At 42.7% G+C, this 144179-nt stretch overlaps 1 protein-coding gene across 1 annotated transcript; it reads right to left on the bottom strand.

Moving 5' to 3' along the window:
* Positions 1-28601: 28601 nt before the first annotated feature.
* Positions 28602-114773, bottom strand: LOC127628881 (delta-type opioid receptor-like). Its single transcript, XM_052105833.1, has 4 exons — positions 114586-114773; positions 113987-114203; positions 39483-39835; positions 28602-29125 (listed from the first exon to the last, which is right to left on the bottom strand). The coding sequence occupies exons 2-4, from the start codon at positions 114193-114195 to the stop codon at positions 28602-28604; spliced, it is 1086 nt and encodes a 361-aa protein (XP_051961793.1). The 5' UTR covers positions 114196-114203; positions 114586-114773.
* Between the last annotated feature and the right edge of the window lie 29406 nt (positions 114774-144179).

Raw genomic sequence — 144179 nt, 5'->3', positions numbered from 1 at the left:
TTGCTTGTAATGAGTGTATATAATATATTAGTTTCACCTTTTAAGTTGAATTACTGAAATTAATGAACTTTTGCACGAAATCTAAGTTTTCGAGTTTCACCTGTACATATATAATATACAAAAAGGATGGCCAAACACTTTTCTCCTAAAGCCCTGTCACACCACAAAATTCCTGATACTGTATTATCCTAATGGTGAAAACCAAAAAAGACAAACTTCATATGCAAGAGGAACAGATAATGTGTCTGTGTGCTGTACACAAATACTTGTGACACTTTTGTTAGTCTTTGAATCATTTATTCTGGAGCAGACCTGGCATTCTCCTTGATTTCCAGCAGCTGGTGGAGAAGTGATTGCTTCAGGCCAACTTTGAATCTCCCTTACATTGGATGTAGCATAAAGTGACCTAGGAAGGCGGTCTCTGTTGTCAATGTGAGGCCTCACCAAGGCATCATCTATCTGCTCCAAGAATATTCTCCTCCTGTTCATATTGACACCACATCACTCATTGTTGATGGCACACCATATCACAAACACACTGTATGCACTGATATCCAGGATGATGAAGAATATGACCTGGGGCCAACGAGCGGTCTTTCGTTGACAGTTGACAGCTGTATGTGGCAACCACTTTGTCCAGGTTGTCTACTCCTCCTTTTGTGTTATTGTAATCTAACACCATGTCTATTTTTTGTCATTTCTGGTGCTCAAAGATGTATCTCTGTGCATTGTCCTCATCAGGAGGACATTTAAATTTGTTGGGGGGCTGTAGGAGTCTAGTTCTCCTAGTTCATATGAAGTAAAAAAGTTGTCACATGTCACATTATGGCCAGAGAGCCCATAAGTGACATCCAACACGACTCTCATAGCCTTTGTTTCTTCTGATGCACCTCCAGGAGGTTTTCCTGTTTATACTTGTAATTTACAAGCATAGCTATTATTGGCATCACAAGCTGCCCATATCTTTATACCATATCTCACAGGGTTGCTTGGCATTTCCCACTGAAAGGAACAAGACATTCATTGAGAGTCACATAGGGACATGGGTTATGGAAGAGGGGCGGTTGCTGAACCCATCTATGAAACATGAAACATTTCAAGAGATATGGTAGCTGGGAAAATAGCTCTACCATTCTTTGCATTCCAAAGGCTAATTGTAGCCTCACCTTTTGATCTGTATATTCCAGCAAGGAGCAGTAGCCCAATATATAGCTTTGAAGGAGGATTGCCTCTACATCTTTCCACTTGTCACCATAAACCTGCCTCTCCTCTACATTTGTCACCTCAAGAATAATTATTTCAATTAGAGGTGAGATTTAAAGCTTGAAAGGCAACTTTATATCTGTGAGATGGCTTAATGCATACCTGGTAGGACCTGGGACCATTTTGATTGTATTTGTATTGCTAAATCTACCCCTTTGCTCAGATGGTGAGAGAGACCATGACATTTTTCCATTTTTGGAAGCAAATGTGCCTGGTCTGAGAAGCTGAGCAACAGGGGCCCCTTGTGGCCCTTTGGCCCAGATGGGCCATCCTCTGGAACATTGCTTTCATCAGAGGAGGATCCGACATAATCTGGGTCCTCCACTACATCATCGATTTCAGAAGCATTTTCTGACTCTGACACATCCTCCTCAAATTCACTGTCGGTGAGGCACATATCCCGTGCCTCAAAAACACTGAATCTAGCTCTTTTATTAATTTACAAAATCAAAACATAGCCACAGGAGAAACCTAGCAGTGTAGAAGTTTTAGAATGATTCAGACTGTTCTGCCCTTCTTTTTTTATTTGCTTGCTCCACCCCTATGCCAGACAAGGTAGAAACTCCCAGGGATTTACAGGTCTATTCCACAGATTCTTGCAGATGCACCCTTGCCTCCTCTGTGGAAACATTGCTAGTTGAGAACAGGTTCAGAACCAGACACTATAGATACCCACAGGAATAACCACATACTGAAAGCCAACACACATCTAACCCCCACCACTACAACACGGAACAATCCGGACAGTACAGTCAAAAAAAACGGTAAGGAATTATTGTGTCTCTGTCGAGGCCTGGATCTGTATATGCTTAATGGTAGGATCCGAGGGGACTCTTTAGGTCGATTCACATACTGCTCAGCTCTTGGGGCTAGTGTAGTCGACTATGCCATTACAGACATGGACCCCTCCTACATACGTGCATTCACTGTCAGTCCACAGTCTACCTTATCAGACCACTGTCAAATTAATGTGTTCCTAAAGTCAATCCAACACCATAGAACAGACCAAGAGCCCAGCAACCTGTTCCAACTAAACCCAACATACAAATGGTCCCCAAAATATGAGTCCGAATTCCTTAGTGCAATTAGCTCCAAAGAAATGTCCAACCTAATCAATAGATTTCAAACAACGCGGTTTATGGCTAACAAGATCGACGTAAATTCCGCAGTACAACAAATAAATGACATTTATCAAAGGTGCTCAATCAAAGCAAATTTACTCCGTACAAACAAGAAAACTAAACTTAAACCAGGGATGAAATTTGGTTCGATAAAGAATGTAAAATTAAAAGAAAACTACTCAGACAGATCTCTAACCAAAAACATAGAGAGCCACACAAATCTGAAACCAGACAAAACTATTGTGAAGCACTCAGGGATTATAAAAATACAATATGCCACAAAAAGCAACAACACCTAAACCACACTCTTAATGAAATTTTAGACTCAATTAATAATAATCAGTTCTGGGAAAAATGGAACAGTCTGAATAAACAACAGAGTCAGGACATAGCCCTACAAAACGGAGAATTATGGAAAGACTATTTTAAAAACTTATTCAAAGAAATTTCTCCAGAAAATTTCACACCTGACCAGAAAAGCATGCAAAATGTCAACTGGAATCTACAATAAAAATAACCAAAACCCTTTAGACTATCAGATTAGCAGAGAAGAATTGGAAGATGCACTTAAGAAACTAAAACCCAGAAAGGCATGTGGTCTAGACAACATTAGAACAGAAATGCTGAAGCACAGTCCAGCAGTAATGCAGGAGGCCTTGTTAAAACTCTTCAATCTGGTTCTGCAGTCTGGCTACTGTCCTGACACCTGGAGTATGGGCTTAATACACCCATTATATAAGAGCGGAGATAAATTCGACAATAAAAGATAAATATGGCAATAAAAGAACAGAATTTTTCACTCAAGGGCGAGGAGTGAGACAGGGCTGCAGTTTGAGTCCAACTCTGTTCAACATTTACATTAATGAGTTAGCAGTGCTACTGGAACAATCTGCAACACCCGGTCTTACTCTAAATCATTCTGAAGTTAAATTTCTTCTCTATGCAGATGATCTGGTGCTGCTATCATCTACTGCACAAGGGCTACAGCAGCACCTGGACCTGCTGGAGAACCACTGTCAGAACTGGGCCCTGACAGTCAATCTGAATAAAACTAAAATTATGATTTTCCAGAAAAAAGCCAGATTAAAGGACACCAGATACACATTCACTCTGGGGAACACTGCATAAGAACACACCCGACACTACGACTACCTTGGTCTAAAAATTAGTGCTTCAGGGGTTTTGGTCTGGCAGTGAATGCACTAAAAGAGAAAACTAGAAGAGCATTCTATGCTATTAAGGGCAAATTTACCCAAGTTGACATTCCTGTAACAATCTAGTGTAAGATCTTTGATATTATTATAATGCCTATTTCTCTGTATGGAAGTGAGGTTTGGGGTCCACTCTGTATGGCAGATTACCCTAGATGGGACAAACACCCCATAGAATCCCTGCATGCAGAATTCTGTAGAAACATTCTAAGAGTTCAGAGAAGAACACCTACTAATGCATGCCGGCCGAACTAGGCAGATACCCCCTTATTATACATATTGAAAAACGATCCCTCAAATTTTGGACACACCTAAATTCAAGTCCCCCTAACACACTGCAACATGAAGCCCTTAAAACCCAAGAGCTGAAGCCTAAAACCAGTCCCCTTTGTCAGCTGGATCTGAAACTCACAAACCCACTAACAACTAACAAACACCAGTTTCAGACCAGCACTGCTGAAAAAAACCAAATCAGAATAAACCAAATCATAAAAGAAAGCAAAAATTCATATTTGGACCATTGGGAAAATGAAAGTAAAAACCAAAGCAAATTGGAATGTTATCGGGACCTAAACAGAACATATAATCTGGCAGAATATCTGCACTCTGTAAGAGATCCAAAACAGAGACGGATCCTCACCAAATACAGACTCATTGATCACAGTCTGGCCATAGAAAAAGGCAGACACAGACAAACATGGCTTCCAAAGGAAGAACGAGTCTGTGCTCACTGTGACACACTTTCTCCTTCACTGTGAGAAATTTACAGAGTTGAGAGAGAGATACCTCCACAAACTCTCAAACCTCATGCCACAGTTTTCCAGTTTGGCAGAAACCGATCAGATGCTGGTGTTACTGGGGGAGGACCATCATACATCAGTTGCAGCTAAATTCATTTTTGAGCTGCACACCCTGAGAAACCAATCACTGCCTTAATGTACTTCATTCACAGTACTTTTATTTTCTTATATTCATAATGTCATGTTAAATGCATATTTTATTTTACATTGTATAGTGTATATTGTTATTATAGTTTTTTATTTTATTTGATTCATTACCTGGCACCTTATTTTAATTCTATCTTATCATTATTATTTGTCTTGTCATTATCTGTTTTGTGTATTAATGCTTTGGCAATATTGTATGTAAACACAATCATGCCAATAAAGTACTTTTAATTTGAAAATTGAACACTGCAAAATGTAATTGTGTGTGTGTGTGTGTGTGTATGATAGAGAAAGAGAGAGGAAGAGTGTGAGTGTGTGTGTGTGTGTGTGTGTGTGTGCACACATGTGAGAGTAGGAGCATGTATGTTTGTCTGACTGTGTGTGTGTGTGTGTGTGTGTGTGTGTGTGTGTGAGGTATAGAATGAGAGTGAGAAAGAAAGTGTGTGTGTGTGAGAAAGAGAGAGAGAGAGAGAGTTTTGTATTGAGAAATGCACCTTAGGTACCAAATAGATTCAAAGAATGTGAAAATTCATTGCTCTTATTAACATTTATTACTGGGGTCAATATGACCCCAAACATCACGTGTGTAGTTATGACATAGCGGACATCAGAAACATTATCATGTAAAAAGCACATTTCTGAAAAGATCTTATGTAATTAAATGATAAATAAATGGTAAATGGTCTACACTTATATACTTATTTAGCGGTATTCAAAGTGCTTTACACTGCGTCTAATTCACCCATTCACACACACATTCACACACCAATGACAACAGAGCTGCCATGCAAGGTGCTAGCCTGCCACTGGGAGCAACTTGGGGTTCAGTGTCTTGCCCAAGGACACTTAGGCATGTGGAGTCATGTGGGCCAGGAAAACCTCCTCTACCACCTGAGCCACAGCCGCCCCAATTAGGAAAATTCAAGAAATATCATGAAAAAATAACGATGCATATGTTTTTTTACTATTTGGAGAGGGTCTGGGGCAAGTGTGCCGCACAAGCCCTCAAAAGTGAAGCCAAAATGTCTCGATCGCTCCCTGGTGACTGGTCCTAGTATAGGTCATAAACCCCACCTCCCCAAGTTATTCAACGGGACGTGAGACCAACTAAACAATTAAATTACACTTCACATATCTTTTTTCCAAAGATAGTTTCTGTCATTTACTGTAGTTTCTATCACGTTGATGTAATTTCAAGTGTTTGTTTTCAAAATAAGTCTGTTTTTAGTTAGTTATTTGATGCTATAAAAACGGTGCTGTGACATCATGATTGACAGCAGTGATTGACAGGTTCTCTGAGCAAAGTAGTCACTGAAGCACCAACTGACTTTTATTCGGGATCACCGGAGGACTGAGGAGATTGGAACTTTAAATTTAGTATCTACATTTCTATAATTCATTATTTCACACCATCATAAGTCAAAAGCGCAGGGGCATGTGCTTGCGATTGATTCAGCGAGAGTGAGGGCGGGGCCTTGATTTCACGGCTTTACTTCCTGCTCACTACTGCGCAGGTCTGGTCCCGAAATCACAACTGCGCAGACTCAAGTCCCAAGATGTCAGCGCCATATCGGGACACTGGCGGCTTCAGTTCTCACCAATGGAAAATAGCGAAGGGGCGTCGTCCATCTTTTTTACAGTCTATGGTCTGAGGCCATACAGACCCAAAAGAGAACATAAGGATTCAATGAAAAACACTCTGGGCTATAAATTATTAAATGAAATATAATGAATAATGATAATGAATACTAAATTTGCATACCCAGTCCTACATGTGCAAAAACTTTAACTACACACATGCAAACCATATACATGCTTAAAAAATTACCCATAACAAACACTCAGTTTGTGTTAACATATGGCTCTTGTGAACACATATTTAAATGCAATTTAATAACATTTTGTGTCGAATTTTGTATTTACCCAAGAATTATCAACCGATGAACAAAACTGGGAGCTCTCCTGCACCACATAATGTCTTCCATCCTTAATATGTGAGAGTATATTACCGCTTTCCTCTCCCGGACGGGCGCTTGACCACGCCCCCGCTGCCACATACCCCCACCGCCCGACTCAGGCCGGGGCACCATCCGGCCTGCCTACCACTCCCCCCCCATTTCTGGAGAGAAAGTCGGCGACAGCCATCTGCACCCCCGGTCTGTGGACCACCTTGAATTTAAAGGGCTGGAGAGCCAGGTACCAACGGGTGATCCGGGCGTTAGTATCTTTCATGCGGTGGAGCCACTGGAGTGGGGCGTGATCCGAGCAGAGGGTGAAGGCCCGCCCCAGCAGGTAATACCGGAGGGTGAGGACCGCCCACTTGATGGCCAAACACTCCTTCTCCACGGTGCTGTACTTAGTCTCCTTCAAAGAGAGCTTCCGGCTAATGTACAGCACTGGACTGAGCCAGCCAGCCCCAGGAAATGCCTCACCCCCTTTTTGGTCTTAGGTCTAGGGCAAGTCGCAATCGCCGCGGTCTTATCAATTTGGGGACGCACCTGGCCATGACCCAAGTGGAACCCCAGATACCGTACCTCCACACGCCCAATCGCGCACTTCTTCGGGTTTGCTGTGAGCCCCGCCCGCCGCAGCGACCTCAGGACGGCCCTCAGATGTTGCATGTGCCGCTGCCAATCATTGCTATAAATGATAATATCATCTAAATAGGCAGCGGCATACGCGGTGTGAGGTCTGAGGATCCGATCCATGAGTCGCTGAAACGTGGCCGGCGCCCCAAACAAACCGAAAGGAAGCGTCACAAATTGGTGTAATCCAAACGGCGTAGTGAAGGCTGTTTTCTCACGGGACATTGGTGTCAAGGGGATCTGCCAATAACCCTTTGTTAAATCCAAGGTTGAATAAAATCGAGCAGTATCTAACCGATCGAGCAGTTCATCAACACGGGGCATTGGGTACGCGTCAAATTTAGACACCGCGTTGACTTTTCTGTAATCCACACAGAATCGAACAGACCCATCACTCTTGGGAACAAGAACAACCGGGCTGGACCAATCACTGTGGGATTCCTCTATTACGCCCATATCAAGCATCGCATCTAATTCCTCCCATACTATTTTCTTTTTATGTTCGGGTAAGCGATAGGGGCGGCAACGCACCACCGCGCCCGGCTCGGTCTCGATGTGGTGCTGTATGATATTTGTACGGCCCGGTAGAGGGGAAAACACATCCGCAAATTCCTTTTGTAATTCGGAAACCTCTGTGAGTTGCCGCGGTGAGAGTTGGTCTCCACAAGTAACCGGAGTGTTAAGATTGTAGTTTTTGTTTACCTCCGGTCCGAGCTCCGCCCTCTCCGGAACTACCGTGGCCAACGTCACAGAGGCCGCCTCCTCCCTCCATAATTTCAGGAGGTTGAGGTGATAAATTTGACGTGCGCCCCCTCTATCGGTACGTTTAACTTCATAATTGAGATCCCCTACTCATCGTGTGACCTCAAAGGGTCCTTGCCACTTGGCGAGTAATTTAGAGCTCGATGTTGGGAGTAATACGAGTACCTTATCTCCCGGTCGCGAATTCCCGTAGCCGAGCACCCCTGTCATACAGCCGGCGTTGGCGTTCTTGAGCTTGGAGCAAATTCTCCTGTGTTAGTCGCCCCAGTGTGTGGAGTTTTGCTCTAAGATCGAGAACGAACTGAATTTCATTTTTGCTATTAGAAGGTCCCTCCTCCCACGCTTCGCGGATGACGTCAAGGACCCCGCGGGGCGTCGCCCGTACAGCAGCTCAAACGGGGAGAACCCTGTGGAGGCTTGCGGGACCTCTCGTACTGCAAACAACAGGGGGTCTAGCCACTTATCCCAATTTCTAGCATCATCGTGTACGAATTTACGAATCATGTTCTTGAGCGTTTTATTAAATCGTTCCACTAGGCCATCAGTCTGCGGATGGTAAACGTTAGTGCGAATCGATTTAATGCCCAAAAGCTCGTAAAGTTCGCGAAGTGTTCGTGACATAAAAGTCGTGCCTTGATCGGTGAGGATTTCTTTCGGAATCCCCACCCGGGAGATTGTCTTGAAGAGTTCCCCTGCAACACTACGTGCGGAGATGTTGCTCAGAGGCACTGCTTCCGGATATCGTGTCGCGTAATCCACTAGGACTAATACGAAGCGATGTCCGCGTGCTGACCGTTCTAATGGCCCGACGAGGTCCATCCCAATTCTTTCGAAGGGGACCTCGATTAATGGTAGAGGGCGCAATGGCGCTTTTGGGGTGGCCGGTGGGTTTACCAGCTGACATTCACGGCACGCCGCACACCACCTGCGGACGTCACCGCCAATGCCCGGCCAATAGAAACGGGCTATTAGACGGAGAAGTGTTTTCCGTTCCCCTAGGTGACCGGCCATAGGATTATAGCGAGCCGCCTGGAAAACCATTTCCCGGCAGCTCCGTGGAATCAATAATTGTGTTACTTCCTCCTTTGTTTGAGCATCCTGCGTCACTCTATATAACCGATCTCTAATCATGGCAAAATATGGGTATGCAAGGGCGATGCCCGGCCGGAGCTGTTGACCATCAATTACTCTCACTTGGTCAAGAGCATGTTTAAGGGTTTCGTCCCGCGACTGCTCTAGAGGGAAGTCCCCCTCAGGGAATTCCCTGAGAGGAGGAGCGGCCACCTCGCCCCTTCCCTCGTCATTCCAAGCAGCCGAGGACGGCCCTGGCTCCGCCTCCCCTGCCAAAGCATCGCACACCGCACACCTCTTTATGCAGGACCCATCCGCACAAATACCCTCTAAAATATCTTTAAAATTCGGCCAATCGGTACCCAAGATTAGCGGATGGGTGAGGCGGGAACTAACCGCTGCCTCCACACTATGGTTTTTTTCCCCTGAATTTAATCGCCAAAGTCACCATGGGATACTTGTGAACATCCCCATGCACACACCTCACCCCCACCAGTTTAGCTAAACCCAAAGCCCCGGGTTGAACCAAGCGTTGGTGGATGGTGGTCTGATTGCAGCCGGTATCCAGCAAAGCTTGGTAAATACCCCCCCTGATCCTTAGCGGAATCCGGTATGCTCCAGCCCGATAGGGGCAGCCTGCGGGACGTCGGAGACCCGCACCACCGTCCCCACCTCCATCAGCGGACACTGATCCCGGAAGTGGTCCGGGTCTCCGCACCTCCAACAGGCTGGCCCAGGCGTTGCGGCCGCACTTGTGCTGGCGGGCGCCCCACCTGAGGAGGAGAGCGGCTGAAAGACGGGGAATGGGAGGGTACATTCTCCCAAGGCCGGGAAGCTGGTCTCTGGAACCCTCCACGCCTGCGCGGGGCAGGAACGGGCCCTGGGGAGAGAACAGAAGGAGAGAACACAGGGGAGGGGGCGAGGGCAGGGGCAGACACAAGGGAAGGGGAGAGAGAGAGAGACGAAGAAGAGGGCTCATCCGCCCTCGGGATCGCCGCCAGATGGTCCTCTGCGAGACGAACGGCTTCCTCCAGCGACGCCGGGCGTTGGCACTGGACCCACTCCGCCGTTTTCCGGGGCAGCCGTTGACTAAATTGCTCCAGTACCACCTGATCGATAACACCCTCGACATCGCGGTCCCCTGCGATCAGCCACCTCCGACAGGCGTCCCGGAGCCGTTGGGCAAATGCGAACGGGCGATCGGACTTTTCCAACTTCATGCCCCGGAAGAGCTGACGATTCTCTTCCGGGCTCCGACCGACCCGTTGCAAAATGGCTCTTTTTAGGTCTGTATAGGCCAGGAGGTTAGTTGCCGGCAGTTGTTGAGCCGCGAGTTGAGCTTCCCGGACAGGAGAGGAACTAGGCGGGCTGCCCATTGTTCATCGCGGCCAGCCCCAGATTTCTGCCGTTCAGCTCAAATAAATCAAGAAAGGCCTCAGGATCATCTGCTACCCCCATCTTCTGTAACGTGGGCGGGGGCAGCGTGGAGCGGGTGTCCGGGGTCGCGGCTGTGGCGGCGCGGCCTCCTGGCTAAGGAGGCTCGGATGGCGTGCCGGTCCTCTGCCTGAGCCCGCATGATCTCAAAAAACCGGCGATCCTGGTCCTGCCAGAGCTCAAGCAGGGATTGTTGGTGGCTCTGGTGTAGTGTCGCGAGGGACTGGAGGACCTCCGTCAGCTGGGAGGACTCTACGGGGCGACCCATCTCCATACTTGGATGAACAAGTCCCGGGTTTCGGCACCAGTGTAACGCTTCCCACAAGAAGGAGGACAGGGAACAGGTGTTCAGCCCAAGGTAAGCTTTTAATTCTCTCTACATTTACAACACACAATATTATGCAAGCGCACTGCGTTGGCTTGTCGTCTCTCCCCGACTGGAGGCTCGGTGTCTGCTTTTTATGCCGCTCTCCTCGTGCTCACTGGAATTAGAGACAGGTGTTAGGCATAATTTAGCTCAGGTGTAAGCGCCCTTACGCTTTCCTCTCCCGGACGGGCGCTTGACCACGCCCCGCTGCCACATGCCACACGAACAATAGTGTGATATAGCCCTACATCAGCATTGCCTTTGATTCGGCCATATAGGTAATCACAGCAGTGCTGATTTAGGGCCATATAGCATGACAGCAAGTGTAAAATTGCTTATATACAACAGTTCAATAAACAAGTGAATTTAAAAACTGAGTATGGTCATGAAAACACATTTGTGCCTAGAACTATTTTCTTACGCAACAGATCAGAATCTGCCATTGCTGGTTCAACCCAAATTGTCCTAGCCTTCGGTAATAATTAAAAAATGTCACTATATATATATATATATATATATATATATATATATATATATATATATATATATATTCACAAAGTTACAAAATTACAAGAAATAAAAAAGCCAGACCAGAAATGCTTTGTGGAACTGTAAGGGCAAAAATCAAACCTAACTAACTGCTTGTATTTAAGGCAGGTTGGAAGTACAAACTATTTTCTGTTTCCTATGCAGAGCCTTTGCAGCAGTCACATATGAAATTAATGAAACATGTATTTTGTGCATGCACTGGCACAAAAAAAATTAAACAACTTGTGGTCAAAATGAATGAATCTTTCATAAATGACCCAACAATTTCATACTACTGGAGTAGCCACAATTCTGGCAGGTACTATTCACACCTAGTGCAAATAGTAACACCGTATAAGATTTGTTCTGATTAAATAATGTTAGAAATGCCAAATGGAATGCTTAAGGATTTTATTTTTACAAAAGATGTACTGTTGTAAAGGAAATGTTAATCACCCTCAAAAGTGTCTTTCACATATTCAAAAGTTTGTGGATGCCATTTTTAGACATCGGTGTGGAAACTCAGACATGGGAAGAAGAACTAAGTCTCAAAACACATCTTTGCACCTCAAGTCTGAGACCAAACCCTTTAGAGTCTCATCACTTAAATTTTACCACAAACCATCCCTGTTTCCTCCCTGCCGGAGGTCATTAAAGCTTGTCAAAATCAAGGAGAAATGCTCTGTGACCTTCTGATTTGACATTTCTGTCACTTGGAAATTGTATAGCAGGGATACCTGAGGGGAAAAGCATGCCAAGGCTGGGTGAGACAGGGTCCTAGCTGGCAGTAATTTGACATTGGGCAATAAGTGCAAACATGAAGCATTGTTCAGAGAAAGCTGAGGGGGGAAAAACAGACTATCAGAGCTGTGCTGGGAGGAAGGAGTGATGGCTTTTACATCTCCACGTGGTTTGCTTACCATAAGGTCAAGTAAATATCTGAGCTAAATGTATCATAAAATTATAGTCTACAGGCAAACTGTCAATCCTGTCTAGTTTGGCAACCTCAATTTTTTTTAGACATCTATATACAAGGGGATGATATATTAAATTAACCGAAGTCTGTCGCACACCTGACGGGGGTAGGTGACGAGGCAACGAGGTAGCCTACAGTTTGCTACCACAAGCAAATATTGATTGTTGATATAAAAAGACACGTGGCCCAAAAAATTACAAACGTCTCTGTTCGCATTAGAGAAAACAACAATGGTGGGTTATAGTACATCTGTAACGTTATTTCTGGTGCTCGCAATGAAGATGATGATGGAGGGAAGAACCCAAGTCCAATTTTATTAACAAAAGTGAAATCCAAAAACCCTAACTATAAACGTATGAAACATAAACATGCTAGAACTAGACTTAAATTTAGCATGACACGTTACGAAACACAACCAAAGTTACATTCAACAATACCTGACAATGGACCATGGAAATAATTAGGATTAAATATATGAAATGGGAGAACACAAAGAACTCCAAACAAGATAATAAGACATTCAACCAATGAAAACAAGATGCATGAACATGGAGGGAAACATGAAATCACATGACAACGGAAACAAAAAAGACACATGACAACGTCTTTCTCCTCTTTAAGATTAGTGACCTATTGGCCATGCAAAATTAAATTCATAAAGGCTGATAATATATCATGCTTGCAATTTCCCTATGGCTGATGCACAAACATGACAAAGAATTTTATAAATGTATTCAACTGTATTTGCTGATTTGGATTTAAACGTCCCATAAATACTTTGTAGTATAAATTGTTCAATCTTTCTATTTATTTTTTTTACATTTGATACATTGAATTAATTTGGTTTGAATCTTAACTAAATAATTTTACAGATGTTTAAAGTAAATTTATTAAAAGTAAAATAGTAATTCAAATAATGTTGTAAAGAAAATGCTTGATAAATGTAAAGAAAACACATTTAAAATGCAATCATTTTTTTTTTTTTTTTTATAGCCTAAGCTCTGTATTTATTTTAATCAGAGAATAATGCTTTCGTATTGCTGACATGTTACACTTTTCTCCAAGTATTTTCTGCTTATTTATTTATTAAAACTCTTTATATAAAATTAAAAGAAGAAAAAACATTGAATGTGCTTGAGTAGAGTGATAACTGGGCACAAATTTTGTTATTGTGCAAATGCGGGGCAGGTTTCTTTCAGGTGCGAGAGAGGAGCGGAATATCTCATCTGGCCATCGTAATAGCAGTCACACTGTACGGCTGCGATGCTAAATTTCAGACACTGACCAAACATCATCGAAGGCTATGAATCAGCCGTCTGTGAACATGTCACACTGAGCGTTGTAAGATTGCCGATTTTGCCCTGCAACGAGAGAAATCCTTTAGGATTCAAAAAATTTGTCTCAGACGGCAGAATCGTGGCCAAAATTGTACAGTGTGCATCCGCCTTAATAGTCAGGTGTGAATTTATTTCCAGAAAATACAGTAATTAAATAAATAAGAGAAAATGTATTTGCTGTGCTGTTGCAAGAAATAATTTGCAAGAACAAATCTACAAGTTGGAAAAGACACAAATTTGTTGTTTTTTCATTATCCAATTAGCGTGAAGGGTGGGTTGTAATGGGAATATGTATTTAAAATACAAAATATAAGTAACTGTATTCTACTACAGTTACAATTTAAATCATTGGTATTTCGAATACAGTTACATTCAAAAGTATTTTGATTACTGAAGAGATTACTTTGCATTTTATCGTCATTTGATTAATTTAATATTTAGTCCTTTCAGATGCAAAACATTTATACATATAAATGATGCAATCCAAAGTGCATTTTGACAACGGTGAAACACTTTCTTATGATGTGTTACATTCATGAGCAGACAGAGAATTCATTAATGTAAATTGTCAGATTTACACTAAGCTAAAATGCTATTTCTAGTCATTTTACATGCACATGTTACCAGGCACGATCACATTTATTTTAACAAGATAATTAACGTTGGATCATATTTCTTTTTTTTATAGTAAGACCTTTGATATTAGGGCAAAAATCATATTTTTTATAATATTTTTTGTATTGTTTTATTGTAAAAATATCTAAACAAGTCAAAAATCTACCAGTGCTGAAGAAGTAATTTCAAAATATTTAAAATACGTTACAGACCTTGAGTAAAGGAATACATTACTAATTACATTTTACAGCACGTATTCTGTAGTCTGTAGTGGAATACATTTTAAAAGTAGCCCTCCCAACCCTGCCTATGTGACTTGCATTTTTTTGCATAGCCGAATTTCAAACATTAAGAGTTTACGCTACTAAGACAGACAGAAATCACAGACAATCAAGTTCTTGAAAAGGAAAACTATCGACGATGGTTTTGTGGGATAGTGGTGTGCCATGAGATTTTGAATCTTAAAAACCTAACCACAAAGAGTTCATCAGCAAAAAAGATAAGATAACACACAGCAGTATGTAAATTCTGTGATGCTATGTTACCGAGTTGGCTGGGACCACGTCAAACTTTTATCGGCACTTAGAAAGGAAGTATAAAAAAGATAAGCTAAGTGTAAGTGGTGCTAGCAAATCTAGCTGGCTAACGTTAGCAATCTGCCTCTTGCTGCATTCCATTCAACTAGTTTGGTAGTATGTAGCTGTATTTGTGTATCAGTATGCTATGCTAGCTGATAAATAGTTTTAGTTTAGTCTCAAAGTTTGTAGTAAAACAATCATAACTGTGTAATTTTAATTATGCTACCTCATCTGTCAGCATGATGCCAGTGAATCCCATTCAGTCTCTTTGTATGCTACGTCATCGAGCACGAGCAACAGGTTCACTTAACACCCACAGGTGTCATTAAAAACAAGGGTTTCTGAATCTTACATACCTTTAATGATGGTTCTAGCGGAAGAGTCATCCAGAAAACCTGATGCGATGCTTGCACAAAAATTTTATTGTTTTAGGTGGATGTTAAAACTTGGAAAATTAGGGTTGAATAACGTCTAGGTTATGTATGTAACCTCCGTTCCCCGATGGAGGGAACGAGACGTTGTGTCAGAGAAGCGACACTAGGGGTCTCTCTTGAGCGCCGATATTCACCTCTGAACTATGAAAAAAGGCCAATGAGAGTTGGCACCCTGTATTTGCATGTCCCGCCCCCGGACATACGGGTATTTAAGCAGCGCAAATACGGGAGTTCATTCAGGATTTTTCTGAGGAGCCGGAAATGGTCAACAGTGGCTCGGCTCAGCGACGTGGCAGGGGAGACACAACGTCTCGTTCCCTCCATCGGGGAACGGAGGTTACATACGTAACCTAGACGTTCCCCTTCTGTCGCTCTCTCCACGTTGTGTCAGAGAAGCGACACTAGGGGTCCACTTATAAAAGTGCCATGCGCTGAGCCGTGTACGTGAACTGCTGATACAGGAGCGAGCAGGTATTCTTACGTGCAGGACGACCAACTGTATCAGGCTGCACGTACCCTTCCCCAATGCCCCATTTAAGCCATCAGGATTCCTTATTGTTACCCTGGGGGGGGGAACAAGGTGCTGGCCGCCAACCTGGGAACGGGCCAAGCCTGGCCGGGCCTCTTTTCTCTCTATGTTTCTCGCATAGAGCAACTAAGGCCGGGGCCCTTACACGCATTGAGGGAAGGGGGTCTTAGCCCTTATTCAGGGCGGAGAAGACCCTGTGGAGGCCACGCCTACCCGAGAGGGGAGGCAAGTTTAAGTGGCAAAACCATCAGAGGCCTGAGTTAGGGCCTATGTGGAAAAGTTGGTGCGGTGGTGGATCCAGCCTCATAGAGGGGGGAACATACAGCACGGCAACCGAGGCAGCCGTGACTGCCTAAGGGAAACACGGGAGTCCGCTCGCCAGAGGGGACAGAACCGTGGTGTTACACACAGGGGGAGTCCGAAGGAGGCCTTACCTGTGGAGCACCTATACCAGAACAGGGTAGCTTGCGGTACCCGCAGTGGCTTGGGTCGGCGAGTTCCTCCGCTGAACTGCGACCAAAGAGGGCTAGGGAGGAATCAACCAGTGTCCCAAACCTGGGATCTCCTGGGAATGAAGGCGCACTGTTTCCCCTGGTTAGGGGGAAGGGCGCTAGGTGCAAGCGATTCACCTGGTCAGATCGTGGGCGTGCTACCGAGTTCTACGGGCTCGGTACCTGAGAAAACACGGGACGATACTGACTCAACTCGGAGATTGTAGAATCTCGCAAAAGTGTTAGGTGTTGCCCAGCCCGCTGCTCTACAAATGTCTGCTAGGGCAGTGCCCCTAGCCAGTGCCCATGAGGACGCAACACTCCTGGTGGAGTGGGCTCGGACCCGCAAGGGGGGGGCACGGCCTGGGTGTGATAAGCCAGGGAAATGCCGTCGACAACCCAGTGGGCGAGTCTCTGCTTGGAGACAGCGTTCCCTTTCTGTCCCCCAAAGCAGATGAAGAGCTGCTCAGAGCGTCTGGTGCTCTGTGTGCGGTCCAGATAACTACGTAAAGCACGTACTGGCCACAGCAGTGAAAGGGCTGGGTCTGCCTCCTCCCGGGGCAGCGCTTGCAGGTTCACCACCTGATCCCTGAAGGGTGTGGTAGGAACCTTGGGCACATAGCCCGGTCGCGGTCTTAGGATCACGAAAGTGTCTGCCGGACCGAACTCCAGGCAAGCGTCGCTAACAGAGAACGCATGCAGGTCCCCGACCCTCTTGATGGAAGCGAGCGCGATCAGCAGGGCGGTCTTGAGAGAGGGCCATGAGTCCAACTGAGTCAAGCGGCTCGAAGGGGGGTCTCTGGAGTCCCGTAAGGACGACCGAGAGATCCCAGGAGGGGAACAGGTTAGGCCGGGAGGGAGTTATCCTCCAGGCACCTTTTAGGAACCTGACGATTAAGTCATGCTTACCAAGAGACTTGCCGTCTACCGTGTCATGGTGGGCCGCGATAGTGGCGACATACACCTTGAGGGTGGAGGGGAACAGCCTCCTCTCCAGCCTCTCCTGAAGAAACACGAGCACTGACCTAACTGCGCACTTCTGCGGGTCTTCGGCTCGGGAAGAACACCAGTCCGCGAACAGACGCGTAAAGATGCCTGGTAGAGGGGGCTCTGGCTTGATTGATTGTATCTATGACGGTCGATGGTAGGCCGGCTAGATCTTCCGCATCCCGTCCAAGGGCCAGACGTGGAGGTTCCAGAGGTCTGGGTGCGGGTGCCAGAGCGTGCCCCGTCCCTGAGAAAGAAGGTCCTTCCTCAGGGGAATTTGCCAGGGAGGGGCTGTCGTGAGGAGCGTGAGGTCCGAAAACCAAGTTCGGGTGGGCCAGTATGGGGCTACCAGAATGACTTGCTCCTCGTCCTCCCTGACCTTGCATAGCACCTGTGCAAGAAGTCTCACTGGGGGAAATGCGTACTTGCGCAGCCCCACGGGCCAGCTGTGTGCCAACGCATCTGCCCCGAGGGGAGCCTCTGTCCGGGCATACCAGAGCGGGCAGTGGGAGGTTTCTTGGGAGGCAAACAGGTCTACCTGAGCCTTGCCGAACCGGTCCCAAATTAGCTGGACCGACTGGGGGTGGAGCCTCCACTCTCCGCCGGGCAAGCTTTGTCTTGACAGCGCGTCCGCTATCACATTGAGGTTGCCGGGGATGTGAGTGGCGTGCAGTGACTTGAGTCGCTGCTGACTCCAAAGGAGGAGACGACGGGTGAGCTGTGACACGTGGAGGGAGCGTACTCCGCCTTGGCGGTTTATGTAGGCTACGACCGTGGTGCTGTCTGTCCTGACTAGGACGTGTTTGTTCCGAATTAACGGGAGAAACTTCTGCAGGGCCAGAAAAACAGCCAGCAGCTCTAGGCAGTTGATGTGCCAGTGCAGCGGGCCTCGGTTCCACCAGCCTGCGGCTGTGCGCCTGTTGCACATGGCGCCCCAACCCAATTTGGAGGCGTCGGTTGTGACCAGAACACGTCGGGACACCTGCTGCAAGGGTACTCCTGCCCTTAGAAAGCAGAGGTCTGTCCAGGGTTTGAAGGTTTGGTGGCAGGCAGAAGTAACTTTTACGTTGTGCGTGCCGCGGCGCCATGCTCGTCTCGGGACTCCGGAGCCAGTGCTGAAGTGGTCTCATATGCATCAACCTCAGCGGCGCAGCCACCACGGAGGATGCCATATGCCCCAGGAGCTGTTGGAAACGTTTTAGCGGGACCACGGCACCTGGCTTGAAGGAAGCGAGGCATTTCAGCACTGACTGAGCACGCTTGTTGGAGAGACGTGCTGTCATTGAGACTGAGTCTAACTCCAGACCGAGAAAAGAGATGCTCTGGACCGGGGAGAGCTTGCACTTTTCCCAGTTGACCTGAAGCCCCAAACGGCTGAGGTGGCTGAGCACCTGGTCTCTGTGTGCGCATAGTAACTCTCGGGAGTGGGCCAGTATGAGCCAGTCGTCGAGGTAATTGAGTATGCGTATGCCGCAAGGGCTGCCTCTGCGACTTTCGTGAAGACGCGAGGGGACAGAGACAGGCCGAAGGGGAGGACTTTGTACTGATACACCTGGCCGTCGAACGCGAACCATAGGAAGGGTCGATGTCGAGGGTGAATTGAGACGTGGAAGTACACGTCCTTCAGGTCTACCGCTGTGAACCAATCTAGATGCCGGACGCCAGATAGAATTTGTTTCTGGGTGAGCATTTTGAACGGGAGTTTGGACAAGGTCCGATTGAAAACTCGCAGGTCTAAGATCGGTCGTAAGCCACCGCCTTTCTTGGGTACAACAAAGTAAGGGCTGTAGAAACCCTTCTTCGTTTCGGTTGGAGGGACAGGCTCTATTGCGTCCTTTAATAGAAGGGAGGCGATTTCTTCGCGCAGGGAATGGGCATGTTGGCCATGTACTGCGGAAAAATGTACGCCCACGAAGGGGGACGGAGACCTGGCAAACTGAATTGCGTAACTGAGTCGAATGGTGTCGTCAAGTGGTGTCGCCGAATGGACGGAGCTGGGAGACGGGGGCGTTTGAGAAAGCATGCTTTGTCTGCCTCCCGTACTGCCTGTCCATCATTGCGTTTAATGACCACGGAGTGGCCATCGCCTGTTTGAGTGCAGTTCCTGCAGCACGTCAAGAACAGGACTTCCCCAGTGCAGATTTTGAAGTGCCCTGGCCCGGTGGACTTGCAGGAGGGGGCTATGGCATGCAGGGGGGAGCGGTCTGGGACCGTTCTACCACCGAGGGTAGCAAGAGCGGAGGAGCGAGGAAGCTGGGCTTGCTCAGCTCGTCATGCAGGTCCGGGAAGGAATCCGGGGGGGGGGCGCGGCTGTGAGCGGCGCACATGCCCGCGGAACCAATTAAGCCCAGGGAAGCATAGCGGACCTTCTTGCGTCAGGCTCAGACTGGGCGGAGACCCGAAGGTGGCGGCCCAGGCGAGTTATCTGCATCCGACGCCGCTGTTACGCTCTCCGATGCAGCGGTGATGTCATCATCCAATGCCGGGGAGCTCGAGGGACCGGACGGTAGGCTGTTAAGTGGACCGCACTAATCCCGAGCTCGGGGGAAGCAGGCAAGCGTGCCGGGGAGGCGGGAGGTTTTCGAGGGGATTTACCCGCCGAAAGCGTCCCGTTATTCTCCCCAGATCGTTCTCCATCGCCCGCGGCGCCTGCCTCAATCCCGTAGGAAGGAGGCGAGGCGCGGGGGGCGGCTGAAATGGCTCTCTCTCACTACAAGAGAAAGCAGAGATCGCAACGCTGCCGCGGTTATGTTCTCACACTGAAAACATAACCCATTGGAGAGAATGCTCATCCCGAGCTCGGACAGAAACAAGCAAGCGTGCCGGGGAGGCGGGGGGTTTCGAGGGGGTTCACCCGGCGAAACGGAACCCGTCACTGTCCCCAGATCATTTTCATCGCCCGCGGCACCTGCCTCAATCCCGTAGGAAGGAGGCGAGGTGCGGGGGGGGGCGGCTGAAGCGGCTTTTTTCTCACTACAAGAAAAAGCCTACGACCGCAATGCTGTCATGGCTATGTTCTCGTACTGAAAACATAGACCATTCATAAAAACGCTGCCAGCGTGTGATCCCAACCCAGGAATGCAAGGCAGTTTTTATGGCCGTCAGAGGTGGGGAGAATCAACGCATCCAGAAACTACACAGAGGCGGAAAATCGTCTTTAAAAAGACGCGTCCTGAGAAGGACGTTCAACGCCGCTGTGTTTTGCTCTTTTAGAGCGAAATTCACTCTTTTAGAATAACTCTTTCGAGTTGTCTGCGCTGTCGAAGCGCCCAGGGGCAAGAATGCACAGCCGTGCACGAATGAGAAAGCCGCTGTTATGCGCCGTCAGATCCAACAGCATGCAGAGCATCAGAGGATTAAACAGGAACTAGGTGTGTAACTCGCAGCAGACTGCATGCACGACCATCAGCTCCGAAGAAATTTTCTGAATGAACTCCCGTATTTGCGCCGCTTAAATACCCGTATGTCCGGGGGCGGGACATGCAAATACTGGGTGCCAACTCTCATTGGCCTTTTTTCATAGTTCAGAGGTGAATATCGGCGCTCAAGAGAGACCCCTAGTGTCGCTTCTCTGACACAACGTGGAGAGAGCGACAGAAGGGGAAAGATGGTTACATTGATTTCAGGTCCTTGGTGTTTGTTTGCTCATAAAAAACAAAGGAAAATTCACACATAAAATTCACGTCTGCAATGCCTTTTTATTATATTAGCAAGATATTTCTCATGGTACACTCACACACACACACACATGCACACACAAACACATATGGCAATAAAAGAGGTGAATGAAGAGGAATCTTCATTTGTTTTCTGTGGGCGTATTTATGGGAATGTGGATCTTTCAGATCAATTTGAAGAGTGACAATGGTTGCGTTCAAATTTATCGTAAGTGTATCTAGCAGTGTCACACACTCTCCCTGCTTTGGTCTTGGTCTCGACTTGGTCTCAACCCCTTAAAGTTTTGGTCTTGTCTCTGTCTCGATACACGCTGATCTTGGTCTTGACAACACCACTGCTAGGTAATGAGCACCATGGGAAATATGGCTTCAGACATGACATTTTGTGTTTATGTGTGTGTGTGTGTGTGTGTGTGTGTGTGTGTGTGTGTGTGTGTGTGTGTTGTGTGCACATGCATGCTTAATTCTGTAATCCAAAAGACTCATTAAAACTCAACATTCAAAAAAATGCAAAAGACCTAAACAAGGAAATGGAAATATCAGACCTATTATTGTTAACTGACAAATTGCAGCATGATGTGAATCTGGGCAACATTTCACATTTTAGCCTTTAATATCACAGCAGACCAGATAATATGCAGGAAGCACATTATCATGCTCAAATCCATCAGATAACGTATGTGTGTGTGTGTGTGAGAGAGAGAGAGAGAGAGAGAGAGAGAGAGAGAGAGAGAGAGAGAGAGAGAGAGAGAGAGAGAGAGAGAGAGAGAGAGAGAGAGAGAGAGAGAGAGAATAATTCTAGTGATGAACAGATATTTGTGACTACAGATCTTACATATGATGACCCCAAAACAAATTGAGACACTTAAGCCACACAATAATGCATGAACATATTTGCATTAGATAACAAAATACTAAACCAAGTGGCATTTCTTTTAAATAAAGATAGCAAAAATTATTTTCAAGGGAAAAACAAATCACAAAACTAAGTGTGTGAGGATTTAAAACCTAAAACAAGCACTTTGTTTGCAGATGACAGTTGGTGTCATCTTGTGTGTATCATGCAATGACATTCAGCTTTTTTTGTGACTTAAATGTCGTTAGTGTCTGCATACTGTATATTTTAAAGGCACTGTATTAAAAAATTCCACACAACTGTAGAGCTACCCACAAACACAGTCTTGCATGAGCATGATATAATGGCTGTGTCTCGTTTGGAAGGCTGCATCCTCCTGAGGTCACATTTGTCGGCCGCATTACATCGAGGCTGTCTCATTTCAGAAAAGTGAGTACCGGTAGGGTACTTCGAATGCAGCCTTCGAATGCAACCTTCTTTCACAGAAATTTGGAGGATGCATGAGGTATATCCTTAGTGGGCACTCAAAACCCACAATTCTTTTCTTCAACGGAAATATCTAAAACAATTCCGCCAATTTGCCAATTGTGTAAATATGATTTTCAAATGCAAGTAACGTTAATTCTCAATTTGAAGTACCTCAGTAGATACAAAAGAGTATATAATATGTATAAATAATATTAATATATAATTCAAATAAAGTATTAGACTAAAAGTGCACCTGTTAAATCTATTTTATTTTCTCTTTACATCATTATAACTATCCTAAAATGTACCTCATACATTCCCTTCCAAAGGGAATTTGTTAACTTCTCACTCAAAGTTCTCACACTTGTTAAAGAGTGGTGTGCTGTCATAGCAACCATGTTATGTTCTGTTTCTCCTACGAAGGCCATCTTGTTTAAACGAGACTTGTTTAAAGGAGGACGCTTGGTATACTGCAGCCTTCAAAGGATGCATGCTACCTAGCACGCAGCCTTCGAAACGAGACACAGCTAATTACTCACTGAAGTGAGGCAGGTGGCCAGATCCAAGCTTCTAATTGAAGCATTAGTGAAGGTTGCTTGTTGTCTCCATAATGATTCTGCAAGATCAAGTGTGTGAACAGGTCATAAAGGGGTTCACTCCTAACATCCAATCAAAAATTCAGTTTCAGGCTGCAGATGATGTATGGACTACTATGTTTGGCAGGCATGGGACAGTGTTAATCAATACTTAGATTCATAATTTATAATGCTATATTTTATTTTAACATGGTTGGCAGTGATTGGATGATACTGGAATTACTTTGAATAAGAAGTATTTGTTCAGCTTTACAGAAATGTTGCTGTAATGTCTGGAACGTCTCAAAAACACGAATAACCAACACTTCTGGAATCATAAACAATTTTATGAAAAAGAAAATCTGATTTTCTATAGCTTGGTATTGTTTAAAATTTCACAACTTAGTCCCACTGTCCACATGTGAGGACATACATTTTCAAGAAAACAAAAATTGTATAAATAAAACAAAACAAAAATAATAATAAAAAAAATATATATATATATATATATATATTAGGTGCTACTAGCAACAAATCAAAAAGGAAAATGGAAAAAGTACAGCAGTCACGCTAGGGTCTCAGGAGGGTAAAAACGATGCACTATCCACTGCAATTGCATTGAAAAGATGGAGGGGCATCTTCATTAAAATGTCTCCATTTTTGGAATGGAATGACATGAGGGTGAGAAAATTGTGACATTGAAACAATTAAGAGACCTACTTTTAATTTAATCTCTTATATCACAGACTTAAATATTTCTAATCATTTGCCCAAGTCTGTATGCTACTGCAATAGGAAATAAAACAAGGCTGAACAATTGTGTTGCCATGGCAATGGAAATGAAAACATCAAATATTGATGAAATGCAACAGGAGTGGGTGATTTCTGGAGTTGGGCATATGTCTCATTTTAGGATTGTGATTGTTTTATTTTCAGTTAGCACTTGAGTAAACATGTGGGCTGCAATCCACTACAGCTGTCTAAATAAAAGCTGTTTTAACCTGCAAGGGCAATATAAAAAGAAAAAGTATATATATGTATATATATACAGGTCCTTCTCAAAAAATTAGCATATTGTGATAAAGTTCATTATTTTCCATAATGTAATGATAAAAATTAAACTTTCATATATTTTAGATTCATTGCACACCAACTGAAATATTTCAGGTCTTTTATTGTTTTAATACTGATGATTTTGGCATACAGCTCATGAAAACCCAAAATTCCTATCTCAAAAATTAGCATATCATGAAAAGGGTCTCTAAACGAGCTATTAACCTAATCATCTGAATCAACTAATTAACTCTAAACACCTGCAAAAGATTCCTGAGGCTTTTAAAAACTCCCAGCCTGTTTCATTACTCAAAACCGCAATCATGGGTAAGACTGCCGACCTGACTGCTGTCCAGAAGGCCATCATTGACACCCTCAAGCAAGAGGGTAAGACACAGAAAGAAATTTCTGAACAAATAGGCTGTTCCCAGAGTGCTGTATCAAGGCACCTCAGTGGGAAGTCTGTGGGAAGGAAAAAGTGTGGCAAAAACGCTGCACAACGAGAAGAGGTGACCGGACCCTGAGGAAGATTGTGGAGAAGGACCGATTCCAGACCTTGGGGACCTGCGGAAGCAGTGGACTGAGTCTGGAGTAGAAACATCCAGAGCCACCGTGCACAGGCGTGTGCAGGAAATGGGCTACAGGTGCCGCATTCCCCAGGTCAAGCCACTTTTGAACCAGAAACAGCGGCAGAAGCGCCTGACCTGGGCTACAGAGAAGCAGCACTGGACTGTTGCTCAGTGGTCCAAAGTACTTTTTTCGGATGAAAGCAAATTTTGCATGTCATTCGGAAATCAAGGTGCCAGAGTCTGGAGGAAGACTGGGGAGAAGGAATGATGGTCTGGGGTGCCATGTCAGCTGCTGGTGTTGGTCCACTGTGTTTTATCAAGGGCAGGGTCAATGCAGCTAGCTATCAGGAGATTTTGGAGCACTATGGAGATGAAGATTTCATTTTTCAGCACGACCTGGCACCTGCTCACAGTGCCAAAACCACTGGTAAATGGTTTACTGACCATGGTATTACTGTGCTCAATTGGCCTGCCAACTCTCCTGACCTGAACCCCATAGAGAATCTGTGGGATATTGTGAAGAGAAAGTTGAGAGACGCAAGACCCAACACTCTGGATGAGCTTAAGGCCGCTATCGAAGCATCCTGGGCCTCCATAACACCTCAGCAGTGCCACAGGCTGATTGCCTCCATGCCATGCCGCATTGAAGCAGTCATTTCTGCAAAAGGATTCCCGACCAAGTATTGAGTGCATAACTGAACATAATTATTTGAAGGTTGACTTTTTTGTATTAAAAACACTTCTTTTATTGGTCGGATGAAATATGCTAATTTTTTGAGATAGGAATTTTGGGTTTTCATGAGCTGTATGCCAAAATCATCAGTATTAAAACAATAAAAGACCTGAAATATTTCAGTTGGTGTGCAATGAATCTAAAATATATGAAAGTTTAATTTTTATCATTACATTATGGAAAATAATGAACTTTATCACAATATGCTAATTTTTTGAGAAGGACCTGTATATATATATATATATATATATATATATATATATGTATATATATTATTTTTTTTATTGTATGATCTGTATCAAAACCTAGCTTGTTGCTGCATTAAAGCTCATATACTGTATATGATGTATATTATATGATGCATCAAACATACAGACAAATCTGACTGAGTGTAAGGCAATCCACTAACCAGTAAAGATATATTGAAGACTAAAGCCTGGTAATCTTAGGGAACATGTTAACATTCAAGGTTCTGTATTCTCTAATGAAGAATTTTTTTTAATAATAATTCCTGGCATGCGGAGCAGTGCATTTATAAATTGTTGGTGAGAAAAATAGCATTCCATCATTCTCACAACATTTTTTCAAAGATGAATAAGAAAAATGTAAATAAAATACAAATCCACAGCATGTTAGTTTCACCATATTGGAAAGCCTGATTTCATTCAGTGTTCATAATATATGTTACTGCATACATTTATATGTAAATACCAAAGATATGCAGTTCCCCTTCCGTCACTCACTCGACGTTGTCAGTGAAGTGACACTAGGGGTCTCTCTTGAGAGCTTCAGTTGCCTCTGAGCTTTGAGAAAAGGACAATGAGAATTGTCGAACAGAATTTGCATGTCCCTTCCCCGGACATATGGGTATAAAAGGAGGGAATCGTGCATCTGTTTAGTCACATTTTTTCTTTGGAGCTCAGCAGTTGTGTGTCCAGCGAACTGGTGTTCCACGACTGTTCCACTCACCTCTGCAGAGCTTTTGTTGTTCGACCTTACGGCATGTTACCAGTGGCTTTCTCTCCTCTGCACGCCAGTGTCTGGGCCGTTTCACACCGAGGCAGCGTTTGTGGATGGTTCTTGTTCTAACTGCGAGAACTTGACCATGGCAACGTTGTGGTCACGGCTTTCCTTTCTGAAAGTAAACGCCACTCCAGCCGCCCCCTGCTTTGCACCTTCTTCCCACAGGAAGGAGGTCGACCCGGCTGGCGATGGAGGTGATTTGGGGAGTTCAGCGGGCACGGTTTCACAGGGTAAAACCCCACGAACCACCCATCACGCTTGCTTGCTTCCATGCGTGTCAGAGGTAATTCCTGCTCGCCCCACAGCTAGTCTGATGTCTCCTTCGGACCCCCAAGCTTGATGATGACATTGCCTCTGCATCGGACAGCATTGCGGCGTCTGACGCACAAGACTCGACTGGGCTGCCACCTTAGGGTCTGCCCACCTAGTTTGAGGCTGACGAGCAAATGACCGAGATGTTTGCCCAGGCCGCTGTGAGCATGGGGCTGGACTGGAACCCTCTGTCCTCCCCTCAAACTTCATTGCTAGATGATTGGTTCCTTGGGTCAGGGCGCTGCTCACAGCCACACAGCTGGCCCCAGGGGTTGCACAAGTACGCATTTCCCCCAGTGAGCCTACTTGAACAGGTGCTGTGCAAGGCCAGGGAGGACGAAGAACAAGTCACTCTAGTGGCCCCCAACTGGCCCACTAAGACTATATGTCTGTGTACTATGTTCTGAGTTCTCTGAAGCTATAAAATATAAGCAAAATTTAAGTTTCTGTTCACTGATAATCCTCCCAGTCCACCGAAGCTCTGACATATTTGCATTAGTGTTCAGAAAAAAAAGAAAGTAAAAAAGCGTGTCAAATTTGACATCACTGATGCTATACACCATTGGTTCTCACATGTGTGATAAGATGCCAGTTTGAATATGTCGAATCGATAATGACATTTGAAAGCTGTAGAGGAGGGGAAGATTTAAGTTAATAATAACTTACATTTTAATCTGTTGGCTTTGGAAGACTATTATGGTGTTTCTTTGTCCTTTTAGGAGCTATACAGATCTGCTCAATATAAATAGTCATTGGAATATAGCTGCATGAATGTTCATGAAAAGTACAACATACAGATTTGGAATGACAGAAGGTTGAGAAAACAATGACAACATTTTCCCATTTAAAAATTTGACTAAATTGTGAGAAAGCCACAGAGGTGCCTTTTAATAACTACTTTAATAAGTGCAGGGGAGAAAAAAATATTTCCATATAGGCTCTGAAAACATCCATAGCACTACATGGAATTTCAATTAGAATATGTTCCCACCAGTAAATAAATATGCAAGAAGATAGTCAACCAGTGAATGTAAACAAGTCAACAAACAATTACAATACCAAGTTAAAGTGTACAGTAAGAAGCATTTAAGTGTACAATATCTTTATACTCACTGACACTTTTAATGTATGTATGTATGTATGTATGTGTATATATATATATATATATATATATATATTTGGCATCTTTACAGTCTTTTCACATTCAGTGGTCTGTGATGTAAACCCATGACAGTGCTGGCTCTTTGTTGTCTTTCTCTTTGAAAAGAGTCTGTATGTTATAACAAAGCAAGATAGCAGCGCAAACAACATTCAAAGTAAAATCTTTTTAGAGGAAATGCTGACTGATGACTTCAACAATGCTAAGCCTAAAAATTCATTAACTTAGTATTATGCACATATGTAGTAGAACACAATTGCAACACTGCATTTTGCAAAACCGCTTCATTTCTTTACAAATATGTTTTTTGCTTGAATCTGTGCTATCAAACATACATGTTATAAATATTTTTGCTCTTTGTACAGTTGAACCAAGAAAAATAGTAACGTTTACTTTTTAAATAACAATCAGGCATCACAAGTCTCTGTATCTTTCAGCTTTTGTGTCATAACTGTACAGTTATATAATATACAGTCCATATAATATATACTGTTTATACACAAAATAGTGTATATAGTAGTCCAACACTTGGCAATACCATAAAAAAAGGACTGGTACACTTAGATTTATATTTAAGGCCATGTACTCCTACAGTCTTACCTCTCAAGAAAAACACTGATTGTGTAAAGTATGACAAAAAGCATCTATACAATCCTGCAACACTGAACAACAAAGAGCAATAACTTGAATGAGAACAAAATTGTAGACAATAACATCCAAATCCAATTAAGACACTGTAAAGTGAGCCCCATTGTCCCTAAGAGGGTGTGTCATTTATCTTGACTCCGCCCTCACTCCTAGCCCAGCCATGTCCCCCGCAAACCTGACGGAGGTGACTGTGGTGCTAGAGAGTTGTAATTTGAGTCAACTCAGAGTTTGAGTTTCCTGTCCCTGGACTGGGTTGTGGCTCGGGGCTGACCAGGGGCAGCTCCACGCCTAGTCATGCGGGGTTACTGTTCCCATCTGCAGTCTTGCAGTTGTAGGCTACCTCACGTGCAATGTTGCACATACGGCCTGACTGCTGTGCATCCAGACTGAATGGTGAGGGGTGGCAGAAATCACGGAAGCAACGCTTGAAGTTTTCATCAAGGAATGCATAGAGAACCGGGTTGAGGCTACTGTTGACGTAACCTAGGGCGATGCAGAAATGCATGAAGACCACCGTTTGGACACTGCCCAAGTTAAAGCCCAGTGACTGTGCAAGGGCCATAATCTGGATTGGTGTCCAGCAAACAACAAAAGCTGCAACTACCACAAGCACCATGCGGGTGATGCGCCGAAGGTTGCGATCTTTTTCTTTGGACCCCGATAAGATGCGAACACTGCGGAGGCGTTTTACCATCAGACTGTAGCACACACTGATGATTGCCACGGGAACCAGGAAAGAGAGTAGGAAAACACAGGTGCCAAACACAGGGTCCCAGTAACTGCGAGGATCTGGCAGAACCAAGATGCACTCAATGCCTGGGGAGAGAGAACAATAAACTTTCAATCAATATGGCAAAAGAGGATATTTGGGGTTGTTATGATGGACTACAGTTGCAGCAAGAAGTATGTGAACTCCGCTTCTTGTGAAGGGCAAAAAAAGAAGAAATTTGCAAGAAAATGTGTTATTGTTTTTATAGGTCAAGTCTTCTCTGATCATCTTTTCCAAGTTTGTTAAATTAAAGGAATATTTTGGGTTCAAGTTAATCTCATTTGACAGCATTCATGGCATAAATGACCACAAAATAAATAAATTATAATAATTAATTAATATACCTCCTTTTGTTTAAAAAATAAAGAGGAAAATCGAGGTTTCAGTGTGTTAATTACAATGAAGTGAAAGGGGCAAATATTTGGAGGGTTTAAAGGCATAAATGTGAAGCTAATAATTTTATAAAAGCACACGTTCATTCTTTTGTTAAAGCTTTATTTCAGCTGTAAAGTTGTTTAAATCTGTTTTGTTTAAGTTTTTACAGTTGTTTTAGGGTTTACACGCAACAAAGCTGTAAAATTTGATATAACTACACAGAAAACGTAGGCAATTTTATCACACTAAAGCATGTTGACACGCATATTGTTTACGTCTTGGGCATATTGTATACTTTTGAAACTTTTCATATTTTAACATTTATGGATCAGCCACATTGACTTCTACTGCAAGAGCATCGCTGTAAAGCTGATTTTTGCTGAAAATTAAATAAATAAATAAACATTAACAGAGGGAGAAGTCTAAATTTGTTTTGGTAAACAACATTATGCCACACATGTTGTCAGTTAAGCTTAACTCTTATTTAACCCATTGTTGTTGTTTTTTCTCAATGTAAGCAGACAGTGTTTTTCCATTTAATATCAAATCAAATTGAATGACTGATTTATGCAGAAATTCAAGAATAATACAAGGGTTCACATACTTTTTCTGCAGCTGCAAGTCAAACAGGAAGGAGGCCAAAGCCAGAACCTCAACTGTAAAGCTAAAATGTTACTCCAATGAATGATGTTTCAATTTAATGGATCAACATTCCAGATGAGAAACAATACCAACACATAAATTGAAGTTTATTGGAACAAATTATTTGATTCAATAGATTGACTGACGTTTGAATTATTATATACTTTTTTTTAATATCTACCTTGTCATTTAAGGTGACTGAATACAACATAGAGTTTGAAATCGTATGCCCCACAAATCACTGTCTTTCATGTAAAAAAATTTCAGGGGATTTTCATGTCCAGTGTCAATTGACAGTAAATCTTCAAAATGTGAAAAACCCATCAGAAAATATCTGCACTATTACGATCAATCTGTTATCAAATCTACTGTGCGTAAATCCCTTACTGAGTGCACTTCCACAATATTGATTTTTTTTAAGAGATTCAACATGCCCTTTAGAGAAAATTTTGTTTTTCAGTTAATCATTTTCTCCCTACCACTCCTCTTGACATTTATGACAGCCAACCTCTGATAACATAAAAAGCCTGTCTGTTCCCAAAGATGTGTGAATCAGTACTTTCCGAGTGCTATATCCACACTCACATGAAGCAGCTGTCAATTGTTAGTGCCAAGAGGTGCTTTTTCACATTTGGCTTGGCTCAAGTCATGCCTTGGCTGAAAAGCTGGCAATTGGATTATAGATTTTACCTGGGGTCTAGCCTCTCATAGCTAGACCGTTGACATGTGGCATAAAATCTGGTCCACCTTAATCCAACATGATCACATTTGAAATTGGTGTTAGTTTCTTTTTTTCCCCATATTTGACAGGATGCAACCCTTTGACTGACATTTAAAGAGACCAAATAAATAAATGAAAACAATGTCTACTTGAATTTATGTCGGTTCACAATAAGAGCTTTTATAATCATTTTAAATTAAAAGCCTAATATAATTAGTGCAAGCCATTTCACTTTGTGTGATAGTCAACAATACAATTTTAACCAGTATATTTGTTTAGGTGGAAAGATTTGTCACACAATAAATGTGTCTTTAAAGTGTGATAATCACCTTACGAACACTTCTGCAAACAGTATTTTTTTTCTCAGCATCACACACTGCATACAGATACAGTATGTAATGAAAAGCAAACTCAATAATACGTTTTTAATGTGCTGGTCAAAAGAAACAAGGTTATCTGATTTCTCAAATAAACCATTTTATAATATTTTAATATGTAGATCTAATATAGCCTATTTAATATTAATATATACATCTAAATTAATTACATTTATTTCCCTGTGAAGCACACTTTAATTTGGATCTAGAGATAGGACAGTGACTTAATGTATCAGAGATGTCACTTTACTAACAGCTGATTGGTTCAGTATATCTTTGCAATCTGTAACCCAGAAAAAAAACTGCACCGAAGCAGAGGTGCTTTTCCCGTACAATGCTGAACCACCATAGTACGATGACTCATTAGAGAAACTAAAAAGCTAGTCATGACTGTTTCCCGAAACTCTAGTAACTATGTCGCACATCCATCGTTCAAACCACGTTGGTTCAACAATGTAGAGCTGTCGTTAATGACATTACTCAGGGGGTGGAGTAATAAATTCTGCAGAGATTGAATGGATATCAAATTATGACATGGACAGAATGCCATTATTTTGACTGCTTGAGACACAAAATAGACATTTACGTTTATATAGTTTGTAAGTGGTGTACTCTTGTTTAGCCTACTACAGTAGGGTACGGCAATCATCCCTCCTACTACAGAGGTTTGTAAGCAGCTCCACAGAAATTTTATTTCCACACGATGCTGCTGTAAATAACGAACATGGCATCTGAGGACTACTTCTGTTATTTTCTGTTCTCCTTTGTTTTGCTTTATTTTCACATGCCCCTCTGTTGCAGGTGTTTGTTTTCATCACGACCTCTCGCTGCATTGATCTGCGAGAGGTTTTCCTCTTAACACACCTTACCGCAGTTCAGCACATACATATGCACACTTTTCAAAAAACAATAAAAATGCCACTTTTATTCTTGACACAATGAAAGATATAATTAAATATAGAGTATATGGAGTGAAAGATACAGACTGGGTATGGAAAATGGGTCTCTGGTGAAGCTGTTTACTAAAAAATGCAAACATGAAACATTTTCAAATTACTTTTCAGTGACAGAGAAGTTACAGTATAACCTTCACAATCTGAATTTAAATACAAAATATAATCCCATTTGATGTCATTTTTTAACATGTGTTTTGAGTTTGTGCTTTTCTAATACGCTGGGAATTCATCCAGTATTTTAACATGTAGAAATGAGCACATAATAGTTGATACTTCGTACATGGTGCATCACAGTAGCATTGGAATGCCAGATCAAATGTAAGCAATTATCATGTGAATCATGTCATGCAATGCCATTACTTCATTATCAACTACAAGAATAATGTAATTATTTTTTATACTGTAAATGTGATTAAGAATCCTATGTATGGAATGACACACAAACCTTTATTGTTTTGCTGTGATGACCAACCATCACATACACTACAGGTAACTAAAGCTGGCTATGTAAAGATTGTCTCAATACACAAGATAATAGCATGATAATATAAGCCAAACATGACACAAAACACATCCTTTATTTAAGTATTCAGACAATTCTAAAGAGAGGCCTTCTCATTTTTCCCAAGCCACAGCACGATAACTACGGAAAAAAAACAGCATGAAAGCAGCCAATTTTATAACCTAAAACCCATCAACAGATGCATACAATAGTTTGATAATCAAATTAAGATGTGCCCTATTACTGTCACAAATCATTGATGAAACACTCACATTTAGCTAGTTAAATTAGATGATTATTAGCCACCAAGGTGTTTCTATCCATTCCTCCCCTATTAATGACTCTCCTAACAAAGACAGTATCTATGTGTGTATCAAATTCTCAACAATGGTAGCTTTACAAAGAATCCTACAGCTTGAGCACAGAAGGCGACGTATATAAATGCCTACATAATGACAAATTTCTGCCAACATGACTCTATCTGATGATGATATCCTAAGAAAATTCTGGATTCCAAGGACCAAGATCCTTGAATTTCTGCAGGTTGTGAAATGTCTAGATTACTGTTGTAAACCCCATTCCCTTATGGAATGAATGAGACGTTGTGTCGATGTAGTGACACTAGGGGTATCTCTTGATTGCCTCGGTTGCCTCTGAACTTTGAGAAAAGGCCAATTAAAAATTGGCAAACAGAATTTGCATGTCCCTCCCCCAGACATGGTAGGGAATCGTGTATCTGTTTAGTCAGGTTTTGCACTGAGGAGCCGAGAATAAGTTTTGGCCATTACAGCAGTTGGTGCAATATGTGGCAAGAGGGACACAACGTCTCATTCCCTCCATCAGGGAATGAGGGTTACAAAAGTAACCTAGACGTTCCCCTTCTGTCACTCACTCGACGTTGTGTTGATGTAGTGACACTAGTGGTCCCTATCCAATAAAAAGGAGGAGACTGCATCAGGCTGCACATAACCTTTCCCAATGCCCATAAGATATCATATACATTTTAGGTTCCTGGCATCCCTGAGGGGGGGAACAAGCAACGTGACAAGCATGGGAGCATGCCGTGCCAGCTGCGGCCTTTTCTCTCGCTATGCTTTCTCCTGCATGTCCGATATGCTTGCCCAGGCCGGTGTGGCTTCGAGCGGCACCCTGACCCTAGGAACCAATCGTCTAGCCTTGAGGGCTGAGGGGAGGACGGAGGGTTCCAGTCCAGCCCCACTCTCACGGTGGCCCGGGCAAGCATATCGGACATCTACGCGTCAGCCTCAGACTGGGCGGGCAGACCCGAAGGTGGCAGCCCAGTTGAGTCCTCTGCATCAGATGCTGCAATGCTCTCCAATGCAGCACCGATGTCATCATCCAGCTCGAGGGTTCTGAAGGAGACATCAGACTGGCCGTGGGGCGAGCCGTCTCACATCGGACCTGGACGGAAGCAAACGAGTGTGCTGGGGGCGGGTGGTTCGTGGGGATTTACCCGGCAAAACCGTATCTGCTGAACTCCACAAATCACCTTCATCGCCAGTCTCGTAAGCCTCAATCCCGTGGGAAGAAGGCACGATACGGGGGGGGGGCTGTAGTGGCGTTTCCTTTCAGAAACGAAAGCCGCGACCACAAAGTTGCCATGGTCAAATTCTCGCAGTGAGAACAAGAGCCATCTACAAACACTGCCTCGGTGTGATCGCGGCCCAGACACACGAGGCAGCCTCTATGACCGTCAGAAGCGGAGAGGTATCTGCCGCATCCAGGAACTACACAAAGGCGGAAAGGCATCTTCAAAAAGACGCATCTTTAAAAAGACATTCAATGCCAATGTGTACACTTTTAGAGAAAATACTCTTTTAGAAGTTATTTGCTCTTTTAGAAGCACTGTCGAAGCGCCCAGGGGCATAGACTGCATTGGCGTGAAGAGAAGAGAAAAGCCGCTGGTAATGTGCCGTAAGATCCAACAGCAAAGCTCTGTAGAGGTGAGTGGAACAGTAGTGGATACGTCAGCTTGCTGGACACACAACCCATCGGCTCTGAAGAAAAAATCTGACTAAACAGATGCACGATTCCCTCTTTTTATATCCGTATGTCCAGGGGAGGGACATGCAAATACTGTTTGCCAATTTTTCATTGGCCTTTTCTCAAAGTTCAGAGGAAAACGAGGCTCTAATGAGAGACCCCTAGTGTCACTACATCGACACAATGTCGAGTGAGTGACAGGAGGGGAACCACACCTTCAGAGGGCCAAAAGAAGAAACTATGCCTTAAGTCCAGCAGTGCAGTTCTTAGCTTCAGAGAAATATTAATTCATAAAATGTTTGGTTACTTTTTAATTTTTAAATACAGTTTGGTTACTGTATTTTCTATTATTTCATCTGACTGACATAACTTGTGTTAATAAATATTTTGTGTAATTTCCTACCTTGGTCTAAGTTTTTTTCCCCTGCACATATGAATTGAAAGACGACTGCAAACAAGAAGTATATATTTGTTTTCTATAACATTGCCTATTGAGAATATTCCATATTATATTTTATTCTACTTTGGAGAACACCTCACAATAAACACAAAACCACTTACACAGACATGTTATCCCAAACAGAAATCATATACTGTATATGTCCATACATGTATATTTCTACAATTATTGAAGGTATATTGAAGGATACATAGAAAAATCAAGGTAAGTACTGTTATGTGTGAGCATAATATTTTATTGGTCTTAATTTCCAATCAAGCTGTAATTTTGCTAAATTATGCATATAAAAGTATAAAAATATTATTTCATTAAGTGTATTTAGGATACATAAAATGTTTGCTTTGAAATTACCAAATTTTTTCAGAAACTTAATTGTAATTTTCATCAATAAATTCTATTAAACACAATACAGAATATAAGGTGTGGTGGAAATGACACTGTTGTGGGAATTAATAAAGAAATTACATAAATCTCCTGTGACACATGTACATACACTGTTGAATATTGTTATCAGACAAAGTAAATCAACAATAGAGAGTGGGAAAAGTGGAGAAAGAGACTACTTTCAAGATATCTAAAGTGCTAAAAGTGCATAAAGTTGAAGAAACATCCTTGCTACCCGTAGTGTATTGGGTCGGCGAGTTCCTCCGCTGAACTGCGGACCCATGAGGACTAGGGAGGAATCATCCAGGGATCCGAGAGATGGGATCTCCTGGGAGAAAAGGCGTACTGTTTTACCTCGGCTGCAAGCGATTCACCAGGCCAGTTTGTCAGCGTATTACAGAGTTCTATGGGCTAGGACCTGAGAGAACACGGGACGATACCGACTCAACCCGGAGATTGTAAAATCTCGCGAAGGTATTAGGTGTTGCCCACCCTGCTGCTCTACAGATGTCTGCTAGGGAGGTGCCCCTGGCCAGTTCCCACGAGGACGCAACACTTCTGGTTGAGTGCGTTCGAATCCGCAAGGGGGGGGCACGGCCTGGGTGTGATAAGCCAATGAAATGCCGTCGACAACCCAGTGGGCGAGCCTCTGTTTGGAGACAGCGTTCCCGTTCTGCTGTCCCGCGAAGCAGACAATGAGCTGCTAAGTACGTCTAGAGCTCTGCGTGCGGTCCAAATAGATACGCAAAGCACGTACCGGACACAGCAACGAAAGGGCTGGGTCTGCCTCCTCCCGGGGCAGTGCTTGCAGGCTCACTACCTGATCTCTTAAGGGCGTGGTAGGAACCTTGGGCACGTAGCCTGGTCGCGGTCTTAGGATCACATATGTGTCTGCTGGACCGAACTCCAGGCAAGTGTCGCTGACAGAGAACACTTGCAGGTCCCTGACCCTCTTGATGGAGGTGAGCGCAATCAGCAGGGCCGTTTTGAGAGAGAGGGCCCTGAGTCCAGCTGAGTCTAGCGGCTCGAAGGGGGGTCTCTGGAGGCCCGTGAGGACCACTGAGAGATCCCAGGAGGGGAACAGGCTTGGCCGGGAGGGATTTAGCCTCCGGGCGCCTCTTAGGAACCTGATAATTAAGTTGTGCTTACCTAGAGACTTGCCGTCTACTGTTTCATGGTAAGCCGCGATGGCGGCGACATATACCTTGAGGGTGGAAGGGGACAGCCTCCCCTCCAGCCTCTCCTGTAGAAACAAAAGCACTGACCTAACTGCGCACCTCTGTGGTTCTTCAGCTCGGGAAGAACACCAATTTGCAAACAAGTGCCACTTCAGGGTGTAAAGATGCCTGGTAGAAGGGGCCAATTTAGATGCCGGACGCAAGTCTGAATATGTTTTTGCGTGAGCATTTTGAACGGGAGTTTGAGCAGAGCCCGGTTGAAAACTCGCAAGTCCAAGATCGGTCTTAAGCCGCCGCCTTTCTTGGATACAATGAAGTAAGGGCTGTAGAAACCCTTCTTCATTTCAGTTGGAGGGACAGGCTCTATCGCGTCTTTGAGTAAAAGAGTAGTGATTTCCGTGTGCAGGGAATTGGCATGTTTGCCGTGTACTGCGGAAAAACGGACGCCCGCGAAGGGGGGCGGGGGCCTGGCAAACTGAATTGCGTAACCGAGTCAAAGTGTCCGGTGCAGCCAGCGCGATGGGTTGGGCAGTGAAAGCCACAGCCAAGGGGACGAGTACCCGGCAGGGCTTCGCAGCGGGGCGGAGCAGGTAGTGTGGCGTGGGGAGGCAAGGGAGCGTCCCGAGGCTTTGGTGCTGAGAACAAACTCAAAGCACTTACCTTGCTCCGCGGGCCCGGCAGGGGGCGGTTTCGTGACTGAGGAGGAGGTCCGATGTTGGCGTCCTCTAGACTTGTCTGAACTGGCCGACCGGGGAACAGTCGTGGGGCTGAGGGCCCCACGACTGTTCAGGAAGCCGGGACTGTTGAGATCTGAAGGCAAAGTGCCGTGAGAATGGCATTTGCGGGCCAGGTGACCCAGAGACAAAGGAAATAGCTCTTTTTTGAGAATGTGGGTACGGGGGGTGTGGAAAATGAAAAAACACAAGATTCTACTCCCGGCCCTCCACTGGGGGATGGAGCAGTCTTACCACCTCCGGAGCTAACGTCTTGGACTCTGTGTCGGATGTCTCGAGGGGGTCCGTGAGACAGGGGGTGTGCGCCTCCTGCGGAGTGCTCGATGCTGGGGCTAAGAGCTGGGCCCAGTTTGAGGCAGAGCAGGGTGTTTCTTAGGCGCAGGTGTGGATTAATCCCCCTGTGTGTATTTTCCATTGCACGGTCCCCCGACAGGCGGACCGCATCTCCCTTGGGCAGTCCCCACTACCCCCTTGTCGCTGCGTTTGTTGCAACTCCTCCATTGCAGCAGGTAAGATCTACCACCGCACCATTCCCACATGTGGCCTTAAAACTATTGTGATATATTCTGCCACCATTACCTCCCCCCTCCCAAAGAATAGGAGTTGGAAAAGAATACCTTCCCCGATGTGTGTGATAGTGTTAAGATGGCCCAGGCCGCTTTAACTCTATGTGAGAAACATAGAGAGAAAAAAGACGTGGCTGGCACGGCCTGCTCCCATGCTTGGCACGTCGCTTTGTTCCCCCCTTCGGGGTGCCGGGAGCCTAAAAATTATTATTTTTATGGGGCATTGGGGAAGAGTACATGCAGTCTAACGCAGCCTGTCACCTTGGCAGGCAACTGCCTGCCCACACTTGCATCAGCAGCGCATGTACAAGGCGTATGGCGTGATTGAATAGGGACCCCTAGTGTCACTTTATTCGACACAACGTCTCATTCCCTCCATCAGGGAATGGAGGTTACAAAAGTAACCTAGACATTTTGTATGCAAACTATCTTACCACAATATGCACACATATATGCATAGGTCCTTTTATAAAGGGGGGCTGGTGTTGGCGTGGCAGCGGCCTCCTCGCCAGCTAGTGGTGCCCTAGGTGACCACCTAGTTCAAAATGATTAATGCAACATTGAAATGTTTTGGGCGTGCTTTCTAACAGAACAGTTGTTGTTTGTTGTTGGTCCCAGGAGTAGTTATTTATTATTTTGTGTGCTATTATTTCCTGTGATGGTAAAAATGGCTGCTCCTATTTGAAAGCTGCAAAAATGTTTTATATTCACTGACAGTTCTGTGAGCTATTGTGACAAACAAGACAAACAAAGTAGGGCAGCACTTGATTTTATCCATCAGGAGTTGATTGGATCATAAAAAGTAAGTGTTGAATACCAGAATGAAGCCATGCATGAAAACAAGTTTGCAGTCGATTGTGACTACTTGTCTCCGAAGCACCACTTTTGAGGAGCTTTTTGACCAGTACATAAAGTCTGAAGGTCAAGTTCACCCTTGAAAGTATCTTGAAGTATCCCAATGATCACACTTCTTTTTAAAATCTATCTTAATTTGCTATTATTGCTATTATATGCAACTATATTACATTTACATTAACTGGCATTATATTACTGTGCTAATTATTGGCACGATTTTAGAAAGGCCAGATTATCTGCAACAGTAGCCAAAAGGGGCAATTTACACTGAATGCATTTTTGCGTCCATCTGCGCTGTTTTTCAATTGTTTTCCTTTGTAAACACATCTTAGACAGAGATCATTGACCATTGCACCACATTCCACTGTGTTTTCAGCATCTCGCACAGGACCGCCACATTTATGAGACAACGTGTCAAGTTAAAAAGAACTTAAATTGTTAAAAAAACTGTGTTTTGCACTGCATTGTAAAAAAAAATTATAGTAAAAACTTAGATCTGAATGGCCCTATAAATAATGCCTCAATGGCTATTTGGGTCATGATTAGCAAGTTTCCTGGCCTAGATGGCATCTGCCAAAAAGGAAAGCAAAGCAATTCATTACATTTTGATGAATCATAGCAAAAACATGCATACAAACACACATGCTCACCATTGTCATCCTCCACGTCTCCAAGTACCATAGCCGGGACACCAATGGCCGAAGCCAGGACCCACACGCAGATATTGACTACCTTGGCCTTGTGGGGCGTCCTCATATCCAGGGCTTTTACCGGGTGGCACACTGCCACATATCGATCCATGCTCATCACGGTGAGTGTGAACACACTAGTGAACATGTTATAATAGTCAATGGAGACCACAGCTTTACACAGGGCATTGCCGAAGGGCCAGAAGCCAAGGAATACATCAGTGCCCTGGAATGGAAGCGTTGCTAGAACCAGGGCATCAGCCAGAGCTAGGTTAAATATATAAATGTTTGTAGCTGTCTTCATCTTGGTATATCTATAAAAGAGATGGAGAGAGATAATACAAATATAAATCAGGATGAACAACATATTTAACAAAATTCCAGTCAGTTTTCTGAGAAAACTAACTGGTTGCATCTATATGAAATCGATACCTTGGGCCCTTCTCAACAATGGCAATAAAATGGCATTTCACATCAAATCTGCTTTGCTTTTCAATACTTTTTCTGTAATCTCTTTTTTTGAAAGCTTGAATCTGTGATCTCCACTGTGGGAATGCACCAAGATTCATAAACAATTACATATATGAGTAAAGAACTGCCATGACAAGGCATGAAAAGTGGGAATTATTTGTCAGGTAGCTGTTTTGTGTTGTAGAATAAAACGAAAGTTTGATAGCATACGTAGTAATACACCAATGATCGGATTATTCAAAACAGCTGCACCTCCACTGAGTATGACAAAAAAAGTTCTGTGGAAATTTTAATGTGAAAGAGAAAACTATGCAGTTAGTTTATAACATTGACATTTACAGTCTGTATGTCACAATTAAAATGAACTCTCAATGTTGAAATCAGATGCAATGGTCAATGTTTGTGTGCAAACTGCTGTTTTACAGTTTATTAGAATAGCTTCTTTTAGCCACTCTGATTTCCTTATTCAGTTTGTTTCTGGCCAGATTGTACAATATTTTTCCCCACTTTTGTAAGCATCCTCTTTGGATGGTCTGAGTTTTGCTGTAAACCATGTTTTTTCATTGTCGTATGTTAAATAAGTCCTATTAGGAATGAACGTCCTCACATAGACTGATATATGATAACTGCCATGAGCAGCGCCCCGAACCCAGGAACCAATCATCGAGCCGCAAGTGGGGGCAGGTGGAGAGTTCCACTCCAGCCCGAGACTCGTGGCGGCCAGGGAAAGCATGGCGGTCAGCTCTGCGTTGGCCTCAGACTGGGTGGGCACACCCAAGGGCGCTAGCCCAATCAAGTCCTTGGCATCCAATATCACCAAGGTGCTCTCCGATGCACCTCCAGCGTTAACCCGGGCCGGCCTCGTACCCTTAGGTAGAAGGTGCGGCATGGGGAACGGCTGAAGAGGCCTGCAATGAGAACATGAACCATCCATGAATACTCTGCAGCAACCGCTACAGAAGGCGAGAAAACCACTGAAATGTGCCGTATATCCAACAGCAATTAGCTTATTGGACAGAAATCAACAGGTTATTCTCTGCTTTTGATGTCAGTACATAAACAGTCCTGTGCACAACAATTGCACACATTGGATAAGCCAGTGAGAATGCCGGTAAAGGTGTTTACATGCAATGTGAAATTGGGGTAATGGGCAAAAATCTTAATTTGCCAATTTATTTTTGCATAAAATTTTCATGACCATACCTTAATTAAGGAAATCCATTTAAGATGTTTACATTACTGAGCACATTTGCATAATCAGTGTAGTATTGTTCAGGTAAGTGATGGGTGACCAGCTAAAATCAGCATGAAATGCTCAATGAGTAAAATTAAACCTCTCTGGATGGAGAAGGTTTGATTTGAAATGTGGAGACTGAAGGCTCATTTTATGTCTCCTAGTCTGGAATGGAATGAGGAAGGGGCTTGTGAGAAACATGCTTGATCTTCCACTGACAGCATTTCAGCTCCTTTAAAACTAGACTGAGATCAGACAACACTGAAAATAGACCCTTGGCCTCCAAGAGCAAGAGAGGGGAGTGGAGAAATGGAGAAGGGAAAGATCACTGAAGTGGAGAGATGGTGAGAGTAGAGAAGAGAGAGTAATCGAGGTGGTGAGATCAGGAAGGAGGAATAGCACTCAGAGCTGATGAGGCTGCAGTGAGTTTTTTGGGGTAACCAGTGGGATTACATACACCATCAGTGCTCTCTCTCTCTCTCTCTCCCTCTCTAATCTTGTCTATTTATGCAATCTTGGCTTGAATCTCTACAGACAGTTTTTTTTGCATGGACAGGTCTCAGTTCATTAACTGCTGCTAAAATGGGATTTACAGAGAGAGGCTAATCAGGAAGCATAAATCACAAGAATGAGCTTCATGGTTCTTAGCCTGTTAAAAATGAGTACTTAAGTGTTATAATGTAATGTCAGTTTTAGTCTGATCTTTTGATGTAGCTGACACCCTACAGCTCTCGTTTCTTAACATCAGGAAAATTCACACTATAGCTCTTTTCCAGGACCTAGTAAGCTGCCTACCTAGACAACATCATTTTAAACCAGCAAAGAGGTGCGCTACCGGTGCGAGGTGCGCTACCGACCCTATGGCTGTTTCAAAAGGTAGCTAGCATAGTTTTTCTGCCTTCAAAATACTGCAACATTCTAAGACATATTCACATCATGCGATCTCTTCGTATCACCCGAAAACACTCTCTCACTTTTATCTGAACCCATTTCAAAAGTGAAACCACCCAAGTGAGACCCAGCGTATGCACGATAGAGACTGAAGGACATGACCATTTAGCAAACTGCAGGTATACTTGTAGAGACTGAATGGCAGCCAGAGAAAATACTGTGTAAAACAGGTCAGAATATGGCTGACTAGAAAAATGATAGAATTTGCAATAAATTAAAGCGCAGCGTTGTTCTAGCGGGAAGACTAGCAGCTGTACATCATCACATCATTAGCTGGGTAATTCCTAGCCAATCGCATGTAAGCCATTGCTTTATAAGTCCGCTCACAATCTATCAGATTGCTGCTTCGGTGTGCTAACACTGCAAATAGACACGTTCTAACCTCTCCAGGCCACAGGAGAAACAGTGCAAAGAACATCTCTGTAAGCCCGCCTTGCCTTTCCAATGACGTCGTCACTTCATCTCAACTTCTGCCAACATCAAACCCATGGGGAGTAAACAACCAGCAAACCCGGATCTTCACCCATATCTCATTCATTTAGGAGATCTCTCTCAATCGTACTGCATGATCCGGTGCGGAATGAGCGCGTTCCACGCGAATTCGGCAAAATCATCAGCTCTGGCAGCAGCCGGTTTCCATCAAAACCGGCTGTATAAGTCATTTTCATATCCATCAAATTATAAGTCATTTTCATATCCATCAAATGCATTCAGATTTAGTCATGGGTCTAGGCCTTCCATTGCCTTGCTACCTATTCATTACAAAGCTGCAACGCTGCCTGTTCATCATAACGCATCTGCATCAATATCAAAAGCCAGTATTTCACGTCAACAGCGCATTCACTCTCATTGTAATGGCAGGCAATCGCGTAATCTCATGAGGGCAGCTCGGTCAAGGTTCATTCACTTGTCATTTACCGTCTGCATGTCTGAGCATTCCCCATCGGGGAATTAAGATAATTATTCAGGCATATCATCATGTACAGTCAATGCTTATAGTACAGGCTCTCATTACTTCATTCAGCAAGATACCCCCGTTTTTGCCGGTTGCCTTCGCCCAAATTCCGAAATGGGTGCTTTTCAATTCATCCCCCCTATGCCCTACTCACTAGGAAGACCGAGTCCATGACGTGAGCACTCCGAGGGAGCATGACATCAGAGTTTAACCCGTTGATGGGCGCCCCCCCCCCTTTTTTATAGCACAAACCATGCATGACATACTCAACTTAAATGGCTGTATTCTCTGGTCCCCTTGGAGTATGGACACAGTTTTAGTATCTTTTGAAAGAAGACACTTTGGGCTTTATTTCCCAAGTTTCAGAATTAATATATTTTGTTATTTTTAAAGCTAGAAAACTACAATCCAAAATAAAAAAATTTGGACTTTGAGATGGGCTCATTTGAAGACTTCAATATATAAGATAATATTCAGTTTTACAACAGGAATGCTGCTCAGATTGCATAGTCTGTCGAAGAACGACGATGATGTGTAATTCTTCCAGGCGAGATTTTTATTTTATTTTATTTTACCTTTATTTAACCAGGTGAGCACGTAGAGAACACGTTCTCAATTGAAACGGCGACCTGGCCAAGATAAAGCGAAGGTGCAAGACATACAAATAGTTACACATGAAATTATACAAATTAAACATTAAATACACAAGAAACAAAATTTTAAGTAAAATACAAGTTTTCTGGGCAATAAAATAGACAGTGTCGGTATATAAACAATTAGTGAAATACAATCTATAGTAAAGGCATCAAGTTGTTATGGAGAGAGAGAGAGAAAAAAAAAAAAGCAACTAGAGCAGAGATAAATTAAATATTAATTTATAATAAAGGGGTCAACATGTGCAACGGACCGGCAGAAACTCTGATAGTCGTTTTTTAAAGGAAGTGAGAGAGATGGTATTGTCAAGTTTCATAGTCTTTTGTAACTCATTCCAGTCGGATGCAGCAGCAAACTGGAAGGAGTTACGGCCAAAAGAAGTATTTGATTTTGGGGTTACTAAGGAGATGTACCTGCTAGAGCGCAGGTTATGGATAGGTAGAGCAATAACAAGGAGAGAGTTCAAGTACAGAGGGGTTTTGCATAATATTGTTTTATATATAAAATGGTACCAGTGGGTCAGGCGTCGAGTATGTAAAGAGGGCCAGCCCACTAATGCATATAGGTCGCAATGGTGAGTATTGAAAGGGGCATTGGTGACAAAACGGATGGCACTGTTGTAGACCACATCCAACCTTTTCAAAAGGGAGGTAGAGGCAGATCTATAAATGACATCGCCAAAATCCAATATTGGTAGTAAAGTCATTTTTACCAGTGTATGTTTGGCAGCATAAGTGAAGGAGGCTTTATTTCTGAATAAAAAGCCAATTCTAGATTTAATTCTGGCTTGAAGCTCGTTAATGTGAAACTGAAAAGAAAGTGAATTATCCAACCAGGTGCCTAAGTATTTATAGTTATTCACGTAATCTAGTCTAGATCCATCCAAAGTCAAGATACTAGTCAGGTTGGCGGGTACAGACAGTGTGCGGTTAAACAGCATGCATTTAGTTTTGCTCGAGTTTAGAAGCAACTTAAGTCCCCAAAATGCATTTTGAATGGCATCGAAGCTCTCTTGGAGATTAGTTAGCACAGTGTCCAATGCAGGACCCGATGTGTATACGATGGTGTCGTCTGCGTAGAGGTGGATCTGAGAGTTACCAATAGCAAGAGCAACATCATTGATATACACAGAGAATAGTATTGGTCCTAGAATCGAACCTTGTGGCACCCCCATCGAAACCTCAATAGGTCCAGACATCAGACCCTCAGATTTAACATGTTGAACCCTGCCAGAAAAGTAGTTGGTGAACCAATCAAGGCTGTTTTTCGAGAAACCAAGGCTACCAAGTCTGCCAATGAGGATGCGATGATCGACCGAATCGAAAGCCTTGGCCAGGTCAATAAATACGGCTGCACAGTAATGCCGATTATCAATGGCGGTTGTAATGTCGTTTAAGACCTTGAGTGTAGCTGAGGTGCAACCATGACCAGCTCGAAAACCTGATTGCATGGCAGAGAGTGTATTGTGGGATTCAAAATGTTTGATCATCTGCTTGTTGATCTGGCTTTCGAAAATCTTGGAGAGACAGGGCAAAATGGATATAGGTCTATAAAAATTAGGATCCAGCGTGTCGCCCCCTTTAAAGAGGGGGATGACTGCTGCTGTTTTCCAATCTTTAGGGATTTCTGAAGACATGATTGAAAGGTTGAACAGACTAGTAATAGGAGTTGCAATGATAGCTGCTGAGAGTTTCAGGAAGGACGGATCCAGATTATCCAATCCAGCAGATTTATAAGGATCAAGTATTTGCAAATCTTTCATGACGTCTGCTGGTTGAATTTGTGTAAAAGAGAAATTGGAAGAACTAAGGCAAGGTAATGCGGAGGGTGAAGAGCTTATGGCCGTATGGGTAGACAAATTAAACACATGGCCAGCCATAGCAATATGCTTATTGAAATTTTCAACTACAGCAGTTTTGACTGTGGTGATGGTGTTGTCTAGCCGCAGCGCAGTAGGTAATTGGGAGGAGGAGTTCTTATTCTCCATGGTTTTCACAGTGTCCCAGAACTTTTTTGAGTTGGTACTACAGGCCACAAATTTTTGTTTAAAGAAACTAGTCTTGGCGTTCCTGACTGCCTGTGTGTACCGGTTCCTTAATTCTCTGAAAAGTTGCATGTCATATGGTTTTTTAGAGGCTAAAGCAGTACGCCACAGAGTGTTTTTGTGCTGGGCTAGAGCGGCCAGATCTTGAGTGTACCAAGGACTGTATCTATTTTTGGTTCTAAACTTTTTGAGAGGGGCATGTTTGTTCAAAATCGAGAGGAAGGCATTTTTAAAAAATTACCATGCATCCTCAACTGTCGGTATAAGGTCAACGTTCTTCCAAGGTACCCGGGCTAAGTCAATTAGGAAGGCTTGTTCATTAAAGTGCTTCAGTGAGCGTTTCACTCTAATGAGTGAAGGTGGTTTAATTACTGACCCATTACGAATACATGCAATGAGGCAATGGTCACTGAGATCTTGACTGAAAACAGCAGAGGTATATTTTGAGGGCATATTAGTTAAAATAATGTCAATAAGGGTTCCCTTCGACACATTTTTCATGTTGTACCGGGTTGGTTCATTGACAATTTGTGTGAGGTTAAGGGCATCTAATTTAGATTGTACATTTACAGGAATTTTGAGCATGTCCCAGTTTAAATCACCTAATAATATGAACTCAGAGGATAGGTGAGGGGCTAACAATTCACATAAAGTGTCGAGGGCACAACTAGGGGCTGAAGGTGGTCTGTAGCAAATAGCAACAATGAAAGATTTATTCCTGGAAAGGTTGATTTTCAAGACAAGTAGCTCAAATTGTTTAGCCACAGATTTAGATATAATAATAGAACTCTGTAAACTATCCCTACAAAATAAAGCTACCCCCCCCTCCTTTAGTGGCTCTGTCTTGACAGAAGATGTCATAGTTAGGAATGAGTATATCAGAGTTTTTTGTTGATTTTCTGAGCCAAGTCTCCGATATTGCTAAGATACCAGGGTTAGTGGAATGTACTAGTGTAGTAAGTAGATCAAGTTTGGGCAATAAGCTTCTAATATTCACATGCATAAAACCCAAACTAGTCCTGTCACAGAAATCTTTAAATGATAATACCGGAGGGATTGGGGTATTAGTGTGGGCTATTGGGCCAGGATTTGACTCTATATCTCCAGAGGATATGAGAAGAGCTAAAATGAGTGATCGACTAAATGCTTTAAAAACTGGGCGTTTAGTACAATTGTGAAAGTAAAAAAGGGGAAAGGATTTCGGGGCATAATGAGCTAGATTTACAGCATTGAGGACAAAGAGTGTTAATGCAAAGGTGTTGACCTGTGATGGTAAACCAAGGTGTTTAGTAATGAAAAAAGAGGCAGCCTCTCTGGAGAAGCCAGTTGAGGCAGAAGAAGTCACAAAAAAACAAATTGGCGAGGGGATCATAAAATTATCTCGGGATTGTTGAAAAGGACATCATAATAAGAAGAAACTATAAAAGTTAGCAGAAACAACCAAAAGCGAGCCATATTGTTAAAGCCGAAAAGTTATTTGGAGAGTATACTGCGCATGCGCGCTCAGTGCATGAAATCAAAACAATACTTAACAGAAGACTAGCTCGCAACAAATAGCAATGACTTTGACTCACAAGATCCAGGCAACAACCAGACCAACAAAGTACAAGCGTCCCGTCAACGAAGAGGGAAAGTCGACCGAAAAGTCCACAGAGCCGACCGAAGAGTCCAAGACAGAGAGCCGCCGAACCGGGCCCAGGCAGGGGCGGTCAGCCGAACAAACGGCGCCGCCACAGCAGTCAGCAATCGTGCGGGGCAACGGATGGACCAGCCGCAGCACCGAGGAGCACAGCACCGGAACGCCAGCAAGGGAATCCCCCGGGGTAGACCACCCCACCGGCCAGGCGGAAGGTATGTCGAACTCAATGCCGTGTCGTAGCCAGTGATGTTGTTGTTAGCTCTGTTAACAATGCGGTTAGTTGATAAATAATAGCTTGATTTAGCAATGAATGTTCCTGGTGATTAAGTGTAAAGTGTGAGTCCAAAGGCACTAAAATAAAAGTACACACACAGGCTGGCTGGCCGGAGATTGTACAGGGTCATATGCCGGCTAGGCATATATAACAAATATATGAATAGGTTCCCAGTGAGGTAAAATAAGTTTCCAAAGAAGATCTGTTGTGTTTGTATTAAAAGTGGATACAATAAATAAAGTGGATACAATAAGTAAGATGACAAACAGGGACTATACACTGGTCTTGCACCTTACGCCATCTTGGATTTTGGAGATCTCACGTAAACTATGGAGAACATATCAAGATTAATAATTATGTACAAAAGTGCTACTGGACGTTATAGTATGAACTCTGTCACGGACAATTGACCCAAGCAGGCTGAACTGGATTCATCTGGCAATCGCGATTTCATAATCAAGTGTTTATTTGCGCACTTCCGTCACAAATAAACAAATTGCTGTTTCTGGAGGATTGCTGTCATGCAACAGAGATTGGATACCAACGTCGAACACTTAGACCTTCGAAAAGACGTATAATCTGTTAACATTAATTACATATACATGCATGTATATATCAGAATGCAAATATATTAAACGTAAGCAGAGTGACGTCACTCCCAAGTGCGAACAAATACGCATCAACGGGTTAATATAGCCTTCACCAAGACTTGTGAAAGAATTTATTTCGTTCGGAACAACATTTCGATGAGGTTCCCATAGCGCCTCCAAGGGCGCATTTATGCGATCCATAAAACGCAGCATTTTCTTACTCCAGACGTACTTCCATATTCTCATCGCTAGCACCACTGTTGTGGCGCGCCTCTGACACCTAGCGGTAGGCTCCACACCGCTTCCCCATATTCATCAGATTATCTATCACCAGCGTAAGGCATTTCTCTATGATCTGGTCATACAGCGAGTATTTCCCATCTCATGGCATACTTACATTTTATTATCATTCATGCATCATCAAAGAGCAGAAATTAGTGGTCTGACCACTCATCGTGGTCAGACCACTACCGCAACAACTAATCAGAACCAATATGATTGACAGTGTAATTGCCGGAATCCAGCCATACATGTATAGGCGTGCGTGCGTGTATCTGGTCTCTGGAATACTGTCAGAGACAATGGTAACTTGGCACATCAGCCGTCGAATCAGCTATCAAGCACATTCGGAAGGAGATTTGCAAATATTCACAAAATATAAAGTGTGATACTGCATCTTAAGGTCGTAAAGATGGGACATGAACAGCTGGAACTAATCCATGCTCGAGAATCACATTCTTGTAGATCCCGATTCATATCAACACACATTCACAAAGCAGTCTTGTGCAAATGATTTGCACAAACATACACACATTTTTGTATGTTTTGGGGCACACTTCCTTCAAAAAATAAACCGTCCACTGCATCTTCAGGGCTCTATGCCGGGAGTACATGAAGACTCTCATGTTCCTTTTACAGCCAACAACAAAACTCTCACGAAGCTGAGACATTATTCTTCTCACCGTATTTGCTCCAGCTCGAGGAATAAGAGGGAGGAGAGAGAGAGAGTGAGAGAGAAGAAAGGAGAAAAAAAAAAAAGAACCCACAATGAGCCACATCTCTAGAATTTCTAGACATCACACACTATTCTCTAACCATGTAAGCTTCCCCCCTAAAGAAACATGACAGGATCAGGTCTATTTGCATGTCGTTCTCTGGTCAGTTTGGGTCTCCTAACGCAATCTCCAGCCCTATCAGGCCACCTCAATTTTGCCATGCTTATCATTCCTCAAGGCCACTCCTTCGTTTTCCGCCTCCTCAAACTAGCTCATTCCATAGACAGCCTCTCCTACCCACCAATCGATGATGGCTGACGAGAATCTCTGGACAACACGCCCCTATTCTTGGACATGGCTCAAAATAGGATTCAGGGGTTGCCGTCTAGGACCATGGTTCACAGGGGAATGGCCAGAATTATATTTCCTTCAATATAGCTTCCTACGCTCCAGACGCTCTCTTCGAAAGTAATCCCATTGTTAGATATTTCATAATTTAATGTATTTAATAAATGTTCTCTATCTACAATCCCCATCTCAATGCGGCTCAGCGGAGGGAAGAAAGAAATGACACCGAGACCCAAGCACCAAATCCTTCCTCGCCATTCGTACAGCACTTCATCATATGGTCCAGCAAACAACCTTCCCCTCTACCCTCCAATGAAATGGTTCTTTACCCTATATGGGGTAAAATATATGGTTTGAGTTCAGAAATAGGAAATACATTCCCAGAACCACTGCAGCCTTGTTTCGCGATGACACCGCAAGCTACATCTACAAGAGAAGTTTAAAAGAGGCCTTTCTTATTCCACACCCATCATCACGGCCAGCGTCCTTTGCGTTCCCTCTAGAAACGCAAACTCATCGTAGTCATGCGACAATTCCGCAGTCGTCAGTACGATCAATAAAGGCTGGCCCTCCTCTAACGATCATGTCCCCTATGAGACATCCGACATGGCAGAGCATTTCCTGTAACTTCATCATCCCAGCCAGACACATTCCTGGGTTTTTCAACGTAGTCTCTGACCCCCTCCCTTGCTTCGCAGGAGTTCCACAGACCAGCTTCTACGGGCACCCTTCGAGGTATACTGGAATCTACAATGAAGATGCTCTGCTGCACTCTCCCCAATCGTACCTGAAATGGTCAACTTGACCCAAATAATCAAACAAGCTCAACTCCCCATCAGCCATAAGTTCTCATGCATATCTGGTGGTGGTTGGTGGCTCTTCCCCAGCTCATCCTTACCTACACAGTGATTCAATTCAAGCAAGCCCACCGTTCGCAAGGATAGCGCATAAGTATGTCCCCCACCCCTCCCCCTCACCAGGCTTCCATAATCTCAAGCACAGTTCCTTCGCATAGGTATTGCTCAAGCCAGCCGCCCTCGCCGGAAAGCTCGCACCATAACGAGGTATTGCACGACAACATCACCATTATCGTATGGCGTCATGTATGCTGTTCACTTGGCAAAGATAACATCAAACAAATTTTCCCTCGTCAGAGGGTTTTCATATAAAATGTTTTCTTTCAACAAAAGGATTGCATGCAAATTCACCATAATCGTATGGCTTTACGCATGTTGCTCACCTTTCGACAAAGAAACCTCAAACAACTTTTCCCTCGTCGGAGGGTTTTCATATAAATTTTGTTTTCTTTCAACGAAGGGACTGCACGCAATGTCGCCATTATCGTATGGCTCTACACACGTTGTCCCCTTCGGCAAAGATACCTCAAACAACTTTCCCTCGCCGGAGGGTTTTCATATCAAATGTCTTTAAACGAAGAGACTGCACTCAACGTCGCCATTATAGTATGGCTCTACACATGTCGTCCCCTTCAGCAAAGATGGCTCAAACAACTTTTCCTTCGCTGGAGGGTTTTCATATCAAATGTCGTTTATCTTTCAAAAAAGACACTGCACAGCAATGCCGGCCTAAAGCAAAGATTCTGCTCAACCAGGGGCTCTTGACGGAGTGCCCAAAATCACAATCGAGGACAAAGAGGAAATGCAAAAAAAAAAGGAGAAAAACTGCTTTCCCATTGCAAAGGCTTCACACAACCATGCCAGAGGTATTGCAAATTTCATGTCAAATTCTGACGCTCGCATCTCTTATTTTCTCCTCCAGAATGAACGCCCAACACAAGACCTGGTTCGCACCAAACTGGATCATCTCTTTTGGGGGTAGTACACTACTTTCTCTCTTTTTGGGGGTAGGTTCCTCGCCCCTGCCTCCGATCTCTGGCAGGACATGACGGTTCCAGGTACAACTCCCTTGGAACGCCGGACGGGGCCTACGCCAAAGAGAGAGACATTACTTTCTGTTTTACATATATCAAATAAACGGCATCTTAAACTTCACTCAAGCCTGCGTGTCTTCCCGATAGAAATTAAAGCACAGCGTAGTTCTAGCGGGAATACTAGCAACTTTACATCATCACATCATTAGCTGGGAAATTCCAAGCCAATCGCATGTAAGCCATTGCTTTATAAGTCCGCTCACAACCTATCACATTGCTGCTTCGGTGTGCTAACATTGCAACCTCCGCCACCACACCACCACCAGTTGAGCCCTGTCCCGCACGGGGGTATGCTCCTCGCCCCTGCCTCCTATCTCCGGCAGGACATGACGGTTCCGGGTACAACTCCCTCGGACCGCTGGACGGGGCCTACGCCAAAGAGAGAGACATAACTTTCTGTTTTACATCTATCAAATAAATGGCATCTTAAACTTCACTCAAGCCTGCATGTCTTCCCGATAGAATTCTGTTTTCATAAAAAATGCTGAAAAGATGCAATAAAATGTCTATTGTGTAATTTAAATAATAAAATATTAATAAAAAAACAACAAGGAAAGTGTGATATATATATATATAGGCTGAGACAAAAACTCGGAAGCAGAGAGAGAAACACATTCGCTGTTCGCAGAAGACAAATCTAAGGCAAATATTAAAATCATCCTTTAGTATACTCTAATAATATGATTTGTAAACCATTTCATTCATCATATTGGGTCACTTTTAGAGTGGTGAATTTTGATGCCGATGGTTGCTGATTGTGAACCTCTGTAAAATTCGATGTGGATGGTAAGTGCATATGAATCCCCACGGATTTGGTGAGTTTCTAAATAATATTATGTTCTTTTCATTGGAATTGAATGTTACAATTATGTATTGTTGTTCTGAAATGTTTTATGTGTGATTTATGTGCATTAAGTGTTGAAAAAGTGGGGCACAGTGTAACGTGATATTCCAATTTAGGCACTTAAATGCTAAATCACACATGATCACATATTCATGTGAAAAAGCATTGAAATAGTATCTTTAAATGGGTTCTCCACTGATTCTTGAACTAGTGATTATTACACTACTACTTACTTCTTACACCCAGTGACTACTACATCTACCTTGGATGCCACAAAAGGACATTCATTCACATACTAAGTTTCTATGGACTGAGAATTGTATTTCATTGACTGTGAAATGTTATTGAGCTGTGTACTGATTGAGAAGTTGAATTGTACTTGTACTGACTTGAACCTGGTTATTGTGATTCTGTATTTTCTGGTTCTGGGTTAATATTTCCATATCAGAAATAAATAATACAATAGTATGGAACAAATACAATACAAAAGATGAACAAAAGCTCTAAACTAAATTATAAAACTACAAATTAATATAATTCAAATGCCTGTAAAATCAATATAGAAAAATAATTTAAACCTTAAACTATAAAATTTAAATATAAATAGATATAAATAAGTCAAAAATAAAAGAGCTTAAAATAACATCTCAAGGATATAAAAAGGAATTCATAAGGGATTAAGAGGAAGAAAATTTATATATTTTTGACATTTCATTTCACATACATTCATACATTTTTACAAGCATAATATAAATTGGTTCTCTAGGTTGTGTGTGTTTATGTGTGCCATATCAGTCTTGCCCTCCGTAACAAACCTAGACAACTGATAGAGCAGTTGCAATCCACCTTTGCCCCAGTCCCAGGGGCTGCACAAGTATGCATTTCCCCCAGTGAGCCTTCTTGCACTGGTGCTATTCAAGGTCAGGGAGGACGAGGAACAAGTCACCTTAGTGGCTCCTTACTGGCCCACTCAGACTTGGTTCTGGGATCTCACACTCCTCGTGACAGCACCTCCCTGGAAAATTCCCCTGAGGAAGGACCTTCTTTCCCGAGGACGGGGCACCCTCTGGAATCCGCACCCAGACATCTGGAACCTCGGAAGATCTGAGTGACCTACCACCTAGGGTTGTAGACACGATCAACCAAGCCAGAGCTCCCTCTACCAGACAGCTTAACGCCCTAAAGTGGCGCTTGTTCACAAATTGGTATTCTTCCCGGTCTGAAGACCCGCAGAGATGCGCAGTTTGGTCAGTGCTTTCATTCCTGCAAGAGAAGTTGGAGGGGAGGCTGCCCCCCCCACCTTGAAGGTGTATGTAGCCGCTATCGCGGCCCACCACGACGCAGTGGACGGCAAGTCCTTGGGTAAGCAAGACTTGATTATAAGGTCCTTAGGGGTGCACGGAGGCTGAATCCTCCCGGTAAAGCCTGTTCCCCTCCTGGGATCTCTCAGTGGTCCTCTCGGGCCTTCAGAGACCCCCCTTTGAGCCGCTTGAACTCAGTTGAGCTCAAGGCCCTCTCCCTGAAGATGGCCCTCCTGATCTATCATGAGGGATGGGGACCTGAAAACGTTCTCAGTCAGCGACACTTGCCTGGAGTTCGGTCCGGCAGAAACTCAAGTCATCCTAAGACCTCGACCGGGCTACGTGCCCAAGGTTCCTACGACCAACTTCAGGGACCAGGTCGTGAAACTGCAAGCACTGCTACTGGAGGAGGCAGACCCACACACAGAGCTTTAGATGTTCTGGGCAGCTCTTTGTCTGCTTTGGCGGACAGCGGAAAGGCAATGCCATCTCCAAACAGAGGTTAGTTAAACTGGTCATTGAAGCTATCTCCCTGGCCTACCAGACCCAGGCTGTGCCCGCCACTTGCGGGTTCGAGCACACTCGATGAACGTGCGGCATCCTTGTGGGCACTGGCCCTAGCAGACATCTGCAGAGCAGTGGGCTGGGCAACACCCAATACCTTTGCAAGATTCTACAATCTCAGGGTTGAGTCGGTCTCATCCTGTTTTATGTCCGGTCCGAGCCAGTAGAACTCGGTAATATGGAACAGCAGACAGGGTGTTCCACTTAGACCTAGCATCCTTCACCAAAGTGATCCAGTGTGCTCTCTCTCCCTGGTTAGCCACTAAGCTCTCGCTTCCTGGATGTTCTTCCTGCCTAGACTTCTGGCCTGCGAATTCAGTGGAGGAATTTGCGGCCAGACCCACTACGAACCTCAAGTGCTCTGTACAGGGGTAAGGCTCCACATGCCTAATTTCCTATTCAGTCAACTCCCTGTAATGTATTTTCAGTAGTACATTCCCCCTGTCGGTGGGCCAGCGTCTCCCTTCGGCAGTCCCTATGCACCCGTTCGCTATGTTTGTAGAGCTCCTCCCTCACCAGGTAGGACCTACCACCGCGCCACTTCCATGTGTGGCTTGACAACCCATGTGAAATATTGGCTATATGTTACCTCCCCCCAGTCTGGGAAGGATGTGGTCTCTGCAGGGTCTTTTCCCCCAGAAAGAATAGGAATGGAAAAGATAGTTTTCCCAGACGCATTTCATAGTGTTAACATAGCCCCAGCTGCTTTATGCTCTATGATGAGAAACATAGAGAGACAAAAGGATGTGGTTGGCCGGCTTACTCCCATTTTAGTCATGTGGCATGTTCCCCCCTAGGGGTGCTGGGAACCTAAGGTCTGTATATGACACCTTTTTTCTGGGGGTGTTGGGGAGGGTTACGTGCGCCCGATTAGTTGTTACTACTAGTTTAGTGATCTCTGACTAGCACGCAGTAGCTTGCTTGCACCTGTGTCAGCAGTTCACGTAACACGGTCTAGTGCATGGCATTTTTAAATGGGACCCCTTGTGTCACTACATTCGACAGAACATCGAGTGAGTGACAGAAGGAGAACATCATGGTTACTGTTGTAACCTTCATTCCCTGATGGAGGGAAGGAGACGTTGTGTCCCCCTTGCCACAACACTAGACCTACCACTGTAAAAGGCTGTACCTTATTCTCGGCTTCTCGTTGCAAAAACCTGACTGACGCATGATTCCAGTTTTGCGAAGAGGCCTAGGTTGGGCTGTGTTTACTGGTGTTGTTCTCCCCTCCCATCTTTTCTCCCTCTCTTCTTTCCACAGGTATTGCAGTTGTTGAGTATTTATTAATTTATATATATTCTGTTCCTACACTCTTTATTATAAATGTATTTACTGTAAAAATTTATAAAGTTTGATTTTGTATGTTTTGCTGTGTAAATCGTGTGTAATTCTAATGTTCAAATTAAATAAAGTGTGTGTTTTATTGAACACATAAAACGTACATTTCAGTGTTTGTGTCCTTCAGTTTCAGATGCAATCTCAATTTATTATTACAAGTACTCAAAAGGAGAATTTGAGGAGTGGTCATGTGAAATGTATCGTCACGGTTACTATTGTAACCTCCATTCCCTAAGGGAGGGAACGAGACATTGTGTCGAATGAAGTGACACAAGGGTCTTCCTTGGGAGCCTCGCATACCTCTGAACATGAGAAAAGGCCAATGAGAAATTGGCAGACAGAATTTGCATGTTACGCCCCCGGACATACGGTTATAAAGGGAAGCGGGCATGTGTCTGTCAGTCAGGTTTTTGAACCGAGGAGCCGAGAATAAGGTACTGGCCAGTACCAGAGCGGGCAATGGGAGTTGTCCTGGGAGGCAAAGAGATCTATCTGTGCCATTCTGAACCGGTCTCAGATCAGCTGGACTGACCGGGGGTGGAGCCTCCACACTCCACTGAGCGTAACCTGTCACGTCAGCGCGTCCATCGTCAGGTTGTGGTCGCCCGGGATGTGAGTGGCGTGCAGCGACCTGAGTCACGGCTGACTCCAAACGAGGTGATGGCGGGCGAGTTGTGACATATGACGAGAGCGCACACCACCTTGGCAATTTATGTAGTCGCGGTGCTGTCTGATTGGATCAAGACGTGCTTGCCCTGAACTAGCAGGAGAAACCTCTGTGTGTGTGAGCATGTATAAGTGCAGGGGAGACGAGGTAGCTTTTCAACCGAAATTGAAAAAAATGTAGCAAGATATAACAGACATTTTTTGATGTTCTTAACTGATCTGTTAATTTATTAACTCATTTAACCAATGTCTTTTTTATATGGATATTTTGCTGTGGTAGCATGTATGGTGTATATGTTTGTGTGGGTGAGACAAGAGCGAAAGAGAGAGAGAGAGAGAGCCCAAGGATGCATTTCAATTGAAATTTAAATACATTTAGGATATTATAGACATTGTTTGTCATTCTTATCAGATGTACTTAACCAATGTCTTTGTTTTAATTGGTTATTTTGTTGTGGAAGCCTGCAGGGCTCTTTGAAATAACTGAAATAATTTGGCAAAGTGATATTGAAAAGTTATATAGTCAAGATCTGGAACTAATTGGACACCTTAGAGCATCTGTCAACAATCAGAATCAAGCATTCAACAGACCTGTGGTATATATATATATATATATATATATATATATACATACTGTATATAATATATATATATATATATATATATATGCAATTAATTGCAATGCCCCAGACTGTAATATGGAAGAATCCTAAGAAATGCAAGCTTGTAGTACCACCTGTTTACTCTAGAGGGCAGTAAGTGAAATTTCAGGTTTATGAGCAACGTGCAGTTTATACAGTGAGGAAACGTTATGTTCTTGCTGTTAGGAATTCCTTGTCTTGTTTCACTGTTGCCCTCTGTCTGCCATTTTTGTCACCTTTGCATTCCATAGTTTTCACTTTTGTCCCTTGTTTAGCTCCACTGTCTCACTTGTCATTGTTTAGAACTACACTTCCCAGAATCCACCTGCCATCATCACTGCCATTTTGTTCATTGTTTTCACCTGTGTCTCATTCTGTCATCACTCACTGTGTATTTAAGCCCTGCTTTTTGTTCACTCCTTGTCGTTCGTTGAATGTTGTTAGCCTGGTGTGTGTTCCCTGCCTGTGTTTTCTAGTTTTATGTTTATTTCCCCATTGAGGGTTTTCCTTTGTGTTTTTTCTTGCTTGTTTATTTAATAAAGTGTAACTGTGTTTAGATCCGCATCTCCTCGTCTGCCTTGCTGCTCAATTGTGACAGAAAAAATGGCAGACAGAGGGCAACAGTGAAACAAGACAAGGAATTCCTAACATAGCCCCCCCTCAAGGATCGGATTCCAGACGATCAAAGTAACATAAAACAAAACAAAAAATGTCCATGACTGGGGGGGAACTTGAGGTGGGCAGACAGACCAAGGGGGCAACGAGGGGCAGACAGACAGTCCAGGGGGCAACGAGGGGCAGACAGACAGTCCAGGGGGCACAAAAAGCAGGGCTTAAATACACAGTGAGTGATGGCAGAATGAGACACAGGTGAAAACAATGAACAAAATGGCAGTGATGATGGCAGGTGGATTCTGGGAAGTGTAGTTCTAAACAATGACAAGTGAGACAGTGGAGCTAAACAAGGGACAAAAGTGAAAACTATGGAATGCAAAGGTGACAAAAATGGCAGACAGAGGGCAACAGTGAAACAAGACAAGGAATTCCTAACATAGCCCCCCCCCCCCTCAAGGATCGGATTCCAGACGATCAAAGCAACATAAAACAAAACAAAAAATGTCCATGACTGGGGGGGAGCTTGAGGTGGGCAGACAGACCAAGGGGGCAACGAGGGGCAGACAGACAGTCCAGGGGGCAACGAGGGGCAGACAGACAGTCCAGGGGGCACAAAAAGCAGGCAGGAAGTCCAAGGGGGCACAGATGGCAGGCAGGAAGTCCAAGGGGGCACAGATGGCAGGCAGGAAGTCCAAGGGGGCACAAAGGGCAAGGACAAGTTCAGGTGGTCAGGGAGCTGGCCACCGGGCAAGGACAGGTTTGGGGAACCTGGGAGGAGGCCACTGGACAGGGACTGGGTCAGGGGGCCTGGGCAGAGGCCACAGGACAGGGACCGGGTCAGGAGGCCTGGGAGGAGGCCACAGGACAAGGACTGGGTCAGGAAACCTGGGAGGAGGCCACTGGACAGGGACTGGGTCAGGGGGCCTGGGCAGAGGCCACAGGACAGGGACCGGGTCAGGAGGCCTGGGAGAAGGCCACTGGACAGGGACTGGGTCAGGGGGCCTGGGCAGAGGCCACAGGACAGGGACCGGGTCAGGAGGCCTGGGAGGAGGCCACAGGACAGGGACCGGGTCAGGAGGCCTGGGAGGAGGCCACAGGACGGGAACAGGGTCAGAAGGTCTGGGAGGAGGCCACAGGTCAGGGACAGGGTCAGGACCCCTGGGAGGAGGGAAGGCTCTGGCGGCGGAGCCGTAGGAGGCTCTGGAGGCGGAGCCGCAGGAGGCTCTGGAGGCGGAGCCGTAGGAGGCTCGGGAGGCGGAGCTGTAGGAGGCTCGGGAGGCTCTGAGGGCGGAGCCGTAGGAAGCTCTGGAGAGCAGGGAGGATCTGGGCGAGCAGGGAGGCTCTGGAGGCGGAGCCGAGGGAGGCTCTGGAGGCGGAGCCGAGGGAGGCTCAGCTGAGGGAGGCTCTGGACGCGGAGCCGCAGGAGGCTCGGGAGGCGGAGCCGTAGGAGGCTCGGGAGGCTCAGCTGAGGGAGGCTCTGGAGGCGGAGCTGAGGGAGGCTCAGAGGACTCAGGGGGCGGAGCCGTGGGAGGAGGAACCATGGAAAGCTCGGGAGGCTCAGGGGGCAGAGCCATGGGAGGCTCAGGAGGCAGAGCAGAGGGAGGCTCGAGAGGCAGAGCAGAGGGAGGCTCGAGAGGCAGAGCAGAGGGAGGCTCGAGAGGAGGAGCCCTGGCAGACTCGAGAGACTTGAGAGATGGAGCCCTGGGAGGCGGAGCCCTAGGAGGCTTGGGAGGAGGATCCCTGGGTGGCTCGGGAGACTTGAGAGGCGGAGCCCTGGAAGGCTCAAGAGGAGCCCTGGAAGACTCGAGAGGCGGAGCCTTGGGAGGCTTGAGAGGCGGAGCTCTGGAAAGCTCGGGAGGCAGAGCTCGGGAAAGCTCGGGAGGCGGAGCTCTGGAAAGCTCGGGAGGCTTGGGAGGCGGAGCCCTGGAAGGCTCGGGAGGCTTGGGAGGCGGAGTCCTGGGAGGCTCGGGAGGCTCGAGAGGCTTGAGAGGCGGAGCCCTGGGAGGCTTGAGAGGTGAAGCTCTGGAAATCTCGGGAGGCTCAGAAGGCGGAGCTCTGGGAAGCTCGGAAGGTGGAGCTCTGGGAAGCTCGGAAGGCGGAGCTCTGGGAAGCTCAGAAGGCGGAGCTCTGGGAAGCTCAGAAGGCGGAGCTCTGGGAAGCTCAGAAGGCGGAGCTCTGGAAAGCTCGGGAGGCTCGGACGGCGGAGCTCTGGGAAGCTCGGGAGGCTCGGACGGCGGAGCTCTGGGAAGCTCGGGAGGCTCGAGGGGCGCAGGCTCTAGGACGGGCATGACCACTGGCGCTGGCTTTTGGTCAGTCCTGGCTATTGGCATTGGCCCGGGAACGGTCGATGCTACAGGCGCTGGCTCAGGGACGGTCGAGGCTACAGGCGCTGGCTCAGGGACGGTCGAGGCTACAGGCGCTGGCTCAGGGACGGTCGAGGCTACAGGCTCTGGCTGGGTGGCCGTGGTATGCGCTGGCTTGGGTTCGCTGACCGTGGCTGACGAGGGCTCTGGCTCACTGACCGTAGCTGATGAGGGCTCTGGCTCGCAGACTGGGGCAGGCGAGGGCTCTGGCTTGCTGACCGGGGCAGGCGAGGGTTCTGGCTCGCAGGCCGTGGCAGGTGTGGGCTCTGGCTCACTGGCCGTGGCAGGCGTGGGCTCTGGCTCGCTGGCCGTGGCAGGCGTGGGCTCTGGCTCGCTGGCCATGGCAGGCACGGAAAGCCCAGTGGCAGAAACCGGGATCAAGAGAGGTGGTTCCCTGGCAGCGAGTACTCCCAAGACTAGATCCACATATTCCCTCCACGTGAGGTCTCCGGAGTTCGGCAATCCCCTCAGCTGGTACGTTGGTAGCCCGAGCTGGTAGATGGTTTTCAGGGATGTGTCGTCGAAGCCGGTGTGGATGGCAACAGCGGAAAAGAAGTGGGAGTACTCGCGGATGGTCAACTCCGCCTGGGTCAGTTCCATCAGGTAAGCTGCTAGATCCATATTGGTTCGTTCGTTCTGTCACGATTGAGCAGCAAGGCAGATGAGGAGATGCGGATCTAAACGCAGTTACACTTTATTAAATAAACAAGCAAGAAAAAACACAAAGGAAAACCCTCAATGGGGAAATAAACATAAAACTAGAAAACACAGGCAGGGAACACACACCAGGCTAACAACATTCAACGAACGACAAGGAGTGAACAAAAAGCAGGGCTTAAATACACAGTGAGTGATGACAGAATGAGACACAGGTGAAAACAATGAACAAAATGGCAGTGATGATGGCAGGTGGATTCTGGGAAGTGTAGTTCTAAACAATGACAAGTGAGACAGTGGAGCTAAACAAGGGACAAAAGTGAAAACTATGGAATGCAAAGGTGACAAAAATGGCAGACAGAGGGCAACAGTGAAACAAGACAAGGAATTCCTAACACTTGCATTCAAAACACTCGAAGGAGCACAAATGCGAACTAAGGGATCTCAAGATGTGTTTAAATATTGAGTATTAAACTATATTTAACTTGACAAAGTGACCTAAACATTTTATTTTTTTATGACGCAACGCACCCGAGACGTTACACAAGCATGTCTGACGCCCGTTTCACACATACTCTGTTTGCAGTGCGTATGCGGTGCGTATTGTTTTCCGTACCCACGTTAACAGGTTAGAGCTTTTACACTGCACGCAGTGCAGTCCGTCGATCCATCGATCAGTTGCGGTGCGTATACAGCAGTGCAGCGATCGTTTACGGGCCGAGTCTATTTTTGCTGTGCTGCACCGCACTGAATTAAAGTAGCAGCGCATTGTTCACATTAAAATAGACCTAGATTGTCAATAATTTAATCATATACGCATAATTACAGTTAATGTGTTCTACAGTTACTAAATTACAGGGTCAAGAAAAACAAAAAAGTATGATTATATTCCCAAAAGTTGCAAAATGCCATCATATATGATTTTTTTTACCCTAAAAAAAAGACAGAGTGAACCCAAATGCATCTCATTCTTCTCCTTATTAGCAACAGATATAGCGCAATAGCTTTTCTTCTGTCAACATCTCGAACTACATGTACAACAAAGAATCACAATGATTCAAATAAATTTTCATACTGTTTCAATGCCTTAAACAATCTCAAAGTTAATGTTTGGTTTTAAAATCAAAATTCCTTACACATTTTTGATTTTGTGGTACACAGAAACTGCGGATCAGTAGCGCACTGCAAACGCAGCATATGTGAAAGCACTATAGCGCGTGCTGCTCCTGTACCGTATACGCACCGCATACGCACTGCACACGGAGTATGTGTGAAACGGGCGTGATGCAGGTGTACATTGACGGGTCCTTAAACAAGCCCTCATAATAAATCTCCAACTGACTGACAAATTCACTTGTGAAATGAATCGGTGTGAACTGTATGCCAATGATTGACTTATGATCAATAATATGGTAGTAAACAATAAATTGCATTCAAAATCAAATAAAAATCAAATCACTTTATTGTCAAACTACCATGTACACAAGTGCAACAGTAGGTGAAAGTCTTGTGTGCAGTTCAAGCAACATAGCAGCCATGACAGTGACGAGACATACAAAAGATGCAATAACAACATATTTACGCAACACAATTTACATATCAAATGTACACATACTTACACAATTCTTATTCTCAAATGTTCATCGTTATATCCTTTGTCATTTGACCGCGTTTCAGGTTTTTCCAATATTCTACTGTTTCATCTGCATGTATTTTACCTGTTGCTGCTGGCACCTAGCTAGAGTCTGTGTTTGTAGTTTTAATCCTTAACATCAACCATTTTTAAGCACGCATTGAGTTTTCCCTCATATTATTCTCTTATCGCGATTCAACTGCACGCATATTCCACCTGCATACGCATTCTATTTTTATCACAATTAAACTGCGTGCATTTTTTCAGCGCGCACCCATTTTTTCTCCTCTGCGGTACACAGATTATTGCATCGATCTCAAAGCACCGCTTATCAAGAACAACCACCAACAACAACAAACAATTTTGTGAGGGATTCACATCAATCTCAAACACTCACCACTCAGGAACAACTAACAACAAACAAGTCATGGCATCCGCTCATGTTATTTCTTCCTGCATTATATGTCACATGTTTATAATAGCCTCCTCCGTCAGCAGTGAGGGATTCACATGTGATATATGTAAGGAATTATTCAGGCTAACGGAGAAGGTTAATGAGTTAGAGACTCGCAATCGAACGCTAGTGGAGGTCAGTGAGAAAGAGAAGCCAGTAGATACTGTTTAGGATGCGAGTAGTACAGAGATCAACATACACACTTTGGTTCCAGCTGTAGAGTCCCTGCAGCAGGGCATTTGGGTGACGTCTCAGTGGCATACTCGCTCAGCAAAGAGACACCACTCTCCCGTTCCTGTTAGGGTTTCCAATCGATTCTCCCCACTCAGTGATACACCCACTGAGAATCATGTTGAAAGAGCCCTTGTTATTGGCGATTTTATTGTAAGGAATGTGGAAATAGAGACTCCAGCCACTATTGTTAATTGCATTTCGGGGGCCAGAGCGTCTGACATCAAATCAAATTTACAAGTGCTGGCTAATGCTAAACGTAGATTTTCTAAAATTGTTATCCATGTCGGCACTAACGACGTCCAGCTTCGCCAGTCAGAGATCACTAAAGATAATGTTAAAGAGGTGTGCGAATTTGCAAAATTATGTCAGACACTGTAATATGCTCTGGTCCCCTCCCTGCTCGTCGTGGTGATGCGGTTTACAGTAGATTACTTTCACTGAATGGCTGGATGTCTGAGTGGTGTCTGAAGAATAAAATAGGATTCATAGACAATTGGAAGTGTTTTTGGGGTAGACCTGACCTGCTAAAAACTCTCTAGTAATTTGGCTCATAGTCTTAATAATGACAGTATTTGACTAACTGGGGCCCAGGTCAGGAAGCAGACAAACTGGTTAATCTGAACGTCTGCTAGCTGCCTTGAGACGTCACACAGGTCACATAAACTACAACACATAGAGACTGTATCACCTAGATATCTCATAGAGACTGTGTCTGTTCCCCGAACTACCAAACACAATACCCTCACTAAATAATTTTGAAAAAATATTATTATGATCAAACAAAACAAACAAATAAAAAATACACATCATATAAAAATAGGGCTTCTAAACATTAGATCTCTTTCTACCAAAGCACTAATTGTTAATGAAATGATTACAGATCATAGATTGGATGCGCTCTGTTTGACTGAAACCTGGCTTAAACCGGATGAATATATTAGCTTAAATGAATCTACTCCCCCAGATTATTGTTATAAACATGAGCCACGTCTGAAGGGTCAAGGAGGAGGTGTTGCTACAATTTACAGTGAAGTTTTTGGTGTTACTCAGAGGACAGGATATAAATGTAAGTCTTTTGAACTAATAATGCTTAATGTGACACCGTCAGATATAAATAAAAAATCGTCGTCTTTTGTCCTTGCTACAATGTATAGATCACCCGGGCCTTATTCTGATTTCCTTGGTGAATTTGCTAATTTTTTATCATATCTTTTAGTTACTGTTGATAGATATTTAATTGTTGGTGACTTCAACATTCACATAGATAATGAAAATGATACTGTGGCATGGGGGGCGTGGGCGTGTGTCAGTCTGCGGGAGAGAGAGAGAGAGCGGTAAGGCTCCATAGCATCCTTTTATTTGGTCACACAGAATCAACGGGTTTGTTGAGCACTCTTGTAACACACTCTCTCGCTGTCGGGGGGGGGTAAGGCAGATCCCTTTAGCTCCAATCAACCCAGTTCACAGTGGTGCCGAGAACCCGGGTTTGGAGGAGAGCACCGCTATGGAGCCTTACTGCTCTCTCTCTGTCGAACAGACTGAAACACGACCACGCCCCCCATGCCACAGATACATTGGGATTAGCATTTATCGATATTACTGATATTCGTCGAATATTCCCAATATTTATATCTAGGGAACTGTAGGAAGGCTCGATGTTGAGGCAATATTGAGATGTGGAAGTACCCATCCTTCAGGTCTACCGCTGCGAACCAATCTAGATGCCGGATGGAAGTTAAAATGTGTTTTTGCTTGAGCATTTTGAACGGGAGTTGAAAATCCGGTTGAAAACTCGCAAGTCCAAGATCGGTCATAAGCTGCCGCCTTTCTTGGGTACAATGAAGTAAGGGCTGTAGAAAGATTTGAAACATACTCAATTCTTTATAATATTTATTTATTTATTCATCAGAACTATGGCATAACATAAATGGAACGATAATAATGTTGTGACTAAACAAAATCCAAAATAAATCAAAACTGTGCTATATTTTAGCACATTCAAAGTAGTCACCCTTTGCCTAGAATTTGAAGACATGTACTCTTGACATTTTCTCAACCAACTTCTTGAGGAATCACCCCGGGATGATTTTTAAACAGTATTGAAGGAGTTCCCATCTATGTTGGGCACTTATTGGCTGCTTTTCAAATTATTTGGTTCAAGTCATAAATTTCAAAAACTTTTACATTTTATTTTTATAATGAAATAAATTAATATGTTGGCACAATTATATTTTGGTCAGTTAAACTAATTTCAAACATTTAAGCATACACCTTCATATCAAAATATTTTTAAGATCATGAGAAACATTTCAGTCATGTGTTTCAAAACATTTGACAGGTAGTGTATATCCCACAATGTATGTTTGTTGGTTTACCTGCTGTTTGTTGGTTTAGCTGCTGTATACATACAGGCAGGTGAAATAAGTATTGAACACGTCAAAATTGTTTTCAGTAAATATATTTCCAAAGGTGCTATTGACATTAAATTTTCACCAGATGTTGGTAACAACCCAAGTAATCCATACATAAAAAGAAACCAAACAAATGAGCTCAGCAAATTAAGTTATGTGTAATAATGTGAAATGACACAGGGAAAACGTATTGAACACATGAAGAAAGGGAGGTGCAAAAAGGCATGGAAAGCCAAGACAACAGCTGAAAACTATCAGTAATTAAAAAGAAATCCAGCCCCTTGTCAGTGCAAATTAATATCAGCTGGTTCAGTCCCAACTTTTTGCCTACAAAAAGGTCTCATTGCCAAGGTGTCACACAAGACATATCTCAAGATGGGTAAAAGCAAAGAGCTGTCTCAAGACCTTTGCAACCTAATTGTTGCAAAACATAACGATGGCATTGGTTATAGGTGCATTTCTAAGCTTCTGAATGTTAAAATGAGCACTGTTGGGGCCATAATACGGAAGTGGAAAGACAATCATTTCACCATAAATTTGCTTCGACCAGGTGCTCCTCGCAAGATTTCTGACAGAGGAGTGAAAATAATAATCAGAAGAGTTGTCCAAGAGCCAAGGACCACTTGTGGAGAGCTTCAAAAAGACCTGCAATTAGCAGGTACTGTTGTCTCAAAGAAAACAGTAAGTAATGCACTCCACCGCCATGGCCTGTATGCAAGCTCACCACGCAAGACTCCATTGCTGAAAAAAAGCATGTTGAAGCTCGTTTAAAGTTTGCTGCACAACATTTGGAAACGCCAGTGAAATACTAGGAGAATATAGTGTGGTCTGAGAGCAAAATTTAACCGTTTGGATGCCATAATACACACCATGTTTGGAGGAGAAATGGCACTGCACATCACCCTAAAAACACCATACCAACAGTGAAGTTTGGAGGTGGGAACATCATGGTGTGGGGCTGCTTTTCAGCAAATGGTACTGGCAAACTTCACATAATTGAAGGAAGGATGAATGGGCAAATTTACAGAGACATTCTTGACAAAAATCTGCTGCCATCTACCAGGATGATGAAGATGAAATGAGAGTGGACATTTCAGCAAGACAATGATCCCAAACACACAGCCAAGGAAACTCTCAATTGGTTTCAAAGAAAGAAAATAAAGCTGCTAGAATGGCCCAGCCAATCACCTGACTTGAATCCCATTGAAAATCTATGGAAAGAACTGAAGATCAAGATTCATAGAGGCCCACGGAACCTTCAAGATTTGAAGACTGTTTGTGTGGAAGAATGGGCCAAAATCAAACCACAGCAATGCATGCGACTAGTTTCTCCATACAGGAGGCGTCTTGAAGCTGTCATTACCAACAAAGGCTTTTGTACAAAGTATTAAATAAATATCAGTAAGAGTGTTCAATACTTTTTCCCTGTGTTATTTCACATTATTACACATAACTTAATTTGCTGAGCTCATTTGTTTGGTTTCTTTGTATGTATGGATTACTTGGGTTGTTACCATATATATATATATATATATATATATATATACAGGTGAAACTCGAAAAATTAGAATATTGTGCAAAAGTTCATTAATTTCAGTAATTCAACTTAAAAGGTGAAACTAATATATTATATAGACTCATTACAAGCAAAGTAAGATATTTCAAGCCTTTATTTGATATAATTTTGATGATTATGGCTTACAGCTTATGAAAACCCCAAATTCAGAATCTCAGAAAATTAGAATATTGTGAAAAGGTTCAGTATTGTAGGCTCAAAGTGTCACACTCTAATCAGCTAAACACCTGCAAAGGGTTCCTGAGCCTTTAAATGGTCTCTCAGTCTGGTTCAGTTGAATTCACAATCATGGGGAAGACTGCTGACCTGACAGTTGTGCAGAAAACCATCATTGACACCCTCCACAAGGAGGGAAAGCCTCAAAAGGTAATTGCAAAAGAAGTTGGATGTTCTCAAAGTGCTGTATCAAAGCACATTAATAGAAAGTTAAGTGGAAGGGAAAAGTGTGGAAGAAAAAGGTGCACAAGCAGCAGGGATGACCGTAGCCTGGAGAGGATTGTCAGGAAAAGGCCATTCAAATGTGTGGGGGAGCTTCACAAGGAGTGGACTGAGGCTGGAGTTACTGCATCAAGAGCCACCACACACAGACGGGTCCTGGACATGGGCTTCAAATGTCAAACGTCTTACCTGGGCTAAAGAAACAAAGAACTGGTCTGTTGCTCAGTGGTCCAAAGTCCTCTTTTCTGATGAGAGCAAATTTTGCATCTCATTTGGAAACCAAGGTCCCAGAGTCTGGAGGAAGAATGGAGAGGCACACAATCCAAGATGCTTGAAGTCCAGTGTGAAGTTTCCACAGTCTGTGTTGGTTTGGGGAGCCATGTCATCGGCTGGTGTTGGTCCACTGTGCTTTATTAAGTCCAGAGTCAACGCAGCCGTCTACCGGGACATTTTAGAGCACTTCATGCTTCCTTCAGCAGACAAGCTTTATGGAGATGCTGACTTCATTTTCCAGTAGGACTTGGCACCTGCCCACACTGCCAAAAGTACCAAAACCTGGTTCAATGACCATGGTATTACTGTGCTTGATTGGCCAGCAAACTCGCCTGACCTGAACCCCATACAGAATCTATGGGGCATTGCCAAGAGAAAGATGAGAGACATGAGACCAAACAATGCAGAAGAGCTGAAGGCCGCTATTGAAGCATCTTGGTCTTCCATAACACCTCAGCAGTGCCACAGGCCGATAGCATCCATGCCACGCCGCATTTAATTAATGCAAAAGGGGCCCAAACCAAGTACTGAGTACATATGCATGATTATACTTTTCAGAGGGCCGACATTTCTGTATTTAAAATCCTTTTTTTTTTATTGATTTCATGTAATATTCTAATTTACTGAGATTCTGAATTTGGGGTTTTCATAAGCTGTAAGCCATAATCATCAAAATTATATCAAATAAAGGCTTGAAATATCTTACTTTGCTTGTAATGAGTCTATATAATATATTAGTTTCACCTTTTAAGTTGAATTACTGAAATTAATGAACTTTTGCACGATATTCTAATTTTTCGAGTTTCACCTGTGTATATATATATATATATATATATTATACATTCACTTCCATTTGTAAGTGCCTCACAGAAAACCTTATTATTTTTATTTTATTTTTTTATAAGAAAAGAGACAGTCAAAATACATTTTATGGTAATCAATATTATGCCACAAATGCTGTCCATTGAGCTTAACTTGTATTGAACCCGGAATATTCCTTTAGCGTGACCTCAACATAAGCACATATGCAGAGGATTTAAAATTTTCAGGCCCATTCTCCATCATCTTGACTGGTATAATATACATTTTATCCAACAAAAAAAAAATATATATATATATATATATTTACATGATATAAAACTGTTTGTGTAAATAATGATAGCAATTATTGATGGATAATGTGGGCAGTTAGTTAGTTAGGAGTGAGAACATTTCCAATTTCACAAATGATGAATATATACAAGTCCACATTCCACAATACTGTTGATTTAAGTATTAAAAAACAGGAAATCATATAAGTAGCAACATTTAGTTTACAACTGTATTCAGATTTTTACCCCAGGTTGAATGTGTGTGCTCTCTCGTTTTATTCAGAGTGCGGATATAGCTTCATTTTAGTCTAGACATATAAAACATTTCACAGGTAAATTGAGATAAAAAATAAATGTGAGGTAGGTTGTAAAAAGTGCTTTAAAGTTTAATAATTAACAAGATTGCCAAAGTAATGTTGTTTATTTTATATATAATTTGTAGGACAGAGCTAACGTGGCACATAATAGCGATGGATTAATGGATTTCAGACGTAAGTGCCCAACTTGTTCATTTTTTCCATTGTTTTTTTTATCATGTTTATGAGATTTTGATGTTTTAAATTATGAGGCCGAAATTATGCGTTCCTATGTGGGAGGACAAGATGGGATTTGGAGATTTAATCTTTTAGATCAATTGTCCTTTGATTAGGGGTGGGCAATATCTCGATATTTAAAATATATCGAGATATTTTTTAAACACGATATGAATTTTGACATATCGTATATATCGATATATTGTTTATATTCAATTCTGATTTCGCCACTTTGCTCGTTTGCTTTCTCTGTGCTGTGCTCGCTCCCGCCTCCGCTCGCCCCCGCCTCCTTGCTTTTGCTCCCCCTCCCTTCGCGTGTTGTCTCATTCAACATGGCGTCGCCCTCAACAGCCTGGAGTCAGAACTCGTCTAAAAAAAAAAGGACAACTGGCTCCATTATATGGAGATACTTCGGTTTTAAGGCGTCGGATGAACAGCAGACAGATGTCTACTGCCGTGAATGCCGAAAGTTGGTGCCAACCAAAGCTTCTAGCACCACAAACCTTTTCCACCATTTACAGACAAGGCACAAGCTCGCATACGAGGAGTGCACCAGACTAAGGATCCCGGCCACTAAACCCACTAGCTCTGGTAACACTCCAAACACTACACAGATAACACTCTACAAATCTTTAACGCGGAGTGTAGAATATGAAAGAAAGAGCGCAAGGTGGTGTAACATCACAGAGTCCGTGGCATTTCATATAGCGTTGGACATGGCACCCATTGCCGTCATTGAACAACGTGGCTTTGTACGCATGCTAAAAACACTTGATTCAAGATACAGTTTACCTAGTCGGCATTACTTTGCGAGACAAGAACTCCCGTGACTGTACACTACGGAGAGAGAGCGGCTTGCTGCTGAATTGGAGAAGGTTACTGACTATGCCCTGACTACAGACATGTGGAGCAGCAGGACATGCGAGCCTTACATGTGCGTCACTATACATTATATTTTGGACTGGAAGATTAAAACTGACACAGTAGACAGATTGGTATTCCTTGCTCAAAATCTTAAAATGTAAAAGAGTTACACAAACTTGTTTTTTGGCTATTTGTTGATGGCTACAACAGAGTTAATGCAAAGATGAGCTTGAGTTGTTTTATTTTTGAATGAAAAGGCAATATGTATTATTTGTTTTAATTTACAGTTAAATTATTATTATTTATGTAATCAGGGACTTTTTTTCTTAAGTGTCGCAGAAGCACTTTGTTCTTATATATGCACTGCCTACCTTGAGTTGAGTTGTTTCATTTTTGAATGAAAAGGCAATATGTATTTCTTCCTTTATTTTACAGTTAAATAATAAGAAGCACTTTGTTCTTACGTGAACTGCCTACCACTTTGCACTTTAATAAAAAAAGACTGTGGTATTTGGCATATTTGTTTTTACAGTAGTTTTTTGGGGGTTATTTTTCCTGTAAAGATATCGAGATATATATCGTATATCGAGATATATTTTTTGCTCCATATCGCCCAGCCCTACCTTTGATGTAAGAATCTTTAATAGGGTTCCAACTTTTAACTAAGCTTAATCTTTGGCAGCTTCAATATGTGACAAAATCAGTTCCCGCTCTTGGATTTCGCCATTAAATATGGGTAAAAGTCCTCCAACTCGGCTGCTCCATTTGCTAGTGGACGGCAGTGGTTCCTCCGGCACCTGGCAGACAGCAGCGACTTCTCTGTCCCCTGGCAGACGGCAATGCCTCTTCCTTCTCCTGGTGGATGGTAGCGGCTCCTCTGGTTCTTGACAAATGGCAGCAGCGAGGACTCCACGACCTTCCCGGGTTTCGGCACCAGTGTAATGATATAAGGAATGCATGGGAAAGGAGGAAGCTGGGACCGATTTGACAAACACATAGACATTTACACAAGTGGAACTGATTCAACACTCATCTTCCAACCTCACTCTGCCAGAAACCACTCAGCCCCAGCCTGCTCACCACAACAACAACACAGTAGACCTATGTGTTTAAAGTAATTATACTGTTTATGTATTTGTCAATTTTTTTTTTTTATGTGTCCTTTTTATTAAATTGAAGGCCATTCAGGTTAGTTTCATTTTCACATGTTGGACTGTGAATGCAAGAACACAATACAGAGACACAATAAAATACTGTATATACAACTCAAGGAGTCATGCTTTTGTCACCGAAGGCAAGTCTGTGTTTGATGCTATACAGTATAGTACATGTACAAATGACTTTGATTATATAGCTCTGTTATCCCTAACATTACATAAAGTGACATTATTACTTGGCTTTGTGTGGAAGTCATTATAGTTGTACCCATAAACTTTCTTGATGTCACAGGCATCGAGGATAAATATTTTTTTTTACATACATGCTTGTTTTTAGAATGCTGTATTAATTAAATCTTTGTTTTACATAAAAAAAAAAAAATCTGAATGGACACCTGTTCCAGAAATAGATGACACTTCTACAGAGGAGGATGTGGATGTACTGTATTTCCTGAGCTTGTTGCTGAAAAGGGCATGTGTTTTACTACTTCACTTTTTTTTTTTTTAATTGCAGTGTTGTTTGACATTGCAGAGACATATTATTTATAAATATGCAGATTCCACTTCTGCATCCTCTGCACATCAGCTGTCCCCATATTCTGACTGATGGAAAGTCTGTCAGCAAGTTTTCAACCTTTATTGAATGCAATAATACAATAAAACAAGAGTTTTAAGACTTGATGAACTCGCTGAAGTGGCAAAAGAAGCCACCACTGATATGTGGCAATTGCTAGGTCTGGTTACTAGACTTTGTCAGTTTCTTCCTGCTCAGCTACTGTTCAGACGCTCTTGCTTACTGCTCCGCGCTTTGCTCTATCATTTTTATATTTTTATATTTTATCTCCTTTTATCAACTAATTTTAACTTAAGCAAATCAGCACAGTGCTCAAAAGCTTGGACTACTACTACTACAAAAAAAAGCAGAATTCTTTTATCCGACCAGCCTCCCACTGAAAGTTTTCATTCCAGGGAAGGGAAAACACAACTGCCTACATTCAAAAGGATAAGAGAAAATGCCTCTTCTGGAATCTACTTGCTGCACTAACTGCCACAGACTTTTACAAAGGATTGCAGTTCTTGAAACAAAGTTACTTATGGGACCACTAAACCTGACGGAACACACAACATAGCTTCATCGTGGATGCCCTCAGCATACAGCCGGTGAGTCCCATGAATCTAGTGCTCCTCGACAGGCCATACTGAGTGTAGAGAAACAAGCCGATCGACTTACAAATCGATGGCACAAACAGGGAGCGAGACCAAAAGGCACTCGAGACATCAGACTGTCACGAGCATCACATATTGCTGCAGTAGCATCCTCTACCCCAGATACGGCTCTGACAAGGATTGCAAACACTGGTTTACTACCACCGCCTATACATCTTGAGAACAGATTTGAATTATTTATGAATGAGGAATCCCCAAACGTGATGAATGTGATCGAACACAGACTGAATCAGCCAGTAGCTAACACTGATGCTAACTGGTGCTCAAGGTAGAGCAGACAGCGGCATTCAGCTCAGAGCGCAGCCGGGCCCAGGACTCTGATAGTGGGTGACTCCATAATCAGAAACATTAGCAGCAGGGATACAACTACGTGCTGCCTTCCACAAGCAACAACTTCAGATGTAAACAGGGAACTTCAGAACATTATGATGAAACATAAGACTGCAAATCGACTCATCATTCATGTGGGAAATAATTATATTCATAAAGAGCAGTCAGAACTCCTTAAGAAGGATTTCAATGAACTTTTTGAAACATTTAAAAGACTTAAAGTTCAAACATTCATCAGTGGACCACTTCCAGCAAGAGGAACAAACAGGTTTTCACGGTTACTTGGGCTTAATACATGGCTGCAAAAAACCTGCAATATAAAAGGAGTTAACTTCATTGACAACTTCAGTCTTTTCTGGAGTCAGAGGCAACTGTTTCGACAGGATGGCCACCACCCAAACAAACTTGGTTCAAGAGTGCTAAAGGACAATATCATCCTTCTACAGTGTGTGCCAATCCACTCAATCTGAATGGCACACACACACCTGGACACAGTATGAATGACCACAGGACTTCACTTCAGCACCTGAATGGACATGCGGTTGACAAATCACACAAGGACAATGATAACACCACTCAGCCACAACAATTTCTGCTCACGGACACAATCTCAGCTGAGCCCTGCCCACAAAGCTCACCACAGGCAGACTGTGACATATTATAACTGCTCCCAGATTCAGCACCCAATGACAACTTTCTGGAAAACACCCAGGGAAACCAGGACAGCATACAGGTGAAACTCGAAAAATTAGAATATCGTGCAAAAGTTCATTAATTTCAGTAATTCGACTTAAAAGGTGAAACTAATATATTATATAGACTCATTACAAGCAAAGTAAGATATTTCAAGCCTTTATTTGATATAATTTTTATGATTATGGCTTACAGCTTATGAAAACCCCAAATTCAGAATCTCAGAAAATGAGAATATTACATGAAATCAATAAAAAAAGGATTTTAAATACAGAAATGTCGGCCCTCTGAAAAGTATAATCATGCATATGTACTCAGTACTTGGTTTGGGCCCCTTTTGCATTAATTACTGCCTCAATGCGGCGTGGCATGGACGCTATCAGCCTGTGGCACTGCTGAGGTGTTATGGAAGACCAAGATGCTTCAATAGCGGCCTTCAGCTCTTCTGCATTGTTTGGTCTCATGTCTCTCATCTTTCTCTTGGCAATGCCCCATAGATTCTCTATGGGGTTCAGCTCAGGCGAGTTTGCTGGCCAATCAAGCACAGTAATACCATGGTCATTGAACCAGGTTTTGGTACTTTTGGCAGTGTGGGCAGGTGCCAAGTCCTGCTGGAAAATGAAGTCAGCATCTCCATAAAGCTTGTCTGCTGAAGGAAGCATGAAGTGCTCTAAAATGTCCCGGTAGACGACTGCGTTGACTCTGGACTTAATAAAGCACAGTGGACCAACACCAGCCGATGACATGGCTCCCCAAACCAACACAGACTGTGGAAACTTCACACTGGACTTCAAGCATCTTGGATTGTGTGCCTCTCCATTCTTCCTCCAGACTCTGGGACCTTGGTTTCCAAATGAGATGCACAATTTGCTCTCATCAGAAAAGAGGACTTTGGACCATTGAGCAACAGACCAGTTCTTTTTTTCTTTAGCCCAGGTAAGACGCTTCTGATGTTGTTTGTTGTTCAGGAGCGGCTTGACAAGAGGAATACGACATTTGAAGCCCATGTCCAGGACCCGTCTGTGTGTGGTGGCTCTTGATGCAGTAACTCCAGCCTCAGTCCACTCCTTGTGAAGCTCCCCCACACATTTGAATGGCCTTTTCCTGACAATCCTCTCCAGGCTACGGTCATCCCTGCTGCTTGTGCACCTTTTTCTTCCACACTTTTCCCTTCCACTTAACTTTCTATTAATGTGCTTTGATACAGCACTTTCAGAACATCCAACTTCTTTTGCAATTACCTTTTGAGGCTTTCCCTCCTTGTGGAGGGTGTCAATGATGGTTTTCTGCACAACTGTCAGGTCAGCAGTCTTCCCCATGATTGTGAATTCAACTGAACCAGACTGAGAGACCATTTAAAGGCTCAGGAACCCTTTGCAGGTGTTTAGCTGATTAGAGTGTGACACTTTGAGCCTACAATACTGAACCTTTTCACAATATTCTAATTTTCTGAGATTCTGAATTTGGGGTTTTCATAAGCTGTAAACCATAATCATCAAAATTATATCAAATAAAGGCTTGAAATATCTTACTTTGCTTGTAATGAGTCTATATAATATATTAGTATAAAATATTCACCTTTTAAGTTGAATTACTAAAATTAATTAACTTTTGCACGATATTCTAATTTTTCGAGTTTCACCTGTATTACAGCCTCAGATAACACCAGAACAACAGCCCCTCTCACCAGACACGTTATCCCTCTCTCCAGCATCTCCACATCTGTGCTTCTCAGAGAAAATGGAAGAACTGGTGTATGCTGGAACCAAACTATCCCACTCTTTTGCTGCAAGCCCCCAGATATCAAGCAAAAAATGGCAGGCCCCTCAACCACCAAAGCCTGCAGGTCCAGCTCGCCCTCCTCTCCTCCTGAGAGAGCTCTTCGGCCTCTGCCACAACGCCAGGGCTCACATCCTCCTCTATCTGCTGAACCAAAAACAACTGATACAGCTCTCAGTGATATGTGTCGGGTCCCCTCTATGATAACAGTAACTTTCTCAAATGTTTACAAAACAAGCGGGAACCCAGTGTGCCTGTATCTTTCTCTATTGCTGTTCGATTACATGATAGAAAGGCCTTCAAAAGCCGTACAGCAAACCAATCTAATATGGTGCCTATTACACACCAAACTAAGATTGCTGTGGGGACAAAAAGTAAGACTGTTAAGTTAGCACTTTTAAACATCCACTCACTTAAAAATAAATCACTTCTAGTCAATGACTTAATAAGCACATACAACCTGGATTTTATGTTTCTAAATGAAACTTGGCTAGAAGACAGCTGTAGTGCAACAGTCCTTAATGAAACATCCCCTCCTAACTTTACTTTTTTGAGTGTCTGCCAGAGAAGATAGGAGAGGTGGGGGTTTAGCTGCTATTTTTAAAGATGTCTATCAATGTAAGCAAATATCTTTCGAATATCTGGGTAGTGTGTTAAAAGGTGCTCCATGCATTTTACTTATCATTATTTACAGGCCTCCAAAATATTCTCCAGCCTTTGCTGAGGACTTTACAGAACTGTTATCAACAATTACCTCAGAGTTTGACTGTTTTACCATTGCTGGAGATTTTAACATTCACATAAATAATGCAGAAACCAATATGACAAAAGAAATCAAAACTGTTTTAAAAACTTTGGATCTGACTCAGCATGTACATGGACCCACACACAATCATGGACACACTCTAGATTTACTTATCAGTAAGGGTGTAAACATTTCATCGATTGTTATTAAGGATGTAGCACTGTCTGATCATTTCTGTATTTTCTTTGATATATTGATCTCTCCTGCCATTGAAGCTAGATCTGTGTCTGTCAAGAAGAGATGCTTAAATGAGAACACTAGTGTACTATTTATGAAGGCTATATCTTTAACACCAAGTATATCTGCTGACTCTGTTGATTTTCTCCTTGATTCTTTTAACTCAAAAGTTAAAAGTGTAATTGATGATATTGCTCCTGTGAAAGTCAGGAAGAAGAGTGGCAGACAAAAAGCACCTTGGAGAAACTCAACAGCAGTGCAAAATATGAAAAGACAATGCAGAAAAGCAGAGCGCATGTGGCGGAAGACAAAACTTGTAGTCCATTATCACATCTACAAAGACAGCATCCATGCTTTTAATATGGAACTAGGCAAAGCTAGACAGACTTTCTTCTCGAATATTATAAACAGCAACTTAAACAACACACGCACTCTTTTTGTGACTGTAGAGAGACTGACAAACCCCCCAAGCCAGATTCCCAGTGAAATGCTCTTTGACAGCAAGTGCAGTGAGTTTACTTCTTTCTTCTCTGAAAAAATAAATAATAACAGAAAGATGATCAGCACATCCTTGAGTTGTGCTGGGGTCAGACAAATCAAACCACAACCCGAGAAAGTAGTTACTATGTCTGATTTCAAAGAAATTGATGGCAAAATTTTGGAAGAAACCGTACAGCACCTTAAAACATCAACCTGCGCCCTTGATGCACTTCCCACATCTTTTTTCAAAAGTTTGTTCAACTGTTTAGAAGCAGATCTCCTAGAAGTGATAAACTCCTCACTTCTCTCTGGGAGTTTTCCAAACTCCCTGAAAACTGCAGTTGTCAAGCCCCTCTTGAAAAAGAGCAATCTGGATAAGACCATATTAAGCAACTATAGACCGATCTCAAATCTTCCTTTCATAGGCAAGATCATTGAAAAAGTTGTCTTCAATCAGCTGAACAAATTCTTGAACTCGAATGGATACTTTGACAATTTTCAATCTGGTGTCCGATCGCATCACAGCACAGAGACAGCGCTCATAAAGATAATAAAGGATATTCGCTTAAATACTGATACAGGCAAATTATCAGTACTGGTACTACTCGACCTCAGTGCTGCATTTGACACTGTTGATCACAACATACTTCTTGACAGGCTGGAAAACTGGGTGGGGCTTTCTGGGATGGTCCTAAAATGGTTCAGGCCGTACTTAGAAGGGAGAGGTTATTATGTGAGTATAGGAGACCATAAGTCTGAGTGGACATCCATGACATGCAGAGTCCCTCAAAGCTCAATTCTTGCGCCACTCCTGTTCAACCTGTATATGCTCCCAATGAGCCAAATAATGAGAAAGAACCAAATTGCTTACCACAGCTATGCAGACGACACACAGATCTACTTAGCCCTATCACCTAACGATTACAGCCCCATTGACTCCCTGTGCTAATGCATTGATGAAGTAAACAGTTGGATGTGCCAAAACTTTCTTCAGTTAAACAAAGACAAAACTGAAGTCATTGTGTTTGGAAACAAAGATGGGTCAAACAACTAAAAATCAAGTCAGGAATCTTGGTGTGTCTCTAGAGTCAGACCTTTGTTTCAGTAGTCATGTCAAAGCAATAACTAAATCAGCATACTATCATCTGAAAAATATTGCAAGAATTAGATGCTTTGTTTCCAGTCAAGACCTAGAGAAACGTGTGCATGCTTTCATCACCAGCAGGGTGGATTATTGTAATGGACTCCTCACTAGCCTTCCCAAAAAGACCATAAGACAGTTGCAGCTCATACGGAACGCTGCTGCCAGGATTCTGAGCAGAACCAGAAAATATGAACATATCACACCAGTCCTCAGGTCTTTACACTAGCTCCCAGTTACATTTAGGATTGATTTTAAAGTATTATTACTGGTATATAAATCACTCAATGGGCTAGGACCTCAATATATTGCAGATATGCTCACTGAATATAAACCCAACAGATCACTCAGATTATTAGGATCACATCAGCTAGAAATACCAAGGGTTCACTCTAAGCAAGGAGAGTCTGCTTTTAGCTATTATGCCAGCCGCAGCTGGAACCAGCTTCCAGAAGAGATCAGATGTGCTCCTACAGTAGTCACATTCAAATCCAGACTCAAAACACATCTGTTTAGCTGTGCATTTACTGAATGAGCACTGTGTGTCCGACTGTTTGTACTGAATTTTGTTTTATATTCTAAATTGTTTCAATTATTCTTATTTATTTTTTTTATAAATAATATTTTTTTAATTCTTATTTTAATCTCTTCTATGTAAAGCACTTTGAATTACCATTGTGTATGAAATGTGCTATATTGTTACGGTGCAGGAGGAGGCAGACAAGGGGTTGGATCTATGCGCTGTGTTTCTTTATTTAACAGGATAAAACTAAACAGACAAAACCAGAACAAAGTAAATACCCACAATGGGGAAATAAAACAAAACCACAGAAGACATACAAAGGGTTAACAGGCGAGGTAAACATGTACGGAAAGCACGGAAACAGGCATCCACATACATCAACGATTGACAAGGGAATGGAGAACAAACAGGGTTTATATACACTGGAGACATGATGATGACAGACGACAATCAGGTGAGCACAATGACACAGGGCTGGCAGTGATGAGGGCCGGGTATCCTGGGAAGTGTAGTTTTAGACAAAGACAAGTGAAGCCCAGGGCAGACAACAAGGGAATCGTGACATACATAAATAAACTTGCCTTGCCTTGCCTTGCCTTGCCTTGATGACCCGAAATTGGCTCCAGGTAAAACTCCAACGACTGAAGATATTCTAGATTGGAAAATATATTCATCCAAATTATAGCATGCCGTTACGACATCTGGTCAGGATGTCACTCAACTTTCCTGTAATAAAAATATACAAATTGCTGCCTTTTCAGGAATGAAACTAAAACATATGCCTGAAAATGATGAACGTGTTGAAGATGATGAATGTAGCGAATATGTGACATTATATTCGATGTTTAAACGTACCACGCCACCTCCTCGCTATGAGGAGACTAAAAATGTTGATGTTCCAGCTGCGCTGTCAGCACAAACAGCTGCGCAGTCAGCACCCGCATTTATGGCACCAGTGTTTGTCCCAGTGGCTGGGCAGCTGGTGCCCGGCAACTCGGAGGCTTCAGCCATGGGTGATGTGGGTGTTTACAGACTATGTCTTTACGAGATTTAAGCGGTATGATTTCATCTCTCCCCACGATGAAAGCCAACGTCCCTAACTCTGATTTGTGGGACAGATTATGGGTAAATGGACAAGCATGTTTCTCCTCCGAATTATGCTGGTTGGCAGGATTAATCCACCCAGCCAATGCACCCACTAATGGGAATGAATTTGCAGTACAATTCAGTAACATGCGTAATAACATTCAGCAAATTATTGGAACGGGCATACAGATGTTTTCTAATGTGACTACCATTAAACAGGGACCGAATGAGACTTTTATCTCATATACAGAAAGCTTTGCGAAAGCGCTCAAAGAATTTTTTCAGCTGTTGCGCTCATCGATCCCCATAATTGCAAATTGGGCAAACAGGTTCCCCGAGTGTAAGAGAATACTCCGCCCCTTCATGCGTAATTCAAAATACTCAAACACCCAGCCGAAACAAAGACAGACACCACCTGATCAGAAACAATCCTGCACCCACAACGCCCTCTACTGATCATAACGTGAATAAGTTACTCAAATGAGATTGTCCCTCAATGACATAAGTCAGAGCACTGTCAGATTGACGGGTCATGGCCTTTGTCGAAGATGACCACATATACTCTTGCGCATTTATATCAGCTAACCTTGAAGGCTAGGATAGCATTATTTTTAGAGATATTTTGACAGTCTCAGTTACTTCCAATAACAGAAAGTAAATGAACTCTTCATGGACTGACTGGCTCTTGTACTGTGACTCTTTCACAACCTGTTATGTTACAAACATACATGCACAACCAAACATTTTCAAATCAAATCTGTGTTGGGACAAACCAAGTCGGTATTATATTGGGCATGGACATTTTTAATCAAATTGAAGCAGATATTTTACTAACTCAAGGTAACATTACTGGAGTTTAGGTGTGAGATTGGTAAGAAAGAGGATGGTATGCTTTCTTGGGCCAAAAGTATAAAAACTGGGAAACTGGAACCTGTCCCAAACATGAGTTCCATTAAACCTGAGAACTAACCGCACCCAAATGTCTAGATTAACAGTGATGAACAAATGTTCACAATTTAATGTCACTATGCTGGCAGAACACATCCTAAAGGAAATCAAATTAATCATAGAATGGGAAATGGATTTGGCTTTTGAGAACCATCTCAGAACAAATGTGAGCTAAACATTGATTATTTGCTTATAAAATATTAATAGTATTATATTTGAATTTTATTAATTCATCTTGATCTTAAGTATGTTATAGGACATTGTTTATGATTTTATGTGCTGAACATTCATAAGTTTAAAAGTTAAAATCAAACCAAGTTGTGTTGCTCATAGTCGTTTCCCAAAATGTACAATCCAGAGGATGTGGAGAGTTGTCAAAAATGTACTGTCACATTGTCTGATAAAGGATTGTGAAAACAAAATCTAAATTTGGATAACACAAAATTCCAATTGACCATAGCCCTCGTTCGAGGGGGCCTTTCACACAATTGCAACTTGATTTTATATCTTTACACTCCGACCATGGTTATAAGTACGTGCTTGTAATTGTGTGTAATTTTTCTCGATGGGTAGATCTGAGAACCACCACCGCTGAAAAGGTAAATTAAATTTTATTGAGAAAAATATTCTCAAAATGGGAATTTGCGAGAGTGACCAAGGGACACATTTCACTGGAAAGCTTACTTTTCATACTTAAATCATGTAGGAAAATTTTTAATGTGAAGCAAAAATTCCACATTCCGTATCACCCCCAATCGAGCAGTGTGGTCGAATCACAGAATAAATCCTTGAAAATGGCTCTCCATGCAAAATTAATCAAATTTGATGGTGGATGGTTCAGACACCTCCCCTCCTTTCTCATGGCTGTAATAACCACGCCAAATCGGACAACAGGCATGTAGCCTTTCAAAATTTGTTTGGAACGACCCATGCCCTTACTGTACGACACTCCATTGGTGAGAACAGGCCCAACAGGTCCGTTAAAAGAAGTTTTGCAGGAGTATCTCAAATTGTTGATGGAATTTCTCAAAAATACGCACTATACCGCCCTTAGCACACAAAACATGAGAGATACCACCCATGACGCATATAATCTAGGGGTGAAAAAAAAGTGGGGGATGAGGTATTAATTGAGAAAGTGGGAATCTTTGGATCAATGTCAACACGATATGATGGCCCTTATCCAATTTTGTTGACAATTCCAACCTCTATGCTTGTTGAAATCGAGCCAGGCTTGACTCGATGAATGCATTTAATGCAAACTAAACTATTCTTGCTTGCTATACTAACCCTAAACTGCCGACGCTATGGCTTAATGTGGCTACAATGATAACAGTACTTTCTCCCTGACAGCTCAGCCAAGTGAAAGTGCCTTAGGGTGCTGATGTAATGCCTCTCTGATGAAAATGAGATGATGTTGCAAAAGAAAAGAAAAAAAAACAGTTACTAACTTGTCGGGAAGGGTCATCCCTTCCATATGTTTTTCTTCCCCCTCTTCTCTTCCTATCTACACATATCTGAAAAACTTTAGGTACAAATTGATGCGCTCAAGGAACTACAAGGAATTCCTTGGTATAATTCAAATGGTCCAACGACTGAAGTCTGAATCGTTGACCTATGGAAACTACGTGCATTACGTCCTCCTGAATGATCCTGCAGTCCTAGCTGTAATAGGAGAACGATGCTGTACATTTGTTCCTGACTATACTAATCAAATTACAGATGTTCTGCAACAAATGATTGACCTCAGAATTGAAATTGACCATCACATGAAAGAATCCTCTAGTGACAATAACCTTTATTTATTTTCCTGGGTAGGTAAAACATTATGAAATACTGCCTGGAACACTTTAAAACAAACTCTGTTAGAAATTACTTAAATTTTTGGTTTGGTCTTCCTCCTGTATGCTGGTACATGCATAAGTATGTATCTCTGTGCCAAGATGTTTAAGAAAAAGCATGGTGTTTATGCACCACCTGAAAATATAATTCCTGATGGCCAAGGAATAGTTTAATAGGAATTAATTAAGATAAGATTGATGTGAGTATTGTCTAATTCTCAAGTGGGGGACTGATGCAAGTGGCTAGAGACATTCCTATATTTTATACTTTTTCTTGATATTATACAAGCATATGCATGTATCCACAACCTTTGAATTAGAATATAGTCATATACTTCACATTCATGAAACCAGCTTATATGGCATTATCATTGTATTAAGACTCCATGTATTCCTTGTATGTCCATCCTTGTATTCCTGTGTTGTATACATGTTACCAGGCACAAGCCTTATATGTTCAATGTGTGTGTTAGAATATTACTTCATGCTCATTCTCTACCCTTGTAAATGGTTTGTGCTTTCTGTGGCTAACATTCCTGTGAGAAACTGGAGCGCTGTTTGGGACAAAGTATATACATTTTAACTCTTAGTATATTAATTTGTTGGCCTTTTGACCTGATGAAGTTTCAGAGCTGAATTCAGAGAGCTTGGTGCTAACTTAGATATAACTCAAGCAATGTGCAGACGGGAGTCTTGCACATACGCACCTACAAGATAAGACACTTGTGTAGTTCTGGTGTTTCCTCAACATGCAAGGCCACTTAACTGCAGAATTCGCACTTCAGTGGGTCATAACAATATGTCCTGAAAAAACCTTGAGGTAACTCCAAACCATGCAGAATGCACTGTACCAAATAAGAAATTTTCTTTGCACAGTCCCAAGAGGGTATGAATACATTAACTTAAATTTTGGTTCTCAGACTAACAACTCAACTCTCTCGCTCTTCACATCTGATCTCCAACTTTGAGGCCTCATCTTATTATCCATACTTTAACTTTGACTTCTTTCATTTAATTACATGTTCCTTTTCACTAGACAAGACAAAGTATTATTAGATTAATTCCAGGACTTAGTTCTTGGATATATCCTTAAGATATATCTACTTAACATTAAAGAACCAAACGTAAATATTTTTACCTCTATTTTACATTTATTCTCAATAATTAATATTCAATTAATTTGACTAATTTCTGTTCAAATAAAATGTGTTATTCCTACAAATCATCTGATTTATTTAAGTAATTTTACATCTTCTGGATCTCACTGCATCAATTATTAATATATAAAATAAATAATAATGGCCCAAGGACCGATCCCTGTGGTACGCCTTTAATTACATTCAAAGTACTAGAAGTGATACCACCAATATTTAGACATTGTGTTCTACCCAATAGATCCAACAGTGTTCATTGATAAACCTATAATTAGAAGCCTCTGCTTCAATATTTCATGATCTACATTATCAAAAGCTGTAATGATTGTAGGTGAGCAGGAAAGCAGACGAGGGGCGAGGATCTAAGTGCAGCGGGACTTTATTGAAATAAAATGGCAACACGAAAAAACACGAACAAAGGAAACATCCACAATGGGAAAAAGTAAAACAAAAACACGGAAGGCATACAAGGTGTTAACAGGCGGAGTAAAACAAAAACACGGAAGGCATACAAGGAGTTAACAGGTGGGGAAAACAACTACGGAAAACACAGGAACCAGGCATCTACATACATCAAAGACAGACAGGGGAATAGAGAAACAAACAGGGTTATATAAACAGACACAGGAAGATAACAAACGACATTCAGGTGCGAACAATGACAGAGTGTAGAGAACCGAAAACAATCATGACGGTGACATGGAATACACGGGACAGACAGCCAAGGAATCGTGACAGTGTGAAGGACCGGGAACAAACGTGACGGTGACATGAAAAACACGGGGCAGACAACAGGGGATCGTGACAAAAGCTTTGGATAAATCGATAAAAAGAGCAACACAATTAAAACCATTAAATAATGTAATACTTTTAAAATTGCTGTGGTTTTACTATATTTTTTCCTAAAACCAGATTGGAAATTAGATTAAAAAAAAAAACATTTTGAGGATAGAAACTCTTTTAATTGATCATTCACAAGCGATTCCAAGACCTTGGCTAAAATTGACAATTTCGAGATAGGCCTATAGTTATTTAGTACAGTTGGCTCTCCCCCTTTAAATAATGGCAGAACATAAGCAGTTTTCCAGATAGACGGAATTTAATTTGTAGATAAAGAAAGATTAAAAAGATAAATTAATGGTGGCACAATACTATCAGTTGACCAATTTTTTACCATCTAAAGATTTAAGTGCCTTATTAACCTCTAGAACTGTTACAGGACTAAAATCAAATACTTGGTGTAACAACTATTGTAACAGTTCTTTTTTACCTTGATTCAGAACACCAGGTAATAGACCAGTTTTTGTCTAGGTTCGCTACGGAGGGCATGACTGATATGACACACAACACAGACTAGGAATATATCTTCAAACAATGTTATATTTAGAAAATATATGAATGCATGTGAAATGAAATTACAATACAGGAATCAAATACCAATAAAAACACAAATGAATGTTTTTCCCTTTTTAGATCCTTTGAATTCCTTTTTAATAACCTCGAAATGTTATTTTAAGCTCTTTTATTATTTAACTTATTTATATTTCAATTATATCATTTAAAGGTTTAAAAAAAAAATTCTATATTAATTTTATAGATATTTAGAGATTTTGCTAATCTTTTGGATTTATTCTGCACTATTTCTTTATTTATTTATTTATTTATTTATTTATGATATGGAACCATTAACCCATAAACAGAAATTACAGTCACAAAAAAACAGGTTGAAATCAGTAAGAGAACAATGCAACACTTCAAACATTACAACAGCTTAACAACATTTCACAATCTGTGAAATAACATTCTCAGTCCCTAGAAACTTAGTGTGTGAATGAATGTCCTTTGAGGCATCCAAAATAGATATAATATTCACTGGTAGTAAGTAGTAGTGCAATTTTCTTCTCTTCTCTCTAATCAATAATCAGTCACTGGGTGGCTCGCCATCTGAGTTTTTGAAGGGTTTGATCCAATCACAAAACAAAACCTGACCACATCCGGGGGATTTTATATGCATTCACCATCCACATTCGATTTTACAGGTTCACAATCAGCAACCATCAGCATCAAAATCAACAATCACCACTCTTAGATTTGTCATCCGCGATCAGCAAAACGTCTCTCTCTCTCTACTTCCGTATCTCGTCTTTATGACATCACACACAGTTTTTTCGGTCTGAACCTAAACTCATCACACTTTCAATGTTGGATTATTTTTTATTATTTTTTTATTTTTTATTACACCATGGCTTTTATCAGACATTATATTGCATCTGTTTAGTATTTCTGTTGAATAATATAGTTATTGAAAATTATTTAATTTTTCTAGTCTGTTATTATGACCTGTGTTACATTGGTCTGCCTTGTAATCATTTTCATCAGAATAATATTTAAAGAATTATCACAGATCAAATTATACAGCTCATGAGTTGTTTCGGAGGCTATGAAATGTTTGTTTAAACAATCTATTATTTTAGCCTTATCCACTATTTTACGTGAATCCTTAATTATACACGAAAGAAATTCTGAGATCGATTTAGTTCCAAGTAAATTTCGTATATTTTTCCCAAAAAATGTTTAATTATTTAAATTATTGGAAGTTTCTGAAAGAAAATAATCAACCTTTCCTTTTCTAATCGCAGCAGTGGACACATTTTGTCACATCACAATCGTCTAAAAATCCACCAATCCTCCTTTAGATTTGTACTTCTAGCTTTAGACCAAGCCATATTACGTTCACAAAGTACATTTGACAAATCTGGAGTGAAACATAAATAGTGTCTGCATTTAAATCTAAACTTTCTGAGAGGAGCATGCTTGTTAATTAGTTTGGTGAAACTTTCATTAAAATAATTCCACGCACTTTCCACTTCGGAATAAGGTACATTTTTCCCCAATCAAATAAAATAAGTCATCACGTTTTGTAATGATACATGGTTTGGATTTTGGAATTTTTGCATTTCTAACCGTAGCAACTACACAGTGGTCGCTTATATCGTTTTCTAATATAGATGCCTTTGAATATTTATGGGGTATATTAGTTATAATTAAATAGATTAATGATGACTTCTCAGGACATTTTAAATTTGGTCTAGTAGGACTATTTACTATCTGAAAAAGATTAATCGAATAACAATATTCTTTTAAATCATCAGATATTGGTTGCAGCCAGTTATAATTTAAGTCGCCAATCAGAATTAATTCTTTAAAATTTAGATCAGATAGAATCTGCATTAAGGCTTCATTAACTGCTGAAGGTGGCCTATAGCAACCAACTACAGTGATATTGCATGTTTCAGACCCCTGAATATTTAATTTTTCACTGATTTAGATATGAACTTATTTTTAATGAAAATTGCAACTCCTCCACCCCTATTAGATCGGTCAGCCCTATAAACATTATAAACATTAATGCTTATGTCCTTATTTAGTGTGGAAGTTTTTAGCCATGTTTCCGATAAATCATCAGCATCAGTTGTAACTGCCATATACGTAACATATCCAACTTTGTAATTAGACTACGAACATTTACATGAACAATGCCGAGACCAGTCCTTCATTTAAAATCAGCAGGTGTGTTAAAACGTCTAGGTTACGTATGTAACCTCCGTTCCCTGAAGGAGGGAACGAGACGTTGTGTCAGAGAAGCGACACTAGGGGTCTCTCTTGAGCGCCGATATTCACCTCTGGACTATGAAAAAAGGCCAATGAGAGTTGGCAACCAGTATTTGCATGTCCCGCCCCCAGACATACGGGTATTTAAGCGGCGCAAATACGGGAGTTCATTCAGGATTTTTCTGATGAGCTGGAAATGGTCCGGCCACAACAGTGGCTCGGCTCAGCGACATGACAGGGGAGACACAACGTCTCGTTCCCTCCATCAGGGAACGGAGGTTACATGCGTAACCTAGACGTTCCCCTTCTGTCGCTCTCTCCACGTTGTGTCAGAGAAGCGACACTAGGGGTCCACTTATAAAAGCGCCATGCGCTGAGCCGTGTACGTGAACTGCTGATACAGGAGCGAGCAGGTATTCTTACGTGCAGGACGACCAACTGTATCAGGCTGCACGTACCCTTCCCCAATGCCCCATTTCAGCCATCAGGATTCCTTATCGTTACCCTGGAGGGGAACAAGGTGCTGGCCGCCAACCTGGGAACGGGCCAAGCCTGGCCGGGCCTCTTTTCTCTCTATGTTTCTCGCATAGAGCAACTTAGGCAGGGGCCATTACACGCATTGAGGGAAGGGGGTCTTAGCCCTTATTCAGGAAGGAGAAGACCCTGCGGAGGCCATGCCTACCCGAGAGGGGAGGCAAGTTTAAGTGGCAAAACCATCAGAGGCCTGCTTAGGGCCTATGTGGAAAAGTCGGTGCGGTGGTGGATCCAGCCTATAGAGGGGGGAACATACAGCATGGCAGCCGAGGGAAACACGGGAGTCAGCTCGCCAGAGGGGACAGAACCGTGGTGTTACACACAGGGGGAGTCCGAAGGAGGCCTTACCTGTGGAGCACCTATACCAGTACAGGGTAGCTTACGGTACCCGCAGTGGCTTGGGTCAGCGAGTTCCTCCGCTGAACTGCGACCCACGAGGGCTAGGGAGGAATCAACCAGTGTCCCAAACCTGAGATCTCCTGGGAATGAAGGCGCACTGTTTCCCCTGGTTAGGGGGAAGGGCGCTAGGTGCAAGCGATTCACCTGGTCAGCTCGTGGGTGTGCCACCGAGTTCTACGGGCTCAGTACCTGAGAGAACACGGGACGAAACTGACTCAACTCGGAGATTGTAGAATCTCGCAAAAGTGTTAGGTGTTGCCCAGCCCGCTGCTCTACAAATGTCTGCTAGGGCAGTGCCCCTAGCCAGTGCCCATGAGGACGCAACACTCCTGGTGGAGTGAGCTCGGACCCGCAAGGGGGGGGGCACGGCCTGGGTGTGATAAGCCAAGGAAATGGCGTCGACAACCCAGTGGGCGAGTCTCTGCTTGGAGACAGCATTCTCTTTCTGCTGTCCCCCAAAGCAGACGAAGAGCTGCTCAGAGCGTCTGGTGCTCTGTGTGCGGTCCAGATAAATACGTAAAGCACGTACTGAACACAGCAGTGAAAGGGCTGGGTCTGCCTCCTCCCGGGGCAGCGCTTGCATGTTCACTACCTGATCCCTGAAGGGCGTGGTAGGAACCTTGGGCACATAGCCCGGTCGCGGTCTTAGGATCACGAAAGTATCTGCCGGACCGAACTCCAGGCAAGCGTCGCTAACAGAGAACGCATGCAGGTCCTCGCCCCTCTTGATGGAAGCGAGCGCGATCAGCAGGGCAGTCTTGAGAGAGAGGGCCCTGAGTCCAGCTGAGTCAAGCGGCTCGAAGGGGGGTCTCTGGAGGCCTGTAAGGATGACCGAGAGATCCCAGGAGGGGAACAGGTTAGGCCGGGAGGGAGTTATCCTCCAGGCACCTTTTAGGAACCTGACGATTAAGTCGTGCTTACCAAGAGACTTGGCATCTACCGTGTCGTGGTGGGCCGCGATAGCGGCGACATACACCTTGAGGGTGGAGGGGGACAGCCTCCTCTCCTGAAGAAACACGAGCACTGACCTAACTGCGCACTTCTGCGGGTCTTCGGCTCGGGAAGAACACCAGTCCGCGAACAGACGCCACTTTAGAGCGTAGAGATGCCTGGTAGAGGGGGCTCTGGCTTGATTGATTGTATCTATGACGGTCGGTGGTAGGCCGGCTAGATCTTCCGCATCCCGTCCAAGGGCCGGACATGGAGGTTCCAGAGGTCTGGGTGCGGGTGCCAGAGCGTGCTCCGTCCCTGAGAAAGAAGGTCCTTCCTCAGGGGAATCCGCCAGGGAGGGGCTGTCGTGAGGAGCGTGAGGTCCGAAAACCAAGTCCGGGTAGGCCAGTAAGGGGCTACCAGAATGACTTGCTCCTCATCCTCCCTGACCTTGCATAGCACCTGTGCAAGAAGGCTCACTGGGGGGAATGCGTACTTGCGCAGCCCCGCAGGCCAGCTGTGTGCCAACGCGTCTGCCCCGAGGGGAGCCTCTGTCCGGGCATACCAGAGCGGGCAGTGGGAGGTTTCTTGGGAGGCAAACAGGTCTACCTGAGCCTTGCCGAACCGGTCCCAAATCAGCTGGACCGACTGGGGGTGGAGCCTCCACTCTACGCCGGGCAAGCTTTGTCTTGACAGTGCGTCCGCTATCACATTGAGGTTGCCGGGGATGTGAGTGGCGCGCAGTGACTTGAGTTGCTGCTGACTCCAAAGGAGGAGACGATGGGCGAGCTGTGACATGTGGAGGGAGCGTACTCCGCCTTGGCAGTTTATGTAGGCTATGACCGTGGTGCTGTCTGTCCTGACTAGGACGTGTTTGTTCTGAATTAACGGGAGAAACTTCTGCAGGGCCAGAAAAACAGCCAGCAGCTCTAGGCAGTTGATGTGCCAGCGCAGCGTGCCTCGGTTCCACCGGCCTGCGGCTGCGCGCCCATTGCATACAGCACCCCAACCCAATTTGGAGGCGTCGGTTGTGACCAGAACGCATCGGGACACCTGCTGCAAGGGTACTCCTGCCCTTAGGAAGCAGAGGTCTGTCCAGGGTTTGGAGGTTTGGCGGCAGGCAGAGGTAACTTTTATGTTGTGCGTGCCGTGGCGCCATGCTCGTCTCGGGACTCGAGTCCGGAGCCAGTGCTGAAGTGGTCTCATATGCATCAACCCCAGCAGCGTGGCCACCGCGGAGGATGCCATATGCCCCAGGAGCTGTTGGAAACGTTTTAGCGGGACCATGGCGCCTGGCTTGAAGAAAGCGAGGCATTTCAGCACTGACTGAGCACGCTCGTTGGAGAGACGTCATTGGGACTGAGTCTAATTCCAGACCGAGAAAAGAGATGCTCTGGACCGGGGAGAGCTTGCTCTTTTCCCAGTTGACCTGAAACTCCAAACGGCTGAGGTGGCTGAGCACCTGGTCTCTGTGTGCGCATAGTAACTCTCGGGAGTGGGCCAGTATGAGCCAGTCGTCGAGGTAATTGAGTATGCGTATGCCGGCTTCTCGGAGCGGAGCAAAAGCTGCCTCTGCGACTTTCGTAAAGACGCGAGGGGACAGAGACAGGCCGAAGGGGAGGACTTTGTACTGATACGCCTGGCCGTCGAACGCGTACCTTAGGAAGGGGCGGTGTCGAGGGCGAATTGAGACGTGGAAGTACGCGTCCTTCAGGTCTACTGCTGCGAACCAATCTAGATGCCGGACGCCAGATAGAATTTGTTTCTGGGTGAGAATTTTGAACGGGAGTTTGGACAAGGTCCGATTGAGAACTCGCAGGTCCAAGATTGGTCGTAAGCCGCCGCCTTTCCTGGGTACAACGAAGTAAGGGCTGTAGAAACCCTTCTTCGTTTCGGTTTGAGGGACAGGCTCTATCGTGTCCTTTAGTAGAAGGGAGGCAATTTCTTCGCGCAGGGAGAGGGCATGTTGGCCGTGTACTGCGGAAAAATGTATGCCCATGAAGGGGGGTGGAGACCTGGCAAACTGAATTGCGTAACCAAGTCGAATGGTCCGGTGCAGCCAGCGTGACGGGTTGGGCAGTGAGAGCCACGCCTCTAAACTCCGTGCTAGGGGCACCAAGGGGACAGGTTTTTTGGACGTACCCGGCGGGGCTTCGCAGCGGTGCGGAACAGGTAACGCGGCGTCGGGAGGCAACGTGGCATCCCGAGGCTCTGGTGCTGAGAATGAATTCAAAGCACTTACCTTGCTCCGCGCACCCGGCAGGGGGCGGGTTCGTGACTGAGGAGGAGGTCTGATGTTGGCGTCCTCTGGACTTGTCTGAACCGGCCGGCCGGCCGGGGAACAGTCGTGGCGCTGAAGGCGGGGACACCGCGTCCATGGAGCCGGGACTGTTGAGGCCTGAAAGCAGAGTGCCGTGAGAACGGCATTTGCGGGCCATGTGCCCCAGAGACAAAGGAAATAGCTCTTTTATTGAGAATTTGGGTACCGCAGCCCGTGTTAGGGGGTGCGGCAAATGAATAAACAAAGGATTCTCCTCCCGGACCTCCACCGGGGGACGGAGCGGTCTTACCACCTCCGGAGCTAACGTCTTGGGCTCTGGGTGCGTTGTCTCAGGAGCGTCGCTGAGCGCAGTTCCTGCAGCGTGTCGGGATCAGGGCCACCCCCGTGCATGTCGCATAGTGCCTTGGCTTGGTGGACCTGCAGGAGAGCCATGGCATGCAGGGCGGAAGCGGCGCGTCCGGTGGCGCTGTAGGCCTTCGCTGTTAGCGAGGAGGTTGCTCTACAGGTCCAGGAAGGGGGTACGGGGCGACCTTGCCAGGTGGTAGGGGTACCAGGGCATAGATGGATCGCAACTGCCCTATCCACCTGGGGAATCGCCTCGTACCCATGGCGCGCTCCGCCATCGAGGGTGGCGAGGGCGGAGGAGCCTGTGGCGATGTGACGAGTGGAGAGGGGTGCTCTCCACGAAGACGTCAGCTCATCATGCACTTCCGGGAAAAACGGGACCGGGAGGGGGCGAGGCTGTGAGCAGCGCCCAGACCCCAGGAACCAGTCGTCAAGCCGTGATGGTTGTGGGCAGGATGGAGGGTTCCAATCCAAGCCCACGCTGTCGGCTGCCCGGGAAAGCATGTTCGTCATCTGGCCCGAAAGCGGCAGCCCAGGGGAGTCCTCAGCATCAGATAACCCGCCCTCCGATGCCGCGGCGAGCTCATCGGCTTCCATCGCAAGAGGGTGGGCCGACTGGCTGTGAGGTGAGTCACCGCTACCTCGAGCACGGACGAGAATCAACGAGCGTGTCGGGGCGCGGGTGGTCCGAGGGGGCGTACCCGGCGGAGCTGCACCCGCTGCCATCCCCAAATCGCCTCCATCGCCAGCCGCATCGTCCTCAATCCCGTGGGAAGAAGGAGCGACACGGGGGGCGGCTGGAGTGGCTTGCTCACGGTTGTAAGCAAGCCGCGACCGCAACATTGTCATGGTCATGTTCTCGCAGTGAGAACATGAACCATCCACAAACGCAGCCTCGGTGTGATCGCTACCCAGACACACGAGACAGCGCCTGTGGCCGTCGGAAGCGGAGAGCACTCTACCGCATCCAGAAACAACACAGGGGCGGAAGGGCATCTTTATAAAGACGCGTCCTTAAAAGGACATTCAACGCCGCTGTGTTTTGCTCTTTTAGAGGAAATTACTCTTTTAAATAAAATCACTCTTTTAGGGAAAAAACTCGTGAGAGTTTTTAAATCTGCACTGTCGATGCGCCCAGGGGCATGAATGCACAGCCGTGCAAACAGGAGAAAGCCGCTGTTGTGCGCCGTAGAATCCAACAGCATGCAGCAGAGGGATAACAGGAACTCGGTGTGTACACGCAGCAGTTGCAGACACGACCATCGGCTCCGAAGAAATTTTCTGAATGAACTCCCGTATTTGCGCTGCTTAAATACCCATATGTCCGGGGGCGGGACATGCAAATACTGGTTGCCAACTCTCATTGGCCTTTTTTCATAGTCCAGAGGTGAATATCGCCGCTCAAGAGAGACCCCTAGTGTCGCTTCTCTGACACAACGTGGAGAGAGCGACAGAAGGGGAACTTGTGACAACATCAGGACCTGGATTCGGTTGGACATTTCCTGAAATCAAAAGCAACAGTACAATTAACGCCCTCTGCAAATTAGATTTCCTGGATAATTTATCTTAATTTTTTAAATCACTCAAGAAAAAAAAAAGAATTACCTGGAGTAACAACAACATTTTCTTTCACAACCATAATACTGGTTAACCTAATTAATTGCACACAATCAGAACAACCAAAAAGAAAAGAAAATGTTGGGGTAACACTCATTATATTTTCGAGCGAGCACTTTTCCAAAAATGTATTATCGAAGCCTGCAGAACTTACACGGAATTGTTTTGTCCCGTGAAAACTTCTACCAAAACTAAGCATGAAGAAAAAGAAAAAGTACAAAAAGGGACGATGCCATTGTTGTTGTTTTTTAGTTTTTTTAGGGTCCACAGATGTCTTTCTTAATTGAAAAGTTAATGAAGATGTCCTTTGTAATCCCAAGAACAAAAGTTTTTCCACAAGTATCTCTTCCGACAGTTTAAATGATGATGTTGTGATGTATCTCACGAAATGCCTGAGTTGTAAACTGTGAAATGATACTACTGCAAGACAGATATAATTTCAGAAGACCAGTTAAAGCAGTGATGTTCAAATTTATTTAACACAAAGAAAGCAGCAAAAGCACTTCCCTTTATCCAGAATGGTGCAGACTCATCAAGGCCGAAAGACCTCGCATCGTTCATCTGTTTCTAGGAGGAAGATACACTCCAGGAAATGCAGAGAATCTCATCGTCGTTGATGATCAGCTTCACGGCAATGATAAAAAAACAAAACTACTCGAAAAAGGTCCAAACGGCCACAAAAAGCCTCGCTTTGTATACAATCCAAATTCCAAAACAAGATAAAATTTAGACAAACACTAAACAACAAACACTGCAAACAAAAGACATGCCACCATCTTGGATCTCCTCTTGCTTTTAACTCCTTAGTGCTTTTAAATAATATGTGCATGATCCAAATATGTAATTTACTGTGTACCCATCAGAGTATGATTTACTGTGTGTGTAGTATTAGAGGGCTGCCTAACATGGTTGTTTTTTTTGTTTTTGTTTTTTTGGGGGTTTTTCCCCAAGTTTTAAAGTCTTAAATTGTTCTTCCAAAAATGTAGGCCTTAAACATTCTTACATTGGTGGCAAACGTCACTATGTAATGGTATTAAATGTTTTATGACAGAATTTTTCATGGCATCTAAGTAAAAAAATATAGTTTGATTGTTTGGTCCTGCAGAAGTTTGGAGGATCATCTGTCAGAGGTGGAAGACAGGCAACCCTCTCGTTTGGCCACTGGACAGACCAAAGCAGATGTGCTCAAGAACTACAAAGTGGTCGACAAGAATCTCATTCCCCTGTCAAGCAAGTACTTCACTTGAGCATTTGATGAGATTTTTAAAGCTAATTTTGTCTTGAATATGTGCAGAATATGACTGGTCTCTCCATAACATGTTCACCTTTATCCAGACAACAGTCTGAAAATCCATCCTAGCACATCCAGCCAATCACAAGTCAGAGATTTAAGAGCAAAACTGTTAAACAGTTGTTGAGTGTAACAAGTCCATGATGATGATATGTTTTGTTTGCAAATTTTTGCACTTTAGGACCTATTCTGGTTTTCGGAAGCACTTAATATTTATTGTGGAGATGAGGATAAGACAGATGAGGATGCAGCACTAAGCCATCAGGCACAGGCTCCAGAGTTTCCTTTTACTGATGTGGCAAATGTTGATCATACATATGAGACATCTGATAGCCAACAACAACCTACAACCTCATTTCAAAGCCTGGATATGTGTGAATCAATTGTTTCAAAGTTACTGGCAAGCAATATCCTAAATATTGTCGTTTCTTCAACAATAAAAAGCCTAGAAGATTTCACAAATTATTTGCAGTGTAACCTCAGCATCATTTCAAAAGACAATCCTTGCAGAGCAAGTTTGTCAAATGTGTATGAAAATGTTAATAATCCATTCAGTGATCTAAATACAGACAACAAATTAAAGGAGTATTTCACTAGCAAGTGAATTATAGGTTCAACCTGCCACAGGAGCAGCTGACTAAGTTTTACTCAGCCGTCAATGAGTCTGTCCTGTGTACATCTATAACTATCTGGTTTGGTTCAGCCACCAAATCAGACAGAAGGAAAATACAACAGATATTCAGGACTGCTGAGAGAATTATTGGTGCCCCCTTGCCCACCGTCCAAGACCTGTACGTCTCCAGAGTGAGGAAACATGCAGATAGAATCACTGTGGACCCCACACATCCTGCCCACTTCCTTGTTGAACTGTTGCCCTCTGGCCTGCACTACAGAGCACCTATCACCAAAATTTTTAATACAAATGTAATTCCTTGTGTACATGAGCACACTTGACATTAAGCTAATTTTGAATCTGATTCTGATCTGCAGTCGGATGAGGTGCCTTTAGGCATCAGGTATGACACAAAGAAGGATAGACACACAGGAACATATGAACAAATCCCAGTTAATGATAAATTATTTTACTGTAAATTCCAATCTTTAAAACTTTAGAGTTAATTTGTAAGACCTCTAATGTATGCAATTTTATGCAGGACTGCACTCAAATTGACATGCTTGAAGATTTCTGTGATGGGCCTATTTTAAAAATCCCCCCGTTGTTTTCCAGTCAAAGATTTGCTCTACAAATTCATCTTTATTCCGATGACTTTTGACCCTTAGGGTCAAAGCAAGACATTCATAAACTTGGGTGTCTGTAGTTCATTTTTACAAATCTCCCCCAAACGGAAATTCAACTCGATTCATCTAGTGTCATTGTTTCATTCACAAAACACATAAAAGTATGGCATATAACTGGGAATGTTTGAGTTACAAATCTATGGACTCTGGACTAGTGAAGGTACACAAGCATCTGTGTTTGGATCATTTTGAGGAGATTTCTGAAATCTGCTTGTTGCTCAAACTGAAATCCGACTTACAAAGTGGGTTAAATGCTCTGGAGTAGAGTACAGGGTTGGTTTTATTGTGTGCTCTGATATTGCTGAAATTGTCAAATTTTATTGAACATGTCCATGCATTAGGATTAAATGACAAACCGTCTCAAAATGTATGGATAGTGAACAAGGACAACTTAAAAAGAAATTGGTATTTGATATACAGACTCTTTTTGTTTTTTTTATACATAGTTAAAAAAAAAATCTTGATTGGAAAATTTATTTTTCTGTACTTAACAGAGATGTTCTCTTTATGATTTCAAAGGAAATTGTATGCTTTATCAGTATTAATGTGAAAAGTAATTTGGTGCTGTGCATTCAACTTGAAATGCTTACAATAAATTGGACTGAACTGAATATCTGAGCAAAGACCCATGGCTCTGTCCACTCACTTAAAATAATGCAAACACAGATTATCAGTATTTTAAAAGTATCTATAGTAACTTGACTTTCTGCCAAATTCAGGAAATTAATTAAAATTCAGGGTGTAGATTAAATTCACTGATGTGGCAGCACTGATGACCTTTCATGTGTGGCATCGAATTAATTTCCATACTGGCAAAACTTAAATTGAACTGTCTTTAATGCAGATTATCATTGTACACTAAAAAAAAAATAATAATAATAATAATTGTTTAATCAACTTAATAAAAATGAAATAAAGCAACACAATTCTCAAACATTTTGATTTCATTGCGTTCATAATGAAGTTATGTCAATTATAATCCATTATTACTACGTGAATACTTTTGCAGGTGTTAATTTCAGCATTAATGAAACTGGGCAGGAGATTTCCATATCCCAGCATATTTTGCATGGGACTGGATAGGTAGAAAAGGTGTTAAAATTATTTTATACACTTTGATCAAGATGTGAATAGGAATAGATTTCATGTTCTGATATATTGGAATTTAAAAGAGTTATGCTGGAGATTTGCGAGTTACCATTGTGGTGAAGGATGGTGCTTGTGCTGGATTTACAGTTTCATAGAGTGATATTTGATTAATGTGCTGCTTAGCTCCATAAGAAGTTGCTATTAAATTGACAGTTCCACTATCCTTACACTTGATCACCTGGCATATACTAATGATTCAAAAAACATTAAAAAAAAAAAAAAAAAAAAAACAGAACATAAGAGAATGTATTAAATAATCCATAATAAATTGAGTTTGACAAACCTAATAAAGTTGAGTTAAAACAACTATATTAAATAAATTTGGCCTAACCAATCTAAATTATGTTGGCTAAATGAAACTGACTTAATCTGAATAAAAGACATTACATGTCTTAGAAAAACGTTCTACTGTTCAATTAAGACTTTTTGAGTGTATTCTAGCAAGGTATATCTGCATGAAAACAAACTTAATAAATGTGCTGAGAACCAAGACAACCTATCAGAGAACCGTAAATATCTATGGGCTTAACAAGTCAGTTGTTTTTTAGCTAACAGACCAAAACACACATACTGTAAGTCAGTTGTGTCAAAGAAAGCCATTTTTAGACTCACAGTAAAACGTTTTATTAAAGACCTCTTTTAATAGCTACTGTCTTCCCAAGCATAAAGTAATGGGCATCATTTGAACCTAAATATGGCCAGATTATATATGAAATATATATTTTGTGTAGTAGATAAAAAATTGAGTTTCAGGTAATTTGATCTACCATTTAAAATTTTTAAATGGTAGATCTCACGCTATTGGTTTAGTCAATGTTGCTGCTTGGGACTGGATGGGCAAACAGACAGAAGAATGTTTTGATAGTGTCACAGAGTTTGTGAAATCAACCGAATGCCTTATAGTTGTCTCTGCATATAAGAGATGAAAATTCTGTCAACATTTACTCACCAGATCAATATTTAAGTAATTTATTAAAATAAATCTACACTTTTGACCAGCCACAAACAGTATGTGGTGGTATAAACGAAAAATGTGATTCGCGAAAAATGAAAGAATAACAATGTGGATAAGAAATTGAAAGTAGAAAAATACTTAAATATTGATCTGAGTATTGAGTTGTATGGATTACTTTTATGCTGCCTTTATGTGCTTTTGGGGTTTCAAAGCTCTGTTCACCGTTCATTTGCATTGTGAGGACCAACAGAGCTGAAATATACTTCTAAAAATCTTAATTTGTGTTCTGCAGAAGAAAGGAAGTCATACACATCTGGGATGGCATGAGGGTGAGTAAATGATTGGCCCCATTGTGCCAGATAAATGACAAAAATCAGCCACATTAAACAGTACATTGTTACATGCTTTCTACTGTCTAGTTAGATTGCAATCCTTGTTAATTTGTTGGTAAAAGTTTCATTACATCAACTTTAATAAGCATAAGGGGTTAAAAGCATAACTCACAAAATGTGTTATAAATTGCCCAATCACATCACCAGAGTAAGCATATATAAACAGTCACTTATATCTAAATAGCGTCAAGTCTTCTGGCATTTGGCCCCACCCATTGCTCATGAAGAGACCCAGGCAGTGACTCAGATCATCGGATGCAACTTTTCTGCAAAGCATTCGCATTCATCAGAACAGCTCTCCCATCCAACAATCTCATTATTCAACAAAAGTTGCCACAGCAGCTCATTTGTTTTTGCAGTATTGACGGCTACCACACTAAGTGTTATATTTTTACTCTGTCTTTCTTTCTATGCTCTATTCTCCGAAGTAGTTAATAGCATAAAGCTGCTTCCGCAAACTGGCTGCTCCAGCGCTGTATACATTTGAAATGGCTCCCTACGACTGCTCATATGTTCTCCTATCTAAATTTCCCTCCTGGAGTGGCCGGCTGCATGAAGCTGCTTTTGCATACTGCCTGCTTCGGTGCTGTATTCATGTGAAACATCTCTATACGACAGCTCATAAGTTCTCTTCTCTAAACTTTCATCCATCGCACGAGCTGCCTCTGCGCAAACGGGCGTCATTCCGGCTTCATGCCATTCAAGTTCCATTAAAGTTCCATTTTTTTATTTCAAAGCGAGAGAAACAAAGTTTAACTATTCAATTGAACCACAATTTCTAACTCCTCATTGTTTTTAATCTGGTTCTTATGCACAGGCGATTCCTGTCAGCCTCATTACTTTGCTGCAATTCTGTTCGTCATCTTCTAACATGAATATCAGAAATGTTGTTTCTCCCTCCAATGTACCCTTCAGAGTGTGATTTATTCCATTCGGAACACAGGGGCAATCCTGCAACAGCAAACTACATCCAATCCACCGATAGTCTAATTACAACATAATTTCAAACCAATGCAGACATTTTAGCACAAGCTCACTGATGCGCAGCACTCGGTCTGACCATTCCACAGCACACTGCAGTTATACACAGCCTCTGTCTGAACAGACATGAGCCGAATTCGGCTCAGTAAGAGACGGATCATGCGCCACATGCCAACTCATTCATACTCATTCTGCAACATGACTCGCCTCCTCTCAGCATTTGAGCTTGCCTCGCAGCCCCGATAACATGAAGTACTGCAACAAACTTCCAATCATCTCTACACTATAACATGACTTTCCCTCCTCCCGTTAGGACAAATGCTTCACGCAGGTAAAATCAATCTATTATTTTATTTTAGATTTCTATTACTTCTCCACTTTTGCCCAAATCATTGGATTAAAAATTGTATTTAGATGCTTGACCATGCAACTTAATCACTGCATGATCTTAAAAAGCATTCAACAATCTGTCATAATTTTAAGTTTAAAGTAAGGTTTAAATCGATGCCGAACGATTCTGCATGGCACCTTGATTTATACTCCAATGTTTTCATTTTATTACAAGTCATCAATATAAACAAGTCATTTTATTCCCCACTGTTATGATGTGTGGAAATAGGAGAAGGTAGACGGGGGTGTGGATCCAAGTGCGGCTTTTATTTGAATTAGCACAAAAGAAACAAAACACTGGAACAAATCAAAATCCATGATGGGAGAAAGGCAAGCTAAGTACTGGAGAACAACAGGGTAACCTCGGACGGACAGACAGAGAACAGGGTAACCTCGGGCGAGCAGACAGACTGGCAGGGAACACGAACAGAGAGAGTCAAACGAGACATACGCGGAGACATGGAACGTCAACGCACGACAACCGGAAGGGAAAACAGCGGGTTTAAATAAAGAGAGACGGTAATGACAAAATTACGCACAGGTGCGGACAATAACACACTGACAGGGCCGGAAACGATGGGAAGAAGGGAAGTGTAGTTTTCACGAAGACAGTGAAACACGGGCGGACAACAAGGAAGACATGACAGGAAGCGTGAGCGGTAAAACAGAAAACACGGAGCGGACAACAATAGAGTGTGACATGGACGTGACTAGTGACGGGTGAAACGGAAAACACGGGGCAGACGACATGAAACACGGTGCAGACGACACGAAACAGTGCAGACGACACGAAACACGGTGCAGGTGAGCGAGACCGTGACACCCACACTACTGCAAACAGTGCTCTTATAGTATCTATTAAATCCAACTCCCAAGCACAAAATCCAACGATTTCATACATCCTCGTCAAAACAAGACGAGTCACCCCATGCCAGTAATATAGAGTTATGAAATGACTCGCAGTACGTTGTAAAAAAATCTACAAAGCTCCAAACCATACACTTAAGTTAATAAACATCAGACTTCGGTATTCAACTGGGCACTAAGTTTCAGGTGCCTTCTAATTTCATGACAAACCAACTTTAAATGATGCCGTTCATATGCACACGCAAGCATGTTTCATGACATTGTTTCACATATGTTCGCAACATTTAACCCTATTATGTTTAGGCGTCCGCAGACACTACAATTACCACGTTACCATGTTTTCTACTGGCTCAACACATCCCTAAGCAGCACAAATATGCTGTCCAGGTGCCGCAACTGGCATCTTTCGGGTTGTATGACCAAACATCCAAATACACCACAAACAGCGCAAACGCGCCGTCCAAGTGCTGCAACCGTTCACTTGCCATAAGCACAGAATGTTTTTCTGACCATGCGTCTCAGCCTCCATGGCTCCGTAACTCATATTATGCCACCCATACCAAATTAACCATAACACATCATGTAACTACCAACAATCGGCTGTTTCAGGTCTTCCCTAAACAGTTCACTATGAGCCTGCATCTCTGCATCAATCAATTTCATTCGAACAAAGCCTACCATAAACCCTCATGTAGACTGCTGTGCTCATCCCATTACTACCACAGAGTGAGTTCTTGCAGTTTATTTGCTTATTTCCTGTTAAATGCCACATGAGTCCATGCTCGAAGATTCATCCAGTTCATCCTACCACCGAATGCCAAACAGTCCCACGCCTGCAGATCCAACCACTCGCAGCTTCGAGTGAATTCAGCATAAACATTCTCGAATGAATTCAGCATAAACATTCTCACATGAATCATATGCTCTCCCATTGAACGTTGTGCAGTCCCACGCCCAAGGTTTCAGGCCGCACATATCACAAATGCCCATGCAAGCACATATCCTGACATTGCCTCACATATGTTCCAGAAGCCTTAGTTTTTCAATGCAACCTATTCTCTCTGACAAACTCCATCCCTCTACTCCTTCCCATCCACAGGCTACTACAGCTGATTCCCACGTGAGGCTGTCTTTGCTGGAGAATCCCACTCCAGACTCATTCCCATCTTCACTTTATCCCCCTCCCTTCTGGGGACCTTTATTTCATGATACAATCAGATATATTATCAAACAGAGTAAATCAGACCAGACTGAAAGAGGACATCCAATTTTTATTTTCAACCTGCCCACTCCCATCCAGCCCTTTCAATCACTAGGACTTTACCTCCACTATAGAGATCACAATCCAAAAAACCCTCTCGATCTATTCTTCGTAGATGACAAAAAACACGCATTTTCCTTATTGTTGTTCAAAAAACACATCAGACCCGTTCTGATTAAATCTGGCATATCAACAAACTATATTCAAGCCATTACTTCCGCATTGGCACTGCAGCCAAGGCAGCCCAAAAAGGCCTGCCTGAGTATGAAATACGATTACTGGGCCGCTAGTCTTCTGACGCTTACCTTTGCTACATCCGTACATCCATTACCCCCATTAGCTAATCACAATACATTCACAATCAGTGTCAGGGGGACGCATGCCTGATCTTTGTCAAACAACTAGGCCGGCCCCACCGTTTAGGTGCTGTGGGGGCCTCTCCGGCCAGCCCCGGAGCCCTCCCATCTCATATTGCTGTACGGGCCTGCCTAAAATCTCAAGGGTCGAACAAGCTGGAGGGAGAGTTACAGTCAATCTGACCAGTAAGGATTCACGCCTCCATCCGGGCCGTAACGATACCCCCAGCACATTTCCCTGCGGCCGATACCGCCAATGTCCCTTCACTGCTTCAACCTGAATTCATTCTCCAATCACCTCCTATCACACATCTCATAATTTCCTATCCCCCGACACAGATCCTAGTGTGAGGCTCCCTCAGCTTGTGGACTAGAGACTACCCCCCCCCCCCCCCCGTAGACAACAGCTTGCTGTCCTGTTTTACTGGCATCTTTTGGGGGGTATTCAAGCTTAGGTCAAGCCTTGAGTCTCGAGCCCTTCACCCAGGACAGCAAGCCACACATGTTTACACTATCCTCCAAGCAAGATTACATTAATTTACGAACTACTAAGCAGAGGTGGGGGACTCGACTTGACTTGACTCGAGTCAGACTCGAGTCGCAAATTTGAGGACTTGAGACTTGCTTGACTAATACAGATAAAAGACTCGACTTGACTTTGACTTGGTATTCATGACTTGAGACTTGACTTAGACTTGAGACAGATGACTCAAAAGGACTTGACTTTTTTATTATTAAATATTTGTATTTTTCATATCGAGAAGCCGATGTAAAATCTTTGGTTACGTTTTGTTTTTGGAACATGATTGGGTGATTTCTATTACAATGCGCGGGGACCTGGCAACCTGAACCAACCAGGATGCGTCAGACCAGCAGAGGAAAAGGCATGAAGAAGCAATCATGGAAGGGGCCGTTCCAAAAATAATAAAGTTTGGGTTCAAGGATTACGTTGTAGATGAAGGTTGTAAGAAAAGAACAGCGGTATGCAAGGTCTGCAGCTTAAAAATCAGTGACACGACCACCACAACATCCAACTTTACCCGTCACTACAAAATCCATAAAGAAAGGTAAGTTACGTGATTGTGTCTTTTTAGCTAACTGGCTGGTCGATCGAACATTAACTAGAAATCTAGCGTTAACGTTACACCCAGTTGCTACCAGTAACGTTAGTTTATTAAGACCACAGAGCTCAACGCAGTCTAATACACCAGTCCTGCAATAAATTAAATTAAATATTCAGTATTGGTTTAAACAAATTTAGAGAGCTGTTGATTCAACTATGTGCTTATTTTGTTTATCTGCAGTTTGTGTTTTAGAAATGGTCCTTTAAGGTCCGTCTTTGAATGAAAAATACACACACACACACACAATCAATAAAAAAATATACATTTGCAAAAAGAGGCACATGCGCACACTACCCCCACCCTGCATCCACACACACACACGCACGCATACACGCGCACACATATCTTTATACATACTACTAACATTAGAACATGTAATATCCTTTCCACCACACTCACACATAGGGACATACACTCTTCCACCTCTTTCTCTCTCTCTCTCTCTCTCTCACCTCCATGCACTAAGTTACACAAGGATGCCTTCAAAGTCCATCAATTTGGAATGAAAATAAAATCTTTGTTAAAAAGAGAATGACCTAAACTAAGCAGTCTTGTTACTATAGGTGCGTATAGGTGTTGTAATGTGCGTTTGGTTTGGACATTTCCACACTAGCTAATATCTCAAAGTTAAAGGGGATATTCATGTCAAAGTCAGGCATGCTTGAAGAATTCCATTTAGTGGCATACTAAAACAATTAAACTTGAATTGTTTGAATGTGTTCACGGTTTGATGTAATGTCAAAAAGGTACATTTATTTTTTATTTGTATTAATACACTTTTATTTTCTACTCCATTCTGTTTGTATTTGATGTAGTACTATTTGGGCACTATAACATTGCACAGGAAAACAATATGAGAAGTGTCACAGACACAGTGTCATATGAGAAGCACTTAAGATGCCTTAATAGGTCAAGGAGAAATGCAATGTTCGTTAATGTTGAAAATAAAACTCAGCTTCACATTACATGTACTGTCTTTAAACTGATGTGGAATGTGGAAATTGCAGTAAATCATCAGAATTTCATAAGACTTGACTTGTGACTTGCTTGACCTAAGCAATGACTTGACTTGACTTGCTTGACTTATGGCAGGGACTCGACTTGACTTGCTTGATTCTCACCACAGTGACTTGGGACTTGCTTGAGACTTGGAGGTTAAGACTTGAGACTTGCTTGTGACTTGCACATGAGTGACTTACTCCCACCTCTGCTACTAAGTAATGAGGCATTAAAGTTAGACACACTGAAGCCCAGGCATACTGAACATGCATCCATGAATAAACAAATAAAATGTTGGATAAGACATAAGTCATTTCTGAAATGACTAAAGGACCGTATAATACATTCAACCGGAAAGCTGCCATAGCACAAACTAAAGAATAATACCATGAGATGTGGTACTGCGAGATATTAAATTAATCAAGCTTAAATATAAATTAATCAAGCTTTGGGGGAGAACAAGTCTGTCATTTTTTTTTCTCTTATGGTGAAACTGCATGAAGATTTGATCTCATAGAGGGCAGTCTGATAATATTAGAATCATTTTAAGCAGAAAAAAGGCACACAAAACACAGAGGGCCTGACACCAAAATCAGAGCTGACACCAAAACCAGAGCCCTCATGTGCAGGGTGACTTTACATAAGCTAAAAAGCATCTCAACAGCCAAGCAATAGCTTGGCATCAGCAGGGCAGTGCTAATGCTGATATGCAGCTTCATATTAATTATTTATTTCAATGTACTGTCCTCAGTCCTGTGAGCGAGCGTGAATTCATTATAGTTGCTATATCGATCTAATAGGCCTAAGACGAGTCAAATGGAAGAAAACTCTCTTTAAATGCCCATTCATAAGCAAACAATTCTTTACACTAAAACAGAAATGTGTTCTGTTTAACTAATATTATACTGGATATTTTCAGCATTGTCATTAGTATTCTTGCAGTGTCTATTTTTTCAACAATTCACTTAAAATAAAAAAAATAAAAAAACATCTATATTGTGAGTAAATAACTTATTCTCAGAGTAGCTTCCTCTCACATTCATAAAACACTTGAGCTTGTTTGAATTTAGAAATTTTGTTTGTTGACTAGATGGTCCCTTTTTGTTTAAGCCAAGCTGCATGATATCTAATGCTTTTGCCATCACATATACAATATATTCTTACAACATGTCAGAAGACTATGTTAGCAAAGTCTAAATCTTGCTAAGTAAACACTGGAACGTGCTACGCATACTCATGATTTCGAATCACTGACTTATAATGGCAATAACCAGCCATCCAGTTACTATCTCCAGTAACAGCCAAAACCTATGTCTAGATGTCTAATCTATCTTAACCATGACCTCATATCAGACAATGTTGATCATGCTCCACCTAAACATAAACAGAGCAGAAACTTATAGAAATCAGTCAACCATATGGAGAACATGTGTAGAATCACAACCTCTTCATGAATGATGAAGTTCAGAAAGTGGAGCTGATCTACAGAGTAGCAGCATTTAGGCCAATACAACACAAATGTATAAGAACGATGGACATACTGTTTCCCTTCCATCCACAATTGGTCAATTGTTCTGATTGGCTAACACTGGTAAAAATGCTGTTTTAGCATTACTGTAGTAAACCGCTTACATCCACATTCCTACACACAAACACATGCACATGATTGATTCGCACACTACAGAACATGCAAGTGGAGGACAAAGCAATAAAAGGAAAGGAGAGAACAGAGCTCAACCTTCACTGCTAAAAAGCATCAAATGGGAAGGCAGTCATCCAAGCACAAGCAATCATACATTGGGTTCATAATCATACACTTCCATTCAGTGAGGGAGGGACAGTAAACACATTTGTGGCCTACACACATGCTGGCAGATGGAGAAGGTGGGTGAGCTGGGCCTGAGTGGGTGAAGGCCTGAAGACTCAGCACAGAGCAGGAAGCTGATGCTGCCCAATGATTACTCTCTTGTACATCACTGAGTGGAAAGTGCAGAGCAGCATCATTACTGGACAATCAGGCACAAACAGATGGACAGTTTATGACTGTGTCCCGAAAGCTGATGCCTGCTTTGGCAGTAAACAGAGGTACATTAGGGAAATATTAAACAAACCAAAAAAATGTGCTTAATGTGGCAACATCTATCATAACTGTTTGTTCCCCCATTACATTTATCTATGACTGGGAAGATTAATGTTATTAAAATTAATTGTATTCCAAAATTCAACTACCTGCTACAATCTCTCCCTATAGATGTCCCCCTCTCATATTTCAAGCAATTTGATGGCATAGCAAAGTCTTTCATTTAGAATGGTTAACATCCCAGATTACACTTCAATAAGTTACATAGGCCGATTGACAAAGGTGGGCTAGGCCTACCCAAGAATTAGTATGCATTTGGTTTCAGACATTTGGCTTATTGGTCGCTTCCACATGAGAGAGCCCCTCCCTGGTTTCGTAATGAACAAGAATTTCTTGCCCCTTTTTCACCACTGTAAAGCCTTTCTATCAAATTAACCAAAGAAGTTAAGTTGCACCCTGTTATCTCGCATTTGTACGCAATATGGACAAAAGTGTCCAGACTATTTCATTCAGACATTTATTTAAATGGTGCTTCTAGCATATGGCTGAACCCCAAGTTATGTATTATTAAGTCCCATTTCTGCTGGACAGAGTGGATTGTGAGGGAGGTTAATACGCTAGATGACCTATATGAGAATGGAATGTTGAGATCCTTTAAAAATGTGGTTTAACATTTTGGGATTCCCAGATCTCAATTCTTCAGGTACATACAGCTGCGCCACCTGCCTTGTACTATTTTTGGGAGTAGCATACACCCCCCATCAGTGTATTACTCCCTGCTAATTCAGAGTCTGGGGGATGGAGCTTTAACTTCTTTCAAGAGATTATGGGAGAAAGATGTTAACTTAGTATTGGAGGAGGGAGTGAGTGCTAGGATTCTAGGATGTCAAGTCTGCATCTAGAGATGCAAGGGTGCATTTTATTCCATTCAAGATTCTACATAGATTTTATAGGACACCCTCTATATTGTTTAGGCTGTGGAATAACATAAGGGTAAGTAAATTACAGAATTTACTATTTTTAGGTGAACTACTCTATTAACTGGTGGCTCCCTTTTTGAGCACAGACCTGACAAGGACATTCCCAAAGTCCAAGAACCCTGGTCTCTCTTGAAAGAAGAACTTAATTGTAAATTATTTGCCAAAATATTTTAATTAAAATATAGAAACTGTCCTTGCCACAACCTAAAAACAAAATAGTCAAAGCCACAGGTCCTACCATGTTCTAGTTCACATCTGAGAATGATAATGCTCCTACTTAACCAAGAATGGCCCACATTCACCATGTCCCATTTTGAAAGTGATGGCATTTCCACCCCATTTGTCCAATTCTTATGAAACTTGGTGTATATTCCTCATTTCTCATGGGGAACAAAAAGCCTCAAGGACCTATAGTTTCCACCATGATAGATTTTCCTGTACATTGAAAATTTGGAAAACCTACAAAAATCTTCTCCTAAACCGTAGCTCCAATTGACTTGAAATTTGGTACCCATGTGTATAACTGATGTCTTTCAATATGTTACTTAGCAAAAATTGATAAAACACACAATGGCTGAAAGGAGCATATTTATGTAAATGTCCACATTGCCTCAATATATATGTGTCAATAAATCAAATGTAATTTTGACTGATGGTTTTCCAAACCTAACATTCTTCAAGATGACATCACTCTGAAGTACTATGCAAAGAATGGCCCACATTTGCCTTTAGGGGCACTACAGGCCATGCCCAAAAGTCAAATTTTTGGGTAAAAAATGTTCTTATTGTGTACATTTATACTACAGGCCAACAGGAAACCCCACACCAAGAATGGCCCACATTCGCCATTAGAGGGCGCTACAAGGCATGCCCAAAAGTCCTGTTTTCAAAGTGATGTCATTTCCACCCCATTTATTCAATTCTTCTGAAACTTGGTGTACATACCTTATTTCTCATTGGGAACAAAAAAGCCTCAAGGATCCATAAGGTCCGGCATGATTTTCCTGTACACTGAAAATTTTTTGTTTAGGATTCAGACAGAAAGACATGTTTTTTGGAATCCTCCAATGGGAGGGTTTAACCCCAACCATCTACTGATCAATTTTAAATGATTTGCCATTTTCAGGAGGAATCGCATTGCTGCTTGCAGATATATTTGTTATTATTATTTACTTATAATTAAATTTCTACATTGAAATAAGCATTGTATCCATTAAATGTTAACTTAATTTCAAAAACTCTCTCAGATTATTATCTGTGACGTTATAGTGCTTAAGAAAGCATTCCTAGTCACCAACTGTCTGAGCAAGGCAAATAAATATTGTATATGATCCAAGATGGCGGCGCGGTAGCACACAGCGGCCACTCCGGATCCAAAATGGTGCTATTTTTGTCACTTAGCCCGACTTTTACATGGACATCGGAGCAACCGGTGTTTGTGTCTATCATCGCCAGACACTGCTAAAATATAAGATTCATGCAACAACCAAGCTGCATGATGATCTGCAGGAGTTGCTATGCAAACTCGGCTTGCTGCGGAGACCAGGCGTCCAGTCCTCGGCATCGCCTGATGCCGGTGGCCGGGGGAGGGGAACGGTGTGCGAGGAAGCGAAAGCACGGCAAGAGGGCGGGGGTCCATGCTAGGCTAAAAACAAACCCTAGCCGGCCGGCTCTCCTGTCTATCCTGCTCTCAAATGTTTGCTCCGTGGACAATAAACTGGACACATCCGACTCCAGCAGACTTTAGAGTTTAAAGACTGCTACGTCTTTTGTTTATGTCGCCTCGTTTCGTGCTGACATAAATGCAGCTCTGTGCAGTAAGACTCGCGGTAGTGGCTTGTGTGTTTACATCAACACGGAATGGTGCAATAACTCTATGCTAGTCTCTAGTTACTGCTCATCGCTGGTGGAGCTTGTGACTGTTAGATGCAGACCTTTTTATTTACCACAGGAATTCACCACTGTTATTATAACCAGAGTTTACATTCCCCCCAGCGCTAACGCTAAGGAAGCACTCTGTGAACTGTATGGGGCTATGAGCAAACTGCAGAACGCTCACCCTGACGGACTTTTTATTGTCGCTGGAGATTTCAACCATGCAAATCTCAAGACAGTGCTCCCTAAAGTCCATCAGTATGTGGACTTTGCAACGAGAGGGGCGAACACGCTTGATCTTGTTTACACAAACATCCCAGGCGCGTACTGGGTGGAGCCCCGCCCCAACCTCGGCTACTCAAACCACATCTCTGTTATTTTAATTCCAGCATACAGACCAATCGTCAGACACACAAAACCGCTCCAGAAGCAGGTGAAAACCTGGCCAGCAGGAGCCATCTCTGCTCTTCAGGACTGTTTTGAGTGTACTGACCGGCACATGTTCAGGGAGGCTGCAACATATGGCGACTCTACTAACTTGGAGGAATACACAGCATCAGTGACCAGCTACATCAGCAAGTGCATTGATGATGTCACCTTCTCCAAGACCATCACCACACACTCCAACCAGAAGAGTTGCACTTTAATTATTGTCACTTTATACCTGGCTGCTACCTCAATAACTCCCATGTGCATAGAACACTATCTCTTAGTATGTTAACATTTGGCATTTTTAGAAACTGTCATCTTTTTGCATTACTGTGTACTGGTCGGCGCTGCACTGTCTCTCACTGTGCCTATTGTCCTGTTAATTTGTAGTAATTTATTGTACTGTCCTGTACTTTTTGCACACGTTTGCACGTGCACTTTATATAGGTATGTTATTTAGTTTGTGTAGTCTCATGTGGTTCTGTGTTTGTCCTATGTTGTTATATGTAGCACTATGGTCCTGGAGGAACGTTGTCTCGTTTCACTGTGTACTGTAATAACTGTATATGGTTGAACGACAATAAAAACCACTTGACTTGACTTGATATGGAATTACTAAACAAAAACAATTGGAATTAAAGAATTTGGCTACATGTGACATTGCATAAAGGATTTTGGTGCATATGTTTGTATTCTGCCTTTTAAGAGTTTAGCAAAGTTTTCGGCTCACATTAAATGTGATTATTAGACATACAACTAAAATAATTTTGGTTCTCAGTGTTTAATGCCATCATTTAAAAAGTTACTAACTTGCAATGGCCTCCATGGTTTAAAAACTGAGTAGGTATTGGGATATATAATATGAAGGGATGAAGGAAAGAATGGTCTTAACAGCAACAGATGACACATGAAGTGAGAAAATGGGGGGAACAGAAAAGCATTGACTTAAGAAAAGAGAGACAATATGCCACAATTAGTTTAAAAGATCTAACACTTTTGTCTCTTCTCACACAATTAAACTGAAGTGGGGGTGGGCATGTATTTTGGTATAAAAGACAGAAATTAAGAAACAAACTGGTGGGATGGGGAATAATAAGGTACAGAAGAGTTAATTGAGTGAAAGCATGAAAACAAAACAGAAAGAGTGTAAATGAGCAGTCAATAGTGATCAAAGTGTGCTGTTTTGTAGTGCATTTGGGGTTTGCTGGTGATTGCTGCTGATTGCTGCTGATTGGTCAACCCAGTGTTGAAATGTTGATAGTGTACTTTTGGGGGACTCAACTTATAAACAGATTAGTTAATGGATAGTTCACCTAAAACTGAAACCTATATGACGGTCTATCTTATGAGGAACACAAAAGATGCTAAGCAGTATGCTACTTAGTCTCAGTCACTGTTCACTTTCATTGCATCTTTTATTTTTTCAAAGAAAGTGAATAGTGACTGAATTTGTCTGTGTTCTATTGTAGCAAGAATGTTATATGAGTTTGAAGCATAATGAGGGTAAGTAAATAATGAGATCATTTGACATTTTAGTGATTTATCCCATTAAGGAGCAATAAGTTAAATGTCTTTAAATAACACATTTCACCTGCTAGCGGTGAAATTAAGTTTTACATAAAGGGGCAATATTTGCCCCTTGGATTGATTTTTCAGAGGCATTTTTTTATACCTTTATTGGGGGAGATTTTTCTAACCATTTAAAATAAACTGCATCTCATCTGTTTATGTGAAATACTTAAATATTTTTAGAATATCAGATTCTTTATTAAAAATAATAGAAATTATTGTTATTACCTCTTCCCCTAAAATTTAATCAACATCAATTCATATGTTATGCCCCAATATGTACAACTAAGACTATATTAGAAAATGAAGAACTATATCAGATATTAAAAAAAAGAATTAAAAAAAGAATTCATAAAGAGGAAATTTTTGCACCCACATTTTGAATTTCTGGGGAATATTTTATTTGGCTCAGCAGTTGAGGCTCTGACCAGAAGGTCGGGGGTTCAAGCCCCTGCAACGCCAAGATGCCACTGTTGGGCACTTGAGCAAGGCACTTGACACTATCTGCTCCAGGGGCACCATATCATGGCTGACCCTTTCACGCTGTGAATTTTTTTTTATTTCACTGTATATACAGTGGGTACGGAAAGTATTCAGACCCCCTTACATTTTTCACTCTTTGTTATATTGCAGCCATTTGCTAAAATCATTTAAGTTCATTTTTTTTTCCTCATTGTACACACAGCACCCCATATTGACAGAAAAACAAAGAATTGTTGACATTTTTGCACATTTATTAAAAAAGAAAAACTGAAATATCACATGGTCCTAAGCATTCAGACCCTTTGCTGTGACACTCATATATTTAACTCAGGTGCTGTCCATTTCTTCTGATCATCCTTGAGATGGTTCTACACCTTCAATTGAGTCCAGCTGTGTTTGATTATACTGATTGGACTTGATTAGGAAAGCCACACACCTGTCTATATCCTTACAGCTCACAGTGCATGTCAGAGCAAATGAGAATCATGAGGTCAAAGGAACTGCCTGAAGAGCTCAGAGACAGAATTGTGGCAAAGCACAGATCTGGCCAAGGTTACAAAAAAATTTCTGCTGCCCTTAAGGTTCATAAGAGCACAGTGGCCTCCATAATCCTTAAATGGAAGACGTTTGGGATAACCAGAACCCTTCCTAGAGCTGGCCGTCTGGCCAAACTGAGCTATCGGGGGAGAAGAGCCTTGGTGAGAGAGGTAAAGAAGAACCCAAAGATCACTGTGGCTGAGCTCCAGAGATGCAGTCGGGAGATGGGAGAAAGTTGTAGTAAGTCAACCATCACTGCAGCCATCCACCAGTCGAGGCTTTATGGCAGAGTGGCCCGACGGAAGCCTCTCCTCAGTGCAAGACACATGAAAGAACACCTGAAGGACTCCAAGATGGTGATAAATAAGATTTTCTGGTCTGATGAGACCAAGATAGAACTTTTTGCCTTAATTCTAAGCGGTATGTGTGGAGAAAACCAGGCACTGCTCATCACCTGTCCAATACAGTCTCAACAGTGAAGCATGGTGGTGGCAGCATCATGCTGTGGGGGTGTTTTTCAGCTGCAGGGACAGGACGACTGGTTGCAATCGAGGGAAAGATGAATGCGGCCAAGTACAGGGATATCCTGGACGAAAACCTTCTCCAGAGTGCTCTGGACCTCAGACTGGGCCGAAGGTTCACCTTCCAACAAGACAATGACCCTAAGCACACCGCTAAAATAATGACGGAGTGGCTTCACAACAACTCCGTGACTGTTCTTGAATGGCCCAGCCAGAGCCCTGACTTAAACCCAATTGAGCATCTCTGGAGAGACCTGAAAATGGCTGTCCACCAACATTTACCATCCAACCTGACAGAACTGGAGAGGATCTGCAAGGAGGAATGGCAGAGGATACCCAAATCCAGATGTGAAAAACTTGTTGCATCTTTCCCAAAAAGACTCATGGCTGTATTAGATCAAAAGGGTGCTTCTACTAAACACTGAACAAAGGGTCTGAATACTTAGGACCATGTGATATTTCAGTTCTTCTTTTTTAATAAATGTGAAAAAATGTCAACAATTCTGTGTTTTTCTGTCAATATGGGGTGCTGTGTGTACAATAATGAGGAAAAAAAATGAACTTAAATGATTTTAGCAAATGGCTGCAATATAACAAAGAATGAAAAATTTAAGGGGGTCTGAATACTTTCCGTACCCACTGTATATGCAAAAATGTATGTATAATGTGTGAACAAAATAAAGGCTTCTATTCTCTTCTAGCATCAATCACTAATGCGCCTCTTGAGGCCAGGGGATTAAGGTTTACACATACCGTACAGCTATCACATACCAGCTGGCTCCTGTTACAATAACAAGAATATGATGATTACATTAAATGTGCTCCCACATTGTGCTAATAATTTGATTGTAACTTTCTTCTGCCATTTTAAGTAGTAAAGTGTGATAGCGGACAGAAAATATACAGTTTAGCCTGTATATGTACAAATATTTTAAGGTTTCTTAAGGCATGTTATTCATCCAGTTTTCTCTCCAAATCTGGACAATGGTGTAAAGAAAAAAGAAAAGAAAAACAATTTGGGAACTGAATTGTGCACTGTTGTAAATAAACACTTCAGTCACTGTGCGGCAAGGTCATGACCCAGCGGCCTTCTGTCAAACTGCATTGTGTGGCTTGTCACCAAGTGAAGGGTCTTCCTCATGGGCCTCAAAAAGACATCCACAATAGTGCAGGGTTGTATTCTGAACCCATAGACTCTACACACATTTGCTTTATTGCTAAATAATACTGTTCCATCATATTTAACTTGCCAGGTGATTTTACCTGATGATGACATACATGACCAAGCAGTTTCCCACAAGCCCTACAACGCAGACAATCATGTAGACCACGACTATGGTGATCTTGAAGCCCTGGGGGAAGAAGCTGTCGGTCCCATCAGTGGCGCTCAAGTTGCTCTGGAACAGGGACTCGTTGTACAGACGGAAGTGTCTAGAGTCAGCAAAGCCGGCGGAATCATTTGGGAACGCCATGATTACAACTACCGAAAAAAAAACACAACAACAACACGTAAACAAACGCGTAGTCCAATCTACACGCGGTGTAAATCAAATGACAGGCAGTCCAGAAAATCTTTCATTCCACTGACTACAGGTTTTATGCATAAATGCATTTACAGATACACTTGATGATGCAAATGTTGGATTTCAGTGCTAAGTAGCGTGCGAGCAAAATCGCACGCGCATACTGAACCATCGACTGTACTGTCAACAGTTTGCGCAATAAATGCATTTGACAGTTTGGCTATGCAGAAAACATTTAAGAATTACTTAGTACTGAATGACCACACCGGACAAGGCAAAAAATAAGCTATCCTCTCTACCTGAGCTGCAGCAATCTCGTTCAAATAGAGCATCACATACCGATGTTTGGAGAAATTCTCCAAATCCCGGTCGGTCGCCTCTGCGTGTTTGCAGTGCTGCGTCCGACTGCTGTGGACTCTCTGTTGCCGCTATTCTTTTCTGTTTAAAACAGTCTCAGAGCACAGTGTTTCCGACAGCTGAGAGATATTCAGATTACTGTGTATCTCAGGCAGAAGAGAAACATGTTTTCTTTCTGTTCTGTGGGAGCGCAATGGGAGAGGGAGGTGCGGTAAAGGACTTGTCTGTTATTGCAAATCTTCAGCAGCAACTTACATCTCTCTCTCTCTCTCTCTCTCTCTCTCTCTCTCTCTCTCTCTCTCTCTCTCTCTCTCTCTCTCTCTCTCTCTCTCTCTCTCTCTCTCTCTCTCTCTCCATCCGTCCCTCTCTTTACCCAAACGTTACGCAGAGGTAGCGCGCATAGGTGTCAGTGGTGTGCGCGCGTCTGAACAGGTGTCAGTAATAGAGAGTGACTGTATGTTCAACTTTTGGATGACAATTGAAAAATGTCTCTTTAATCTCTGTGAAATATGGCGATTTGAGCTCTGTGATCTCGTGCTCTTATATTCAAGTGTCATTTCTGATCATTGTTTTCAAAAATACTTCACAGTGCAACTCAACTACTGTTTTAAGGTAAAATCGCGTGCTTAACTGTCAATGAAATGAAGCCCAGCATGCATACTTATTTTCTCATCTCGTGAGACTCACCAGCAGCTACAGCACAAATGCATTCTCATTTGAAAGTCAGTGATAGGCTTTTGTACGCGGTGCACTTAAATGTTTCAGTCGTGTTGCAGCGAGTAAACAGTGTTTGAACGTGGGTATGAGTGGGAGAGCTGGCTACAGGGGGTGCTCGTGCTCAGGTATCAGTGCACCGGTAATTGGTCACAGTGTTGTTACTTGAACACAAAGCGTCACGCTCACCAGGCACGTACGCCTTTTCTTGTTTTATGTTCTTGCTTTATTATGTCCAACGGAAGAATGCGTCGGAGGCTCAGAGTACTTGGTGCATTAATGTCGTCGCATTAACGTTTTGCTCCGTGAATTATTTCGTTAAGATATGTATCGCACAATGGCGAGTTGGGTTAAATAAATAAGTATAACTCTAGAAAAGAAAGCAATGTCTAAGAGACTACTCTGGTCTCCAAAAAAAATTACCTTGACGTGCTTTTTTTTCATCCACTACTTGTGTAAAATAATATTAATTATACATAAAAATGACTGGTTTGTACCTGTCCTTGGTCCTGAAGTGTATAAAAGAAAATCAGACAAACTTATCATTTATATAATAATGATATAAAATGTATTAATAAATGCTATAAACCTTATTTATTAATATTTATATTAGTATTCAGGCTGATTCAGGCATGTTTTGTATAAAAATAAATCTAATTTATATATATTTGAAATCCACAAGCATATACAATTTATTTTAATGTTTGGTGGATGTTTTGACAAACATATACAAATAATAGTGCATTATACATTGCCAAGGCTAATCAGTTATTGTCAGTTTCTAAGACTCTCAAAAAGGCCAAATAATGTCAATGTCACATGTCATGTATTATTAAACCAAGGATAAAACTGTGACTCCAGACCTCAATTTACTATGTTAGCTCATGGAAATAATCCAGCCTGTATTCTTAGATCACCAATATTGCAATGCTTCACACATTATGGAATCCCTGTTGATGAGACCTGTTAGATGAAATAGCCTGCTGTGCATTTACAGGCCATGAAATTAGCAGCATGATCTGCTTGGATTCATTTGATCACTGTTATCTTCTTAAATATAGCAAATGGTGTTTGAATTATAAATGTCACTCTGTGAATAATAATGTGAAAATGTTGCATCATTCAAATGTTAATGAAATCTGTCCGGCAAAACCTGGCATGATTAGACTTGCACTGATGTAATCGCTGATGCCATGTGCTATTATATATTTTTTCCTCAGGCCCAGTGTTGAATCAGTTCCCCTAATATGATAAAGATTCACTTAATAATTGTCAGATAAGATATATATCCCTTTACATAAAGCTTTTGTAACTCCTTAATCAATAAATACATTTCACCACACGTTCTCTTGCACAATGCTCTTTATTAAAAAGCAGCCATATTCCTACACTCATGTACAGTTGCACTCTAAAGTTATTCTTCTCCACAGGGAACCATGTTTCCATGTCCCATTTCACACATGTTTAAATAGTCATGTTAACCTTTAGTTAACCCATATTGCTGACCTTATTTGCAGACTTAGCTGAAAGAAGATTTCTGTGTTTTCCCTTCATACAATATATCAGATAACCAATAGGCAGTGGATGATTATTTTTAGATTGAAGCAAAAACACAGAGAAATACAATATTAGCATTGCAAGCCTTTGGTAACCACCCCAACATTTAGCTGAAACATTGCAATATCATTGCAAAAGCTGTAATATTCTGCAATACTAGACACTTTTATTACAGTAATAACAAAATGGTAAATGGTCTGCACTTATATAGTGCTTTTTTCTAACCTCAGAGGTTACCAAAGCGCTTTACACTGTGTCCCAATCACCCATTCACACACACATTCATACACCAATGGCAGCAGCCATGCAAGGCACTAGCCTGCCATTGGGAGCAACTTGGGGTTCAGTGTCTTGCCCAAGGACACTTTGGCATGTGGAGTCATGTGGGCCAGGATTCAAACCACCAACCCTGCGATTAGCAGCCGACCCGTTCTACCACCTGAGCCACAGCCACCCTAGGTGATTTTATTCATCTTTACATGCAATACAGTACAGTATAAAAGTTCCACTTGACAGATTGAGCCCACATTTCAGGCTTTGTCCAATACCTGCTTATAAATGTATTTACAGTGGCCCTAACAGTATTTGGACACTTAAGTCACACTTATGTTTTCTGAATGTCATTGATTAAATAACAAAATATCAAACCAAGTGTCAAGTGACCTTTACAAGACCTTTACTCAAAAGTAACTTTAAATGTTTACCAATTTAAACATGCACCTAGCACCCCCTTCAGAAAAATGTGAACCACCAAAAGAAGACATGGATTCACAATAATGGCCACTTTTCACATATGAATCATAGCAAGGTAAACACAGTTGTTTATTTATTTTTATAAATTATTTTTATAAATTATTGCCAATTGATACACAAAATCAATAGTTTTCATATTTAGTACTGCAGTTGATACTTTCTAGACTTGTCTCTCTGTTGGGTGTCCCCCAAAAACCTTGTTCCAATGCCCGATCTAAAAAATGTAAGCAAGTTTCTTATCATTAGCAGTTATGTGTTGGAAATGGGACTGTAAAAATTGCTAAAAGAAACAGGCAGCTACACATACACTACCAGTCAAAGGTTTTGAAACACTTGACTGAAATGTTTCTCATGATCTTAAAAATCTTTTGATCTGAAGGCATATGCTTAAATGTTTGAAATTAGATTTGTAGACAAAAATATAATTGTGCCACCATATTTGTACCAAATAAAAAAGTGTACCAGAATAAAAAAAGTGTACCAAAATAAAAAAAAGAAAAGCAGCCAATAAGTGCCCAACATAGATGGGAACTCCTTCAATACTGTTTAAAAAGCAGGGTGATACCTAAAGAAGTTGTTTGAGAAAATGTCAAGGCAAAGGGTGACTACTTTGAAGATGCTAAAATATAACACAGTTTTGATTTATTTTGGATTTTGTTTAGTCACAACATAATCCCCATAGTTTAATTTATTTTATTCCATAGTTTTGATGACTTTACTATTATTCTAAAATGTGAAAAATTATAATAAAGAATGAGTAAGTGTTTCAAAACTTTTCACCGGTAGTGTACATAACAGATTTGGGCCAAATATAACTTCTCTCCAAGGTTTTTACCCAGAATGCGTATTACAGTGGCCATTGGATTGCAGAGCTACTTCCTGGATAATACTGTGGGAATGACCAGCCTCCATATCCCATAATGACAAAGCAAAAAAAACTGATTTTTGATGACTTTATAAATGTATAAAAAAGAAAAAAATGGGCCTTGGTGCCTCAGCGAGTATTGACGCTAACTACCACCCCCTGGAGTTGTGAGTTCGAATCCAGGGTGTGCTGAGTGACTCCATCCAGGTCACCAAAGCAACCATATTGGCCCGGTTGCTAGGGAGGGTAGAGTCACATGGGGTAACCTCCTTGTTGTCGCTATAATGTGGTTCTCGCTGGGGCGTGTGGCGAGTTGTGTGTGGATACTGCGGAGAATAGCGTGAAGCCTCCACACACGCTATGTCTCCACGTGATTTCTCCACAAGCCATGTGATAAGATGCACGCATTGACGTCTCAGACGTGGAGGCAACTGAGATTCATCCTCTGCCACCCGGATTGAGGCAAGTCATTACATTGGGCATTCCAAGCTGGGGAGAAAAAGTGGAGAAAATAAAATAAGTATTATGAAAAATGTATTATGGAGGCCACTGTGCTCATGGGAAACTTCAATGCAACAGAATTTTTTGTAGCCTACCCCAGATCTTGCCTTGACACAATCCTATCTCTGAGCTCTGCTGGCAGTTCCTTTGACTTGATGGTTTATTTTTTGCTCAGATATGCATTTTCAGCTGTTAGACCTTACATAGACAGGTGTTTGCCTTTTCAAATCATGTCCAGTTAATTATATTTGCCACAGGTGGACTCCAATCAAAGTGTAGAAACATCTTAAAGATGATTCAGAGAAATGGGATGCACCGGAGCTAAATTTCAAGTGTTATAGCAAAGGGATTGAATACTTATCTCAGTGTGATATTTCAGTTTTTTCTTTTTAATAAAGTTACTACAAATCTGTTTTTTTTTTTTTTTTGGTTGTTGTTGTAGTTGTTAGTCATTATGGGGTATGAAGTGTAGACTGATGTGAAAAAAATTATAATGTAATAATGTTTAGCAAAAATTAAGGGGTATGAATGCTTTCTGAATGCACTGTATGCTTATATATGTATTGATGTGTAGGTATGCATGCATGATTCTGTTTATAATGACATTTTTGCTGTTTTACTTTTTTTATCTAAAGCACTTTGGACTACTTTTGTATGAGATGGCTATTTATAAGTGAAAATTAATTGTAACTTGGTTTCATGAAACAAATTAAGAACAAATCCAATCTCTGTATCTTGTCACTCCTGGTTCTTCAGTCTTCTCATGATCTCACAGGTGATGCGCTGCTGTGGTCATTTGCTGAGTGAAGTACAGTACGAGTTTGTTTAAACTTTAAAGTATCTGACAATATTAACACATACTAGCAACACTGACTACTACCTTGAAATATGTACTAATATCTCAATTAGCATCTCACTTTAACGCAAGACATCTTGATGAAGACGTAAAAATACACATATAGAGTTATTTACATTCTGCATGTTGCGATATGTCCGTTACCCGTTGGCGAAACACTTAACGGGCATAATTACACTTGGGCAGATTTTACAACTTTAACGTCTCGTCGGTTTGTCCCCTTTTTAGCCTGGGCTACATAAATGAAGGGTATGAAAACAAAACTCAAAGTTACGTTAGGTCGTTACAGAAAATCACAGGGAAAATGTTTTCTTACATGATATCGCCATATTCTTTCAAGCTATAAATTCAATTAACTTACGTGTTCAAACCGCTCCCGCCTTTGTCTTCTGTGACCATATTTTTTATTTATTTATTTTTTTTTTTGTTCTCGGTTGACATCCAACAACTCAAATTCACTCAAAATAAGAATTTAGCAGATATATGTAAAATAATCCAGTGGACCATGGCGAAGTGCATGAATGTAATAATGTATGGTAAAGTTATTAATACATATATGCTTATACACACACGCACGCACGCACGCACACACACACACACACACACACACACACACACACACACACTTGTTTCACTGTAATAGTGATGACATTTCACAGACTTCCATTGATTTCATAGAAGACAAAATATATTTTATATCCCCTAACCCTCATATAAACCTGTGCATCCTAATCAGGAACTACCTGTTAAATAATTGTGTTTCTCTGTAGAACTTTTAATGCAATCACTTAATTGAAGGTGTTTGATCATAATAATTCAGGAAATACATGTAACATAACTGTGTTTCTCTGCAAACCCTTTGATGAAATCTACAGTAAATTTATTGAAACTTTATTTGAATAAGGATATTTTACTTTAATTGTATGTTTTTTTGTTTGGCAGCTGCTGCTGCCAGTCATTTGACCATTTAAAAAAAAAATAATAATTATACAGTGTGTAACCTGATGTAACCAGAATATGTATGCTATGCCTTTAAGTGGGTACGTGATGTGATAGGGCCGGCCACGGTTAAAGTCTCGCGGGTGTCAATGAAACCGTGTTTGTTCTCATTCTCCGCTCAATGAACGTAGGTGTGTGTGGTTTCTCCTATACTGGCGCGTTGGAAGAACTGCTTGTGTGTTACTGCTGTGACGGACAATTCAGTGTTTATTTCTGCATTAATGATCTGGGAATGCAGTGCACGTGCCACTCTGCGTTTGGGTTCGGTTACGCGTAAATTTGTTGTAGAACTTTTCCTGTGCTGATGACCGGTTGATCGGAGAACGCCGCTTGCGCGCAACTCTGCGGTTGGGTTCGGCAGCTGGATGATCACTTGTGTCTATACCCTGCCGAGTTACGAGGGCCAGCAGTTGCGGACGTTTGTACGGAACAGACTGCGTTACGACCCAATTTTGTCTTTCCGTGAGACTGTTATGTCTCAGTCACCCCTGTGAACATAGCGGATTGAGTATGTTTCAAGACCTCCGTTGGGTAGTGGCCATCGTTTCTTTTCCCATTGAAAATTAGATAAGTTTGTGTTCTGTCTACCTTTCGTTAATCTAATCGTCATCTCATCCTTTTTTGTGTTCTTTGTGGTGTTCATTGTGTGAAATCTTTCTGTTTTATTGATTGGTGTATAACTGTATGGGAGGTCTTATTGGTTTGCATGTTTTACTTTTGGTTTGATTTGGTCTTGATTTTTATCTGGTTTTGATTTTTGCTTCCTCCCATGTGGTGTGTTCTCCAGTTTATGATTCTAGTTTGATTTGTTTTATTTTTAGTGTCATGTCTATTGTTGTTTTTCTTGTATAATATAATTTAAAATTATAATTTGTCAGCTCGATCGATTTGAATTATAGATTCATTATTTGTTTTTCTTTTAATTATTTGTATTTCTTTACTCAACCAATTCTGATTTGTTTGGAGCATTGTTTTCATCGTACTTTGTTGTTTTTGTTTAATGTTTTCTTAAATTGAGTTGAATTGTGGGGTTTTGGTTCGTTCTATTTTTTTTACGTTTTGAAATCTCTTCTAACTAACATAGCTGCTACTCAGGTTATTTTCTCAACCATCATATCTGCGGAGAAGGATCGTATCTGTCATAGTTAATAAATTATCAACTTTTGTACTCCGGCTTCCAGTTCATTCATTTGAACCCCCTGTGTTATATAATAGCAGTATTAGGGTCCCCCCATCCCAGGAAAGTGGGGGTGGCGTAGTCAATCTAGTCGACACCTTCAACCGCTAGGTTGTCGAGGTTACAAGTGCATAAATCTGAATCTAATAAGATTTACCTTCAAATTACAAAGAAAAACATGAAATTGTTAGTATGGACATAAGCCTTTATATAATGAGCTACATATTTAATTACAGATAATTATTGTCATTTAACATAAATTTGTCTGTAGTCTTAGAAAACGGAAAAATACAGTGAAGTAATATAGTAATTTATCAATAATTCTTTTTTTGAAAAACGTGTAATTTGTCATTATTTTCATAAACCGTAAAATTTTAAATTCTAGTTGGGTTGTTAATTTACAGATAATGGCTGTAATTTTACAGAGTTTTGAATGTAAATTAAAAAAAACGGAAAACTACTGTATAATTTTAGAGTTATTTTCTGTAAAATTAGCACATGTTACTGGCACACATGATCACAAGTGAAATAGGAGGTGATTTTGAAAACAAAATTTAGTTTTAAAGAATAGATCGAAACAGATTTAAACTTTTAGTGTGTCTTTTCAATTACATATTCCAAATAAATATAAGAGTTCAACATGTTACATGTGCAAGAATGTCTCCCTCACCCAGACATTTGAACCGTTCTCAACAATAATTTTTCAAAATCAGATAAATTCATAATTGAATTTTCTTTCCTAAGAACTTAAAACACATTTTCAATTAATTTGGTTTTATATATATATATATATATATATATATATATATATATATATATATATATATATATATATATTATATATGGTATACATAATTACTATTTGGATTTGTTAATAAAGATCAAGGATGCAAAATCATGAGAGGTGAAATAGGAGATAAAGTTAAAGTTTTTCCAGTATATTTTAATTAGATTTTTGTATTGCTGTTGTATTCAAAACTTTTTTTTTTCTTAAATGATGAAGGTTTATGTACCGTTCACCTGGGGGAGGGGTCATTTTTCAGCTTTAATATGGAACGGAACAACACACAGGACATCCTGAATAATATAGTACAGTTCACATTTACAACCATGCAAACCAGAGGATTTCTATGCTGTACCAACAATGATGTGCAAATAATGTCATTATTGGAAGCTATTCCTGCTCTCACCTGATGATTAGTGCCACAGATTTCTTTGAGCACTAAGGCAAATTCATTTTAACACATTTAAATATTAACACATTTTAGCTAACCTAGATAGGCTAATGTGTTCCCCTTCTGTCACTCACTCAACATTGTGTCGATGTAGTGACACTAGGGTTCGTTCTTGGGAGCCAGATCCACCTTCAGATCTTTGAGAAAAGGCCAATGAGAAATAGGCGAGTTGAATTTGCATGCCACTCCACCCGACATACGGGTATAAAAGGGAAATCGGAATCCGGATTCATTCAGAATTTTTCTTCAGAGCCAAGTGGTCGCATTACAGTGAGCTGAGTACCATTGCCATTCCCATTCACCTAGACTCTTAAAGAGCTTCTGCTCTTGGATATGTCGCATTCCAGCGGTTCTCTCTCCACTCTGTACTCCACTTTGGATTACACCCCTGGGCACTTCGACAGCGCTTCTAAAAGAGCTTTTCTCTGAAAGAGTGTGTTTCCTCTATTAGAGCAAGGTACAGTGACATTGAACGTCTTTTTAAAGACGTGTCTTTTTAAAGATGCCTTTCCGTCTCTGTGCCGTTCCTGGATGCGGTCGTTACCTCTCTGCCTTTGACGGTCACGGTCACTGCCTCACATGCCTGGGCAGTAAGAACATTGAGGAGCATTCGTGGATGGCTCATGTTCTCACTGCGAGAACAAGGGTAAGCCACTTCGGCTGTCCCCCTCGCGGCTTCTCCTACCAACGGGTACGAGATCACCTGAGCTGACACCGGAGGCGATTTGAGGGCTTCAGTGAGTAAGGCTCTGCGGGAAAATCCGCCTACACCCGATACGCTCATATGTTTCCGTCCAGCACTGGGATGACTTGCCTCACCACCAGCCTTGCTCTTCCAGCACTCGCGAGCCGGATGAGATGTTGATTGTTGCATCAGAGGGTGCCTTGGTGATGTTAAACGGTGAGGTCTTGACAGGGCTGCCACCTTCAGGTGTGGCATCTCAGTCTGAGGCCGACGTGGAGCAGACCGCCATGCATTCCCATGCTGGATGTCAATGTCTCACCAAGACGATTTCTGTGTGGCTCTTATTACCTTCAAATTCTCAGGTTTTTTGATAATGAGAGCATCTTCACAGCTGGAAGGCATAAATTCCGCTGAACTTTAATGTTGTTTCTCTTTTCTCTTATTTTAAAGAGAAAATAATGTCAAAATTTACAAGAACATAATGCATCTTCTTCCGTGGCCATCGTGTTGAAGCAGCTGTTTGCCTTGAGAGTAGAGTGCTGACGTAAGACAGGTGTTATTTGTGCATGCAACAGTAGGAGGCACTCCTGACTCAAATGAGTCATGAGAGAGAACCCGAAGAGGACACTTATCTAAACATCTCTCTCTCTAATAAAACAGCTGTCTGTATCAATTTATGGCAGGAAAATTCACAATTTATTTTGTCAGAAATTAAAACTTGTAATCATGACAGTAATACCAATTGTTTTTTAATGTAACTGTAACAGATTACAGTTACCTAATTGTAGTATCCTGATTACCTAATGTCGTTACAAGTAATATGTTACTCTCCAAGCCTGGTGACAGGGGGAACCACCAATGCAAACAGTAACAGCTAGCCCCCCCTACTCTTGGGCTAGGGCTCCTAAAGAAACACACACACACAAATAACTAAACACATACAAAAATAATTAATGAAAAAAAAAAACTATAACAAAAATAAAAACATTTAACAATAATAAAAAAAACCTGGCCACAGTAAAATGGACCAGAGCCAAAAAAAATACAAGACACGCAAACCTACAAGTTAAGATCATGAACACTCAAATATTAGTATTGATTTCACAAAGCGATTTGAGTATCGGACAGGAAAATATTGAGACAAAAAAACAAAAAACAGGCAAAAGACAATATAATGCAAACTTTCGTATGCAAACCAATATACATTTTAGTCCAAACATAAATATTAAAGCAATATAATAATAAAAAAAAAGAAAACAAAGCACAGGCAGCGATAGAGTAATGAAAATGCTAAACTCAAAAATGCAAGAGCAACTGAAGCAGCAATTTCCCAAAGACAAACTCTGGAAACAGGTGTATTTGCAGAGAAAACAGAGACGTATTCATTAGTGCGTAAGCAAAACACACAGCAGGAACAACATAAACGAGCTGGAAGAAGGCAACAGGTATATTTGCAGAGACAGAGATGCAGTAATTAATTCATCCATAAACACAACACCAGCAGCAGGTTTATTTGCCTAAAATAAGACAAACAGACTTTACAAAATGCCTAAGGCTGAAACCGCACACCTCTCAAATCAACCCAGTAAATTATTCATACCGAAATGGCGGAGACGCAGTCATTAGTTCATCTGCAAACACACAACACTGGCAGCAGAAACACACTGGAAGAAGGCAGCAGTCAACTGATGGCACTGAGCTACCACAATGCAACATATGCATGAATGAACGCTACCGTAACAGAGAAGCTAATATTAACAGAGAGAAGAAAGTCAGCCAAACACCACATACCTTTAGTGTGGAAACATGTGATACTGGAAAGTGGCATGGAAATTGGACAGTGACACCTTTCCAGGTGGCATGTAAACGCCCAAATACACCCCACGGTGCATGCGGATTGGGTACCCAAACCCACCTAAAACTGAAGGGCCGTGGTAAAACAAACACTCTGGGAGAATGATACAGGGAGACAACAGTCTTTCCCACCACATACAGTATATATATTAGTGCTGTCAACAGATAACAAAAATGCTATCGTGATTAATAAAATTATTCATATTTAATTGCGATTAATCTCAGATATTATAAGTGCTGAAATTTGACTCTATGTATACTTATTTCCTGTCAAAATGCATTTTATTTCCTTCAAACACAATCGAACAAAAAATCTCAGTTACGTGGATCGTAACCCTGGTTCCCTGAGTGGAATCGAGATGCTGCGTAATCGTTATGGGACATGACTGAGTGTCACATGGTCTGAAGCCCTTATACAATAATGCCAATTCTTTTGGCTGATCGCTATCAGCTTAAGTGACGCCCCTAGGGAGCAACGTCACAGTCATGCATGTATGCAGGTTAAATTACACTTTGTGTTATCGCTTTTAACGAGCACAACTGAAAATGAACAGATGACGTACCCATTTAACACTTGAAGAATGGAGAATAGATGCAAACGTTTATGTGTATTTTCTTAAAAGGTTCGTTTTTCATTGATTCATTTGTTGAAAATGGATGTGCATATAAGCTGACATTACTTCTGTGAAGTATTTTTTAAGTTTGTAGTTTTGACTGCACCTGTTAGTTAAGCAATTTGCAGAAATACATTTTGATTGGATAAGAAGCGATAAATTGTGCTCACCTAAATGTTGCTGGTACATGTTTTAAAGAGCAGTGTAACCAAACTAAGCCCAGACAAGCTTAAACACGCATACTGGAACTGGACCACAGATAGATTTTGATGAACGCTAATGCTGTTGCACGTGCCTCTGAGTGTTGTTTAACTCACCGCTGAGTTTTGCGCAGAGAGCACTCAGATGTTTAGACTGTGACACAATTGTATCTAAATCCATTGGAGGGTCAGATAAATTGGTGTTCCGCATCAAATCATCCACTGTATTACTTTAAATAAAGAAATTACATCATACCGGGAGACACTGAGAAGTGGTGGTATAGAAAAACGTTTGGTTACGTATGTAACCTCCGTTCCCCGAGGGAGGGAGAAGCAACACTAGGGGTCTCTCTTGAGCGCCGATATCCACCTCTGATCTATGAAAAAAGGCCAATGAGAGTTGGCAGCCAGTATTTGCATGTCCCGCCCCCGGACATACGGGTATTTAAGCGACGCAAATACGGGAGTTCATTCAGGTTTTTTCTGAGGAGCCGGAAATGGTCCGGCCACAACAGTGGCTCGGTTCAGCGACATGGCGGAGGAAAGACACAACGTGTCGTTCCCTCCCTCGGGGAACGGAGGTTACATACGTAACCAAACGTTCCCCTTCTGTCGCTCTCTCCACGTTGTGTCGGAGAAGCGACACTAGGGGACCCATTACAATCTTGCCATGCGCTGAACCGTGTACGTGAACCGCCGATACAGAGGCGGGCAGGGATTTCATCCAGTGCCGCGCATCGTCTGTACCTGGCTGTACGTACCCTTCCCCAATGCCCCATAAGAACATCGGAATCCTTCTAGTTACCCTGGGAGGGGAACAAGGCGATGTTTGCCAACATGGGAACGGGCCAGCCTGGCTGGGCCTCTTTTCTCTCTATGTTTCTCGCATAGAGCAATCACGGCCGGGGCCCTTACACGCATATAGGGAAGGGGGTCTTACCCAGACCCTGCGGAGACCACACCTGCCCTTTTTCTTGGGGAGGAAAAGTGGTAGACACGTCACACGGCCGTCTTAGGGCTCGTGTGGAAAGTATGGTGCGGTGGTAGATCCAGCCTCGAAAGGGGGGAGTTGCTACAGCATGGCGACCGGGGCAGCTGTAACTGCCTAAGGGAGACACGGGGGTCCGCTCGTAAGGGGACAGAACCGTGGAATTACACACAGGGGGAGTCCGCGCAGGAGGCCTTACCTGCGGAGCACCTATACCAGTACAGGGTAGCCATCAGTGTACCCGCAGTGGCTTGTGTCGGCGAGTTCCTCCGCTGAACCGCGGACCCGGAGGGCTGGGAAGGAATCGACAAGGGGCCCGACTCGGAGTGGGGCGCCCTGGGAAGAAGGCGCACTACTTTACCTTGACGTCAGGAAAAGGGCACTGGGCGCAAGCGATCCACCCGGCCGGTCGGTCTACGTGTTACCGAGTTAAATGCACAGGGCGCACACTGGACATAGCAACGAAAGGGCTGGGTCTGCTTCCTCCCGAGGCAGCGCTTGCAGGTTCACTACCTGATCTCGGAAGGGTGTGGTAGGAACCTTGGGCACATAGCCCGGTCGCGGTCTTAGGATCACAGACGTATCTGCCGGACCGAACTCCAGGCAAGTGTCGCTGACAGAGAACGCTTGCAGGTCCTCGACCCTCTTGATAGAGGCGAACGCGATCAGCAAGGCCGTCTTGAGAGAGAGGGCCCTGAGTCCAATTGATTCAAGCGGCTCGAAGGGAGGTTTCTGGAGTCCTGCCAAGACTACCGAGAAATCCCAGGAGGGAACTAGGCCTGGCCGGGAGGGATTCAACCTCCGGGCGACTCTCAGGAACCTGAGGATCAGGTCGTGCTTACCCAAAGACTTTCCGTCTACAGGATCGTGGTGGGCGGCAATGGCGGCAACATACACCTTGAGGGTGGACGGGGACAGCCTCCTGTCCAGCCTCTCCTGTAGGAACAGGAGCACTGACTTGATCGCGCATCTCTGCGGGTCTTCAGTTCGGGAAGAACACCAATCTGTGAACAAGCGCCACTTTAGGGCGTAAAGGTGCCTGGTAGAGGGGGCTCTGGCTTGATTGTATTCACAACGGTCGCCGGTAAGCCGGCTAGCTCTTCCGCATCCCGTCCAGGGACCAGACGTGGAGGTTCCAGAGGTCTGGGCACGGGTACCAGAGCGTGCCCCATCCCTGAGAGAGGAGGTCCTTTCTCAGGGGAATTCGCCAGGGAGGAGCTGTCGCGAGAAGCCTGAGTTCCGAGAACCAAGTCTGAGTGGGCCAGTAGGGGGCCATCGACGTGACTTGCTCCTCGTCCTCCCTGACCTTGCACAGCACCGGTGCAAGAAGGCTCACTGGGGGAAATGCGTACTTGCGCAGCCCCGAGGGCCAGCTGTGTGCCAGCACGTCTGTCCCGAGGGGAGTCTCTGTTAGGGTGTACCAGAGTTGGCAGTGGGAGGTTTCCTGGGAGGCAAACAGGTCTACCTGGGCCTTGCCAAACCGTTCCCAAATCAGCTGGACCGACTGGGGGTGAAGCCTCCACTCCCCGCTGGGCAGGCGTTGTCGTGAGAGAATGCGGATGCCGGCTACTCGTAGTGGGGCAAGGGCCACCTCTGCGACTTTCGTGAAGACGCAAGGGGACAGAGACAGGCCGAAGGGGAGGACTTTGTACTGAAATGCCTGGCCGTCGAATGCGAACCGTGGACGGGGACAGCCTCCTGTCCAGCCTCTCCTGTAGGAACAGAAGCACTGACCTAATCACGCATCTCTGCGGGTCTTCGGCTTGGGAAGAACACCAATCTGCAAACAAGTGGCACTTTAGGGCGTAAAGGTGCCTGGTAGAGGGGGCTCTGGCTTGGTTGATGGTATTCACAACGGTTGCCGGTAAGCCGGCTAGCTCTTCCGCGTCCTGTCCAGGGACCAGACGTGGAGGTTCCAGAAGTCTGGGCGCGGGTGCCAGAGCGTGCCCCGTCCCTGAGAGAGGAGGTCCTTTCTCAGGGGAATTCGCCAGGGAGGAGCTGTCACGAGGAGGGTGGGGGTGAAGCCTCCACTCCCCGCCGGGCAGGCGTTGTCGTGATGGCGCGTCCGCTACGACGTTGAGCTTGCCGGGGATGTGAGTGGCTTGAGTCGCTGCTCCATAGGAGGAGACGGCAGGCGAGTTGTGACACGTGGCGGGAGTGTACGCCGCCTTGGCGATTTATGTACGCCACCACCGTGGTGCTGTCTGATCTCACGAGGACATGTTTGTCCCAAACTAACGGGAGGAACTTCCTGAGAGCAAGAAGGACACTCAGCAACTCCAGGCAATTGATGTGCCAACGCAGCGGGGCCCCTTTCCAACGGCCCGCTGCTGCATGCCCGCTGCACACGGCACCCCACCCGGACCGGGAGGCGTCGGTTGTAACCAGGTCGCATCAGGACACCTGCTGCAGTGGCACTCCTGCCCGTAAAAAGCAGAGGTCTGTCCAGGGTCGGAGTGTTTTGAGGCAGGCGGGGGTGATCCTTACCCGATGCGAGCCATGCTTGTCTCGGGACTTGAGTCTGGAGCCAGTGCTGGAGTGGTCTCATATGCATCAACCCCAGCGGCGCGGCCGCCGCGGAGGACGCCATATGCCCCAGGAGCCTCTGGAAAAGTTTTAGAGGGACCACTGTGCCTGGCTTGAAGGAAGCGAGACAGTCCAGCACCGACTGAGCACGCTCGCTCGTGAGACGTGCTGTCATTGAGACTGAGTCTAACTCCAACCCGAGAAAAGAGATGCTCTGAACCGGAGTGAGCTTGCTCTTTTCCCAGTTGACCTGAAGCCCCAAACGGCTGAGGTGCCAGAGCACCTGGTCTCTGTGTGTGCATAGTAACTCTGTTCTAGGATGAGCCAGTCATCGAGGTAGTTGAGAATGCGGATGCCGGCTACTCGTAGCGGGACAAGGGCCGCCTCTGCGACTTTCGTGAAGACGCGAGGGGACAGAGACAGGCCGAAGGGGAGGACTTTGTACTGAAACGCCTGGCCGTCAAATGCGAACCGTCGGTGTCGTGGCAGAATTGAGACGTGGAAGTACGCGTCCTTCAGGTCCACCACTGCGAACCAATCTAGATGCTGAACGCCAGCCAGAATATTTTTCTGCGTAAGCATTTTGAACGGGAGTTTTAACAAGGCCCGATTGAAAACTCGCAAGTCCAGGATTGGTCGTAAGCCGCCGCCTTTCTTGGGTACAATGAAGTAAGGGCTGTAGAAACCCTTCCTCATTTCGGTTGGAGGGACGGGCTCTACCGCGCCCTTGGCTAAGAGGGTCGCGATTTCCGTGCGCAGGGAACTGGCGTGCTCACCGTGTACTGCGGAAAAGCGGACGCCCTTGAAGGGGGGCGGGAGCTGTGCAAACTGAATTGCGTAACCGAGTCGAATGGTCCGGTGCAGCCAGCGTGATGCGTTGGGAAGCGAAAGCCACGCTTCCCAGCTCTGCGCTAGGGGCACCAAAGGGACGAGTATTTTGGACGTACCCGGCGGGGCCTCGCAGCGGGGCGGAACAGGTAATGCAGCGTCGGGTGGCTTCGTTGCGGCCTGAGGCTGAGGTGCTGAGAATAGACTCAAAGCACTTACCTTGCTCCACGCGCCCGACAGGGGGCGGGTTCTTGACTGAGGAGGAGGTCTGATGGACTCGTCTGAACCGGCCGGCCGGGGGACAGTCGTGGGCAGGCGGAAGGCAGGATCGCCGCGTCCGGTGTACCGGGACTGTTGTGATCTGAAAGCACATTGCCGTGAAAATGGCATTTGCAAGCCAGGTGACCCAGAGGCAAAGGAAATAGCTCTTTTATTGAGAATGTGGGTACCACAGCCCCCGTCAGGGGGTGTGGCAAATGAAAAAACAAAGGATTCTCCTCCCGGCCCTCCACCGGGGGACGGAGCGGTCTTACCACCTCCGGAGCTAACGTCTTCGGCTCTGGGTCGGCTGTCTCAGGAACGCTTGGGAGCCTTCCGGGTCCTGGAGGGGGTTTGTGAGACAGGGGGCGTGCGCCGCCTGCGGAGTGCTCGACGCTGGGGCTGAGAGCTGGGCCCGGGTTGAGGCGGAGCAGGAGCTGGTTTCCTCGCAGGGGGACGCCCTCGGCGGGCAGATGGGGCAGGGCCAGTGGCGGCAGGTCTGCGGCGGGGCATGATGTGCGAAATGGCCTCTGTCTGCGTCTTCACCGCGGAGAACTGTTGGGCGAAGTCCTCGACGGTGTCACCAAAAAGGCCAATCTGGGAGACAGGTGCATCCAGGAAGCGGTTTTTGTCAGCCTCACGCATCTCGACCAGGTTGAGCCAAAGATGGCGTTCCTGGACCACTAGGGTGGCCATCGTCTGTCCGAGTGCCTGCGCTGTGGTGAGAAGGCTGTGGGGAGGATGGAGGGTTCCAGTCCAACCCCATGCAAGCATGTCGGACATCTGAGCGTCGGCCTCAGCCTGGGCCTGCTGGCCCGAAGGCGGCAGTCCAGGGGAGTCCTCGGCATCAGACACCGCACTCTCCGATGCAGCGGTGAGCTCATCTGCTTCGGACTCGGGAGAATAGACAGCCGGGCCGTGAGGCGAGCTGTTATCGCCGTGAGCGTGGACGGAGACCAGCGAGCGTGCCGGGGAACGGGAGGTTCGAGGGGGGTTACCTGGCGAAACTGCACCCGCTGCCGCCCCCAGCGCCAACCGCACCGTCCTTAATCCCATGGGAAGAAGGAGCAATGCGGGGTGCAGTTGGGGTGGCTTGCTTTCTGTTGAAAGCAAGCCGCGACCGCAACATGGTCATGGTCATGTTCTCGCAGTGAGAACATGAACCATCCACAAACGCCGCCTCGGTGTGATCGCGGCCCAAACACACGAGACAGCGCCTGTGGCCATCTGAAGCGGAGAGCACTCTACCGCATCCAGGAACGACACAGGGGCGGAAAGGCATCTTGAAAAAGACGCGTCCTTAAAAGGACGTTCAACGCCGCTGTTTGCTCTTTTAGAGAAAATTACTCTTTTAGTAAAAACTCTTTTAATACACAGTGTGTGTGTGTGTACGTGTCTGCGCTGTCGAAGCGCTCAGGGGCAACAATGCACGCCGTGCACTGAGAAGGAGAAAGCCGCTGTTGTGCGCCGTCAAGATCCAACAGCATGCAGATCGTCAGAGGAAAACAGGAGCGTTTAAGTGGCGTGTCACTCGCAGCAAACTGCAGACAGACCATCGGCTCCGAAGAAATTTTCTGAATGAACTCCCGTATTTGCCCCGCTTAAATACCCGTATGTCCGGGGGCGGGGTATGCAAATACTGACTGCCAACTCCCATTGGCCCTTTTCAATAAGATCAGAGGTGAATATCGGCGCTCAAGAGAGACCCCTAGTGTCGCTTCTCCGACACAACGTGGAGAGAGCGACAGAAGGGGAACCAGGGATTTTCATGTTTTGTTACTTACACGTAAAAACATTAATGAAATGATGTCATATTCAGTATGTAAATGCTTGCTTGTTTATGTAGAGAATGTTGATGACTACAAACGTTATGTCTCTTGTACTGTTGTATCTGTCTCTTGTATCTGTATAAGATATAAAAGTTAATGATTAAGCATGCACTATTTATGAGCAGGAGTTTGTAAGAATCCTCCACAAAGGAACGTAAATCAACTTTGGGAAATGGACAGACCAGTTGACCATGTGACTCTGAAAAGCCACTTCTGATTGGCTCAGGACACCTTTGGGGTGCAGCCAATTTCAGTTCAAAACTGAAAGAAGGGGGGCTCGTCCTTCTTTCACTGCAAGTTTGTCAGGCTCATTCAAACGCATACTCGGATGCTCCCATGATAGCAGGAATGAACGAGGACCCCAATCCTTCTGAGGGGGTGCAAAACTTGTGTCCGGTGCCTTATGCGGCTCTCTGGTTGGATGTTGCAAGGATACCGAATGTGAACGTACTGGAGCTTCAGCACCAACTGGACTGCATCACCAAACAGTTCGGATTATGACAAAGGAGCATTCATTAGAAAGGCCTTGTCATAAATATCCATGAGCATAAGCCACAGATGGCATTCCGCAACCACGAGGCCCGCCATATTCTGACCAACAGCATGAGCATTGTGTTTAGGGTCTGTCAGTGTCAAATCAGAAGCTCAGCGTAGTTCCTTGACAGCCTCAGCATCCAGCCCAACTCCCTCATCTAAATTCCTCATCTAAATCTCATAAAATGGGCCTGGTAGGCTTGCAAAACTACCAGTGTGTGCAAAGCTGAAACCACCTGACCCGAAGCCTGGGTCAACAAAGACAACGCCACCCTGCACAGCTTTGAGGGAAGAGTAGGCCTTGATTTCCATGTGGTCACAGAAGAAGGAGAGAGATGGGCAGCCAGTGTCTCATCCATAGCTGGAACTGAATTATATCCATGGTCTGAAGCGTGACACCCACTAGAAAATTCCAAGGCCAATTGATTTGTAATCCTGGACGAGTAAGGTTGATCCCAGGACTTCTAAATCTCTCTCTAAAAGTCTTCATAGATCAATTTACGATCATCTGACTGCAGTTTATCAGGCCAGTCCAGGTGCAATTTCTCCACTGCAAATGTAATAAACTCCAGCCACATCAAATAAGTTAACGAAGGTCTGGAAATCCGACCGCTAGGAGAACTCCCACGCGTCAAGTGGCCACGTGGCCCTGGCAGACACGAGGCCTCCACCAACCTGTTGCTTGACCGAATTTCCAAGGAGGCAAGCCTTTCGCAGAACATACTGACGTTCATTAAATTGCACTGTGGGCAATCCAAACCCTTCAACGTGGCCTCCGCAAGGTGAAACTGCAGACAGGCAATCCACATGTCATGGGAATCTTCACTGATGATAATCTGCATGCATGGAGGTAAGCACTTCTTACATTTTATCCTGTGTTGCCACTCAACGTGAGTAGCTAGTACAACACGGGCCAGATGAGATTGCGCACTGAAGAACAAAAAATCCATGCCATAGCTCCCAAGGAGCGTCTCTTAAGCGCAATCAGCCAATAAATTGCCATGTTTGTGGCTTCAAGGGCTTCAGACCACATGACACTCAGACATGCCCCATGGTGATTATGCAGCTCGAGTTCCTACGAAAGGGAACAATATGTAAAAATAATGCTTTATTAACCCATATCATGTTGTGCTCTAGTCATTTTGACCCGAAGAGGATATCCTTTTGTCTAAAAATGCTAGATATTGTTAATGGACTAAAACTTCTTGCCTTTGCTTACACAGGGTATCACAACATACTAAAATAATTTGGATAATTTTTGTTTGTTTATTTTTTCCACCTTGTTACAGTTTTAGTGTTCCTGGTCAATAATTACCGGCCTATAAAATTGCTTATAAATCTCTCATTTTGCTATATTGGAATAGATCTTTTTGGAACTTACTGATCATAGGCCTCATTTACCTGAGCTTATGTGCCTTTGTTTTTGAGTGAAAAAAGGAATGATAAAATATAATATGAAAACATTCTGTACTATTCATCACACTAGTGTGCTTTAATGTTTAACCAGGAAGTTTATTTTGAAATGCTTTTATTTTGTACAAAATGGCACAAAGTCACACCTGTGCTGTTCCCAGTCAAAAATGACCGGCCAGAGAAAATGTATGGGAAGATCAAAAATAAGAGAAGAATTGAGTGTTCAGGAGTATGTTCATCATGTTCATGTTCACATATGTGCTTGCAAACTTAAATGCCTTAGACCTGTGGACGTGCACATACAGTCACGCACACTAACACACGTGCGCACACAAACATGCACACGTACATGCACAAACTGTTTTCAATATTACGTGCTTATAGATAGATAGTTAGTAAGTAAGTAGAGATGCAGCAATCGACCGGCCAGGGACTGGAATCAGACAATTTTCCTTGTGCTCTGACTGTTGACCGGCCGGTCAGCCTCACGTCTTTCCGATTCCAAGCCTATGGCAATCGGCTTGCAGCCAAATCACAACAGTGCTGATGTAGGGCCAAATCGCACTCTTGCTCATGTGATATTGCTTAATAAAAAAAATAAAATAAATAAATAAATATATATATATATATAAAAAATGAGCCTCTAACTGGTTTTCAGCATCATAAACGTGCCAAGTTAAAAGTAGTTAAAACTTTGGAAATTGTGTCTCGATCCAGTTGTCAAGAATACGTACTGTGTGACCGGCTCTCTTTATGGGTCTGTGCTGCTTGTGAGGTTTGTTGAGGTGTGCTGACTGCCCCCAGCCAACACAGCTCGTAAAAACCTGTACTTCAAACTTGTATTGGAGAATTCTATAATATGTCTATTACAGAATGTGCATACGGTACAGAATGATTTATGCATTCATTTAGCTATAAACCAATTAATTACAAAAAAATTAAAGCTTTAAGTTGACAGCCCTAATATTTTTGGGTGTTTATTAGTGTGTACTATCCCTTTAAAACCAAAAATGCTGTTACCTCCAGAGCCGTGGAAGGCTCTGGAGGTGGAGCCGTAGAAGGCAGAGCCATGGGAGGTTCTGGAGGCAGAGACATGGAAGGCGGAGCCGTGGAAGGCTTGAGAGGCGGAGACCTGGGAGACCTGGGAGGCTCAGGAGGCGGAGACCTGGGAGGCTCAAGGATGACCTCAGAGGACGCGAGCACTAGCAGAGACTGGGAAGAAGGTCCCCTCTTACTTCTCTTTCTTCTTTGGCCAGTAGGGAGTGTGGTCCTGGTGACAGTCGAGGCTACAGGTGCTGGCTCTGGGACGGTCGAGGCTACAGGCGCTGGTTCGCTGACCGAGGCATGCGTGAGCTCTGGTTTGCGGAACGTGGAAGGCGCAGCTCTGGCAAGCATGAAAGGATGAGCCATGGAAGGCTGGGGGGTGACCACTGTGGGAGGAGAGGTAAAGCCCTGTTCTTCTATGCCCACAGTGAACGGCGAGCCGCAAACTTGCAGAGTCTCTTCCACAAAGTCGAGGAGCGTCCAGCGAGGAGTTGCTGGTGGCAACAGCTCCCTTAGCGAACTATGGAGACTTGGAGGCCTGAAGAACACCACCAAGGAATATTCTGGGAAGTCCGCTACATTTGCCAGCTCCAGAAACTCACGAATGTGATCCTCCACTGGACGGTCCTCTTGCTTGAGGCAGAGAAGTCTGTAGTTTGACTGTTGAACTGCTAGATCCATAATCGTGGTCGGTTGTTCTGTTATGAGTCAGATGAGGAGTGAGGATCTACATGCAGTTTTAATGGGAAAACAAAAGATGAACCGGGTAACTCAGAATATACAAAAACATAGGGAACAAAATAAGACATCCACAAGGGGAAAACCAAAATATAAACACGAGAAACATCCACGGAGGGCACGGCAGGAACACAGTCAAGGGACAAACATTACATTTAACAACCAACAAACAACAGGGCTTAAATACACAGGGATAATGATACACAGGTGAGAACAATGAAGTGCATTGGCAGTGATGAGGGCAGGGAATTATGGGAAGTGTAGTCCAGGACAGATGACAAGGGATAAACACAGGGCAGACAACAGGGGATCGTGACAAATGCACACACATCACTAGTAAACACCACAGCATGTCAAAGCTTCACTGTCTTCTATTGACTTTTATTGAGCATGCTTGACACCTGTCTATCAATTTCATTATCTTACATGAATTTGTCAGCAGTCTGTCATGTTGTCATTGGCCACTTATTATGTCTATAAACGTTTCACAGCAACATGCCCTAACAATTTACTATCAAAATGTGGACAAATGTTATATCCTGTGGTAAACCCCATAAGCTTAAATGCACACACAAGTCACCTATTGATCAAATCATCTTGGGTATGAAGAACATCATAAAAGAATGAGAGAAGGAGAAAGAGATGAATATGGGACATTGATGTGGAAGACAGGTGTATGAAGATTGTAGATGCTTGGAACTGATTGAGTTCAGAGAATGTCAGAATGCAATCAAATCCATTAAAAACCAATATAATATAATAGACAAAAGTGAACTTATACATAAAGACAGACAGAGATAGAGAGAGACAGATAATAACATGTATATTTGGTGTTGGATTTCCTTTATTTATTCTGGGTTTGTAATGATTTCAATCCTAATTTAAAGTTCTTAAACACTTTTCTTATCAAATATATAATACTATCCTGACAGGTTTGCACTTCTGAAACACATTAACTGAGCTCATTCACATTACTTTTACATAAGTATGGTAGCAAATGACAGCAAATTAACCTACTGTAAAATGCAAATAGTGTATGTTTACTGGTGTGCAAACAGTAGCTACCACTATTTACACTAGAAATAGATGCATTTGGGTTAATTAGATTGTGCCTTATAATATATGTGCAGTTAGAAACAACTAAAATAAACAACATTCCAACATTTTCTGTCATGGTCAAAGTGTAAATACACCCAAAGGTGTTACAGGCAGACATTATATGAAGAATTGAATCATGCATTCAGCTCATTTTCAAATGTGCTACTTCTTCTATCACAGCAGTCAGATGCTTAAGCAGACGCATGCAAATATTTTTCTTTTCAATTTCAGCTAATTGCAAACACTCCTACGCAAACACATAAACACATCCAGAGACAAACATGCACACACACACACACACAGGCACACACTTTTCCCTTTTAAACTAATCACAAACCAGGCAAAAAAATATTTTTGTGGCATTTTCGTAATCAAAGCAGGACCGACTCTCAGCTAACAAGTCCCACCTCATCACCAAGCCCTGAGCCACAATTAGTACTGATCCTGTTGAAAACACACACACACACATTTACACACAGTGTTTTTTTTTTTTTTTTTTTTGGTCTTCCATTGACTTCTATTGTTTTTATAATGAGCTAACGGTAAACCAATCAATCACATAAACCCTTTTACAGAATAAGTACATTTTCATTAAGACATTATTTAGTATGCTTTATAAGCCATTTTCCTCATACCACCTCATATTTCGCTCTTATGATATTCAAAAACATGTGTGCCTCTTTTACCATAGTGCAACACTGCTTTAAAATGATATTTTCTTAGATTCTTGGAACTTCCATTAGAGGGACACAACTGAGAATTACTGAAAAGCAATAACTTTGGGTTCGAATCCAACCTTTGTTATGTCCAAATAGCCCCTCAATTTCATATTTATTTTCAGATTTTCCCAAATAATATCACTGTATGCCAAAATCTAATTACATAACTAATATATTAGAGGGAGGCTGGGTCTAGTTTCATATGAGAAAGATGACACATGATAATTATATATACAATTATTAGAACTATATATAATATTTGTATTATGCCAAGAGGTGTCCGCACCTTAAGGCAATTTTGAACTTGGTATTTTATACCAACATACCGTAGATAACTACTGCACAAGATAACAATATTTAAGCAACTGGATTTTGTCTCAAAATCATTGTTACAAAATTATAGCCCATGTGTCATCTTTCTCATATGAAACTAGACCAAGCCTCCCTCTAAAATATTAGTTATGTGATTAGATTTTGGCATACAGTGATATTATTTGGGATATTTTTCTTTTGTATGATACATTTTTGCTATTTCAATTTACAGTAATTGTTTTGTGTTTCAAAATTGTTTCATGTAGCTCAATTTAGCTTAAAACTAATATATATATTGTGGGATACCAATTTTATATATATATTTCTTTTTTTGTATTTTGTGAAATAATTTTTAAAGAATGTGTCAGATTTTCTCTCTCCAAAAGTTAAATTACAAGATGGAGAATTCCAAACAGAAGCAGAGGGTACATTACATCATATAATTTTTATCATTAAAACAATTGTGGCAGAATCTTGACAGATTATTTTCTGGTTCCCTGTGGTTCAAATCAACATCACATTTGGATTGTTCAATGAAATTGTATTGCTCTTGACTCATATCTCACATTTTTCATGGTGCTTACTCAAGTTTCACAAATCTGTTTGATATCAGAACACTTCAAATTTCATAATTCAAACAAAGATGTTATCACTGAAATCATTGTCAATAAACAGCAGGTTTCCATCGTGACAGCATACCCATATAGTGCGACAACATGCCCGCTTTTCTCTCCTGGGCAGTACTAGTAAAGGTTTTTGAGCAACTTTTTTGTAGTTAAGACTTCTAGGTATGTGAACTAACTTTCAAAAATAACTCCACCCAGATACATTTTAGCAGAAATATTACACTCAAGTAACACCTAACAACAAAATCAGCCTATGTCTTCAATCCTCTTAAATGTATTTGTAAACATTTCTACATCTCTAAAATTGTTCATACTTAAACAATTAGCATTTTATTTATTGTTGCAAGATTAAAAATATTTTGTACATCAATGACTAACCAAACAAAGTCTCCTTCTCTTTTGATGGACAAGAACCAGCCTGTGGGTGTGTAAATGTACTTATTATGAGTGTATGTCTCATATCACGAAACACTCCAGCACAGATCTGCCGCACGTCACTCCTGTAGGCAGGTCAGCCCCTGACAATCTGTCTGACCTACTGGAGAGCAGTGGAGGGAGAGACACTGAAGAGACAGGCAATTACATTGATGCTGAGCTTGACGGACAGCAGTGAAGGTCACAATGCCAATCTGCAACACAAATGGGACTTTGGGACATTCCTGTGAAAAAGACCATGTGATAATTCTGAAAAGTATGAACAGATTTACATGAATATTGCAGCATAAAACTGAACAGTAACTATTTATTCTAATGTTCAACAAAAACATATGGGTGTGGTGCCTGGGTGTACTTTCGGCTCACAATGAATGAACTTACAGGTTTTTGCTGTAGCATCTTCAACTTGATTGAACAGGAAACTTACATGTTAGCTCCAAATGATTTTGTGCCTAATTTCAGACAATTGCTACCATGAAGAAAACGTTCATACCCCGAAAATCGTAATTACCTCTCAAATGTTTCTGAAAATTGGTAAATCCATTCAAAGTAGTAAAATTAAGCAGTAGCAAAAGTACGTAAGCGCATGACTGCATGTTCCAGCTTTGACTACTGGGGACAGTTCGTAAAGCACATACAATACAATTGACCTCCTGTCGCCATTATTCTGAATATACTATTAATTATAATATTATTCTGAATTTTTACATTCTTGTTCTGATACTATAAAATGACAAAACTTTTTACGGCCTGGTGCAATCCATTGAGAAATAAACTTGTTTTTACTCAAGGACTCTGATTCTTGGATGAATGAAAACATATGTTTGCATATGTGTGTGTGGGGTTGGGTTTAAAAAAACACGAAATATTTTGTGTATATATCAGTTGTCAGTGTAAAAAAGAAAAACGAAGAGGAGGAGAAAAGGAGTCATGCAATCCGTAAGGATGCATACGGATTGCATGTGTGGAGTTTGACAACGATTTCTACATGTGTAAGAACTGGGTATGTAAATTTAGTACTAACCATAGCATATTTATAGCCCAGAGCTTTTTCCAATTTAGTGAGTGAGTTTAATATGTGTTATATGTGAAAACATGTGTAATGAAAACATATGTAATGAGAATTATATTGTTTTAAACTATTATATATGTCCTTTAAGCATGCTTAAATGCATAAAATGATTTGAGTGATTTAAGCATGTGTTAAATTTATAAAATACTGTGAATGTTTAAGCATGTGTTAAATGCATAGAATGCTTTGAGCGATATAAGCATGTACTTGAATGTAAAAATGACTGTGAATGAGTAGACATTGTTAAGTATAATCAATTTTCCTCATTGTAACTGTTGGCTGTTCCCAACAATTTAGACAAAACCTTGCACACACACACTCAAACACAGACACACATACACTCTTTCCCCAGATTAGTGATGAAAAAACATCAAATTGTGCTTTACTGCTGTGGTCTGGGTTGGAGATAGACAAGATCTAATTATATGACAAGGGTCTATCCATATACTGTAGCAATAGTGATTGTGTATTGACTCATTCCACCTCTGCCCCTCTGTAGTCTCTCTCCTTCTCTCATCCGCTTCATGCATCCTTCATTGTCATTAGATGCTCTTATTCTCCAGTTCTGTTCCTGGGTAATTCTCAGATTAAAGGCATATTTCTATCCCTGGGATAGATTTTCTATTTCTAGGAAAAACACATTTCACTCAACTATTTTAAATGTCCTTAGTCAGTTTAGACAAAGACAGATCTAGACCTTTTGTATTGTGTCGAAGATAATTATTTTAGTACATTTTATTTTTGTTTTATGGTACAAAATGCATGTTTTGGTGCTGTCCCCGACCCTGAGTTTCAAATATAATGCCATATTCAAATGAAACATTTGTTTTAAATAATTAGCAATTTTTTGTGTATTTCAATTACAAATTGTTTAAGCTAGCATTTTATTAGTACATTTTAAGTATATATCTGATTGTGATCTTTATATTCCTTTAATGTATACCTGTCCCTTAATGTATCTTACATTATCAACACACTCTACATAATGCTCTGAAATAAAAAAAATTAAACATAAATTTTTCTTGGTAGCCTTGGTAACTTGAGATCATATTGGAGCACATGTCTGTCAGGAAAGAAGACTGTTTTGCTGTATTGTTGCTGTTTTTATGTACTTTTTATTCTTAGTGAAAGGCATGTAATGTACACTTGTTACATGACATCACCAAACAAGATATATTTTTGTTAACTTCAATTATTTTGATGACTTTTTACTTTACTATTTACTTTTCTATTTAATTTACTTTAGCTTTAAAAGCTGCACAGCTGCACAGTCATCACATGTCATGTCACAGCTTGTACACTATTATCTGTGGATGTTTTTACTGAAAAGAGACACCTAAACAGTCACAATTTACAGTAAAGATCGACAAGCTGCATTCAATACTGTAAATAGATAAACATGCACAGAAATGTACCATGTTATTATTATATAATAGGCTTTATATATTGTATTCTCACGTAGCTAGACCTTTTACTTAACAGCAAAGTGCAGAGACTGTGGGCATGCAATCTGAGGTTAAGACTATGATCCATGTTATCCAAGATGATTTAAAAATTTTCAAAGCACATTTGAGTGATAAACTGGGAGCAAGAAAATCTGATCTCATCACATTTATCAACATAAACATAAAATTTCACAAAACTCAGAGGCTATCTTTTGATTAAATAGGTTTACATAGGATTCTGAGTACCACATTGTCAATGTGTTCTGTATTTTTCGTTCCATTACAATTATTATTAAATAGTTTATAAAAATATATAATTTTTTAAAAGAATGTTGTTTCTAGAGTAGTAGGTTTTGGTACCTATCCCTACTTATAAGGGCATTTATATCTATCTATTATATTGATATCTTATCTAGTTAAGTGAACATGCTAACGTTATTTAAAGTTTATGCTAGATAGCTGCAGTTTTATTTACTAGTCTACACTAGCTCCTCGCTTTTGCCACGTTCATCTTCGCCTGTCATACCTAGTGCTTCATGCTTGGCAAGAAATTTGGTCATCGCCTCTCTGCTTCTTTTGTTCACTTTTGCTCTCTATTTGCTCACAATAATTTTTTGTGCCCCTGATTTTAGCCTTTGGTGAAGCATTTTGACTCTCTAGTCAGTCCCCGCTTTGTGTTCTGCACATTTGATTGGCCAGGTGTTTCAACTGAACCATTTTCACAATAACAGCGGAGGATGGGGTATAAGAATAAGTTGAAATGTGTTTTAATTATAAAAATGTATGTATTTATCATGTAAATATATATGCATTCTATTTTCGGTGATATAAGTCAGTAAGTAAATTGTTGTACTTGATTCCATTAAGGGTCAACTATTGCCTTGGGCCCGGGGTCATCTGTACACTTTGACCCCCCTGACGGTGGGCCTGATTGTACTATAAAATCATACTGTAAGTTGTAGAACTGAAATCTTCCTCCTTAATGAAAAAAGATAATTTAATTAAACCATGCTGTTGAAACAGCTCTTTTGGAAATGTTGTGTTTTGTGACATCACAACGAACAATATGTCAGCAAAAGACTCCCTCTACAGCCAGGCATCAAAGCCCATTTTACAGTGTTGCACCCTTGGCCCGGCCCACTGGTACTCTTCATATGCCTTTCAGGATTGAAATGTTTTTCTACATAAACATGCCCTAGATGAACGGCTTTGACCATTATCATGCGTTACATGCCACTTTTAAAAGATGCAATGTCAAGTTAGAACTCTAAAAAGGAGACCCCCATCCTGTTTCATCTTGCTGTTTGCTGTTGTATTGTTTTGAAGGCATCCTAGACATTTTTGCACCCATCTTTGCAATTTTTAATAGTTGATCTTTTGTAAACATGCACTAGATGGATGTCTTTGATTGTTTTTGATGTGTTTCTGACAATGCAGAAGTGGTACAAGTGCAACTTTTAAAAAAGTTATGTAATGGGGGCAATGTAAATGTCTTCATTGAAAATGTAATGTAGGAATTCAGAAGACGGTGTAATTCATATTACATTTTATTTAATCAATATAATAAACTGTATTGACCATTAACTGTCTATTTAACTATACATTGTGTAAACTATTAACAGGAGGCATTAGGATAAGCTGTAAAATATTTTTACTGCAGGGCTAAAATTAACTAACAAATAATATATAAATTTGGGGGGA

This window comes from Xyrauchen texanus, chromosome 35 (assembly GCF_025860055.1).
Source record: "Xyrauchen texanus isolate HMW12.3.18 chromosome 35, RBS_HiC_50CHRs, whole genome shotgun sequence".
In the NCBI taxonomy this organism is placed as follows: Eukaryota; Metazoa; Chordata; class Actinopteri; order Cypriniformes; family Catostomidae; genus Xyrauchen; species Xyrauchen texanus.
This window is presented reverse-complemented; position numbering and strand designations above follow the sequence as displayed.

What these genes read in the sequence shown, in the direction of transcription:
- LOC127628881 (XM_052105833.1), bottom strand. Translation starts at nt 114,195, where the DNA reads ATGGCGTTCCCAAATGATTCCGCCGGCTTTGCTGACTCTAGACACTTC. An exon ending in GTCATGTATGTCATCATCAG is followed by an intron (nt 39,836 to 113,986) that starts GTAAAATCACCT and finishes TCTCTTTTATAG; the next exon opens with ATATACCAAGATGAAGACAG. An exon ending in AGACGTGGAGGATGACAATG is followed by an intron (nt 29,126 to 39,482) that starts GTGAGCATGTGT and finishes CTCTCTCCCCAG; the next exon opens with GCATTGAGTGCATCTTGGTT.